General features: G+C 43.2%; 4 protein-coding genes across 6 annotated transcripts; 3 read left to right on the forward strand and 1 right to left on the reverse strand.

Annotated features, from left to right (window-relative positions):
* The first annotated feature begins 1422 nt into the window (after nucleotides 1-1422).
* On the forward strand, nucleotides 1423-41337 carry nek3 (NIMA related kinase 3). 3 transcript variants are annotated; one of them, XM_078222318.1, is made up of 16 exons: nucleotides 1423-1514; nucleotides 6925-7055; nucleotides 8935-9028; nucleotides 12437-12534; nucleotides 13995-14078; nucleotides 16705-16772; nucleotides 16949-17035; nucleotides 19274-19328; nucleotides 20605-20805; nucleotides 21000-21078; nucleotides 21192-21250; nucleotides 23049-23160; nucleotides 24546-24692; nucleotides 24797-24931; nucleotides 38880-39006; nucleotides 41230-41337. In XM_078222318.1, exons 2-16 carry the CDS (start codon nucleotides 6936-6938, stop codon nucleotides 41297-41299), a joined length of 1536 nt encoding a protein of 511 aa, XP_078078444.1. In that variant the 5' UTR covers nucleotides 1423-1514; nucleotides 6925-6935; the 3' UTR covers nucleotides 41300-41337. The 3 variants fall into 3 exon arrangements, with proteins under 3 accessions (XP_078078444.1, XP_078078446.1, XP_078078445.1); XM_078222319.1 differs by having other exon boundaries at nucleotides 1427-1514; nucleotides 8903-9028; XM_078222320.1 differs by lacking the exons at nucleotides 24546-24692; nucleotides 24797-24931.
* Nucleotides 41338-49408: 8071 nt separating this feature from the next.
* LOC144499468 (serine/threonine-protein kinase Nek5-like) lies at nucleotides 49409-89909 on the forward strand. The gene is made up of 17 exons (XM_078221456.1): nucleotides 49409-49448; nucleotides 55361-55501; nucleotides 57061-57157; nucleotides 58052-58149; nucleotides 61710-61793; nucleotides 64140-64210; nucleotides 67928-68014; nucleotides 68464-68518; nucleotides 73296-73496; nucleotides 74237-74321; nucleotides 75489-75613; nucleotides 77705-77889; nucleotides 79685-79763; nucleotides 79865-79975; nucleotides 85393-85476; nucleotides 89100-89204; nucleotides 89787-89909. The coding sequence occupies exons 2-17, from the start codon at nucleotides 55385-55387 to the stop codon at nucleotides 89907-89909; spliced, it is 1707 nt and encodes a 568-aa protein (XP_078077582.1). The 5' UTR covers nucleotides 49409-49448; nucleotides 55361-55384.
* Nucleotides 89910-92036: 2127 nt separating this feature from the next.
* Nucleotides 92037-101476, forward strand: LOC144499819 (serine/threonine-protein kinase Nek5-like). The gene is made up of 5 exons (XM_078222333.1): nucleotides 92037-92097; nucleotides 94202-94343; nucleotides 97284-97427; nucleotides 98219-98333; nucleotides 100928-101476. Exons 1-5 carry the CDS (start codon nucleotides 92053-92055, stop codon nucleotides 101202-101204), a joined length of 723 nt encoding a protein of 240 aa, XP_078078459.1. The 5' UTR covers nucleotides 92037-92052; the 3' UTR covers nucleotides 101205-101476.
* A 670-nt stretch (nucleotides 101477-102146) lies between these two features.
* Nucleotides 102147-109782, reverse strand: alg11 (ALG11 alpha-1,2-mannosyltransferase). The gene is made up of 4 exons (XM_078222332.1): nucleotides 109724-109782; nucleotides 107866-108099; nucleotides 104555-105483; nucleotides 102147-103302 (listed from the first exon to the last, which is right to left on the reverse strand). Exons 1-4 carry the CDS (start codon nucleotides 109759-109761, stop codon nucleotides 103025-103027), a joined length of 1479 nt encoding a protein of 492 aa, XP_078078458.1. The 5' UTR covers nucleotides 109762-109782; the 3' UTR covers nucleotides 102147-103024.
* Nucleotides 109783-121896: the final 12114 nt, after the last annotated feature.

Genomic DNA, 121896 nt, shown 5'->3' on the forward strand with positions numbered 1-121896 from the left:
AGTTGTCCAGCCAACTGAGCTAACCCACCCGCTGCTTTTAAATGGAGTTTCTTTAAGAAAAAAATAATTTCCCAAGCTTTTACTTTGGAGATAAAAGGCAATGTGCAACAAGTGTTCTACGTTCATAATGCAGTTTTCGAAAGTCTATTCATTTGTTTACCAAATTTGCCATTAAGAGAATGGTTCCTGAACACATCTACACAATTGAATTGTCTTGCTGACTAGCTTTGGATAATTTGGGTAGGGTGATTTGTTCCAAAATCTTAACTCCAATATAATTGTTAGAAAATTAGAGTCTGATGCGAGTTCAGTTATCAAAATTAAAATGGCAAAAGTAGTTCTGATATTACAGCCAGAACTTCTGGGAGTGACTCCAGTTTTGCTGGGGTTCCTTATTTCCATAAATGTTGCCTTGATATCAAGAGCTCAGTTCTTTTGTCCTTGTTTGAACCAAGGTTGTAACGAGATCAGAAGCTGAGTAACTCTGGCAAAACCCAAACTGAGTGTCTGTGAGCAGGTTATCGCTGAGTATGTGCTGCTTGACAGCGCTGTTGATAACCTCTTCCATCACTTTACTGAAGGTCGAGAGTAGCCTGATGGGGCAATAATTGGCCAGGTTGGATCTGACCTGGGTGTTTTTTTTACAAGAATGATCCCAGGAATGAGGAACTTCAGTTATAAGGATAGATTGGAGAGGTTGGGACACTTCTTCTTGGAGAGAAGAAGGCTGAGAGATTGAGATGCTCAAAATCAAGAGGGGGCTGGACAGAATAAATAGGGAGAAACTGTTCCCTCGTAAAAAGATCGAGAACAAGGGGATGCAGATTTAAAGTGATTTGCAAAAGAAGCAACGGTGATGTGAGAAAAAACATTTTCACAAAGTGAGTGGTTCAAATATGGAAAGTTCTGCCTGGAAGTGTGGTGGAGGCAGGTTCAATCGAAGCATTCAAGAGGGCATTAGATGATAATTTGAATAGAAACAATGTGCAGAAGTACAGGGGAATGGCTCTAAGTCATGATGCTCATTTGGTGAGCCGGTGTAGACGTGATGGGCCAAATGGCCTCCTTCTGTACCATAACAGTTCTATGATTTGGTTATTCTTGATGTCACGAGGAGTGAATCAAATTGGCTGAAAACTGGCATCTATGATGATGGAGACATCTTTAAAAAGGGTACTTAGGCTGGCATGAAGATTTAACTTTCTGTGGCAAGTTTAATTCATGTCTTATAAATGCAGCAACTTCACGCCATTCACTGCAATTCAATTTCGAGACCAGCAGCCAGGTCTCGTACAGTGAGATATTGGTATAGAGCAATGCAATGGAGTTTAACAGTGCACCCATTCAGCACAATGCTGAACCATTTCCGCAACATCGCTTTGTTTTGACAGAAAGATCCGCTTGTATCAAGGTCTCTATCTCCCCCGACACGTGATGATGGGAACGCCCGCAATGGCTTCGGTTGTGTGTTATTTCCGGCTCATGTAAAACTTGGGAAATGGTTTACGAGTGGAGTAAGTGTGGTTTAATGTTTTATATAGATTTAACTGGCCGGTTAGTTTTCTGTACGTTCTTGAACCAAAGTAGCGGTGGGACCAGGTTCTATACGGAAGCTGCTTTGTTACACTGTATCAGACTCTCGGTAATGTTACATTAACCAGCTGACAGTGAATTCCTGACACTCTCCACAAATATGTTTCCACCCTGCGAACAAAGAGGATAAGCAAAGAGCAATTTTTGAACATGGAGAGATTTCCAACCAGCTGATCACAGGGGTGGGTTATTTCGGAGAGTTTGTGATTGCAAATGATGGATTAATCCAACATTTCATCCCGACCTTATTAAAATAGCAGTTCATGTCGTCTCCTTAACAAAAATGACTTGCCCTCTTGTGTACCTTCCATCAACCAAGGATATTATAGTCCGAGCATTCTGTATACTCTTTGCCACCTCGGTTTTTGCAAATTTTAACAATAAAAGCTTAATAATAAAAGTTTTAACCAAAAGGATTATTAAAAAGCGTATATCGGAACGATAACACCTGCCCTCATTTTAAACACATTCCAAGGTTCACAGTCTGTAACTCGCCCTGATTAAGCAGCAGTGGCCTTATCTACTTTGTGAATAGGAGATTTTTAATAATATACGCACGGCTGTTTCCCGCATGAATAAAACCCAAATCTTAAAATAAAATCAGCATGAAATTAATGTTGCAGGAGTGTAGTACATTTTCCAGAGATAAATCTCCCATTCACCTCGAGGGATTTAACAATACACAATTATCAACACAGCTTAATCTTGTTGTATTCCTAAAAGGGAAGGGGGGGGGGTGGTTTGAGGAGAAAGTCTGTAATTAAACTTAGAGTTTTAACAACACCAGGTTAAAGTCCAACAGGTTTATTTGGTAGCAAATACCATTAGCTACCAAATAAACCTGTTGGATTTTAACCTGGTGTTGTTAAAGCTCTTACTGTGTTCACCCCAGTCCAACGCCATGAGAAGACTTTGGCGGATAGGGTTAAAGAGAATCCTAAGGCGTTCTATAGGTATGTCAAGAACAGAAGGTTGGTTAGGGCAAGTTTAGGGCCAGTTATAGATGGCAGAGGGAAGTTATGTGTGGAACCGGAGGAGATTGGTGAAGCATTGAACCAATATTTCTCTTCGGTGTTCACGCAAGGGGACATGAATATAGCTGAGGAGGACACTGGGTTGCAGGGGAGTAGAATAGACAGTATTACAGTTGATAAGGAGGATGTGCAGGATATTCTGGAGGGTCTGAAAATAGATAAATCCCCTGGTCCGGATGGGATTTATCCAAGGATTCTCTGGGAGGCAAGAGAAGTGATTGCAGAGCCTCTGGCTCTGATCTTCAGGTCGTCGTTGGCCTCTGGTATAGTACCAGAAGATTGGAGGTTAGCGAATGTTGTCCCATTGTTTAAGAAGGGGAACAGAGACTTCCCCGGGAATTATAGACCGGTGAGTCTCACTTCTGTTGTCGGCAAGATGTTGGAAAAAATTATAAGGGATAGGATTTATAGTTATTTGGAGAGTAATGAATTGATAGGTGATAGTCAGCATGGTTTTGTGGCAGGTAGGTCGTGCCTTACTAACCTTATTGAGTTTTTTGAGAAAGTGACCAAGGAGGTGGATGGGGGCAAGGCAGTGGACGTGGTATATATGGATTTTAGTAAGGCGTTTGATAAGGTTCACCATGGTAGGCTTCTGCAGAAAATGCAGATGTATGGGATTGGGGGTGATCTAGGAAATTGGATCAGGAATTGGCTAGCGGATAGGAAACAGAGGGTGGTGGTTGATAGTAAATATTCATCATGGAGTGCGGTTACAAGTGGTGTACCTCAGGGATCTGTTTTGGGGCCACTGCTGTTTGTAATATTTATTAATGATCTGGATGAGGGTATAGTTGGGTGGATTAGCAAATTTGCTGATGACACCAAAGTCGGTGGTGTGGTAGACAGTGAGGAAGGGTGTCGTAGTTTGCAGGAAGACTTAGACAGGTTGCAAAGTTGGGCCGAGAGGTGGCGGATGGAGTTTAATGCGGAGAAGTGTGAGGTAATTCACTTTGGTAGGAATAACAGATGTGTTGAGTATAGGGCTAACGGGAGGACTTTGAATAGTGTGGAGGAGCAGAGGGATCTAGGTGTATGTGTGCATAGATCCCTGAAAGTTGGGAATCAAGTAGATAAGGTTGTTAAGAAGGCATATGGTGTCTTGGCGTTTATTGGTAGGGGGATTGAATTTAGGAGTCGTAGCGTTATGTTGCAACTGTACACAACTCTGGTGCGGCCGCACTTGGAGTACTGTGTGCAGTTCTGGTCCCCACATTACAGGAAGGATGTGGAGGCTTTGGAGAGGGTGCAGAGGAGGTTTACCAGGATGTTGCCTGGTATGGAGGGGAGATCCTATGAGGAGAGGCTGAGGGATTTGGGATTGTTTTCGCTGGAAAGGCGGCGGCTAAGAGGGGATCTTATTGAAACATATAAGATGATTAGAGGTTTAGATAGGGTGGATAGTGATAGCCTTTTTCCTCTGATGGAGAAATCCAGCACGAGGGGGCATGGCTTTAAATTGAGGGGGGGTAGTTATAGAACCGATGTCAGGGGTAGGTTCTTTACCCAGAGGGTGGTGAGGGATTGGAATGCCCTGCCAGCATCAGTAGTAAATGCGCCTAGTTTGGGGGCGTTTAAGAGATCCGTAGATAGGTTCATGGACGAAAAGAAATTGGTTTAGGTTGGAGGGTCACAGTTTTTTTTTTTAACTGGTCGGTGCAACATCGTGGGCCGAAGGGCCTGTTCTGCGCTGTAATGTTCTATGTTCTATGTTCTATGTTCTAACGCCGGCATCTCCACATCATTAAACTCTAGATGCCGAGAAAGGATTTGTATTTCTTTCTCCAATTGTTGGCAAAAAATGGCAGACAATTTGTGTGATACAATGTCCCGCAAACAGCAAATTGAGTAAATGATGCAATTGGTTTTTGGGCAATGCTGCCTTAAGGATGGGGTATTGGCTTGGAGCTCAAGAGAAAGCCTGTGCTTCATTGCATAGTGTTACCCATCTCTTACATTTGCCAGTGCAGGCAGATGGGACTTGAGCTACCATTTCATTGCAAAACACAGCAGCACTTCCTACAATGCAGTACACCCATTATCCACCCATAATTAGCGACTAGTTCACAAAGCGCCCTCCTAATGCTGCATTGAAATGTGAACCTAGATGATCTACTTTAATCATAATTTTTTTTCTTTCTGGTTTAACGTATTAAGTATTCTTTAGGCAGATGTCTTCTGTTAAAATCTGCCGTGAACCAACTTTCTGTAACTTAAGAAAAAGCTGCCATAATTAGAACATAGAACATAGAACATAGAACATTACAGCGCAGAACAGGCCCTTCGGCCCACGATGTTGCACCGACCAGTTAAAAAAAAACTGTGACCCTCCAACCTAAACCAATTTCTTTTCGTCCATGAACCTATCTACGGATCTCTTAAACGCCCCCAAACTAGGCGCATTTACTACTGATGCTGATTAGATTTAAAGTGAAGAGGAACTGAAAACAGAGGAAACACACAAATCGAAGATTATATATCTATAAATATTGTCACTTTAAAATCCAAATTGCTTGCACTAGTAGGCCAAGGTTTTGGGATGCTGCCATACAAAAAAACACCAAGTAAATGCAATATGGGGAGACATGGTGACAGAGTGGTTAGCACTGCTGCCTCACAGCGCCCAGGACCCAGGTTCAATTCCAGACTCAGGTCACTGTCTGTGTGGAGTTTGCACATCCTCCTGTGTCTGCATGGGTTTCCTCCTGGTGCTCCAGCTTCCTTCCACAGTCCAAAGGTGTGCAGGTTACGTTGATTGACCATGCTAATTTGTCCCTTAGTGTCAGGGGGATTAGCCGGGCAGGTATGTGGGGTTGCGGGGATGGGGCCTGGGTGGAATTGTTGTCGGTGCAAACTTGATGGGTCAGGTGTTCATGCTGCTCTGATCAGATTATAAATATTGAATTCAACACCAGAGAGAAAGGGTAAAACAGTTATATCCATTTTGACGATTGGCTAGAATTTCACTGCAAGACAATTGCTTATTCTTCTTCGCTGATGCAATGCTTCTTTGTCAAACTTAAGAAATAATCAACAGCCCACTAGGGTAGGGAATTCTAAAGATTCGCAATCATCTGAGTGAAGAAATTCTCCCTCATCTCTACCCAAAATGGCTGACCGCCTTGTCCTGAGACTTTACTCTTCGGTTGAAGACTCTCGTCTGACAAACCCCTTCAGATCTGTGTATGTCTCAACAAAATCACCACTCGTTCTTCTCTACTCAAGAGAGTAGAATCCGTAGAATCCCTACAGTGCAGATTGAGGCCATTCGGCCCATCGAGTCTGCACCGACCACAATCCACCCAGGCCCTATCCCCCTAACCCCACGTATTTACCCTGCTAGTCCCCCTGACAATATGAGGCAATTTAGCATGGCCAATCAACCTAACCCGCACATCTTTGGACTTTGGGAGGAAACCGGAGCACCTGGAGGAAACCCACGCAGACACGGGGAGAACGTGCAAACTCCACACAGACAGTCATCCCAGGCCGGAATTGAACCTGGGTCCCTGGCACTGTGAGGCAGCTGTGCTAACTGCTGTGCCACTGTGCCGTCCCATAATATAGTCTTGTTCTACACAATTTCTCCTCCTACACAATCCTCGCATCCGAGGAATTGATCCAGTAAACCATTGTTGCACCTCTTCTAAGTATATGCTTACTTCAGCATAGAAACCAAAACTGTACACAATTCTTCAGGTGTAGTCACACCAAACCCCTGCACAACTCTCACAGGACTCCTTTACATTTACACTTCAACCCCACTGCAATCAAAACCAACATACTGAATTACTTGTACCTCCACATTGAATTTCTGTGTTTTATTTATAAAGGATATCCAATTCTCTATGAACACTACATTTAACAATCTAGCATCATTTTAAAAAGTAAAAATAAATAAAAATGTATAAATAAATAAAGATTATACTAAAACAGTGCAAAATGGTGGTATGGTGACACAGTGGTTAGCACTGCTGCTTCCCATGCCAGAGACCCGGGTTCGATTCCCGGCTTGGGTCACTGTCTGTGCGGAGTTTGCACATTCTCCCCATGTCTGTGAGGGTTTCCTCCGAGTGCTGTGGTTTCCTCCCACAGTCCGAAAGACGTGCTGGTTAGGTGCATTGGCTGTGCTAAATTCTCCCTCAGAGTACCCGAACAGGCACCGGAGTGCGGCGACTGGGGGATTTTCACAGTAACTTCATTGCAGTGTACTGTAAGCATACCTGTGACACTAATAAATAAACTTTAAACTTAATAGTGGGTCACTGATTAACACAAAACTATAATTGTTTTCCAGACAAGTAATTCATGATGGACACTTACACAGTATTGAAGGTTATTGGGGAAGGTTCGTTTGGCAGAGCACTTTTGGTCCAAGCACACAATGAAAGTCAGCAATATGTGATGAAGGAAATTCATCTTTCAAAGGTAAATGTGTTGTGAGCATGTTTTAACTTTATTTCATGGAGATATTGGTTAAGTTCCCTCTTATATTTTGTATCTTAGCCTCTTTGTTCATCTGAAGTACAAGTCAGGATGTCATGTTGCAGCTTTATAAAACTTTGGTTAGGTCGCACTTAGAGTATTGCGTTCAATTCACATTACTGGAAGGATGTGGGGACTTTAGAGAGGGTGCAGAAGAGGTTTACCAGGATGCTGCCTGGATTAGAGGGTATGAGCTATAAGGAGAGGCTGGACAAAGTAGGGTTGATTTCTCTGGAGTGGCGGAGGCTGAGGGGAGGCCTGATAGAAGTCTATAAAATTCTAAAGTTAAACTTAAAGTTTATTTATTAGTCACAAGTAGGCTTACATTAACACTGCAATGAAGTTATTATGAAAATCCCCAAGTCGCAACTCTGGCGCCTGTTTGGGTACACTGAGGGAGAATTTAGCATGGCCAATGCACCTAACTTGCCCATCTTTCAGACTGTGGGAGGAAACCGGAGCACCCGGAAGAAACCCACGTAGACACGGTGAAAATGTGCAAACTCCACACAGACCGTGACCCAAGCCGGGAATCGAACTCGGGTCCCTGTGAGGCAGCAGTGCTAACCACTGTGTCACCGTGCCACCTCTAATAGAGGCACAATAGGGTTGAAAGTCAGAATCTTTTTCCCAGAGTTGAAATGTCTAATACTAGGGGGCATGCACTTAAGGTGAGAGGGGGAAAGTTCAAAGGAGATGTGAGGGGCAAGTTTTATGCATAGAGAGTGGTGGGTGTCAGGGCTGGTAGTGCAGGCAGATACAATAGGGCTTTTAAATCAGCATATGAATATGCAAGGAATAGAGCGATATGGACCAAGGGCATGCAGAAGGGATTAGTTTAATTTGGCGTCATATTCGGCATAACATCATGGACCAAAGGGTCTGTTCCTGTGCTGTATTGTTCTATTGTCCTCCAAAGGGAGGGATATTATCGCCTCTGTTCTCAAGGTTCCTGTTGATTGTATTGGGAATTTAATTCAGTGGGACTTGAAACTGCATCAATTATCATTTGTGGCAGTGAACATTTTTAGAGGTGGCAGTCATCACCATTACTTTGCTTGGAGGGTTTTTAAAGAAGCATGTTCTGTTCTTTTGTGATGTTCTCCTTGTAACATGCACCAGCTAATAAGATTAGCTGGATGATTTTCTCTGTCCAGGTTGAACCACAAGAACGACTCTAAGTTGACTTTGTTGATTATTTCTATCACTAGCCTTTTGTAGAGAGCAATCTGACTTCCATTTAGCAAGTTCAAATTCCCTTTTATGTTTTCGGCCATCCCAAAGGATTAACAGTGAATATAGTAACTGTTACAGAGGAATATATGGCAGCCAAGCTTTGTGCAGCAATGGGATGGTGTAGGTTGAGGAATAATTGTTGGCCAGGAACTTGGAGAGAACCCCCTTGATCTTCATTGAAAAACACTATGGGATCTGAATAGAACGGTCCGAGCTCGATTTAATTTCTAATTTGTAAAGTGGCATCTCTATGCAGAAATGCAGCTTATAAGCTCAAGTGTTGTATTGGAATTTGAACCATGACCTTTCTACTCAGAAGTCAGAGTAAGAATACTTTTATAGTAATGAGTCAAGTTAGCACTAAGCAGAGAATACACGCACATTTGTTACGACATGTGATTTAAAAACTTGATGCATATCCATGCCATTTATGATATAGTTGAACCAAAGATGAAGCTAAATACCAAACCAGCTTGTCAGAAAGCTTGAATGATACACGTATTTTTCCAAAGATCAGTGTTGTTAAAGGCTTCGATATTGTTTATTTTTCACAGAAAGACATCTCCTTTTTATCATATTTATTTAGAATCCCTCTGGCCTACAAAGATCAAGGAGGGAAGCCATACTCCTTGCCAAAATGAAGCATCCCAACATTGTTGCATTTATAGACTCATTTGAAGGTGAGTAATTCATGGGATTAATTGATTTATTCATTCTTCTGGACCAGTATTTCTCTTTATCTGGATTCCAGTGTTCCTGCTGCCTCTTGCAGTATTCTGAAGGGAATGACTTACATAAGCCGGAATTTTACCGCCCGCCCGCCATAGGAATTGGAGCGGTGAGGGGGCAAAGCATGGGAAGGTCTGATGATCTCGGGTGGGATTTTACAGTTTTGGGACAAGCGAGGCCATAAAATCCCACCCATAGTGTCTACAGCACAAAAATAGGCCATTCAGCCAAACATGTCTATCATTCATGCTCCATGTTGGTCTCCTCTCACCTTTCTTTAGATAACCTGACCAAAATATCCTCCTATTCCTTTTCCTCGTATGTAGCTTCCCCTTAAATGCATCAATGCTGTTTGCCTCAAATACTCCTTGTGGTAGCAAGTTCTACATTCTAACTACTCTCTGTGTAAAGACGTTTCTCCCAGTTTCCCTTCTGGTTTTATTAGTCACTATCTTTCATTTATGGCCCCTAGCCCGGCGGAGAAAACATTTTCACCATGTGTACCCTGTCAAACCATTCCGTAATCTTTAAAGCTTCTGGTGGGTTGCCACTCAGTCAGCTCTTTTCTCGAGAAATTAGCCCCAACTTGTTCAAACTTTCATTACATGCATAACCTCCCGAGTTCTTTTTATTATTTTAGTAAACCATTCTGTGCATCTTCTCTAATTCTTTCTTATAATATGGAGATGAAGTCTTGCTGAGGTATAGTTGAGGTTATACATGGACTTCAGTAAGGCTTTTGACAAGGTCTTGCATTAGACCCCATGGGACCCAAGGCAATTTGGCAAATTGGATCCAAAATTGGCTTAGTGGCAGGAGGCAGATGGTGTTGGTAGAATGTTGTTTTTGTGACTGGGAGCCCATGCCCAGGGGCGTACAGCAGGGATCAGTGCTGGGTCCATTGCTGTTTGTAGTGTACATTAATGATCCAGACAGAGATGTAGGGGGTATGATCAGTAAATTAGCAGATGACACAAAAATTAATGGTGTGGTAAATAGTGAGGAGGAAAATCTTCGATTTCAGGGCAATATAGGCGGAATAAAAGCGGGATGAAAGGGCAATATAGACGGGAGATCAGATGGAATTTAACCCTGAAAAGTGTGAGCTGATGCATTTTGGGAGGACTAACTAGGTAAGGGAATACACAATGAACAGTAGGATGCTAGGGAGTACAGAGCCACCTTCTGGTGAAAGCCCATACATCCCTGAGGCAGCATGATAAGGCATGTGGAAAGGGGTTTCATGATGTAAATAATTTAATTCTTTTTTCAGCCCTGATGCACAGCCATAGTTATTTGATCCTGATGTGTACTATTTGTGCTGTGTTTCTGGAATATCCTGGCTAAAGTTTGGCGATGGGGTGCCAAGTTAGTTCACTTCCAGTTCTGAAACCATCCTGGCCTGAGTTAGCCCTGATGTAGAGATGCCAACGTTGGACTGGGGTGAACACAGTAAGAAGTCTCACAACACCAGGTTAAAGTCCAACAGGTTTATTTGGTAGTAAATACCATAAGCTTTCAGAGCGCTGCTCCTTCGTCAGATGGAGTGGAAATGTGCTCTCAAACAGTGCACAGAGACACAAAAAATCAAGTTACAGAATACTGATTAGAATGCGAATCCCTACAGCCAGCCAGGTCTTAAAGGTACAGACAATGTGGGTGGAGGGAGCATTAAACACAGGTTAAAGAGATGTGTATTGTCTCCAGACAGAACAGCTAGTGAGATTCTGCAAGTCCAGGGGGCAAGCTGTGGGGGTTACTGATAATGTGACATAAATCCAACATCCCGGTTTAGGCCGTCCTCATGCGTGCGGAACTTAGCCAAGTTCGCATTCTAATCAGTATTCTGTAACTTGATTTTTTGTGTCTCTGTGCACTGTTTGAGAGCACATTTCCACTCCATCTGACGAAGGAGCAGCGCTCCGAAAGCTTATGGTATTTGCTACCAAATAAACCTGTTGGACTTTAACCTGGCGTTGTGAGACTTCTTACTGAGTTAGCCCAGCAGGGGAATATTTATCGCTTTTACCAAATATGAAGAAGGAAGCTCGTAAAACTGGGAAAAAAATAAAATAAATTACACATCAAACCTTGATGTTTTAATGTTTTGAAAGGTGGTTGAGATGGTTTATTTTTGAATGCTGATGAGAGTATATTTTGTGATTACTGTGCACTATGAAAGTCAAATAAAAGGGCATTCTAAGTAAATCATTACTATTTCTGGAGAGTCCTTTATTTCTTTATATGTTTTCCTTTTCCTAAATATACTTTTGCTATGTGTGTGCATCAACTAGGAAAGGTTTCTTGTTTAGTTTCCCAATTTGGTGGGTTTTTTGTTGATCTCTTTACCTTCTCAATTTTTTCCAGTTCTCTCATGCTTTGAAGACACCTGCCTAAATTGCACTGCTTCGAATCGGTTCCAATAATTATCCTTGTAAAGAAGCAATCATCTATTTATATACAAGATGCCAGGGTTGAGTGGGCACAGCCGTCAGGAAAGACTGAAGCAGCTGGGGTTCTTTCCTTTAGAAAAGACAGGACTCGGAGGTGACCAGATCGAGGACTTCAGAATTCTGAACGGATTGATCGCATAGACGTAGTGAAGATGTTTCCATTTGCTGAGCAGCCCATAACTAGAGGCAATCAAATATAAGATAGTAATTTAGAAATTCAATAAAGAATTTATAAGAAATGTCTTTATTCAAGAAGGGTGGCACAGTGGCTAGCACTGCTGCCTCACAGTGCCAGGGACCCGAGTTCGATTTCGTCCTCAAGTCGCTGTCTGTATGGAGTTTGCACATTCTCCCCGTGTCTGCATGGGTTTCCTCCGGATGCTCCTGTTTCCTCCCACAGTCCAAAGATGTGCGGGTTAGGTTGATTGGCCATGCTAAAATTGCCCCTTAGTGTCCTAAGATGCGTAGGTTAGAGGTATTAGCGGGTAAATATGTAGGGATATGGGGGTAGGGCCTGGGTGGGATTGTGGTTGGTGCAGACTTGATGGGCCAAATGGCCTCTTTCTGCACTGTAGAATTTCTATGATTCTATGATTCTATGAGATAGATTTGCAAGGAAGAAAGAGATGAAAGGATATGTTGATAGGGTTTGATGAAGAATGGTGGGAAGAGACTCATGTAGAGCATAACATAGACCTGTTAGCCCCACAGACAAATAAAAAAAGGCCTGTTTCTGTGCTGCAAATTCCATGTATTTTGTAATTTGTGACAATTGTTTTGTACAAACAGAATCCTGTGATTGTAAATTGTTGCTTCAAGTGCTATTTCATTTATGATTTCACTGTCCTATGCATTTCTCTAGATTATACATATATATATATATTCAACGTTCTGCTTCTATTGCAGCTGATGGGCACCTTTATATAGTGATGGAATACTGCGATGGTGGCGATCTCACGCAAAAACTTCTGCGGCAAAAGGAAAAATTATTATCAGAAGAAATGGTATACATCTGTCACCAATGAAAAATCATGAATGAAACTGTACCCCAATACCAGGAGAACAGAATTCACTTGTGTGAATCGGTTTGTGTCCAGTAGCCAGCCATCATGTCTGGGAATCTTTAGATTAAATCACAGGAAACTGGATTTCTCCTTTAAATGTCCATGTTTCACCTGCATCTTCTGTCAATGTAGCTCTGGTGGAAGATAAAGCTGTGTATACAATCACAGCTGACTTTACTGTCTATCACTGGTCATGCCAGTCCCTAAGCTACATGATATCCACATGACTTATAGCAATGGATAGCTCTGTATCCAGGTCTTTGTTGAACCAGGCCCTGTGAAGCCAATTTCCCAAGCACGTTATCAGACAAAGCCCTGGGATATGTAAAGTGATCCAGGACTGGATTTCACTTGTCTTCAACCCTTTTTCACATCAGCTGCATCTTAAATCTGCGTCCCAGGCATTGATACTCCGAAAATCAGCCCCTATAAACTCTATTTTACATGTCATTGACCAAGCATACTTTACAAGTGCAAAGTAATTTTAATGTTCTTGTTGCTTCTAACTTCTCATCTGACAGTGATAAACGCAGTTCTTTGACTGAACATCTGAGCTCTGTACAACCTGAAATTTATATTTATTTACTCAACAGTTAGATTTTATAGCCTTAAGGGAGTACATTACGCATTGTGGATTTTATGTTTTAGCACCCCAGTCCTCTCACTCATAGGCCAATCGAGCCTCTTCATTGGCCAGTTATAGGCCTCTTTCTGCCGCCACCATATTTCACCAGCTTCAGGTGTGCCCACTTGGAGAGACAACCTGGTGGCCACACTGCAGGTTCTGTCTGGGGTTGGGGCCTTTTACTCGGGCATTCTGTGCCCATGTCATGGCCCCTTGGTGGTGACCCCATTCCCCATCCCCCAACTCTCCTTCTCTGAGACCACTGAACTGCTGGCCCTCCAATTGATCAGTAGTTCCCGAGGGCGGGCACCCCCTTATCTCGTTGCAGTCCTGGCAACAGCTACTAAGGCACTCTTGGCACTTTTGGAATTGATGGAGCCGTCAGCCAATTTGATGGAGTCCTCAGTGAGGGGTGGAAGTTGCACATTGCTCCTCTATAGCCCACCCACAACTTGTTACAGTTGCAGTGTGGATCCACAAAGACTTTACCTCAGTAAGAAGGGGCGGAGGGGGCGGTGGGAAGGGGGCTGGATGAGTCGTCTGATGCACTCCCCACCCAGTATTATTGAGCTGTCAGCGTGCATTGACTACTTTATAATTAACCCGAACAGTCAGTGCAGTTTTATGATAGATAGGATAATTGTAAATTTAAAAAAAAGAACCTGTGTAAAATAATAATGCAGAGAATTTATAATGTATTTTTCATGAAGCTATAGTCTGATTGCTCTGTTATATTGACATCAGAGGAATGATTTTGTCCATTTGATTTTAATAGGTGCTGAATCTATTTGTACAAATTTGTCTTGGAATGAAGCACATACATGACAAACGAGTTCTACACCGTGATATCAAATCCAAGGCAAGTATTTGTTTATGTGGAGAAAATAAAATGAAAATAACTGTTAGACTTATATTAGAGTTCTGACACAGCTAGATTTATGAAATTTGGCTTTGTGATGCAAATTCCTTGTTTTGAAATCTGAAATTATTATTAGTTCGAAACATCAGTATTTATTATTTATTTATCAGTATCATTTAACTCAGAATCATAGAATTCCTACAGTGCAGAAGGAGGCCATTTGGCCCATCGAGCCCACATAAACGCCACCTTGGGCCTATCCCCGTAACCCCACATATTTACCCTGCTAATCTCCCTGACACTAAGGGGCAATTTAGCATGGCCTTTCAACCTAACCGCACATTTTTGGAGTGTGGGAGAAAACCAGAACACTCGGAGGAAACCCACGCAGACATGGGGAGAACGTGCAAACTCCACACAGTCGGTCACCCGAGGCTGGAATTGAACCTGGGTCCCTGACGCTGTGAGGCAGCAGTGCTAACCACTGTGCCACCGTGCTGCCCTATTATAGTTAGTTTGCAATTCTCCTCTTTCAACTTTCGCAGTGGAGGTGTTAACCTACTTTAGGTAACGGCCTTTGTTTAAAATAACAGATGGAATTCATTAATTCATCAGTGAACACCAACAGTAATTCCTAGTTTCTGATATGAATAAAATATTGTATTTATTTTGTTTTGCATTAGTCGTATCATCAGACAAGATTTTATGACTTTTTGTGGAAATCAAAATGATCCTTAAAATTACAGGGAGAAATCTGAAATGGATATTACAGCCCTCAGTGATTCAGTCTGTACATACACCACCCAGTTTATTTTTTTATCTGGCTTCATGAGTCGAAAGTTCCCAGGTTTTTACCCTTGATCTCTGCTGAGCAAGCTAGCTAGCCTCACTTGAATTGGCAGTAGGATTGCTATTCTATTCACTCTCCATTTTGTTCTGGCAAAATTGGGCATTCACCATGTTTTCCAGCATGCTAGGACCTCATTAGCCCTGTCTCAGGACAGTCATTATGGAACAATTACCTTATTGTTGTCTCATGTATACACTATCGATAATTAACAATGTATTTAATAATAATCATGTCGGTAATCATAGAATCCTACAGTGCGGAAGGAGGCCATTTGGCCTATCGGGTCTGCACCAACTCCCATCCCACCCAGGCCCTATCCCCATAACCCCATGTATTTACCCTCGCTAGTCTCCCTGACACTAAGGGGCAATTTCACATGGCCAATCAACCTAACTTGCACATCTTTAGACTGTGGGAGGAAACCAGAACACTCGAGGAAACCCACGCAGGCATGGGGAGAACATGCAAATTCCACACAGACAGTCACCCGAGACCGGAATTGAACCCAGGTCCCTAGTGCTGTGAGGCAGCAGTGCTAACCATTGTGCCGCCGTGCCGTCCTAATCTTAGAACCAGTCTCTAATGTTGCTAACTGGTCCAATCTAATCACACAATACCATGCAGAAATCAGACAACTGGGGGGAAAATTTCAGCCTGTTTTCAAATCCTAATAGTTCATCAGATCTTCATCCCATTAGTACAGCACCTCTTGAATTTTGTTCACCCTACCTGGCCTTTGTTCCATTCACAGGTCCAATCTGCACTTTGCCTATCTCAGCTCACTTTGAGTATTGTAGGTATGCTGGGAATGGCAGTTACTGCTTTAAAAAATATATTCCTTTCTCCAAGTCAATGCACAGAGTGAATAGGGCAAACCCTAAAGCCATCTCCTTGCTTGCTCCAAAAAAACAATTCAAATTGGATCCAATTCACGGTCCGTACAATTAGATCCAAACTGACAGGAACAGGCCTTACTCCTGATCTCAGGCTTGACCTTAGCCAAAAGGCCAAGACTGCTTTTAAAAATATTATTACTCCATCCTTACAGTTACAAAGCCAATACACAGAGTGGACTGGGCAAACCTGAATCCATTCCTTGCTTGCTCTAAAAACCAGATTCAAAATCCCAATTCATAGCCCCCACAAGAGAGACAAACAAGATCCAAGCTGACAAGATCTAAGCTGACAAGCCTGATCTTGAGCTTGAGCTTGATCTGATGCTTGGTCTTAGCCAAAAGGTCAAAATTGTTGCACAGCATCACCTCACCAGCCCTTGCACCCACATTTTTAAAATTCATTTGTGGGATATGGGCGGCACTGACTGGTCAACCCTTATTGCCTATCCCTAGTTGCCTGAGGGCAGTTGAGAGTCAACCACATTGCTGTGGATTGGGAGTCACATGTAGGCCAGACCAGATAACGATGGCAGATTTCCTTCCCTAAAGGACATTAGTGAACTAGATGGGTTTTTCCGACAATTGATAACGGTTTCATGGTCATCAGTAGATTTTTAATTCCAGATTTTTTAAATGGAATTCAAATTCCACCATCTGCTGTGGTGGGATTCGAACCTGGGTCCCAGAATATAGCTGAGTATCTGGATTAACAGTCCAGTGATAAGTCGTCGCCTCCCTATGACTCACTACTTTAAAGAATAAGACCAAAGTCAGTGAATTATTGCTACAGTGTGCATGTTAGAGGGTAACTGGAGTTTGACAACATATCGATACATGGTCTACATACCATTCATCCTTGTTGTCTGATTTTAAATTACAGAACATATTTCTCACTAAAAATGGAGTGGTGAAACTAGGAGATTTTGGATCTGCACACCTCCTGAACAGGTAAGCTAATAGTAATTCCGTGATTGTTGCTTGGTCGATGCACTTTGGCGTAAATTTGTATTTTTAAAAACTCTAACAAACTAAGTAATACACTTCAAAACTACAGTGTATGATCTGATGTGTTTTCAAAAGCATTTGTCATGCTCACTAATGTCATGTTTCATTCCTGTCTACAGTCCCATGGCTTTTGCTCACACTTATGTCGGAACACCATACTATGTATCTCCAGAGATTTGGGAGAATAAGCCTTACAATAACAAAAGGTACAAACTTAATTGCAAAAGAGGTGGCAGAATGCTGTGCACACTTCCTGCATCAGGATAGATTTTGTTTTTTAAATTCCAGTTGTTAACCGGCAAGAAATAGGTACAAGCAACCAAATTAATTAATTTAATTTCATAGAATTTTTTTTTGCTATTGACAAGTACATTTGTTGACTGGTGTTTTTTGCTTTTGTGTTCATTAGCTGCAGTTTTAGGCACAGCATTTCAATGGGTGGAACATCATGGGACACAGAGGCAGAAACTCCAGTCGCAACTTTTTTCAATGCATGGAGTTATGCAGCAAAATATTGGATTCTGTTTAACAATCAGAGGCATAATTTTGGAGACAGGATTGCATCGTAGTTTATTACACTTGTCATTAACCTTGGGGACGTGGGTTCAAATGTATTGTTAGTCTTGGGAGATCATAGGGAAATGGGAATGTATAAAATTGGCTTGCAAGTGTGGCGCAAAACCACCTCAGGCAAGGAATATCTTTTGGCGCAAAAATTTCTTTCTCTGTTTGTGTTTCTATGCAACCACCATTAATGTGTCACTCATTAAAAGTGACATTGTTGTGAAAGATTATGAATATGTTTGCATTTTATGGAATGATTACTGACTACATATGTTTCATTATTGAGCTGGTTGGTATTCACCGTGGCACAATGGTTAGCACTGCTGCCCCACAGTGCCAGGGACATGGGTTCGATTCCCGGCTTGGGTCACTGTCTCTGCGGAGTCTGCACGTTCTCCCCGTGTCTGCGTGGGTTTCCTCCGGGTGCACCGGTTTCCTCCCACAGTCTGAAAGATGTGCTGGTTAGGTGCATTGGCCGTGCTAAATTCTCCCTCAGTGTGCCCGAACAGGCGCCGGACTGTGGCAACTAGGGAATTTTCACAGTAACCTCACTGCTGTGTTAATGTAAGCCTACTTGTGACACTAAAATAAATAAACTTTAAAACTTTAAATTCTGCTTAACCAGTTGAGATAATGGGATTAAGTCACTGTCCTCTACTGTGTCACATGCATGGGGGCAGCACGGTGGCACAGTGGTTAGCACTGTTGCCTCACAGTGCCAGGGACCCGAGCTCAATTCTGGCCTTGGGTAACTGTCTGCATGGAGTTTGCACATTCTCCCTGTGTCTGCATGGGTTTCCTCCCACACGCCAAAGATGTGCAGGTTAGGTGCATTGGCCATGCTAAGTTGCCCTTAGTGTTAGGGGATTGGTAAGGTGAGGATAGGGGTTGGGTGGGATTGTTGTCAGTGCAGGCTCGATGGGCTGAATGACCTCCTTCTGCACTGTAGGGATTCTATGATACTAGGAGTCTTGATGATGAGATTAGCCAGTGACTCTTGTTGGAAGAAGCATGTGTGAATGGTGATTAAGGACAGGATTGTCCTTGACTTGTCCTTGATACTCTTTGTTTGCCTGAACAGGTGGCACTAAAGATCCCGAGACACTATTTGAACAAAACGTGTATGTTTCCCGATCAGCATCACTAAAGAACCCGCGCTGTGACTTTCTCATTGTGTTTGTGACCCCAAAGAGCCTGACAATATTCACTATTCAGGCCTCTTTTTGAGTGAGGTGCTGGATGATTGCTGGCATCTCTGTTACTGTATCCGAGGCAAGAACCAGCAGCTTTAGGGAACAAAATGGGACAAGGTGTTTAAAGCGCACACATTCACTCATAGCATCTTTCATAAAACAGCCACTGTATAGAAGATAGATATTTGTAGATAAGAATGTACCACTCAACCAGTCATAGAATCATAAAATCCCTACAGTGCAGAAGGAGGCCATTCGGCCCATCGAGTCTGCACCGGCCACAATCCCACCCAGGCCCTATTCCTGTAACCGCACATATTTACCCTGCTAATCCCCCTGACGCTAAGGTCAATTTAGCATGGCCAATCACCCTAACCCGCACATCTTTGGACTGTGGGAGGAAACAAGAACACCTGGAGGAAACCCACGCAGACACGGGGAGAACGTGCAAACTCTGCACAGACACTGACCCAAGCCGGGAAACGAACCCGCGTCCCTGGCGCTGTGAGGCAGCAGTGCTAGCCACCGTGCTGCCCTAACCACTGTGCCACCGTGCCGCTCTGCGAAGGTAGTTGTCTACTTTCTACCTATATACAGCGCATGAAGCTTTTTTTTCAGTTGTTTGCAAATCATTTACAGTATAATTATTAACTGAATAAAGTCAAATCTACCATTTATACTTTTCAGTGATATTTGGGCCCTGGGGTGTGTCTTGTACGAACTCTGTACGCTCCAACATCCTGTAAGTAACAATTTATTTAGAGCAATAAGCACTGCCTGTGCAACAACAACTTATATCGCACCTTTAAAGTAATTAAACACCTCAATCTGCTTACAAAAGCATTATAAATCAAAATACGATACTGAGCCACATTAGGGGGATATAAAGTCAGCAGAACAAACGTTTGGTCAGAAGAGGCAGATTTTAAGGAGCTTTCTAAAAGAGGAAAGGGAGGTAGAGAGATGAAGAACCTAGGACCTAGGCAACTGGAGGCACGGCTGCCAATGCAGTTAAAATTGTGCGTGCGGAAGAGACCAGAATTTGAGAAGAGCAGATATCTTGGAGAGTTGTGGGGTTTGGGGAGATCACAGAAATAGGGAGGGATGAGGCTGTGGAGGGGATTGAATACAAGGATGAGAAGTTTAAAATCAAAATGTTGTCTGATTGGGGGTGGGGGGTGGGGCGGCGGGGGGGGCAGCGTAGGTCACTGATCTCAGGGGTCAGAGCGGAACAGGACCTAGTGCGAGTTAAGTCAGGGAGGCAGAGATTTGGATGGATTCAAGTTTACAGAGAGTAAAATATGGAAGGGCAGTCAGGAGTACATTAAAAAGTTGAGTCTAAAGTAACAAAGAAGTAAGTGGAAGTAAGGGTAAGCTGGTAGAGGTTTTTTAAAAATCCAATTCTGTCGGGATTGTTTTTCAACACAGAATCTCAGGAGATGATTTCTGATGTGGAGAGATTTTTTTAAAAAGTGTAACATCATCCAGCCATATTGCTATTGCTTTTCAAAACAAAACACTTATTGTGTCTCCTGCAAAGCAAGATCGAATCATAGAATCCCTACAGTGCAGAAAGAGGCCGTTCGGCCCATCAAGCCTGCACCAACAACAATCCCACCGAGACCCTATTTCCCTAATCCCACGTATTTACCCTGCTAATCCCCGACACTAGGGGGCAATTTAGCATGGCCAATCCAGCTAACCTGCACATCTTTGGACTGTGGGAGGAAACCGGAGCACCTGGAGGAAACCCACGCAGACACAGGGAGAACGTGCAGACTCCGCACAAGCAGACATCCGAGGCTGGAATCGAACCTTGGGTCCCTGATGCTGTGAGACAGCAGTGCTAGCCAAGGTGAAGCTCTGGTGATCTGCGCATGCCCATTGGCACGAGCTTGGAAATCTACTGACATCACTCCCTGCCAGTATCAGCCTCTGTTTTTTGAGTTATATTGTGAAAAGGTAAATATCATTTTTATAATTTGAAAATAAATATTTTTTTTTTCCTGTTTTACCAGTTCCAGTCCAATAGCTGGAAGAATCTCATCCTAAAAATCTGCAAAGGGTCCTACACTCCAATTCCAAGTCAGTACTCCTACGAGCTGCAATACGTCATAAAACAGATGTTCAAAAGAAATCCAAAGGATCGTCCTTCTGTCAGCACCATTCTTGCTAGGAATTGCTTTGCAAAGCTTATTAGCAAGTTTTTATCACCTGAGGTGAGCAGATATTCACTGGTTTTTAAATGAAGAGGTATTTGTGAAATATCTTACCCTTTTCGGCTGCTGGCTGACCTGTACAATTCCAGCATTTGGGGGTTTATCCCCAATATCCCACATTTGCATTTTTTTCTTCTTATCTCACTGGCTCTCGCTTTCTTTTTGTTGTCGTTATGTTTGATTTGTTTTTCTAGATGGTAAAGAAGGAGTTTTGTGAAGTAACAGCCAAGAGGAAGAAAGCAGCACGAGATAAACCCAGGACAATGCAGAAAGGTATTAAAAGAATTTCAGACAACCTTTATTGGGAAATTATGCTGTACAATATTCTACCGAACAAGTTGCAAAGTTAATCCATACACAAGTTTGCACATTTCAATCCATTTCAGCCAGCGTACCAAGTAAATGTGAAGATGTCTCCTCCAGCGCAGGTGGAAGTGAATGCATGGTTTGTATGAACTCTTGGTAAATATGCTGTAATATTTAAATACATGCACGATACAGATTGCATTTAAATGTTAGAACAGAAGGTGTTAGAATTTCACTGTGGCTGCGATTCCCTCTCCTATGTATTATTATGTGATCCCTGTTAGAAAATGTGGGTTTGTGTCATCCCGGTGAAGGATTTATGTCCCTGTTTGAGTAGCTGCTTGATGTTCACTGTTTGAACCTGCACATCAAGAGTGACTGGTTGAAGTACTGGAGGCACATTTTTAATCCGCATTTGAGAAGAGATGTGGAGATACTTTGGGAGTAAGAAAAACTACAAAGAAGGAAAACTATATTGTCCATGTCATAGAATCATAGAACCCCTACAGTGCAGAAGGAGGCCATTTGGCCCATCGAGTCTGCAATGACCACAATCCCACCCAGGCCCTATTCCCGTAATATTTACCCTGCTAATCCCCCTGACACAAGGGTCAATTTAGCATGGCCAATCAACCTAACCCACACATCTTTGGACTGTGGAAGGAAACTGGAGCACCCGGAGGAAACCCACGCAGACACGGGGAGAATATGCAAACTACACACAGTCACCCGAGGCCAGAGTTGAACCCGGGTCCCTAGCAGTGCTAACCACTGTTCCACCTTGCCGCCTCAACATGTCTTTTGAGCTCAGTTGAGACCCATAGTTGTAGAAACAAATTCGCATTTGATATAATAACCGGTTGACTCACATAGACTGCTGTGCATCGTGAGATGCTATAGGGCATTCTCTCATCAACTCCATTCTATATCCTTGCCTGGGCATGCTTATTCTTCACACCACTATTATCAATCAGATTCCTCCAAGTGGATTAACTTGCCTCAGGCTGTTGAAAAGCACCATCATGATTTGGAAACATTACTGCTCAACTAACAAGGGCAAGATCACACTTAATGTGTTCAGCGTTCCTGTGAGTTCCTGTAAAACCTGGAGAACCACTGTAGCAAACCACACTGCCCACTATATGCAGTTTAGACTTGCCCAATACGCACCCTAGGATTTAGTTATCACTGAGTTTACTGGCAGAGAGTGAGGGGAAGGTTTCACTCTAATTAGTAGAAAAGGGAACTTTATGCCCTAAAAGGCAGGGTTTGCCTGCCCTTCCCCGCTGGTGGGATCTTCCAGTCCTGCCAAAGACGCCCCCCCCGCCACCCCCCACCCCATCCCACGGCAGGGTTCCCTGGCTGTGGGGCTGGCAGTCAACATAAAGGGTCATTTACTTTGGCGGGACTGGAAGATTCTGCTGGTGGCCAATGACGAGACATCCCCACCAATGGAACGCATGCCACAGGGTGGGAGGGAGTGGAAATCCTGACCAATGTAATGACAGGCTCTACATTCTGCCACATGATGCCAAGTCTCATTGCTATATCGGGTCAGTGCTGCTGAATTATAAGAACAGTGATTCCAAATAAACTCGTTGGACTTGAACCTGGTGTTGTGAGACTTCTTACTGTGCCCCGCCCCAGTCCCAACGCCGGCATCTCCACATCATGAATTATTAGAAGAGTTGGGTAGCACTAAAGGTGATTTGTGTCTCTTTGATTTTGGAACCTGAGCTGAAACACTGTAAATTAGGTGCCAAGTATGTACTGAGACCAGTATGGTACCAATCTATAAAGTAGCAACAACATTATCACGCTCCAGTACTGCAGGTCAGTAGGAATAATTGATTCCTTGTTTTTTTTCTATTTGTGTTGGTGTTTCAGTTTGATATCTTTCTCCCTTTCCTTTTGAAATGTGATATTGTATTTTTAAGAAAACCACAGAGGCATCAGCAGGCCTCAGAAAGTGGAACCCAGCAGAAGGAGAAAGCATTGCCAGGAACCTAGCTGAAAAAACATTAGAAGAAACAGTTTCTCAAATGGAAGGTAAAATATCTCTTTAAAGTGTAAAGGCTGCTGCTACTTCCAACACGATATTTCCAAATGCGACAAATTCACCTGGCATTGAGACCAGCAACATTCATGAAGGGGAAAGCTTTTGATCTTACTTCTCATCCTGATGCTCACCCTGACATGAACACGTTACATTCTTTTGTTGCTGTTCATAAAATTCTTTTCGTAATTGCAAGTAGTTTAAATAATATACTTGATAGAAACATAGAAAAACTACAGCACAAAACAGGCCCCTCGGCCCCACAAGTTGTGCCGAACATATCCCTACCTTTTAGGCCTACCTATAACCCTCCATCCCATTAAGTCCCATGTACTCATCCAGGAGTCTCTTAAAAGACCCTATTGAGTTTGCCTCCACCACCACTGACGGCAGCTGATTCCACTCGCCCACCACCCTCTGTGTGAAAAACTTTCCCCTAACATCTCCCCTGTACCTACCCCCCAGCACCTTCAACCTGTGTCCTCTCGTAGCAACCATTTCCACCCTGGGAAAAAGCGTCTGAGAGTCCACCCAATCTATGCCTCTCAACATCTTATACACCTCTATTAGGTCTCCTCTCATCCTATGTCTCTCCAAGGAGAAAAGACCGAGCTCCCTCAGCCTATCTTCATAAGGCATGCCACTCAATCCAGGCAACATCCTTGTAAATCTCCTCTGCACCCTTTCAATCTTTCCACATCCTTCCTGTAATGAGGCGACCAGATCTTCTGAACTTTTACGTCTTGTCGTCCTTATTTTCCTGTTGCTGATTCTATTATTGGGACTTTTATAATGTTGGAAGTGCAATGTTATAAATCCCACAGTGCAGAAGGAGGCCATTCTGCCCATCGAGTCTGCACCGACCGCAATTCCACCCAGGCCCTATCCCCATAACCCCATGCATTTACCCTAGCCAATCCACCTGACACTAATTTAGTTAATTTAGCATGGCCAATTAACCTAACCTGCACATCTTTGGAGTGTGGGAGCAAACCGGAGCACCCGGAGGAAACCCACGCAGACACGGGGAGAACGTGCAAACTCCACACAGACAGTCACCTGAGCCAGGAATCAAACCCGGATCCCTGGTGCTGTGAGGCAGCAGTGCTAACCACTGTGCCGCCGTGCCACCCTAATTATTGTACACATTTCAATAGAAGTAAGCTGAACTGATTGTATGCAGGTTGGTTATCACAAGGAGAACTTATGCTGTCCCTATGATTTGAATCAATAAGATTAGAATCCACAATACAATAAAATTATACACAGTTTGCGTAATTAGCTAGCCTGATGAAGTGAATAACTTTTTTTTTAGAAGTTCTGCCTTTGCGCGTGTTCCCATTACGGTTTGTTACCCTGTCATTTATTTAATTACCAGTAACACCAAAGGGAGACCATGTGATAATACAAAGTGGCAAACCCTCCGGCCGCAAGCAATGGAGTGAAGTTCCTCCCGATACGGTGTTAAATATACTTGAAAATGCGAAACTGACATCTGGTATGGCTGTTGACGACTTTAACAGTGGTAACTTTTATTCTCCTTGTATTATACATTTTGCAAAGTGATTTTTTTTTTAACCCGGAAAGTCCTTCGTTATTTGACGACACTAACATACTGATATTTATTAGGTAATCAAGTGAAAATGTATCATAAAATGGGTCCTCGCAAACAGTGGAGCCAACGCCCTCCTGAAACAGTACTGAATTTCTTAAAGAACGTTAATGCCAACTTGGCTTTTAAGACCTACACAATAGATAAAGGGGGTAAGAACTTGGCCTTAAAATTATTTTCAATGAACTTTGATATATCTGGTAAAATTATTGTTGCTTTTATATTAGAATCTTTGTAGCTTCTATGATTTTTCTGTTTTCCCAGTAGTCAGTAAATCTTTAATACATCTGATTTGTAACTCCGTGTCACTATTTAAAGTCATAGAGTTTTACAGCACAGAAAGAGGCCATTCAGTCCATCATGTCCGCACCAGCCATCAAGCACCGATCTATATAAATCCCATTTTCCAACACTTGGTCCGTAGCCTTGTATGCTATGGCGGTTCAAGTGCTCATCTAAATACTTCTTAAATATTCCCACTTCTATCATCCTTTCATGCAGTGAGTTCAAGAGTTTCGCCCTCTGGGTGAAAAAGTTTTTCCTCACATCTCCTACCCCTTAACTTAACTCCATGCCCCATGGTTATTGACTCCTGTACTAAGCAGAAAGGTTCCTTCCTATCAACACTACCTATCCCCCTCATAACTTTATACACCTTAATTAGTCCCCCCTCAGCCTTCTCTGCCCCAAAGGAAAACAAACTCTGCCTATCCAGTCTCTCTTAATAGCTGAAAAGCTCCAGCCCAGATAACGTCCTGGTGAATTTCTCCTGCACCTTCTCCAGTGCAATCGCTTCCTTCCTATAGTGTGGCAACCAGAGCTGCACACAGTACTCCAGCTGTGGCCTAACCAGCATTTTATACAGCTGCATCATAACCTCCCTGCTCTTATGTTTAATGCCTCAACTAATAAGTGCAAGCATCCTATATGCCTTCTTAACCATCTTATCTACTTGTCTTACTGCTTTCAGAGATCAGTGGACATGCACACCAAAGTCTCTCTGATCCTCTTTACTTCCTAGGGTTTGACCATTCATTGTATATTCCCTTGCCATGTTAGTCCTGCCAAAATACATCACCTCAAACTTTTCAGGGTTAAATTCCATTTGGCACTGTTCTGTCCATCCAACCGGCCTGTCTATATCGTCCTGTCATCTAAGGCTTTTCTTCTCACTATTTACCACACCACCAATTTTAGTGTCATCAGCGAACTTACTTATCATACCTCCTACATTCACATCCAGATCATTAATCTATACGACAAACAACAAGGGACCCAAGACCAATCCCTGCAGAATACCACTGGACACAGGCTTCCAGTCACAAGAACCACAACCGTCACCCTCTGCCTCCTACCACTTAAGCCCATTTTGGGTCCAGTTTGGTCAAATTGCCCAGATCCCATGGGCTCATACCACCTTCCTCAGCCTCCCATGTGGGACCCTTGTCAAAAGTCTTACTGAAGTCCATGTAGACTACATCAACTGCACTACCTTTATCTATACACCTAGTCACCTCCTCAAAAAACTCAATCATATTTGTAAGGCATGATCTCCTTTGGACAAAATCCTGCTGACCATCCTTGATTAATCGTTGCCTCCCCAGGTGGAGATTAACTTTATCCCTCAGAATTTTTTCCAATAATTTCCCTACCACTGAAGTTAGACTCACTGGCCTGTAATTTCTTGTTTTTTTTCCTACTTCCCTTCTGGAATTAAACATGAGCTGTCCTCGAGTCCTCTGGCACCTCTCCTACGGCCAGAGAAGATTTGGAAATTATTGTCAGAGCCGTCGCAATCTCTTCCCTTGCCTCCTACAGCAGCCCGGGCTACATCTCATCTGGACCTGGGGATTTATCCACTTGTAGGCCCATTAAAACCATCAAGACTTCCTCCCTGAATAAAATCAGCTAACCACCTGGTTATACATTTACAAATTTAGTACTAATAAACTTAATCTAATTTTTTTAAAAACAACATATGACACAGCACATTAATTGATGGTATAAGATGTATTCTGGTAAATGTTTGAATATTTGCAATGTGTGCGTTAAATATTGTAGTGCAAACTGTATTTATATAAAATAAAACAGTTTGTAAATTTGCACATCAGCGCAAACCAAAGATATTTTGTGTGAGATCACACACAATATGGAAAGATAAAACACGCGGATGGATTCACTTACATATTTTCTCCACTAGATGGAGCATGCAGCTTTTATTAACAATACTTTTTTAAAATGTTACCTCTCTATATGATTAAAATAATTTACAGTATATTTACTGTGCTCAGTTCTGGTCGACTGTGCTCAGTTCTGGTCGCCTCACTATAGGAAGGATGTGGAAAAGATTGAAAGAGTGCAGAGGAGATTTACAAGGATGTTGCCTGGATTGAGTGGCATGCCTTATGAGGATAGGCTGAGGGAGCTCGGTCTTTTCTCCTTGGAGAGACGAAGGATGAGAGGAGACCTAATAGAGGTGTATAAGATGTTGAGAGGCATAGATTGGATGGACTCTCAGAGGCTTTCTCCCAGGGTGGAAATGTCTGCTATGAGAGGACACAGGTTTAAGGTGCTGGGGGGTAGGTACAGGGGAGATGTTAGGGGGACGTTTTTCACACAGAGGGTGGTGGGCGAGTGGAATCGGCTGCCGTCAGTGGTGGTGGAGGCGAACTCAATAGGGTCTTTTAAGAGACTCCTGGATGACTACATGGAGCTTAATAGGATGGAGGGTTATAGGTAGGTCTAGAAGGTAGGGATGTGTTCGGCACAACTTGTGGGGCCGAAGGGCCTGTTTGTGCTGTAGTTTTTCTATGTTCTATACCTGCAGAGCTCAGATTATCTTGTATGGCGTACATTTAAGAGTCACTGAAATGAAAATAGAAAAATATATTTCAAATCTTGTTTACTGTAAAATGAACTATTGTGCTACTTATGGGGTGGCACAGCGGCACAGTGGTTAGCACTGCTGCTTCACAGCGCCAGGGAACCGGGTTTGTTTCTCAGCTTGGGGTCACTGTCTGTGTGGAGTCTGCACATTCTCCCCGTGTCTACATGGATTTCCTCCAGGTGCTCCGGTTTCCTCCCACAGTCCGAAAGATGTGCTGGTTAGGTGCATTGGCCATGCTAAATTCTCCCTCGGTGTACCCGAACAGGTGCCGGAGTGTGGCGACTAGAGGATTTTCACAGTAACTTCATTGCAGTGATAGTGTAAGCCTACTTGTGACACTAATAAATAAACTTTAAAACTTTTACTAAAGGAATCATAGAATCATACAGTGCATAAAATCATAGAATCACGCAAGGAGGCCATTTGACCCATCGAGTCTGAACCGACCACAATCCCACCCAGGTCCTATCCCCATAACCCCATGCATTTACCCTAGCTAGTCCCCCTGACACTAAGGGGCAATTTAGCATGGCCAATCCAACTAACCCATGGGAGGAAACTGGAGCATTTCTGATGTCATGGTGAGTCCCTGGCCATTATAAATCTCTCGAAAATAAAACTTTTATCGCAAAATAAATAGCAAATAATTCTGGGGAAATAAAACTTAAAACCTACCTATCCCTTCTTTCAACGCCACCAGTAAATTTTGTTCGTTCAAGTAGCGTTGCCCTCAAGTCCTTGGGCTATTTCAAGCTTGGATACTTCCCCGAGCCTGGTGTCACTATATTTTATTTACCTCTGTGGATGTACAACCTGAGATGTTTCTTTGCCTGTCACTAGATCAAACATGCATGTTTGTCATTACCCACGACATGCTCTTTAAGTCTGTGCCCAGGTAACCTCGTGCATTGCCGCTTTTGTTTGATTAGTCGTGGTGACAGTCACTACCTTTTCCAGATCCCAGCACCCGAATGCACCTCCGATGGTTACTCCCAAATCTGCACCCCAGACACACTTCTGAAAAATGCAAATTTGTCACAACCAAGAAATGTGAATGTTACGTTAGGGTTTGTGGATTTTAACAAAAGGGAAAGATGTTGGGGGGGAATTCTCCGGCCGTTCATGCCGGCAGGATTCTCTGGTCCCGCTGGCAGCGCGCCCCCTGCCGTGGGTTTCCCGGTGATGTGGGGTGACATCATCCCATTGACAGCGGCAGGCCCAGAGAATCCCACCGCCAGTGAACAGTGCGCCACTTCCTGCCGCTGAGAAACACGGGGCTGGGTGGCCGGAGAAATCCCCCCTCGTGATTTGCATACATAGATCCGAACTAACAGCAACAGATTTATTGAAAAAGATGTTCTTTGCACTACAGAATACAAACTGAAAGTGAGACAACAGCCTCTGCAACACCCTAATGACGTTGCCATCAAATCACATGATCAGCTCTTAAAGCAACTATTTAAATATGAAGCAGTGTCGTGCAACAACAGATATTTGTCTTTATATAAAAATGCCTTCAATGTAATAAAAGGCAAGGCACTTCACAGGAGCATTATAAAACAAGACTGACATTGAGCCACGTGAAGAGATAATAGGTCAACTGGCCCAAAGCCTGGTTGAAGAAAGAGGCTGTAGAGAGTGTCTTAAAGGAAGATTAAGAGCTGGAGAGATGTAAGGAATTGTAAGGTAAGGTAAGATGTAAGGTATTCCAGAAGACTAGGCAACCAAAGGCATGGCCACTAATAGTAGAGCGATTAAAATTGGGATGCTCAAGAGGCCAGAGCGAAAGTTATCTCAGAGAGTTGTGGAGCTGGAGATGATTACAGAGATAGAGTTGAGGCCATGCTGGGATTTGAGAGTTTTAAAATTAAGATATTGCCTGACTGGAGGCAATGAGGTCAGTGGGCTCGGAGGTGACAGGTGAACAGGACTTGCTACATGTTAAGACACGGGTGGCAGAGTTTTGGACGATTCAGGTTTAGAGGATAAAATCTGGGTGACCAGCCAGGAGTGCGTTAGAATAGTTAAATCTAAAGGTAAGAAACATTATCAGGGTTGATTCACGGGCTTGAAGGTAATAGAAATCATAGAAATCCTACAGTACAGAAAGAGGCCATTCGGCCCATCGAGTCTGTACCGACCACAATCCCACCCAGGCCCTACTCCCATATCCCTACACATTTTACCCGCTAATCCCTCTAATCTACGCATCCCAGGACACTAAGGGGCAATTTTAGCATGGCCAATCAACCTAACCCGCACATCTTTGGACTGTGGGGGGAAACCGGAGCACCCAGAGGAAACCCACGCAGACACGAGGAGAATGTGCAAACTCCACACAGACAGTGACCTAAGCCGGGAATCGAACCCAGGTCCCTGGAGCTGTGAAGCAGCAGTGCTAACCACTGTGCTACCATGCCGCCCTAATGGTAGAGTAATGGCAGAGTGGGGGATGTGCTTGGGCACAGGGTTACAGATTGGGCTTGAATATAGTTCCACTGGTGCTAATGGCGCACAGTGCATCATGGATGTTTAGGTTTGAGATGTTAGATCTGTTTGAAATCTACCCCATTTGGCATGGTGGTAGTGCTACTTAACAACATGGAAGGTAATCTCTGAGTGAAGACGGGACTTCACCTACAGATAGACTGTGTAGTGGTCACTTCTACGAAAACTGCCATGAACAGATGCATCTGCAACAGTAAATCGGTAAGGATGAGGTCAAGTCCTGTCTTCACCTCTTGCTGGCTACCTCACCACATGCTGAATGCTGAAGACCTAATTTAGAAACTATGCCCCTTAGGACGAGGCTAGTTTGGTCAGTGCTGGTGCTACTGAGCTATCTTGGTGATGGACATTGAAGCCCCCCACCTAGAGTACAATCCATGCCCGTGCCACCTTTGGTATTCAGCAATGATTCATCAGCTGAGTATGTATTGATCAGCTGGAGGTTTCATTGCCTACGTTTGACTTGATGCCATGAAACTTCATGTGGTCAAGAGTCAATGTTAAGGATGCCCAGAGTAATTCCCTCCCTAATGTATACCACTGTGCTGTCATCTCTGCTGGATCTGTCCTCCCAGTGGGACACGACATACCCAGGGATCGGTGTTATATATTTAAACGGTTGCATGATTGCTTTAAGAACCGGTCACATAATTTGCTGGTGATGTCAATTCGGGTGTATTACAGGGTCATGCTTTTAGTTTCTATTTGTACTCTGTAAGGAAAAAAGCTCATAGAATACGAATCAGTTGGAATCCAGATGGCAAACCATATTATTTTTAGAACTCACAACCCCTATCATAATTATGACATTACAATTACTTCAGGCTGTTGCTTGACTAGTCTGTAAGACATCTCCCCCAATTTTGGCTCAAGCTCCCAGATATCAGTAAGGAGGACTTGGCATGGTCGATTGGGTTGGATTTGCCGTTGTCACTTCCAGTGCCTAGGTCAATGAAGGGTGATCCATCTGGTTTAATCCTTTGTAGACTTCGTAGCTAGGCCCTCATTTCAGAGGGCAGTTGAGAGTCAACCACATTGCTGTGGCTCTGGAGTCACACGTAGGCCAGACCAGGTAAAAATGGCAGATTTCCTTCTCTAAAGGATATTAGTGAACCAGTTGAGTTTTTAACAACAGTCCACAATGATCACCATTACTGATGCTAGTTTTTTAATTCCAGATTTTATTAACTGTATTTTAAATTCCACCTGCTACCATGGTGGGATTTGAACCTGTGTCCCCAGAGCATTAGTTTAGGCCTCTGGATTACTAGTCAAGCGACATTTTTCCAATCCACTGTCTCTAGGGTTTAAAGACGTCAATTCTGAAGAGTGGTTGCACAAGCATGGTTAGTGGTTTCTTGAGTTTGAAAGATTGAGGGATAGTCTAAATTATGTAATCAAATTGATTAAAAGATTAAATTATAGATATAGAGAAACTGGCCGCGATTCTCTCAAAACAAAACTAAATGCCCAATGGGCGGGAGAACAGGGCGGGGGGCTTATCCCACTGGAGAGGTCGGCAGTATAGTGCTGAGCGGGCCACTGCGCATGCACCGATCTGTCAGTGCGGGGATCAGCGTATGTGCACTATGCCCCCCCCGCCATCACTGGCCTTCAGATTACTGGCATATTGGCTCCCCCCCCCCCCCCCCCCCCCCCCCGATAGCTGACCTTCCTGACCCCCTAAACCTCGGATCACTGGTCTACTGGACCACTTCTGGGACAGCCCCTATCTCTTCCCTGGGACAGCCCTGATCTACCGTCCCCCCCCCCCCGGTGATGGCCAGACCCAAACCTACTCCCCCCGCCCCGATGGCCAGCCCAGATCACCCTCCTCCCTCCCTCTCCCACCGATCCCTCTTGCAAAGTGGCAGCCGGTTCCACACCCCCACCGATTGCCCCGCCCTTTAGCACTGCTCGGTGGACAGTGCCAAGGTGCCTGGTAGGCTGTGCCAGTTTGCCCCTTGGGCAGTGCCCGGGTGCCAGGCTGACACTGCCAGGCTGGCACTGCCCAAGACAAAACCCCACCTTGCCCCCGACCTCCTGGGGGGGCCTCAATGGCTTCTGTCCCCGCCAGTGGGGTGAATCCGTCTGTTCCCTGTTAGTGCGGAGCAGTTGCAAGCCGTGCTGATGGGAACCACTCCCGGCAGAGGTGGGGGGGCAACGCTAGTGGGCCTGGAGACTACCATCCCAGGCCCGCTAATCAGCTTCGCGCTGATTTGTGCCAAAAAAAAGCGCCTGGGAAACTCATGACAGGCCAGACGCCTGTCGCGAAAGGCCCTTCCGCTGTTGTCTCCCAGTCTGCTGTACTGCTCAAGCAGTGCAGTGAGCCGTGAGAATCCTGGCCGCTGTTTCAACTGGTGGTAGAACCCAGTGCAAGGGGGCACAGCCTTAATATTGGGCCTTGGCTGTTCAGGGATGATGTTAAGAAGTACTTCTTCACATGATGTATAGTGGAAATCAGGAACAGACTCTCCTTAAAAGCTGTTGATTGACATTCTCAAGGCTAAAATCGATTTGATTTTTGTTAAACAAGATTATCAAGGGATATGGAACATGTAAATTGAGTTCAGGTACAGATCAGCCATGATCTAATTGAATGACGGAACAGATTTGAGGGACTGAATGTTTCTTCGCTTCCTGTATATACAAAAAGAGATGGAGATAAGGAATTGAATAAACATGGACAAGAAAATGAGTAACAGACAGGAGCCTGGTATTCAAAAGACAGTTATATAAGTGGAAAAATGCGTTAACATTTTCTTTTCATCTGTAAGCAATATAATGAGAGATGGACTAGTTGTATTAAAAATTAATTGGCTTACTAGCCCACTGGGTAATCTTCATATGCCAGTTGTTAAATTATTCATGTCGACTGACTGCATCTCTTTTCTGTTCTAACATTACTTGATTGTATATTTTCACATCATATCAGACACACTGCAGAATTCTAAAGATCACTATTTTGCAATGGGTTTTTTTCCCGGCAAGCTAAACCTGTTCCCCTGCAGCAGAATTTAAGGTGGACTGATTCAATTTATTCTCTAAAGTTGGATCTAGTATACACATTATACCCTATACAGCGCAATTGTATAGGGTGTTGGTGAGACCACATCTAGAGTATTGTGTCCAGTTTTGGTCTCCTTATTTGAGGAAGAATGTGGTGCCATTGGAAGCAGTTCAGAGGAAGTTCACCAGATTGATCCCGGGGATGAAAGGGTTAACGTAGGAGGAGAGATTCCCAGTTTGCGATTATACTCGCTGGAGTTTAGAAGGACGAGAGGGGATCTGATCGAGGTATATAACATTTTAAAAGGGATTGATAAAGTAAATGTAGACCAATCGTTTCCTCTTATGGGGCAATCTCGAACAAGAGGTCTGTGGTAAACCACTGTTAAGCTTATTGCCTGTGTGTGTGTGAGACATGCCTGGACATGCCCCTGCCGGCCCTGCCTGAGACTCCTCCCCCCCCGGTCCAGGTAGAAAGGTGACTGCTCCCCACCCCCTGCCTCAGTCTCTGGACCAGTTCATCGGCATGGGTGTGCTCCAAGTCTTTTGCGAATAAAAGCCTATTTGTTCTTGCATACAACCTAGTCTTTGCTTGATTGATAGTGCATCAAGGTCACAGGTATTGGTTGAGAGGCGGTAGATTTAAAACTGAGACGAGGAGGAACTACTTCTTGCAGAGGGTGGTGAATTTGTGGAACTCGCTGCCCCATAGTGCAGTGGAGTCTGACTCATTAAATGGTTTCGAGAAGGAGATAGATATATTTCTAATGAAAAAATAATAAGGGGATATGGGGGAGAGGTGGATTTGAGACCAGGGAGAGATCAGTAATGATCTGATTGAATGGCGGAGCAGGCTCGAAGGGTTGAATTTGCCTACTTCTGCTCCTAATTCCTATGTTCCTATTAGCACTTCATTTCACTACTGTAGAGGTTCAACAGTTTTTTGAATGTATACCGCATGCTGACTATGAACATGTCAACATATTCCAGCAGAACAACCTCTTTACCAAGGCTAAGACATGAGTAAACATTTCATTTAGTCGGTATAAATCTGTAATCTTATATTTTTAAGTTACAATGTGGTTGAGGCAGACTGAGACAGAATGCAGGAGTATACACCATTTGTGGTCTGCAATATACACCGGTCTGGTATGCTTGTTGCTGACACCATTGTTCTGTTATCCAACACTCACATCAATCGTCTTAATGAGTAAAATCGACCCAGAACATTTTTGGGAAAAAACAATTAAAAAAGCAGCAATACAGGTAGAATAAAAGGAAAATAAATGGTGATGTTTGAAATATGAAACAAGAACAAAACATTGTAAGTACAAACAGGTCAGTCAGAGAAAAGCCAGGTTAACATTGTGGGTATAATCCTTCCATCAAAATGCGAGTACGCTCATTACCAGTGATTTTTCTGTTTTTGCTTCGTACAACTTTAAGACCACCCTTCACGTGAGAACTTGTGCTTAAGGTGTTGCACAATTGTATGAGTTCCATATTTTCTGGGGGGTGGGGGTTGAATTTATTATACGGGGAGGATTTTTATTCTTTGATGTTTTCCAAGGAACTGGAAAATAAAACAAAAGCAAAATACTGCGGACGCTGGGAATCTGAAATAAAATTGTATCGGCCATTGGTGAGGCCACACCTGGAGTATCGTGTGCAGTTTTGGTGTCCTTATCTGAGGAGGGATGTTCTTGCTAAAGTGGGAGTGCAGCAAATGTTTATCGGGCTGATTCCTGGGATGGCAGGACTGTCATATGAGGAAAGTCTAATTCAGTTAGGATTATATTCATTGGAGTTTCAAAGAGTGAGAGGAAATCTCAGAGAAACTTATAAAATTCTGACAGGATTAGACAGGGTAGATTCAGAAAGAATGTCCCCGATGGTGGGAGAGTCCAGAACTAGGGGGTAATAGTTTGAGGATAAAGGATAAACCTTTTAGGACTGAGGTGAGGAGAAATTTCTTCAGCCTGAGAGTGGTGAATCTGTGGAATTCACTACCACAGAAAGTAGTTGAGGTCAAAGTGTTGTGTGATTTGAATAATAAATTAGATATAGCTCTTGAGGCTAAGGGATAAAGGGATATGGGGGGGAAAGGCAGGATCAGAGTATTGAATTTGATGATCAGCCATGATCAGAATGAATGGCAGAGCAGGTTTGAAGGGCCGACTCCTGCTTCTAGTTTCCATGTATGTTTCTATGCATGTTAAAATTGAAAATGCAGGATAAACGCAGCAGATCTGGCAGCGTCTGTGGAGAAAGAAAAATAGTTGACATTTTGAGTCCTTATCACTCTTCAGAACAGAAGACGGGTAGATATGTGGAGGGGGGGGAGGTGAAGGTGGTGGGTCAGGAACAGGTCAGCACTAAGGAGAGATTGATAAAGATGTCATGGGCACAAGACAAAGGAAATACTAATGGTAGCATTAAAGACTAAAGAAGAGCTGATAGTGGCATAAAGGCACCGAGTAGCCCGTGGATGCCAGCCCCCTTTCTCCCAGGAGCAATGGTGCCACCACAGCCAATCACCAAGGCCTAACTGTCTTGCCCCAACCAAAGTCACAATTCTTTGAGGGCATCCTGCCATTGAGGTGCCCTCTCCCTGTGTTGTACTCTCAGCAACACCCCTGGCTATCAGTGATGCCACTACCAGCAGCTCTTGGAGGTGGGATTGGATAGCTGTCTCTTAATTGGTCATGCCCAGCAATATGCCACTCCAGAACCATGCCAACTGTCAAAGTAGGATCATCCCAGCAGTGGCATTCCCCTTTAAGCCAAAAAAGTGTGTCCATGTTGTACATAGGAATGCAGATGCCCAAAAGAACATTGCCACCCATACACCTTGTCCAACTTTTAAAACAAACGCATTTAGAATCATTGAATCACTACAGTGCCTAAGGAGGCCATTCAGCCCATCGAGTCTGCATCCCACCCAGATCATATCCATGTTACCCCATGCATTTACCCTGCTAGTCCACCTGACACTAAGGGGCAATTTAGCATGGCCAATCAACCTAACCCACACATCTTTGGACTGTGGGGCGGGGGGCAACCTGAGGAAACCCACGCAGACGCGGGTGAATGTATAAGCTCCACATAGACAGTCACCCAAGGCCGGAATTGGACTTGGGTCCCTAGTGCTGTGAGGCAGTAGTGCTAACCACTGTGCCACCGTGCCACCCCGCACTTCTCTACACGTTTAAAACAGGCATTTATCTCTTGCTCGCAGACCTCATTTGCTTTGTGTTTGAGGTATGTGACCGTTCATCAGATTCTGTCTCTCTCTCTACAGTTCCACAATACTAGCTGAGTGTTCTGTTTTCATTTCGGAATTCCAGCATTCAGGGTATTTTGTTTTTGTATTGCACATTTCTCCAGCTGCTCCAAATCTTTTGATCCTACCTGCTTTCCCCAGTTCTCTGAGTGGCTTGTGCCATTTATTCTCTGTAAAGTTGTTAAATCTAATTGACCTACTTGTTCTGAGCTGACTATGTGTCCCCTTACTGTAGCTCTCTTTAGGTCAAACTTTTATCAGGGATTTATTTACTTGTATCTTTTTACCTCTTAAGAAACAGCACGGTGGCACAGTGGCTGGCACTGTTGCCTCACAGCGCCAGGGACCTAGGTTCAGTTCTGGTCTCGGGTCACTGTCTGTGTGGAGTTTGCACATTCTCCCCGTTTCTGCGTGGGTTTCCTCTGGGTGCTCCAGTTTCTTCCCACAGTCCAAAGATGTACGGGCTAGGTCGATTGGCCATGGTAAATTGACCCTTAGTGTCAGTGGATTCACAGGGTAAATATGTGGCGTTACGGGAATAGGGCCTGGGTGGGATTGTGGTCGGTGCAGACTCGATGGACCGAATGGCCTCCTTCTGCACTGTAGGGATTCTATGAAGAGAATAAGAGTTTTTTAACCCCCTCCAGTATGAACATGCCCAGTTGCTGCAACACCTCCTTGTAGCTCAGAAGCCAAATCCAAGTTGTCCCTAATGTTGTATATTCTTACTGTACTTCCATGTCCAGATGTACAGTACTCCAGGTAGGGCAGGTGCGGTGCTTTGTACATGCTGTTTTCTCTCGCTGGAGTCTTGTGCCCCATCAATCTGACTGCAGAACCTGTGAATGATTTGGTTTTGCAGCATGTGGTAATACAGAGTAAGTTTTAGTTTAAAAATCTAATCACGGAAGGAAAGCTAATTTTGGCTGATAAATCAAAATGCTGCATTTATGGTGAAAATTGACATAAAAACAATATTGAACTATTGAAATTATTGAATGATGAAGGCCAAAGGCCATAGTACCAGATGCCAGCATGATTGGGAAGAGTGTGATAGAAGGGTTTGTACTCGTTGGAGTTTAGAAGGATGAGGGGGGATCTTATGGAGACTTATAAGATAATGCGGGGGCTGGATAGGGTGGAGGCGGAGAGATTCTTTCCACTTAGTAAGGAAGTTAAAACTAGAGGACACAGCCTCAAAATAAAGGGGGGTCGGTTTAAGACAGAGTTGAGGAGGAACTTCTTCTCCCAGAGGGTGGTGAATCTCTGGAATTCTCTGCCCACTGAGGTGGTGGAGGCTACCTCGCTGAATATGTTTAAAGCGCGGATGGATGGATTCCTGATCAGTAAGGGAATTAAGGGTTATGGGGATCAGGCGGGTAAGTGGTACTGATCCACGTCAGATCAGCCATGATCTTATTGAATGGCGGGGCAGGCTCAAGGGGCTAGATGGCCTACTCCTGCTCCTATTTCTTATGTTCTTATGTTCTTAAGATTATGTAAATCATGAGGCAGTGATTATATGATGTATACTAAAAACTTGAATTTTAAAAACATATACGGTGTACGAGAGGGGCAGATAAATACTTGATAATTTTATGACTACCTGCAAATAATGTAGAATATAGAAGGAGCGGGATCTGTCTTCACTTTAATAGATGGGCAAAGAGGAGAATAGTGTATAATGGCACAATTATTATTGAGGAGAGATTAAAGGAAATTCCTGAGCAGCATTGATTATAGTAGAATCATTTAAAAATAGTGAAAGATAAGAAACATAGGTGGTGAACATTGACTTTGGTGGTAGCCAAAAGAAAATCAGGAGGGGAATAGAACAGCTGGTTGAATGGCTGTCGCACATGTGGCAAAAGTATGACGAAGTTTAATTCATCCCCATTGTGTTTAGTGCGAGCCAGAAATAGTTAGGCCATAGGTCAGTTATGTACGTTTTGAATGGCAAAGATCCACTGTTTGTTTTCTCCAATCAACTACTTAAGGGAGGCACGGTAGCACAGTGGGTAGCACTGCTGCCTCACAACGGCAGGGACCCGGGTTCGATTCCCGGCTTGGGTCACTGTCTGTGTGGAGTCTGCACGTTCTCTCAGTGTCTGCGTAGGTTTCCTCCGGGTGCTTCTGTTTCCTCCCACAGTCCGAAAGACGTGCTGGTTAGGTGCTAAATTCTCCCTCTGTGTACCCGAACAAGCGCCGGGAGTGTGGCAACTGGAGGATTTTCACAGTAACTTCATTGCAGTGTTAATATAAGCCTGCTTGTGACACTAATCAATAAATTTGGTCTGTATAAATAACCGTCTTCTGTATATTAAATATTTGCAACAGATTGGAAATTGATCTTCTGCAATTAACATTTGAAAGTAAATAACTGACTCTTTATAACTGACTATCTTTTCTTTAGCATCAGGAAATCCGCTCATTGGCCCACTATCAGCTGCCACTGGAAACACTGATGACGTCGATGGTGAAATGGGAACCATTGAGTTGGATCCAGAGAGGTTGGAACCCAGATCCGATGATGAAGACACGTAAGTTTAAAAGTTATCAAAGTTTACTTCAGCGCATAACAAAGAAGACATTTACAAAGGCGGCGGCAGCATGTTTAGAGAAGATTAACCCTCAAAAAGCAACTGATTATTGTAATTATTCAATACCCCAGTAGCCCATCACAATATTGAAGTGACTCCAACTCAAGCCTTTGAAAAATTAATATGGAGAGAGTTCCTGCTGGTTTCAATAAGTTTTTAAAGTTTATATATTAGTGTCACAAGTAGGCTTACATTAACACTGCAATGAATTACAAAGTAAGAAGTTTAACAACACCAGGTTAAAGTCCAACAGGTTTATTTGGTAGCAAAAGCCACACTTGTGTGGCTTTTGCTACCAAATAAACCTGTTGGACTTTAACCTGGTGTTGTTAAACTTCTTACTGTGTTTACCCCAGTCCAACGCCGGCATCTCCACATCATGAATTACAAAAGCAGAGAGGTCATGATGGAGTTGTATAGAACTTTGGTGAGGCCACAGCTGGAGTACTGTGTGCAGTTCTGGTCACTACATTGTCGGAAGGACGTGAATGCACTGGAAGGGATGCAGAGGAGATTCACTAGGATGCTGCCTGGGATAAGAACATAAGAACATAAGAAATAGGAGAAGGAGTAGGCCATCTAGCCCCTCAATGGAGCATTTAAGTTATGAAGAGAGGTTGGATAGGCTTGGGTTGTTGTTATTGGAGCAGAGAAGACTGAGGGGTGACCTGATTGAGATGTTCAAGAAAATGAGGGGCAAGGACAGGGTGGATAGGGGGCAGCTGTTCTCCTTAGTTGAAGCGTCAGTAATGAGGGGACGCAAGTTAAAAGTGAGGGGTGGGAGGTTTAGGGGGGATTTGAGGAAAATCTTTTTTACTCAGAGGGTGGGGATGGTTTGGAATGCACTGCCTGGGAGGGTGGTGGAGGCGGGATGCCTCACATCCTTTAAAACGTATTTGGATGAGTACTTGGCACGGCATAACATTCAAGGCTATGGGCCAAGTGCTGGCAAGTAGGATTAGGTAGGCAGGTCAGGGCATTTCATGCATCGGTCCAGACTCGATGGGCCGAAGGGCCTCTTCTGCACTGTAGTACTCTGTGAATGAAGTTACTGTGAAAATCCCCTAGTCGTCACACTCCGGTGCCTGTTCGGGTACACTGAGGGAGAATTTAGCATGGCCAATGCACCTAACCAGCATGTCTTTTGGACTGTGGGAAGAAAGCGGAGCACTCGGAGGAAACCCATGCAGACTCCGCACAGACAGTGACCCAAGCCGGGAATCGAACCCAATTCCCTGGTGCTGTGAGGCAGCAGTACTAACCACTGTGCCACTGTTCTGCCCGCAAATACTGGACCCAGTTCAAAGTTGGGATCTTCAAAACTGACCAGTTGCATCAATGCTGTTCGTCTAAATTTAGAAACAGGCCCATTACCATACTGTGGGCTACCATACTTTTATCTTTATTCATTCATGGGACATAAGCATCACTGGCTGGCCAGCATTTATTGCCCATCCCTGGTTGCCCGAGGGCAGTTGAGAGTCAAGCACATTGCTGTGGCTCTGGAGTCACATGTAGGCCAGACCAGGTAAGGACGGCAGATTTCCTTCCCTAAAGGACATTCGTGAACCAGACAGGTTTATCCAACAATCGGAAATGGTTTCATGGTCATCAGTAGATTCTTAATTCCAGATTTTTAAAATTGAATTCAAATTCCACCAACTGCTGTGGCGGAATTTGAACCCGGGCCCCCAGAACATTAGCTGAGTTTCTGGATTAATATTCTAGCAATAATATCACCAGGTCATCACCTCCCCCTTGATACTTGCCCTTCACTAGCTACCCAATGTGATTCCACTAACATGTACCTGTTATTCCCCATTTTTCAGTCAGTTTGATATATATTCACGAGTAGCTTGGTCAGACCTACTGCTTAGGGCCCTTAGAGCAGGTGCATGGGTATTACTGCAACTTAACTGTATACCTTAGAAAGATAAAGCACAGTTAAATTTCCTGCTGTTTGTTCAGCCAGAATTAATGTCTATGAAGACATGCAGGATTATTTGGAGCCAATGAGGAAGTATCCCAGCTCCCGGTGATGGGCCAAACTCTCCAGGTCCTGTTATGATCCAGGCTGGATAAAAGAGACATTGCAATGCTGCATCATATTATTTTAAGTTGCTGAGATTACTGCTGGACATCCATTTATTTTTACTGTTACAGAGATTTTGAAGGAACAGATGAGCCGGATTGGGTCGATGAATTGAAGAAGCTACTGGAGAATAATCTTTAAAGTGCTATTCTAACTGAATCATTAAAATACTGAAGACAAAACATTGTTTCTTTTGAATTCTTTTTCATTCTACCTTGTTTGCCAGAAGCCTCGTTGAAATCACAGAATGTTTATAGTGCAGAAGGAGGCCATTTGGCCCCTCTGTCCTGACTCTGATAGAGCATTCTACCTAATATCACTCCGCTGTCTTATCCCTGTAACTTGCACATTCTTTCTTTTCAAGTAGCAATCCAATTCCCTTTTGAATACCTCAGTCGGACCTGCCTCCATTGCCCTCTGCTGAGGGAGGAATACCTTTGCACCCAGTGCCTCGGTCATGGTCAGATTTAATTGTGTGGGATCAGCTTATTCGGTCTTTTAGAGATCATAAGACAGTAGCATTGGGTTTTCCTAGAGCTTGTGATAGAGTAGATTTTTAAAGAAATAGATCTTGTACAGGTGGGCCAGGTCACATACACAGGTATTCACCTGTTTTCAACACCCATTCCTGAATTGGTGATAACAGAATTTGAATTTAAAATTGAGATGTCACTCCCAAATTAATATATATTGCGGTGGCACAGTGGTTAGCACTGCTGCCACACAGTGCCAGGGACCTGGCTTTGGGTGGCTTTGTGTAGTTTGCACGTTTTCCCCGTGTCTGCGTGGGTTTCCTCCGGGTGCTCCGGTTTCCTCCCACAGTCCAAAGATGTGCGGGTTAGGCGGATTGGCTATGCTAAATTGCCCCCTCAATGTCATGGTAAATATGGGGTTAGGGCCTGGGTGGGATAGTTGTCGGTGCAGGCTCGATGGGCCAAATGGCTTTCTTCTGTATTGTAGGAATTCCATGGTTTAACTATATTTGTAGCTCGGTGCAAGAAATAATCCAGTGAGATTCCTTAGTCAGGTTCCTTAACTGAACAAGTAAACAGTTTTATTTCTAAAATTCACTCAGATAAAGATGCAGAAATAATTCATGGAAGATTTAAAATATACAATTATGTCCAACTACCCACTATTGCAAAAACAACACACCCCCCAAGCATGCTCGAAAGAAATAAAATTGCAGAGCATCAGATCTAAGAAAGATTTTTCCAATTAGAAAGTAAAGTCAGAAAAAAAAAAAAATGGATTGTCCCAGAGACTTGCTTACAGTTGAAGGGTCCCTTTCCACAGTGGAGCAGTGGGTTCTACAGTCATGCCTGGTTGATTCGGAATTCTTCTTTAAGAACTTGGTTTGCAGCCAATGAGGTCTTTTGAGAGAGGTTTCAAAAGAAAAAGAGACAGCACAAGGCTGTAGTCCCTGTGGCAGTACCTCTGACTATTCAAAATTCAGTATCTTTTCTTCCAAGAGCTGGATCATGTGACTTCTCTCTGAGGGCTCCGAATAAAGCAGCTTGTGTCCTTTGCAAATGCAGCATAATTAGCTGCTCTAAGTTGGTGTTCTTTGCTTAGTAGAATTGTGTTATTTTCAAAAAATTCCATATGGAAGCATCTCTGATGTTGTTATAAATTAATATTTGCTATTACACATAGAAAATAGGAGCCATTCAACCCTTCGAGCCTGCTCCACTATTCATTATGATCATGCCTGATCTTCCAACTCAGTCATCTTTTCCCGCTTTCCCCCCAGATGCCTTGATCCCTTAGGCCCCAAGAGCTATATCTGACTGCTTCTTGAAAACAAACAATGTTTTGGCCTCAACCATTTTCTGTGGTAGTGAATTTCACAGGCTTACCACTCTTGAAGTGAAGAAATTTCTCCTCTCTCAGTCCTAAATGGTTTACCCCAGCGGTCTCTAAATAGTCAATCATGATCGACAAGTCGATCCTGGATTCCTGCAAAGTTGATTGTCATTGGCTGCTGAACCACTGCCGAAATGTGCGGGACTTGGGCTTATTTTTTCCCAAGATGGCACAGGAGTGAGGCGTCATAGAGGTTTACAGCATGGAAACAGGCCCTTCGGCCCAACTTGTCCATGCCGCCCTTTTTTTTAAACCCCTAAGCTGGACCCAATTGCCCGCATTTGGCCCATATCCCTCTATACTCACCTCACCCATGTAACTGTCTAAATGCTTTTTAAAAGACAAAATTGTACCCTCTACTACTATCTCTGGCAGCTTGTTCCAGACCCTCTGTGTGAAAAAATTGCCCCTCTGGGCCCTTTTGTATCTCTCCCCTCTCACCTTAAACCTATGCCCTCTAGTTTTAGACTCCCCTACCTTTGGGAAAAGATATTGAATATCTAGCTGATCTATGCCCCTCATTATTTTATCGACCTCTATAAGATCACCCCTCAGTCTTCTACGCTCCAGAGAAAAAAGTCCCAGTCCATCCAGCCTCTCGTTATAACTCAAACCATCAAGTCCCGGTAGCATCCTAGTAAATCTCTTCTGCACTCTTTCTAGTTTAATAATATCTTTTCTATAATAGGGTGACCAGAACTGCACACAGTATACCAAGTGTGGCCTTACCAATGTCTTGTACAACTTCAACAAGACATCCCAGCTCCTGTATTCAATGTTCTGACCAATGAAACAAAGCATGCCGAATGCCTTCTTCACCACTGTCCACCTTTGACTTTACTTTCAAGGAGCTATGAACATGTACCCCTAGATCTCTTTGTTCTGTAACTCTCCCCAACGCCCTACCATTAACTGAGTAAGTCCTGGCCTGGTTCAATCTACCAAAATGCATCACCTCGCATTTATCTAAATTAAACTCCATCTGCCATTCCTCAGCCCACTGGCCCAATTGATCAAGATCCCGTTGCAATCCGAGATAACCTTCTTCACTGTCCACTATGCCACAAATCTTGGTGTCATCTGCAAACTTACTAACCATGCCTCCTATATTCTCATCCAAACTGTTAACATAAATGACAATTAACAGTGAACCCAGCTCCGATCCCTGAGGCACACCACTGGTCAGAGGCCTCCAGTTTGAAAAACAACCCTCTACAACCACCCTCTGGCTTCTGTCATCAAGCCAATTTTGTATCTATTTAGCTACCACACCCTAGATCCCATGAGATTTAACCTTATGCAACAACCTACCATGCGGTACCATGTCAATAGAACATAGAACATGTCTCATGTCAAAGACCTTGCTAAAGGACATTGTACAAGCTTATAGAACCTACAATGCAGAAGGAAGCCATTTGGCCCATTGAGTCTGCACTGACAATAATCCCACCCAGGCCCTATACCCGTAACCCCACATATTTATCCTGTTAATCCCTCTGACACCAAGGGGCAATTTATCATGGCCAATCAACCTAACCTGCACATCTTTGGACTGTGGGAGGAATGCCGGCATCTCCACATCTGTGGGAGGGAACCAGAGCACCCGGAGGAAACCCACACAGACAGGGGGAGAATGTGTAAACTCCACACAGACAGTGACCCGAGGCCAGAATTGAACTGGAGTCCCTGGGCGCTGTGAGGCAGCAGTGCTAACCTTCATATCTTCAATATCTTCAAATTCTATCTTTTATTCTATGCTTCTAAAATGTCATTCTAACTCTTCTAAACTTTCTCAGCATCCTTTAATTCGATCTCTTTGGTACACCCTAGCTTTGACTGTAACACTACATTCTGCACTCGTTTCCTTCTCTATGAATGGTATGCTTTGTATAGCACGCAAGAAACAATACTTTTCACTGTTTACCAAAACATGTGACAATAATCAATCTAATCAAAGCAAATCTTGTGATGATGAGCGAATCAGTTCATGCTCCTTGGCTGCCGAATTGCAGGCACCAAAACGTGGACTAAGCTGGGTGAAACAAAATGCAGAGCGAGGAGCCGGGACTTGCAAGAGGGCAAAAATCTACCATTTCCACCACAAATGGGAAAGTTAATTTCTCGTTACGAATTTGTCTCATGTCTCAGCAGAGTGTAGCTGTGAGTAAAAGGTATTTTGGAACAGTGTCACAAGATAAAGCACATACAATTTCAAGAAAATTTCCCTTCAAACAGCGCTATTCGGTCGAAGAAAGTTGGGGAGTTAAAGGGAATGTTGCAAGCTCGGCAGTCACTCTTTTCAAAACCTGCGGCTAAAGGCAAGGCTTGAAAAGAAATGTGTCTTTTCGCATTGGCAATCGGCAAAGATGGTTCCTGCCAACACCTTGTTCAAAGACTTTAAAAATAAAGATCAAATTATGACAGCCATCAAGAGCATGCCACTTAGTGCTTTAACAGTAGCCAGAAGGGTGGAATTGTTGTCCGAGGAAGTCATGAGTGTTATGCATAAGTATATTTTGGGGGGTTTTAGTAAAGTCAAATTTTTAAGAATGGATGCAATGCTGCATTTTGATACGAAAAGTGATGTGCTTAAAAAAGGTCGAGACCATTGGTTTTATCCTCAGACTGTGAGCCCTGGTTCTGGACTCCCCCATCACGAGAACATCCTTCCTGCATCTACCTTGTCTAGCCTTGTTAGAATTGCATAGGGTTCTATGAGATCCCACCTCATTCTTCTAAACTCCAGCAAATAAAATCCTCACCAACTTAATGTCTCTTCATACATCAGTCCCACCATAAGACGTAGCAGCAGAATTAGGCCACTCGGCCCATCGAGTCTGCTCCGCTATTCAATCATGGCTGATACTTTTCTCATCCCCATTTTCCTGCCTTTTCCCCATAACCCCTGACCCCCTTATAAATCAAGAACCTATCTCTCTGGCCGGAAGAAATTCCTCCTCATTTCTGTTTTAAAGGATCATCCATTTAGCCTGAAGTTGTGCCCGCTGGTTCTAGTTTTTCCTGCTCGTGGAAACATCCTCTCCACATCCACTCTATCCGGGTCTCGCAGTATCCTGTAAGTTTCAACAAGATCCCCCCTCATCCTTCTAAACTCCAACGAGTACAGACCCAGAGTCCTCAACCGTTCCTCATACAACAAGCTCTTCATTCCAGGGATCATTCTTGTGAACCTCCTCTGGACTCTTTCCAAGGCCAGCACATCCTTCCTTAGATACAGGGCCCAAAACTGTTCACAGTACTCCAAATGGGGTCTGACCAGAGCCTTATACAGCCTCAGAAGTACATCCCTGCTCTTGTATTCTAGCCCTCTCGACATGAATGCTAACATTACGTTTGCCTTCTGAACTGCCGACTGAACCTGCACGTTCGCCTTAAGAGAATCTTGAACAATGACTCCCAAGTCCCTTTGTGTTTCTGATTTCCTAAGCATTTCCCCATTTAGAAAATAGTCTATGCCTCCATTCCTCCTCCCAAAGTGCATAACCTCACACTTTTTCACAATGTATTCCATCTGCCACTTCTTTGCCCGCTCTCCTAACCTGTCCAAGTCCTTCTGCAGCCACCCACTTCCTCAATACTACCTGTCCCTCTACATATCTTTGTATCATCTGCAAACTTAGCAACAGTGCCTTCAGTTCCTTCCTCCAAATCGTTAATGTATATTGTGAAAAGTTGTGGTTCCAGCACTGACCCCTGAGGCACACCACTAGTCACCGGCTGCCATCCTGAAAAAGACCTGTTTATCCCCACTCTCTGCCTTCTGCCAGTCAACCAATCCTCTATCCATGCCAGGATCTTACCCTTAACACCATGGGCACTTAACTTCTTTAACAGTCTCCTATGCGGCACCTTGTCAAAGGCCTTCTGGAAATCTAAATAAATCACATCCACCGGTCCTCCATTATCTAACTTCCTTGTTACCTCCTCAAAGAACTCTAACAGATTTGTCAGACATGACCCCCCCCTTTGACAAAGCCATGCTGATTCAGTCCTATTTTACCATGAACTTCCAAGTACTCTGCAATCGCATCTTTAATAATGGACTCTAAAATCTTGCCAATGACCAAAGTCAGGCTAACCGGCCTATAATTTCCTGTCTGCTGTCTCCCTCCCTTCTTAAACAGCAGTGTTACATTAGTTACTTTCCAGTCCCCTGGTACCCTCCCTGCCTCCAGTGATTCCTGAAAGATTACCACCAATGCCTCCACAATTTCCTCAGCTATCTCTTTTAGAACCCTGGGGTGTAATCCATCTGGTCCAGGTGATTTATCCACCTTCAGACCTTTCCCCAGAACCTTCTCCTTAGTGATGGCCACTACACTCACCTGTGACCCTGACTCTCCTGGAGCTCTGGAACCCCACTGGTGTCTTCCATTGTAAAGACTGATGCAAAGTAACTATCCAGTTCCTCTGCCATTGCTTTGTTTCCTATTATTACTTCTCCAGCCTCATTTTCCAGTGATCCAGTGGCTATTTTTGCCTCTCTCTTACCTTTTATATATTGAAAAAATATCTTCTTTTGTATTACTAGCTTACCATCCCAGGAATCAGTCTGGTAAACATTCGCTGTGCTCCCTCCTAGCAAGAACATCTTTCCTCAGATAAGGAGACCAAAACTGAAGACAACGGGGGTGATCTTGAGCTCGAGGTCACCACCCGAGGCTCAAGATTTGACGAAACCTGGAAGTTGCAAATCTTACTGGCGAGATCACGACTTCTGACTTTCAATGCCCCTTGCCGGCACCATAATCAGGTTCATGCCCGCTATTTAAATACATCTCAATATGTATTTGGGGGGTCCAGAGGAGATTCACAAGAATGATCCCAGGAATGAAGGGTTTGTCATATGAGAAATGGTTGAGGAGTCTGGGTCTATAATCGATTGAGTTTAGAAGGATGGGGGGAGATCTCACTGAAACTTACAGAATACAGAGAGGCCTAGATAGAGTGGACGTGGAGAGGATGTTTCCACTAGTGAGAGAGCCTAGAACTCGAGGGCACAACCACAGAGTGAAGGGACGCTCCTTTAAAACTGAGGTGAGGAGGAATTTCTTCAGCTAAAGGGTGGTGAATCTGTGGAACTCATTGCCACAGAGGGCTGTGGAGGCCAGGTCATTGAGTGTCTTTAAGACAGGGATAGATAGGTTTTTATCAGTAAGGGAATCAAGGGTTCTGGGGAGAAGGTAAAGTAAAGTAAAGTTTACTTATTAGTCACACGTAACTTACAGAAAATGGGGATGAGAACCATGTCAGCCATGATTGAATAGTGGAGCAGACTCGATGGGCTGAATGGCTTAATTCTGCTCCTATATCTTGTGGTCTAATGTGTTTACATGCTATTAACACCCCCTCCCCCCGTTCTATATTCAGCCTGAGGCATATTTTCAAACTGCATCAACGTGACATCATGTCGGCGTGGTTTATAACAGGTTGACCCAGATGTGAACCTGTCGTGGGAATCTTTTCCCCATGGCAGAGGTGCCTAAGACCAGGGGGCATAGGTTTAAGGTGAGAAGTTTAGAGAGAATTTGAAGAAAATATTTTTCACCCAGAGGGTGGTGGAAATATGGAACATGCTGCCTGAGAGGGTGGTGGAGGCAGGTACTCTCGCAATATTTAAGAAGCATCTGGACAAGCATTTAAATCGCAAAGGCATAGTGGGCTGTGGACCGAGGGGCGACATGGTGGCACAGTGGTCAACACTGCAGCCTCACAGTGCCAGGGACCTGGGTTCGATTCCTGGCTTGGGTCACTGTCTGTGCGGAGTCTACACATTCTCCCCGTGTCTGTGTGGGTTTCCTCTGGGTGCTCCGGTTCCCTCCCACAGTCCGAAAGACGTGCTGGTTAGGTGCATTGGCCGTGCTAAATTCTCCCTCAGTGTACCCAAACAGGCGCTAGAGTGTGGCGACTAGGGGATTTTCACAGTAACTTCATTGCAGTGTTAATGTAAGCCTACTTGTGACACTAAAAAATAAACTAAAATGGGGTTAGTAGAGATTGTAATTTATAGTCAGGATATATATGGTGGGCCGAAGGGCCTGTTTCTGTGCTGTATGACTCTGTAACATTGACAGTCTGTACTCTTGGCCAGTGGACTGGACTGTCTCTATGGCTGGCAGACTCAGGCTGCAGTGCATGTTGGACATTGGAGTCCCGCTGCACTGGAGCAGCGCAGACTGCTTACACTGAGAGTCTTTGTGGGTACACAGAGGCGGCTGCTCTACCAGGGGAGGCCCCCGTATAGCCAGGGAGCCCCGCGATGCGATGATCCTTGCCCCTGTAACCAGAGGAAGGTGGCAGCAAGAGTCGAGCCTCCAGTTGTTTTGATGTTTCTCAGTATTTGAAAACTTCTGCCTTGTGAAACCTGCCTTCAGACGAGCTGATCTCAGCAGTTGTCAGAGAGGTTTGTGTTTCTCCATCGCCATGGCAACAGTCTGGGCTATGCGAATGTTTGGTGCGAATTATTATTTGTCCCCGAAAAAGCAGTTGGTTAAAAAAAAAAGCGGGGTTGGAATTAAATGTACACAGCAGAGGAGTTCATTCTGTACCTTTCCTTTTGAAGTCCCGCAGTGTGTTAGTGGGGAAGCAGGAAGTCTGCTCATTTGGAACAATTACCTGTAGCCAATATAGGATCGAGACCTGAGAGGTAAATCTTCAAGATCAACCCTAATTTTGAAATTGCCTTCTGAGGATTATGGTTGGTAACAATTAGGTTTAGTACTAAGGATTTAACCAAACCTCAGGGTGTGACAGATGCTCTGGGTTGACAGATTTTACAACCTCCAACCTCTTCCCTTGTATGTAGCCACGTCATTTTTCTTAAACCATGGGATGTGAGCTTCAGTGCCACGGGCAATATTTATTGCCCATCCCTAATTACCCTTGAGCCATCTTCTTGAGTTGCTGCAGTGCTGCACAAGAATACAAATATTTTTTGATAAGGGTATCAGGGAAAACTATTCATTGAGTTCAGTCATTAGAAAGCACACATTTAATAATGTACCCAAAAAATAAGCCAAATGAGGGTTTTTACATAGAGAGTGATAATAGGAACAGGAACTGGAAAAGATCATTCAGCACCACCACTCAGTGAACTAATGCTGATCTGTACCCTAAATCATTTGACCTTGCTTGGCTCCGTATCCCTTAGTACCCATGGTTAGAAAAGGTTTGATTGCTTTCAAATTTAAAATTATTAAGTTGAGATAACATTTACCTAATTTGTTGGTGGAGTTCCACACTTCCACCCTTTGTGTGCACGGTGGCACAGTGGTTAGCACCACTGCCAGGCACCTGGGCTCAATTCCAGCCTCGGTGACTGTGTGAAATTTGCACATGTCTGCGTAGGTTTCCTCCGGGTGCTCTGGTTTCCTAACACAGTCCAAAGATGTGCGGGTTAGGCTGATTGGCCATGCTAAATTGCCCCTTAGTGTTGGGGGATGAGCAGGGTAAATACGTGGGATTATGGGGATAGAGGCTGGGTGAGTTTGTTGTTGGTGCAGGCTTGATGGGCTGAATGGCCTCCTTCTGCACTGTAGGGATTCTATAAAGTGTTTCCTTGCTTCTATCCTAAACTTCCTTGCTCCCAGAAGAAAAAAACAGTTCAGAAATTTTAGTTCCGAGTGAAGATCAGTAATCCTGGCACCAGTGACACTGGTGTTCCATTTTAATGTACGTGAGGCCGATTCAGACAGGTTTTACTGGTACCCTTCATTTCCAATTTTTGCTGTTATTTTCCTGAAAGCTCATCTCTCCTTAAACTCCCTTACCAGCATGTAAAGTTTTAATTTTTCTAACCTATAAGTTCCTTTAAAAATCATAGGAATCTCAACCAATTCACTCCTTACCATTCTATATTTCAGGGAACACAAGCCTTGTTTTTTGTAATTTCTCCCCCAAATTTGACCCTTGAGCCCTGGTAACATTCGGATGAAGCTGCACTTCCAAGGTTCCATAGTTTCGAAAATGTGGTACCCAAAACTGTGCACTCACAGTGTGTAAAGTGGTCTAACCAGGGCCTTGTGTAGCTTGTCTAGAATCACAGTTATGGTTCAGTTGGTAACATTTTTGCTTCTGAGACACAAGTTCATGTCCCACTGCAAGATCTGAGTACAAAAATCAAGGTTAACATTTCAGTACAGGACTGAAGGAGTGCTGCATTGTCAGTGGTGTCTAGGTTTGTACTCTAAGGCGCTGTAAATAATCCAAGAGCAGTATTTCAAAGAAGAGCCATTTCTCTTTGGTGCCCCAGCTAATATTTATCCCTCAGTCAACATTAAAATCAGATTATCTGGTAATTGTCACATTGCTGCTTGTGGGAGCTTGCTGCGTGCAAATTGGTTGCTGCGTTTCCTACATCACATCAGTATTTACACCTGTTGTACCTGTTAATTCTCAGATGCTTTCGACCAATTTGCTCACTTCAAGATTTTACCCCGATGCCCTTATTTGCAAGTTGGACAAAGGACAAACACAAGTAAAGGTTCAATAAGTTTATTAATAATAACACTATTAACCCTTAAATTCCCCACATAAAACAAGAGGATACCCCAGATTCAAGTATACTATCCGCAAAGATGGTTTGGTTAAACTGCAGGCCCGATTCTCTGAGCCCCTCTGGTCCGTCGTCACGAAGGTGAATCTCGATGACAGCTTCTTCCTTCCTTCTCTGGTCGCCTCCCTCGTCGAATCTTCACTCCTGGTGTGTCTGAAATGTGTACCTTTATCCCCCTCCCTCCCCGCCTTTCCAGAAACTTCTCTGGTTTCTGGCCAATGAGGGGGTTCTAATACCCAGTGGGTTTCTTGATGTCTACCTGACAGGACACCGGGGCCCACCCCCAGGGTGTCCATCTCCATGCTGTTGCTTACATGCAACCTGTTGCCAGATAAGGTAACTGCAGGAACTCTAGCTGACAGAAGGTCTGGCCTGATCTGGGCTTCTAACAATAGGCCGGTGCATTTCAATGGGGTGCGATGATCTCCTGTTGGGTCTCAGTGCAGTGCAATGATCCTTGTTGGGCGATTGATGGGCCAGGCACAGACATGTACCTGAGTCTTTGTATATTTGAACTTAGTCAAGTTTGGCCTGCCCGTGGTTTGACTGTGTTTGATTTTAATATGCCCAGTTCTTTAATTTAGGATATCCAATTTAATCAGCCTTAAAACTAGGCCCTGATTATATTGCCACACACTTCACAAGTGTTATTTAAATGCAAGTGTTTCTTTCTTAAGCAAAACCTCCTCCCCTTTATATTCTAGTCCTTTACAGATGCATTTGCCTTTTGGGCTTTTCCAGCTTGGGTTATCAGGAACAGATTCCTGGCTGAGTTTCCTTTTCCTAACATACTGCTACCTTGGCCGAGACCAGACAACTCAGAGTAGACTGGAAATTGAATTTGTGACATTCCGAGCCTTTATTCCACATCTTAACATGACTAATAATTAAAGTGCACTATTGACCTTTGATCAGCAAGTTAGATTTTAGGAAAAAAAACAAATTACTGCAGATGGTGGAATCTGGAACAAAAACAGAAAATGCTGGAAAATCTCAGTAGGCCTGACAGCATCTGTGGAGAGGGAATAGTGCAAAGTTTTGAGTCTGGATGACCCTTCATCAGAGGTTTTGCAGAGTTGAAGAGAAAGATCAGTGCAAGGAAAGCAGTTACGCTGATTTTTATTTTATTAAATCAAGAGACAATTTAATAAAAACACTTTACAATGTAATCATATTTAATTGACCCTCAGAGAAAATGAATAAAAATCATAGAATCATAGTACAGAAGGAGGCCATTTGGCCCATCAAGCCTACAACAACCCTCTCCGACAACAATCCCAACCAGGCCCCATCCCCGTAATATCATGTGTTTACCTGCTAATTTCCTTAACACTAAAGGGCAATTTAACATAGCCAATCCACCTGACCTGCACATCTTTGGACTGTGGGAGGAAACCGGTGCACCCAGAGGAAACCCACACAGACATGGGGAGAACATGCAGGCTCCGCACAGACAGTGACCTAAGGCTGGAATCGAAACTGGGTCCCTGGCGCTGTGAGGCAGCAGTGCGAACCACTTTGCCACCGTGCTGCCCCGAAGAAAATCCTGAAGAAAATGCCAAGAACTCAGAAGTAGATTACTCCTCACTACTGTTGAAGATAAATTTCTATTCCAATAAACTTCAGAATGACAGATTTTATTGAATACACATTGCAAATAGGCAATATGTTCATTAGGTTAATTTACAGAATAGCTGCTCCATAGTTTAGAAAGTATTCTAAACAGTGAGATCAAAGTGGCCATTTACATCAGTAGTGACATGTGATACTATGTGCCCATATTTTTTCTCTAGATGAGCATTTGACACTTAGCTGTGTTACATTTTACCTGCAAGAAGTCTAACAACACCAGGTTAAAGTCCAACAGGTTTATTTGGTAGCAAATGCCACTAGCTTTCGGAGTGCTGCCCCTTCATCAGGTGGACGAAGGGGCAGTGCTCCAAAAGCTAGTGGCATTTGCTACCAAATAAACCTGTTGGACTTTAACCTGATGTTGTTAGACTTCTTACTGTGATTACCCCAGTCCAACGCCGGCATCTCCACATCATTAAATTTTACCTGCCATTGAGCTGGCCCAGATTTTGCTGAAGTGGGGCATGCCTGTTTGATAGACTTATTCAAGTTGCTAGAAGTGTGAACTGATAAGGATGCAGAGAGGACAATTGATCATTTGGGACCTTGATGAACAAGTGCAGAGACAGTGCATTCCTTTGCCAATTAGATTGAAAGATTGAGGAATAAACAGAGGAAAGATTGAAAAGGGAGTCAATGAGAGTTCAATGCAGAATTCAATGCTGTAACAAGTGCAGAAAGTCAGCAACGGGGTTGGGTAGCTGGGAATGGCTTAAGAGAGAGAGAAAAGGAGACAGACAGGAAAAGTAAGAAAAACAATTTGAAAACTTTAATTTTGACACACTTAAAATCTCCAACAAGAAGTCATATCATAAAGGAATGAGATGTTTCATTTATTGGCAAGAGTGGTTGATTGGTAATCATTAGCAATGATCGAGTGTTAAAACGGTTCTTGCACTGTTAAATACTAGACTGTTGGTCGGGAGTTTAATGTGAAAATTCATCAGCTGCATGAAAATCACTGGAAGATTAAATGCATTTTTGCAAAGCTAATGTTGGATCAACGGAAATAGACCAGCAACCTGTGGCAATTGGCAATTCACAAGGTATCTCTTCCTTGTTACAAAATGCTGACTGATTCACATCTTGATAGCAATATGTATTGTTCACATATCAAATTCTGAACCATTATTTTGTTCTGTGAGTAGTGTCATTTCTAACTGGAGCGGTTTGGGATGGGTATCTGTTCACAGTGATGCAAAGACAGGTAGGGATTTGGGGGTAAAACTTGTCCTTTGAAGAACAAAAGAACAATAGAATCCCTACAGTGCAGAAGGAGGCCATTCTACCCATCTGCTCTGCACCGGCTCTCCAAAAGAGCATCTTACCCAGGCCTATCCTCTCACCCGATCCCCGTAATCCTACGCATTTACCATGGTCAATCCATTTAATTCTCACATCTTTGGAGTGTGGGAGGAAACCGGAGCACCCGGAGGAAACCTACGCAGACAAGGGGAGAATGTGCAAACTCCCTCACCTAAGGCTGGAATTGAACCTGGGTCCTGGCACTATAAGGCCCAGGTCCCTGGCATTTGAATAGAGATAAACAGATGATAGCAAATCGATCACCTGCTTTATACTTGGCCTAGTTATTGTTCAAGTCAATATAAAAGAAAATTAGTTAGAGAGCAAAACCAGCTGCCAGTTTGCTATCACTTGTTTTATGCTGCTGTCCAAGACAGATTTCCCCCTCCCTGTGTCGATGGCAAGGCAAAGAAGAGCTTTGTACTAGCTGGATTACATGTGTATGCACACCTCTGGTCGATAAATAATAATTAATAATGGCAGTTGCATGTAGTCAAAAGAAAAAATAATAGGATAGTACTCTTTTTGCTGTCATTAAAAATAAAGTGTAAAAATTATGTTAAAAAGTTCATAAATAGTCATCTGATTAGCCTGGGAACTTGATGTGTTGCAGTAAGGATTTTATGAAGTTCTACTGTGACCTGGGGTAATCTGAAGTGGTGTGAGACTGTCCCCTAAAAAGTGCCTGCCTAATTGCAATTTGGATGGTTTGACATCTAAATCATGCCACGCATTTTGTGTCAGTCGTAACAGAGCAAGATCTGCAGTAAATCTTGCCTGGTGGGTCACTTTACAATTTAAAAAAATATATCTTTCTATTGCAGGTTCCTTACAGATAAAGTGCCACAATGGATGAATATGAAGTGATTAGACTCCTTGGCGAAGGAGCGTTTGGAAAAGCTTTCTTGGTTAAAGCTAAAGATGACAACAGGCAGGTTGTAATAAAAGAGGTTAAAACTGCAAAGGTGAGGCTGAAATCTGACATAAGTCTATTTCCATTGGATTATATTGTAGTGCGAATATTTCAGTAGATTTAAGATATATAAATAATTATCTTATGCATCATAGTTTTTGTGAAGCAAAATTGTTTAACATTGCGAGTAACAAAAATTCCTAAAGCCAGTTTATGCTTTGTGTTCAGGATAATTTCTTCATCAACGGAGTTTATTAAAATGACAATAAAATTCTCCTCAATTATATAACAAACCATGATTAAGAAGACTTGGGTGCCCTCTTACAAAAAAAAATTCTAAGTATCGAACGAGTGAGAAAAGGGGAGAGAATGGCACCATTTTCTTTGGTGAGCTGTGAGTCATAATCTCAGGGCAAAAAAAGAGCCAGTAAGGGGGGAGGTGGCGGAGCCTAAGGTCACCGGCTGCAGAGTGCTTAGGGCACCATTGCGTAGGTGCCCCGATCTCCCAGTGCACTGAGAAACAACAATTTATTTTACTTCTTTCAATTTAATATGGTGTATTTGCTGTTTCCAATAAGGTCTCCTCTACCTTGAGGAAACCAAACGCAGATTGGGTGGTCACGTTGCTGAACACCTCCATTCATTTTGCAAGCTTGACCCTGAGCTTCCCGTTGCTTGTCGTTTTAATTTCACCTTCTGATCCCATCTCTTTATCTTCAGCATTCAGCGCTGTTCCAATGAAGCTTAACAGAAGCTCTAGGAACAGCCTCTCATCTTTCAATCAGACACTTTACAGTTACAGAGGCAGATCGCCATTGGAAACCTGCTGTGGGAGGGTCACCTTCAGTGGAACCCTAAGATTCTGCCCATTGAGTTCAACAATATCAGATCATCATCCATTTTTCCAGACAGTGGGTGCTGCTCACAATTATGCTGTTGGCATTTAGTCCTATATTTTATCTCTTTACTGGCCCCATTACCAATATCTTTTGACATGCGCCATCATCCTTTTGGCCTTTTAATCACTCATGCTGTATACTCTCTTACAAATCTGTCCTTTTTCCCTTTTCCTCCCTTTCTTGCCTCCCCTGCCTCAATTTTTAAAAACTGTTGCTGTTTTTTTTATTCATTCATAGGATTTGGACATCACTGGCTATTGCGCAATTGCTCTTGAATTGAGTGACTTTCTGGGCCAATTAAAAGTCAACCACATTTCTGTGGGTCTGGAGTCACATTGAGGCCAGACTGGGTAAGAATGGAAGATTTCCTTCCCTAAAGGGCATTAGTGAACCAGACAGGTTTTTATGACAACCAACAATGGTTTCATGGTCATCATTAGACTTTTAATTCCAGATTTTTATTGATTTCAAATTTTGCCATCTGCTGTAGTGGGATTCGAACTTGGGCCTCCAGAGTTTTACACTGGGTCTCTGTATTAATAGTCCAGCAATAATACCATCACCCCACTGCCTCCCCATCTCGCTACCCTTTGCCAGTTTTGACAAAAGGCCAACAACTTGAAATGTTAATTCCATTTCTCTCTCCACAGATGCTGCCCAGTCTGTTGAGTATCATTACTCATTGTGGATTTTTGTGTGTACTTACTTTCAGATGCACCAGAAAGAAAAAGAAGCTTCCCTTAAAGAAGTGATACTTATGGAAAAAATGAAGCACCCCAACATTGTTACACTGTTCGATTCATTTGAAGGTCTTTAGTTGTCTGAAAGAAAAGCCAAATAATGTGGATTTTCAGCTGTCGGTTGGGTTAACACACTAGTACTCATGATATGAACCAAAGAATTTATTTGTGACCCATATCTCCACTCTGTCCCTCAGAAAGTTTCTTAGTCCATAGCTCTGGGATTTTATAGATATTATGCCCCATCATGAAATCTTGACTGAGCCCACACTTAGTACAATTCCATCTCCCTTACCTTTCTCTGCAACAATAGGATGTTATTGGGGAGTAGGGCTAACTCAGAATCCTTAAGGTATGTACAAGGATTACATTAAAACTACAAAATAATGACCTCAACATTATGGAGATTGCACATATGCCAAAAACCTCCACCCTTGTCCGTGGCTGGGATTCTCCGGTGCTCAGTTTTGGCTGAGCGCTACATTCTCCATTCTCACTGATAGCAGGGGTGGGATGAATGTGATTGGAGAATTCTGCCTGTCGGCCATTTTTTGGCAAAGTGTCATCTCGGGTGGGAAAAGCGGAGGGTAGCCCGTTGGCTGTGCTGCCAAATTTTCCCACCATATTTTGGGACACCTTGGCAAAAAAATGAAAATGGCGTGTCCCGCAATGTCATACAGAGTCCACCCCACCTGTCAATTCCTGCTAACAGCATATTAAAAAGATCTGGGAGTTCAAAATAGCCTGGACCCGTTTACTGCTATCCTGAGTGAATTTCTAAGTCATACTGCCTGCACAACATGTTCCGTGACCTGTGGCTGGAAAGGGTTCTTTTCATACTTCCTTATCCATTCACAGATGTACAAATAAAGGAGATATATCTGTTTATAGGATTCACCTCTTTTTAAAAACAGGACTTGGAAATGATTTACAAATGGAATGATTTTTGGCTCTGATTTATAGAGCGGCAAAACCTGTACATAGTAATGGAGTATTGCGATGGTGGTGACCTGATGCACAGAATCAACATGCAGCATGGAGTTTGCTTTGCAGAGGAGCAGGTAAGAGCTAAAAATGTACTCATTCATTAGAAACTCCAGTAGAGTTGAACCGTTGAAGTCCCCAGATTGTTATTGGGATATGTCGGAGAGAGAGGAATGGTGTCCGTACTTTGGAGTGAACCTGGACTTCTTCCAAAGCATCCCATTTAGATTCTGTTTAGGGCTGAGGAAAAACCTTTCCTGAAACTACTGGTTGCTTTATTGGGCTGGGGAAGTTCCCACGCTACCCTGGGAATTTCACCTGCTATGATCTTCGTGAACCCAAGTGAAGCTATACCAGCTGAGCGTTTAGTGAGGCATCGAGAATGAGTAAGAGTAAGAGGAAATCAATCCATTCTGTCAGCTCACCCCTGTGAGAAAAGAAGAACACAAAACACAAATTTTTATCCCTTGACATTTCCTCTTGTTCTTTATATCTGATTATGTAAATTATTCTTTTTTGGAACTTAGAATGGAATCAACATTGATAGCCAATGATAGCTGAGGAACTTGGAATATGTAAGTGGGGAATTTTGCCCACTTATTTGACCTATCCATATCCCTTTTCAAACCCTTGACATCCTCTTGACAACTGGCTCACTTACTTATCTTTGTTTTATCAGCAAATTTATTAACCATACATTCAATCCCTTCATTAATTTGTGGGAGGCACGATGGCACAGTGGTGAGCACTGCTGCCTCACAGTGCCAGGGACCCGGGTTTGATTCCCGGCTTGGGTCACCATCTGTGTGGAGTTTGCACATTCTCCCCGTGTCTGCGTGGGTTTCCTCCGGGTGCTCCGGTTTCCTCCCACAGTCCAAAGGTGTGCAAGTTAGGTGGATTGGCCATGCTAAATTGCCCCTTAGTGTCAGGGGGACTAGCTCGGGTAAATGCATGGGGTTATGAGGATAGGGCCTGTGGAGGATTGTGGTCAGTAAGGCCGAATGGCCTCCTTCTGCACTGTAAGATTCTATGATCATTGATGTTGATTGTAAATAGTTTATCCCTGTGGCACCCCACTAATTACTGCTTGCCGATACGAAAAAGACCCATTTATCCATATTCTCTGCATTCTGTTAGCTTACCATTCCTTTATCCAGGCTAATATATTATCCCTGACATCATGTGATCTTATCTTGTGTACCTTTGATGTGGCTACTTATACATTTTTAAAAACTCATTCCAAGGATGTGGGCATCACTGGCTAGGCCAGCATTTATTGCCCATCCCTAATTACCCTTGAGAAGGTGGTGATGAGCCGCCTTCTTGAACCACTGCAGTCTTTTGGAAAACCACGTACACTACACTTACTGGTTGCCGTTTATCCACCTTGAATGTTACTTCATCAAAAATTCAAATAGATTAGTTAAAAACAATTTCCCCTTCACACAGCTATGTTGAGTCTGGCTGATCACATTGTGATTTTCCAAGTATCCTACTATAGCCTCCTTGATAATGGATTCCAGCACCTTCCCAATGACAGATGTTAGGCTGACTGGCCTGTAGCTTCCTGTCCCCCTCTTTTTTGTGAATAGATGTTACATTAGCTATTTTCCAAGTACAAACTCCAATTTGTACTGAACTGTATTGCCTGCATCTCTTCTTGCATTAAGTTCTGTTCATCCATCACTATTTTCCTCACCAGCTCCAGTGGCTTCTAGTGACAATGCACGGAAATCATAATCATTGTCCTTGCTTACAAATAAATCCCTGTGGGCTTTTAGTCCCCTATCACTGCAGCCTTCTCTCGTCCTTCATTAGAGCCTAGAGTCCTCCAACACTCGATTCCTTTATATCCAAACACTTGCTGTACCACTTACTGCTTTCAAGGAAGTGGAGAGGTTACAGCCATTCTTATCATGTACATCTGTCTTTCTAAATTTCTTTTTGGCTCAGTTCTCCTTTCAAACATGCATTTGATAAAGTATCCTCATTCTTTTATTATTTCTCAGCTTCTGTTTTCCAAAAGAATTGCCTTGGGTTGTTTTAGTATGTGAAGGACTCTACACAAGTACATTCATCAACCAATGTGATTACTAAGACCAAAGGGGGCTGAAACTGTGTAGAATGAGCCTCAAGTTTTGTTGCACAGCTAGGTTGTCTGGAAACCTGAAGGCTTTGTTGATCTTAATAGAGGTTTATAAAATGATGAAGGGGATAGATAGAGTGAACGTTGAAAGGCTATTTCCTCGGGTGGATGGAGCTATTACAAGGGGGCATAACTATAGGGTTCGTGGTGGGAGATATAGGAAGGATATCAGAGGTAGGTTCTTTACGCAGAGAGTGGTTGGGGTGTGGAATGGACTGCCTGCAGTGATAGTGGAGTCAGATACTTTAGGAACATTTAAGCGGTTATTGGATAGGCACATGGAGCACACCAGGATGATAGGGAGTGGGATAGCTTGATCTTGGTTTCAGATAAAGCTCGGCACAACATCGTGGGCCGAAGGGCCTGTTCTGTGCTGTACTGTTCTATGTTCTATGTTCTAACAGCTGGATGTCATTTAAATAAAAGCTTCCAGGGTTCCACCTATCGTGTATGGGAGTAAGAATGTGGCAAGGGGCTGTATCCCAGCAGTCAGTGAAAGTTGAGGCATGGTCACTATTGGGGGTGTTAAGGGAGGTGGGCGGGTGGGGGGCGGGCGGAGGGCAGGTTGGGGGGAGGGGGATGAGGATGTCCGTTCTATCTTTGCCCACCAGGAATTCTGAGAAATGTAGGTTTAAAAATGCTTCCCCTGACCTCCCTCTGCCATGATTGTGCTGCTGCCAGGTTGCAAACAGTGTGGGACTTTCCCTGACTTGAAGTAAAGTTGACTTTGCTGCTCGCCCGGTGTCATCGCGCTGTGGCTTTTGAATGTTAAGTGGGGTCCTGCCTGTCTTTAACAGGGAGCTTGACTGATGCTGTCATCAAAATTACAGCAACTGGGAGCATGTGACATGGTGGCACAGTGGTTAGCACTTCTGCCTCACAGTGCCAGGGACCCGGGTTCAATTCCCGGCTTGGGTCATTGTCTGTGTGGAGTTTGCACATTCTTCCTGTGTCTGTGTGAGTTTCCTCTGGGTGCTCTGGTTTCCTCCCACTGTCCAACCATGTGCAGGTTAGGTGGATTGGCCATGCTAAATTGCCCCTTAGTGTCCCAAGATGTGTAGGTTAGGGGGATTAGTGAGGTAAATACGTGGGGTTGTCGGGGTGGAGGGTTTGGGTGGGATGCTCTGTTGGAGAGTCGGTGCAGACTCGATGGGCCAAATGGCCTCCTTCTGCACTGTAGGGATTCTATGATTCTATGTCAGGTTGAAGCCGGGAGCTACAGTTTTCAAATTTTCATGCACCTCAGGGCCATTATTTCTCAGCTTCATTAGAGCCTAGAGTCCTCCAACACTCGATTCCTTTACATCCAAACATTTGCTGTACCACCTACTGCTCTCAAGGAACTGGAGAGGTTACAGCCATTCCTACCCTGTACAGTTCTCTTACTAATGGTCAGACTGCAATGGTTTAATATTCTGACCACTAGTTTTCATAATCAATTGCTTTGTGCTGAAAAATACATGACTGACATTCCATAACATTTTTTTTCAGATCTTGGACTGGTTTGTGCAAATCTGCTTAGGGCTGAAGCACATTCATGACAGGAAAATCCTGCACAGAGATATCAAGACACAGGTAACTGTCAGATGGGATCAAAACTAGGTGTGGGAAAACAAGTCAAATGTACTGAACCCTTTTGGAATGATGGCAGCATTTTTGTATTGTTTTAGAGAACATTTTACAGTCAAATTAAACAAACATTTTATAATTCTAAATGCTGATATATCAAATTGTATAACTAGATAATGTCTACTTAAAAGGCTCAGATAATGAATCATTGCCAGTGGTTCTGAAATGTTACTTATATACTGAAACCATTTGGACTGAATTTGATGAATCAGGTGGCAAGGTTATCTAAATCTAATCAATGTCAATACTTTAAGTAAACACCGTGACAGTTTTTGCTCCTCTGTGCCTTAAGAGACATATTATTAAACTATGAGAGTTTTCCAAATTTCTAAATTCTAAATTCTTGCCTCTACGAATCAGGTTACACTTGTCAACCAATCAGCTCTCTCTTCCCGTGCCGTATAAATTGTTGTTGCCTTCACATTTGGAATTCTTGTGAATTGTCCTAGTGAGTGCAAGTTGAAAAGCTTCAACAACGTGGGTGGGATTCTCCAGTCTTGTCCGTGGCAGAATCTATTGCGAGCGAGAATGGAAAGTTGGGCGTTTCAGCAGCACCATGTACGAGGATGAAAGATTTCGACCCCAATGTGTCCTATTTTTCAGCAATGGAGCTCCTGCATATTCTGGTCACTCTTTCTCTTCTTCTGTGAATGGTTTATGGTCCCTTTACATAGATTTAATACTGGTTTAATACTATGGGCGCGATCATGCCCCACTGTCACTGCAGCGAGGACGGAAAATTTGACACCCAGCCAAATCTCCGTTCACTGCAGCGGGACCAGAAAATCCCATCAGCATGAACGGCCGTAAGATTCAGCTCTCTAACCTTTTTGTTCCGAATTACTGTGTCCTGCTCGTTGTTATTGAAGCCCAAATTTTCTGTCATAGAATCATATCATAGAATCCTTACAGTGCCAGAAGGAGACCATTCGGCCCATCAAGTCTGTACCGACCACAATCCCACCCAGGCCCTATCCCCGTAATCCCAAGTATTTACCCGGCTAGTCCCCCTGACACTAGGGTCAATTTAACATGGCCAATCAATCAACCTAACCTGCACATCTTTGGATTGTGGGAGGAAACCGGTGCACCCGGAGGAAACTCACGCAGACATGGGGAGAATGTGCAAACTCCACACAGACAGTCACCCAAGGCTTGATATGAACCTGCGTCCCTGGCGCTCTGAGGCAGCAGTGCTAACCACTGTGCCACCGTGCCGCCCACTGTCATTTTATGTTTTTCCACTATTCTGATTTTTTTTGTTGTTCCGCTTCTTCTTTTAGCCCATAGATTTACTTGTTTAAAATATTATATAATGTACACTTTGCACTGAGGGAGTCCTTCCAGATTCAAATTACCATACAGATAATTGTGCATATTTTGAGGCAAGTGGACTTGGAGTGAGTGTTGAGGTTAGAGGACAGGATCGAGTATGATGGCTTCTTCAGCCATAAGCTGCAGCTGGTTGCGAGCTGTGACATTTTGTAGGTCATTTGCTCCTTTGTTTCTCAGCCCTTTTAGCATCTTTCTTTATGATGTTTCGAGGATTGAGTTTATCTTCCCTCTTTCCACATTTTCCTTGCCCTTGTCACTTCCTCCTTCTGTGAAAACCGACCTCCTTGCCATTGCAATTCATCACCAGTAAGTCTGCAAGAAAAGTAAAAGTAAAATTTATTTATTAGTCACAAGTAGGCTGACATTAACACTGCAATGAAGTTATTGTGAAAATCCTCTAGTCGCCACACTCCGGTGCCTGTTCGGGTACACTGAGGGAGAATTTAGCATGGCCAATGCACCTAACCAGCACGCCTTTCTGACTGTGGGAGGAAACCGGAGCCCCCGGAGGAAACCCACGCAGACACGGGGAGAATGTGCAAACTCCGCACAGACAGCGACCCAAGCCAGGAATCGAACCCAGGTGCCTACCTCTGTGCGGCAGCAGTGCTAACCACTGTGCCACAAAATGGTCCAAGGGATTGTTTGTCTGACTTTTCATTCCTCCTTTTGGTAGAATGTCTAACTTCTGATCAATGTCTCTTGGCCTCACCACTTCATAGAATTCCAATGAACCGAGCTGCAGTTTATGTTCCTTTCTTTATAGTAATATGGATGAATTATATTGGCTTGCATATAAATGTTATGTATTCTTGTTAAATAATTTTATAGATGTCTGCGTTAAATGAAATAGAATTAAACAATAGCTCCAAACATTGAAAGCATTAACAAAAGGAGCTGTGGTTGTCATGGGAACTTATGTTTAGCATTGTGAATAAAATATATTTCTATCCACAGAACATTTTTCTTTGTAATAAAGGAGTGGCTGTAAAACTTGGAGATTTTGGAATAGCACGCATGTTGAACAAGTAAGTTTCCATTAACTAAAACTGTTATAGCACCGGTTTTAATGTTTTCTACCGCAAAGATAGAAAGAGTGCGTTATATATTAAACTGATAGAGTTTGGAAAAGTTAGGATTACTCCTGGAAACAGAAAAGATTAAGAGATGACCCAGGAGGTCCAGAGGGGCAATTTCTTTCACACAGAGGGTGGTGAATGTCTGGAACAGGCTGCTAGAGGCAGTCGTAGAGGCGGGTGCAATTTTGTCTTTAAAAAGCATTTAGACTGGTATAGATGGATTGGTATAGAGGGATATGGGCCAAACGCAGGTAATTGGGACTAGCTTCGGGATTTTAAAAAAAAGGGCGGCATGGACAAGTTGGGCCGAAGGGCCTGTTTCCATGCTGTAAACCTCTATGACTCTATGAGAGGTTTTCAGGATGGGTTTGATGTTTTGATTTACAAGTATATTCTCTGCGCTGAGTAGATCAATAGCAAAAATTATCATTGGTAAAAGATCCAGAAGAGAGATGAGGAGTTGTCAGGATCTGGAACACAACGTGAAAAGGTGGCAGAAGCTGATTCTGTAAATAATTTCACAAGTACACTATTTTCATTTCCATTTTAGGTGACAGTTTTTCCGCTTTAAGTCTGGCTTAACTTCCGGAATGAATTGTTGGAATTTCATTCCACCAACACCCACTCTGCCCCCCTCCCACCCCCTGGGGTGGGGTGGGCATTTGAATGGGCAGCAGGGTGTGAAGAGAGGATCCTGCAGCTATTTTGAACTCCCTCTCCCCCCCATCCCTCGATCAAGCCCCAGACGGGAAGGGTGGAATTGAGATCCTCACATAGCCATTTAGGGTCACTTAAAGGGTCCATCCAGCCAGTGGTGAGCAGGCGACTTGCCAACTGGGGAGGCCACCCAGCAATTCCTCTTGCTATGGGTGGGCTCTCTCACTGAGAATAGGCATTGGGAAGAGGGAGCCACACATTGAGAAGGGGGAAGCCGCCCCATGTTCTTGCTGACAACCAACGCCCCCCCCCCCCCCCGCCCCCGCCCCTCAGCCCAGTCCTGGCCAGCAACTTCCTCCTCGCGACTCCCACACTGACCTGTCTGGGGATCAGTGACTGATCCTTCCTGTGGGCCCGAGTGTAATACTGGCAGTGGCCATTGTTCCCGATGGCACTGGAGCTGCCAGCTCTCAGAGGTAGGTTTCCACTTAACTGGGGCCTTAGTCAAGTGGGAGGCCGGACGCCATCCAGGGAAGTGCCCGATTAGCTCAGAATAGCATCATGCCTCCTGGAAGAGACAACATGAATTATCACCTGTTCTCTAACCAGTGGGCAATAACCCTGGCGCGTTCATTAAATTCCACCCACGGTCGGTTAAACAGGGATTCAATTTTGTGCTTTTAAAACAAGTGGCTCATAATAAGCTCTTCATGCATCATAATTTTTAATAACAAGAAAACGTTGCTAAGCTACAGACATTCATTTTTACTTGTTGCCTAGCTACATTTTAGGATATTCCGTTGCAAACTCCAGTAATCTGTATTATTACTCCCTAATGTTCTAATTTTAATTTGTCACTATCTAACCAGATAAAATCATTGCTGGAAAATTAACTGTACAAAAATATCATGTACAGTTTCTGCAAATATTGGGCTAGATTTTACAGGGTGCTGTGCTCCCCAGGCCCCCTGTATAATGTCAGGGGATAATACCTAAAATGGAAATGAAAATAGTGTACTTGTGAAATTATTTACAGAATCAGCTTCTGCCACCTTTTCACGTTGTGTTCCAGATCCTGACAACTCCTCATCTCTCCTCTGGATCTTTTACCAATGATAATTTCTGCTATTGATCTACTCAGCACAGAGAATATACTCGTAAATCAAAACATCAAATCCATCCTGAAAACCTCTCATAGAGTCATAGAGGTTTACAGCATGGAAACAGGCCCTTCAGCCCAACTTGTCAACTTGTCAGGGGGTTTAATGTCAGGGGAGCTCGCTCATTATCCCAAAGACTGCCCCACAGCAATTTAATTCTGAGAGTGGTGTCCAGAGCTTTGAGGTGAGATTTGCACCCTTTTCTTGGGAGGAAGTCTCGTCCAAGGCAGCTGGCGGCCAATGGGATGGTTGACAACTCTGTAGTCCCAGCAACGTCACTTGGGAGTGGTGACCACCGCTCAAACTACAGGCAGTTCCATGTATATTGGGGCCCAGGTGAGTGAGGAACTGGGGATCTCAACGAGGGGCACTGGGAGGCCAGGATCAAGGGGTCACGTGGAGCATTGTGGAGAAGATGGTGCCTCCAATGGGACCTGGAAACCTGCACAGGAGTTTTCCACCCCTTTGCACCAACCAGTGCTTCCCTCATGGCGTGAACCTCCACCAGCTCCACCATTCCCCTCAAACACAAACCCCCAACCTTGACAGCAACCCCCTCCCTGGGTTCCCCATTCCGCCCCATTTACCTTTCTCCCGCCGCTTTAGCATTGAGTCCTGGGAAAGGCCTAGGTATAGTAACTTTTAAGGGGCGTCTGGACAAATACATGAATAGGATGGGAATAGAGGGATACGGTCCCCGGAAGGGTAGGGGGTTTTAGTTCAGTTGGGCAGCATGGTTGGTGCAGGCGTGGTGGACCAAAGGGCCTGTTCCTGTGCTGTAATTTTCTTTGTTCTTTACAGTACCAGCAGTGGCTCTGACTCCCAGTGACATTGCCAGTACTGGAGAGTTGTCGGTCTCTGATTAAAGGTGGGATTTCCACCCTGGACTGGGTGATTTGATGGGCAGGCCTATTGTTGTTCAGTAGATGCCTGTTTGGGGCTAAGTCCCATCAGGCTTCTCTAACATTGCCATGGTAAGGACCAGTTTTCTGATCAGTGGATGTGCTCCTCCCTCACCCCGCCCCGCCCCCTCCCAAACTACTGACCCATCAGCTTCAAATATGAACTTCCATCCTAAATCTCACCAATCCTTTTTTGTTTCCTCAATCAGCTTTCCAATGAGCTTTGACATAGTTCACATGACTGTATAATGGGCATGTTCTTAAGAGCTTACTCACAGAAAATGATGCAAACTTACATAACAATCAGTAAAAAGTTCCAATTTCGCCTTTCGTTATTGTTACAAACACAATGTTTACTTCCAGCTACATTGGACCAGAAGGATCTGAAATTATTTCATGTCCTTTTCTTGGAGAGTAACTATTAAGAATGTAAATCTGAGCCAGCTAGCGGCTTGTCATTATTCAAAAATACTGTATATTCTTTCAAGCAGTTAAATTGTTTAAGTTTATTTATCCATGTCACAAGTAGGCTTACATTAACACTGCAATGAAGTTACTGTGAAAATCCCCTCGTCGCCACACTCTGGCACCTGTTCAGAGAGAATTTAGCATGGCCAATGCACCTAACCAGCATGTCTTTTGGACTGTGGGAGGAAACCAGAGCACTCGGAAGAAACCTACACAGACAAGGAGGGAACGTGCAAACTCCACACAGATAGTGACCCAAGCTGGGAATCGAACCCGGGTTCATAGTGCTGTGGGGTAGCAGTGCTAACCACTCTGTCACTGTAAATCACTAACTACCTTCACACTTTACTCTTAAGAGACATGTGGTTTTATGTTAAAATGCAAATCGGAGCTCAAAATAATTTGAAAAGATGTTACGTTGACTATTTTGCGTCTTATTTTTACTTTTAGTTTTCTTTTCAATTCTACTCTTTTCCTAGTACCATGGAGTTAGCAGATACACGTATAGGCACACCGTACTATTTATCCCCTGAGATATGTGCGAATCGACCATACAATAACAAAACGTAAGTGTAAATGGTGTTATCAACAACAACTTACATTTATGTAGCGCTGTAACGAAAACTGCATTTTGTTGTCTAATTTTGTTTGATTCTCATTCGCTTAAACCCAGTCACTCAAGATCTAAAAAATAGATGGCTATGCAGCTTTATCAATTATAGGCTGAAGAGAGAAGTAACTCAAACTTAAAGAATGTTGTGTCTTATTGTACACATCTGACATTGAAATGTAAACGCTCAGATAGTCCTGATAACTCATTTCTGAAGTAGAAAAAGGAAATTTTGGTTAAAAGGTGTATATAAGTCAGGCTATGTGTAAATCTTTGTAATAATTGATAACTATGCTGAAACTTTAAGGAAGTGGATCGAATCACAACTATTTTTGCCTCAAATTTTCTTTTGTATATATAAACTCTTGCCTTCATATACATGTAATCATTTTTGTTCTTTTTTAGTGATATTTGGTCTCTTGGATGTGTCCTCTATGAGTTAGCCAGTCTGAATCATCCAGTAAGTACAGTAATTGTCAGATGTAACTTAAGAGCAACTTAGTGACGAGAACACAAGCATACATCATAAATTCAAGCATGTGTGTATTGATATATGCAAATTTATGCAACGTATCTGGACATACTCGAGTGATGCTCTCCTATCTTTGGCAAGGAAACTACTTCAAATAATTTCACTTTACGCAGATTGTACAAGTGACATATAATTGGACATCCTCTGATATTTGTTCACAGGTATACAGCATATTTACAAGTTTATATGCTTCAGAGTGAATTTCTGCACAAGTTCTTTGCTATTTCTCCATAACTTTGGAAAAGTTGTGTAAACCTTGAAAAACAGTATAAATAGTTTTGGCGACTGAACTGGGGAACCCCACAGATGTTTGCCCCACGTTGTATCAAGCATGGCATACGTGCTGACGCAAAGATGTTCCAGATGTTGGCTTAACCAGAGTGTTATTTTTCTACCACTTTTTTAATCTAATCTTTTACATTTACCTATTTGTGCATCATGTACTGGATAAGGTCACGGATTTGCAATGATGAACCATCTCTAATGTGTGTCTTGACTTGCCACACAATGGCTCAGCCTGCCCTAATGTATACTATTTGTATGATGTTATCAGCATGATTGCAATACTTTGCAGTTTAAAACTGATTTGCTTCCTAACCTGCACGACAGGCAAATGACATTCTAGAAGCAAATATGTGAGGCTGAAACAATCTGATGGTTTCATGTATGTTTGCTTTGGGTAAGATATCTGGTCACCCTATTATATAAAATATATTATTGAATTAGAAAGAGTGCAGAAAAGATTTACTAGAAAGCTACTGGGATTTGATGGTTTGAGTTATAAGCAGAGGTTGGATAGACTGGGACTTTTTTCCCTGCAGTGTAGGAGACTCAGGGGTGATCTTATAGAGGTCTATACAATAATAAGGGGCCCAGATCAGCTAGATAGTCAACATCTTTTCCCAAAGTTAGGGGAGCCTAAAACTAGAGGGCATAGGTTTAAGGTGAGAGGGGAGAGATACAAAAGGGTCCAGAGGGGCAATTCTTTCACACAGAGGGTGGTGAGTGTCTGGAATGAGCTGCCAGAGGTAGTAGTAGAGAACGGGTACAATTTTGTCTTTTAAAAAGTATTTAGACAGTTACATGGGTAAGATGGGTATAGAGGGATATGGGCCAAATGTGGGCAATTGGGACTATCTTAGTGGGTGAAAAAATGGGCAGCACGGACAAGTTAAGCCGAAGGGCCTGTTTCTGTGCTGTAAACCTCTTTGACTCTTTGACTCCAAATGGCAGAGTGCAGTGGGTAGGTTATGGGCGGTGACAACATCCTGGCTGTAATGTGGAAGACTTTTGCACCAAAGCTAACCACACCTTTAACCAAGCCGTTCTAGTACAGCTATAATGCTAGTAGTTTTACCGGGCCTGTCCCCTCCACAAAAATCAGGACAAATGCAATCTGGCCAAATACCACCCCATCAGTCAACACTCAATTATCAGCAAATTTGATAGAAGGTGTCATTGACAGTGCAATCAAACAACACTTATAGAGCATTACCCTGTTCAATGATGCTCACTATGGTTTCCGCCAGGACCACTGAGCTCCAAACCTCGTTATAGCTTTGGTCTAAATGTGGGCAAAAAGAGCTAAATTCCAGAGGTGAGCATCAAGGTAGCATTTGAATGAATGTAGCATCAGGGATCCCCTATAAAACTGACGTCAATGGGAATCACGGGGAAAACTCTCCACTAATTAAGAGTCAGACCCAGCATGAAGGAAGATGCTTGTGGTTGTTGAAGGCCAATCATCACAGCCCCAGGATAACGTTGTTTCTCAGGGCAGTGATCTAGGCACAACCATTTTGAGTTGCTTCATCAATGACCTCATTCCAATATGAAGCCAGAAATGGGGATGTCCACTGATGATTTCATGGTGTTCATCCATTCGCAATTCCTCAATGCTGAAGCAATCGTACGTTCTAATATGCAGCAACCACCGGCACGGTGGCACAGTGGTTAGCACTGCCGCCTCACCACGCCAGGGACCCGAGTTCAATTCCCGGCTTGGGTCACTGTCTGTGTGGAGTTTGCACATTCTCCTTGTGTCTGCGTGGGTTTCCTCCGGGTGCTCTGGTTTGCTCCCACAGTCCAAAGATGTGCGACTTAGGTTGATTGGCCATGCTAAATTGCCCCTTAGTGTCAAGGCGACTAGAAAGGTAAATAAGTGGGGCTACGGGGATAGGAACTGGGTGGGATTGTGGTTGGTGCAGACTCGATGGGCCATATGGTCTCCTGTAGGGTTTCTATGTAAGACCTGGACAACACCAAACTTGTGGCAATAACATTCGTGGTGCCAGGCAAAGAAAATTTAACCACCTCTCTTTGACTTTGAATAACATAACCATTGCTGGACACACAATCAACATTAACCTGGGAGTCACCGTTGACCAGAAACTTAATTATTCTCGCCCTATAAGTAATGTGGCTACAAGAGCGGCACGGTAGCACAGTGGTTAGCACTGCTGCTTCACAGCTCCAGGGACCTGGGTTCGATTCCCGGCTTGGGTCACTGTCTGTGTGGAGTTTGCACATTCTCCTCGTGTCTGCGTGGGTTTCCTCCGGGTGCTCCGGTTTCCTCCCACAGTCCAAAGATGTGAGGGTTAGGTTGATTGGCCATGCTAAAATTGCCCCTTAGTGTCCTGGGATGCGTAGATTAGAGGGATTAGCGGGTAAAATATGTAGGGGTATGGGGGTAGGGCCTGGGTGGGATTGTGGTCGGTGCAGACTCGATGGGCCCAATGGCCTCTTTCTGTACTGTAGGGTTTCTATGATTTCTATGAAGAGCAGGTCAGAGGCTGGGTGAGTGACTCACTTTCTCACCACCCAAAGTCTTTCTGCCACCTAAAGGTACAACCAAGAGTGTGATGGAATACTGTCCACTTGGCTGAATAAGTGCAGCGCCAACAACATTCATGAAGCTTGACACAATCCTGGACAAAGCAGCCCACTGGAACAACACCTTATCCACCACCTTAAACATTCACTTCCTCCACCTCTGGTGCACCATGACAGCATTGTGTACCATCTGTAAGATGTATTGCAGCAACTCATGTAGGCTTCTTCAAAAGCTCCTCCCACACCTACAGCCTCTAGCCTCTTGAAGAACAAGAGCATCAGGAGCAGGGGAACAGAACCACCTGCAAATACCCCTCCCAACTCCCAAACCCATCCTGATTGAGAAATATTTGGCATTCTTTCAAAGTTAAAGTTAAAGTTTATTTATTAGTCACAAGTCGGCTTACATTGACACTGCAATGAATTTACTGTGAAAATCCCCTAGTCGCCACACTCCAGCACCTTTCTGGGTACACTGAGGTAGAATTTAGCATGGCCAATGCACCTAACTTGCACATCTTTCAGACTGTGGGGGGAAACCAGGGCACCCGAAGGAAACCCACGCAGACACGGGGAGAATGTGCAAACTCCACACAGACAGTGACCCAAGCCGGGAATCGAACCGGGGTCCCTGGTGCTGTGAGGCAGCAGTGCTAACCATTGTGCCACCATGCCGCCCTCATTGCTGGATCAAAATCCTGGAATTCTATATGTAACGGCACTGTGGGAGTACCTTCCCCACATGGATTGCAGTGATTCAAAGAGGTGACTCACCACCACCTTCTCTGTAATTAAGAACTGGGTATTTATGCCGGTCTTGCCACAGGCACCTTTAAACCCAGAAACAAATAAAACAAAACTCAAGAATGCAGATTATACCCACATCCTGTGAATGGATAAAAGAAAGCCTGATTTGGATCTCACAGCTCTGAGCTCAAATTCTGTACTAGAAAATACGGAGCTGAGCTTTCTTAGCCCAGTGAACAACAGATTTACCGCTGGGTTCTACTTTGTTGTTGGCATGTTTATTCTCACTAAAACCCTAGGGCTTAATTTCTCAGACGAACTGGAAGTCCTGTTGCCCCAGGGCCAAAGTTGGGAGGAGATCCTGCTCCCGAGGGCAGTTGATGCGGTCAATTAAGAGGCCTCCGTGGCCCTCTCCCAAGAGCTGCAGCCCAATAAAAAGATCCAATGGAGATAGCTAGTACGAAGGAGATGGCGTCTCAAATGACTGCAAAGGGTGGGAAGTGGTCGTTAATTGGACCATTATCCACTTGACGTGCAGCCACACTGCTGAGCTTCCTGGGGCTGGCTTCCCTCGCCATGCTTTACCCCACCATATTGCCAATCCGCTAACCCCATCTCCAAATGGCTTGGAAAATTCAGCTCTTTCTTTTTCTTCATTAATTGTGGTTTTTAGCCATTTGTTTATTGGTTCAGGGATGTCACTGGCTGAGCCAGCATTTTATTGCCCATTCCTAATTGCCCTTGAACTAGTCCATTTTACAGACACCCATATTGCTGTGGATCTGGAGTCACATGTAGGGCGGCAAATTTCCTTCCCTGGTGAACCAGATGGGTTTTTACGACAGTCGACAATGGTTTAGTGGCTATCATTAGACTTTTATTGTCACCATTGGCCATGGTGGGATTCGAACCCCGTCCTCAGAGCATTACCCTGGCTCTCTGGATTGCTAGTCCAATGACAATACCACTATGCCACCACTCCCATGGAGTTGTAAGATGGACTAAAAGTAGACTTGATCTAAGAAGGAAAATAAATAATAGCTCCAACAAACTTGGAAAATTGGTGTTATTTGTCCCTTTATCACTTTATTCTGAGAATGATTTCAGTAACTGTTTTTTATTCCAGTTTGAAGGCAATAATTTGCATCAGTTAGTGGTGAGGATCTGTAAAGGTCGCTATGCTCCAATAAGCCCCAGATACACCTACGACTTGAGGATCTTATCGGCCCAGTTGTTCAAAGTGAACCCTCGTGATCGGCCATCTATCAATTCCATTTTGAAAAAGAAGTTCTTGGAAAAGCGTATTAGAAAATACCTAAGCCCTGAGGTATATTTTTATTATTTTAAATTTTATTTGGTGTATAAATTCATTTCAGTATTAAGTTTAATCTCATTTAAAATTTAATCTCACTTTATTAAGTGAATGATATTATCCACATGAAGTGAGATAGCATACATCGCATTTTATTGGAAGATATATTAACCATGTGGCCAAGTGTTCCTGTCCACATCTCATGAATAATTGATTTGAGAGTAGAACTTGCTGTAAAAATTGAAAGACTTAATCATAAAATGCTTCCTGTGAGAGGAATATTTTATTAATTCGTGGGACATGGGCATCGCTGGCTGGACAGCATTTATTGCCCATCCCTAGTTGCCCTTGTTCAGAGGGCAGTTGAGAGTCAACCACGTTGCCGTGGGTCTGGAGTCACATGTCGGTCAGGCCAAGTAAGGACGGCAGATTTCCTTCCTTGAAGGACATTAGTGAACTAGATGAGATTTTCCAACAATTGACAATGGTTTAACGATCATCAGTAGATTCTTAATTCCAGATTTTTTTCATTGAATCCAAATTCCACCATCTGCTGTGGGGTACCCAGAACATTAGCTGAGTTTCTGGATTAATAGTCTTGCGATAATACCACTAGGCCATCAACCCCCTCTATAATAGAATTAATATCACAGTGAGTGAAATCTTGTTCTTGGTCATCATGATTTTGGTCATATTTTCTGGCTGGATAATAAGCAAAATTTGCTGTCTTTGTCTATTTCTAAAAATAACTGCAGCTAATAAAGGAAGAATTTAGCCACACGGTCATTCATAGGAAGAAGTCACCTGCATCAAGACCTACAGCAGCCACCTCACAACAAGGTAGAACAAAGTTGATCTTAATGTTAATTATGGGGGCTCTAGGGATGAACAAATGCCCCATCATTGTCTCTGTTAAATGAAGTGAAAATTCAATGGAGGTCATTTTGACTCGTGCAGCAGTTGATGATGATAGCAGATCAATTCCCCATCTTACATCTCTCCTGCTCTGATTTCCATTAATTTTCAGGAACGAAGCTGTAAAATTGAATTGATCTCAATTATACCTTCAATTGCAATGTATTTATTAAAAAAAAAACATTTCCTCGACCATTCGTGTATTTTTCAGCATTTTTAAGTCTTTATCTCTCCCTTCCTCTCGTGATTTCTTGGGAACACGCACACACCAGAGTAAACAAATGGCCTCCACGTGGGCTTCTTTCATAAGGCTATAAGATATAGGAGCAGAATGAGTCCATTGAGTCTGCTCCATCATTAAATCATGGCTGATAAGTTTCCCAACCCCATTCTCCTGCCTTTTGTCAGTAACCTTTGATCCCCTTGCCAGTCAAGAACCTGTCCATTTCAGCCTTAAAGACACTCAATGACCTGGCCTCCACAGCCTTCTGTGGCAAAAAGTTCCACAGATTCACCAGCCTCTGGCTGAAAAAATTCCTCCTCATCTCGGTTCTAAAGGGCTGTCCCTCTACTCTGAGGCTGTGCCCTTGGACCCTAGACTCTCCTACTAATGGAAACATCTTCCCCACGTCCATGCTATCAATGTTGCTCTTGAACAGCTAAGAGGACAGAGAGAAAAATAGGCCACCTTTCTGTTTTTCGAGAGCAACTGACCTCAACTTAGTAATAACCCCTTTAAATGCTGCCATGCCTAATATCGTTAACTCTGGTGAGCTGCTGACACTATGCTGTGCCCTAATTACTATGCACTGCTGTGCATTGGAGCTGGTTGTTATATAATGTCCTTTTAGAACACAACTTACTTCGCCATTTAATTAACAGTAAACTAACATATCTGCAGCTTCAGATCTTTTGAAAACCTGTTCTCCAGATTGATTTTGTTAGGAAAGCTTTTCCTTGGTGCTTTTTTTTTTACAAAACTAAGAATTGATGTATTAAAATTGACAGTAAATAACTAGATATATGCCAGTCATTTGGGAATTTTTTATTTTTGCTAATTTGTTTTTTTTTATTGTGGTCTTTACTTGCAAGCTCCAAAGGTACAGAAAGCTAAATGTGAGGTGAAACGGCCACCAAGGCCACAGATGAATAAAAAGCATTCGCCAGCTCATTCTGAATGGAAACCGTTAGCAGTGGTCAACAGGCCGAGTTTCAAGGTGCGACATGAAAGACATGCCTGTACTGACTTACTCTAATACTGAGTGCATTAATTATCAGAAACTGTCACATTCTCAGGTAGACTGTGTGGAATGAAGGCTGTATGGGGTGGAATTATACATCTGCTGCTTAGAATCTGTATCTGTTTTTCCTGGTTTCAGACAGGTCTTATTTGAGCCTTTTCTTTCTCCCCCGCAACCTGCCTCTGTGTCAGTATTTGCTCATGCGTTGTGTGAGCTTTGCTCAGTTTTTTTATTCATTTCTGGGACATGGCTGGCCAGCATTTATTGCCCATCCTGAGTTGTCCTTGAACTGAGTGGCTTGTTAGGCAGTTGAGAGTCAACCACATTGCTGTGGCTCTGGAGACACATGTAGGCGAGACCGGATAAGGACAGCAGATTTCCTTCCCTAAAGGACATTAGTGAACCAGATAGGTTTTTTCCGACAAGTAATAATGGTTTCAGGGTCACCAGTAGATTCTTAATTCCGGATATTTTAGTGATTTGCTCTCTTGTTCCTGGGTCAGAAAATTGTGAAGTCAAGCGCCACTCTTTCAGGCCATGAGTATCTTAGCTGAGCTAATGTTCCAGTGCAGTGCTGCTGGGGGTCTGTTTGGTCAGATCTATTGTCTTTTGGCTGAGATATTAAACCAAGGACATCGCTGACTGCTGCTGGTGAACTCAAGAAACAGAGAAAGGAATTGCAATTATATAGTGTCTTTTACAACCTCATACTTGCCATGGAGGGAGTGCAGCAAAGGTTCACCAGACTAATTCCTGGGAAGGCGATATTATTCTATGGGGAGAAATTAAGGTGACTTGACCTATATTCTCTAGAATATGGAAGAATGAGAGGGGGTCTCATTGTCAAAATTCTTAAAGGACTAGGCAAGGTAGATGCAGAAAGGATGTTCCCCCTGCCAAGGGAGCCGTCTAAAACCAGGGGACATGATCACAGAGAAAGGGGCAAGCCATTTACAACTAAGATGAGAAGGAACTTCTTCAATCAGAGGTGAATATTTGGAATTCTCTTCCCCAGAGAGGTGTTGAAGCTCAATCATTGAGTACATTGAAGACAAAGTTCGATAGGGCAGCACGGTGGCACAGTGGTTAGCACTGCTGCCTCATAGAGCCAGGGACCTGGGTTTGATTCCCAGCTTGGGTCACTGTCTGTGTGGAGTCTGTATGTTCTCCCCATGTCTGCGTGGGTTTCCTCTGGGTGCTCCGATTTCCTCCCACAGTTCGATAGACGTGCTGGTTAGGTGCATTGGCCATGCTAAATTCTCCCTCAGTGTACCCGAACAGGTGCCGGAGTGCGGCAACTAAGGGATTTTCACAGTAACTTCATCGCAGTGTTAACATAAGCCTACTTGTGACACTAAATAATAACTTTTCGATTTCTAGGCACTAATGACATCAATGGATATGGTAATAGTGGAGGAACATGATGTTGAAGTAAATGATAAGCTATGATCGTATTGAATGGCAGAGCAGGCTCGAGGGGCTGAATGGCCTATTCCTGCAGATAAGTTCCTGCGTTCCTCAGGATATCATAAAAATGCTTTACAGCTGATGAAGTATTTTTGAATTGTAGACACTGTTATAATGTCGGAAATGTTAGCTGGATGTTGCATATCCACGCCACTACTTGAAGAGGAGGAGATTCTCCCATTGTCCTGGTTATCATTCCATATTAAACAAACATCATCAGATCATTCATCTCAATGCAGTGTATGGATCATGGTGGATGTAAAATGGTCACCACAACTGAGTGCAAGTCACTACACTTCAACTAATTAATTGTATACAAAGTGCATTTTCTTCAGTCATTCAAAATTGTGAATAGTTGGTAGGACTTCCAAAGCGAGACTTTGCTATATATTCGCTAAAGGAGACCCATACTGCTTTCCATCATATTAAAGCAATACCTCAACCATAGCCTGTTTGAGCTGGAAGTTGAACAAAATATATGTACTGCCTTTCAGAAATTCAATGTTATTTATTCTATTTCAGCTATGTTCAGATCTGAGCCGAGGATACAAATTAAAACCCATAATAACAGTTTCCAATGTTATAAAATATTTCCTCTAGCAATTTAACCATCTATCACCGATAAAGCCACCAGCTTTCAAGATGGAAGGGCGATACGAACACTATCATGGTTATCTAGATCACATAGAGAGAAGATCAATTGACCACACAACTCCATCTGCGCCTTATTATAACTACCTGATTGAAGATTACAGACAGAAGATGAATCATGATCCAATCCAGTGGTAAACCTTTGTATTTGGGTCCAACTGTATTGCAAAATATGAGGTTTTTTTCATCAGTAAGACTGAACAGCATTTTGGAGACAGGTGTTTCTTATGTGGCATGGCAGCACAGTGGTTAGCACTGCAGCCTCAAAGGGCCAGGGACCCGGGTTCAATACCAGCCTTGGGTCACTGTCTGTGTGGAGTTTGCACGTTCTCCCTGTGTCCGTCTGGGTTTCCTCCGGGTGCTCTGGTTTCCTGCCACAGTCCAAAGGTGTGCGGGGTTAGGTGAATTGGCTATGCTAAATTGCCCCTTAGTGTCCAAAGATGTTTAGGTTAGATGGATTAGCGGGGCAAACGTGTGGGGTTAAGGGGATAGGGTGGGGGTAAGATACTCTGTCCCGAGTCGGTGCAGACTCGATGGGCTGAATGGTCTCCTTGAGCATTGTAGGGATTCTATGATGATTTTTTTTATGTTTTAGAAGCCAACTGATTACTGGAATCCATTAGTAAATGTTTTGATCATCATTTTCAGCAGATTCCTAACCATTCAATGAGCAGTTAACCAATACTTTCTCAAAACAACTGCGCTTGCTCCACTGATAAATGATAGGGAGAAAGCTGCCATTAGACCGTTAGAATGCGACCAAATATTTGCCTCACAGTTTTACTTCCCTGCCTTTGGCAAACAAGTAAATCTGTCAATGGGGGATTATAAGCTTAAGAACCAGGAGCAGGAGTGGGCAATTTAGCCCCTCGAGCCTGCTCCGCCATTTAATACCATCATGGCTGGTCTCATCTGGGCCTCAACTCCACTTTCCTGTCTGTTCATCATAGCCTTTTAACTCCTTACTAATTAAAAATCTGTCTATTTCCTCCTTAAACTTACTTGGTGTCCCAGCATCCCATGTTTTGAGGTAGTAAATTCCACAGATTTAAGACCCTTTGAGAGAAGTAATTTCTCCACATTTCTGTTTTAAATCTCCTGCTCCAGTCCTAAAACTATGGCCTCTTGTTCTAGATTGCCCCACAAGAGGAAATATCCTCTCCACCTCTATTTTGTCAATCCCCCTTATCATCTTGTACACCTCAATTAGATCTCCTCTCATTCTCCTAAACTCCAGGGGGTATAGGCCTAAACTGCCCAATCTCTCTTTGTGAGACAAGCCCCTATGATGGGCAAGAAGGTGTGCTCAACTGTTCGATGAAGTTGTGACCTGGCAGTTTGACATATATTAGATATAGTAAGAAGTCTCACAACACCCCAGGTTAAAGTCCAGCAGGTTTATTTGGAAGCACAAGCTTTCGGAGCGCCGCTCCTTCATCAGGTGAGTGATTCCAAATAAACCTGTTGGACTTTAACCTGGTGTTGTGAGACTTCTTACTGTATTTACCTCAGTCCAACGCCAGCATCTCTACCTCATATATTAGATATAACGCTAATTTCTGAGATCGGTTTTGTTCACTGAAATAATATACATCTTATACGATAGTGAGTTTTAAGGGGCGTCTGGACAAATACATGAATAGGATGGGAATGGAGGGATATGGTCTCCAGAAGGGTAGGGGGTTTTAGTTCAGTCGGGCAGCATGGTCGGTGCAGGCTTGGAGGGCCGAAGGGCCTGTTCCTGTGCTGTAATTTTCTTTGTTCTTTTCTTTGTTCTTTATAACAAAATAGATGTTTCACGGTTTAATTTGATTAACAGTGAAATGAAGATAATAGTACTTAATTGAGGTCAGAGGGAGCACTTAACAGAATGAAAGCCAGTAGCACAGAAAACGTTGGCAAATAATCATTGGATTATATCTGTTTCAGGCCATACGCTGTGCATGAAGAATACATGCAGAGAAAATTGGAAGCACATCAGTATAAAATTAAAGTAGAAAAACAGTTGGTAAGTGACTGCATTGAAAATTTTACCACAGTGAAGTCGCTTTTCATGCTTCTTAATGAAAATAATTTTTATCATCTGGACTTGTTACATGTATTCCACAGGGAATACGTCCTCGTTCATCAGACCCTTATGAACATCAACTTCAGAATTCAGATGGACAGGCTAAACAATGTTCTGAGCAACAAGCTAAGGAAAAAGCAGCAAAGGATGAGGTAAATTGCTTGTTAGTTTAAAATATTTTTTACTTTAGCTAAAGAGAGAGTGTCACGCAGAAGATTTTTTAAAAAATGTTCTTTCATGAGATGTGAGCATCACTGATTTGGCCAGCATTTATTGCCCATCCCTAATTTCCCTTCAGAAAGTGGTGGTGAACTGCCTTCTGGGACTGCTGCAGTCTATCGTTGTGCTGTTGGGAAAAGTTTTCCAGGTTTTTGACTTTTTCACTGATGCGCTGGGCTCCTCCATTATTGAGGACGGAGGTCTTTTTGGAGCCTCTTCCTCCAGTTAGCTATTTAATTGTTCACAATCATTCATGTTTGGATGTCATGATGTGTGGAGTTTGCACATCATGTACATAGACTGTCTGTGTGGAGTTTGCACATTCTCCTCGTGTCTGCGTGGGTTTCCTCCGGGTGCTCCGGTTTCCTCCCACACTCCAAAGATGTGCGGGTTAGGTTGATTGACCGTGCTAAAAAAATTGCCCCTTAGTGTCCTGAGATGCGTAGGTTAGAGGGGTTAGCGGGTAAGTATGTAGGGAAATGGGGGTAGGGCCTGGGTGGGATTGTGGTCGGTGCAGACTCGATGGGCCAAATGGCCTCTCTCTGCACTGTAGGGTTTCTATGATTCTATGATGATGTGGAGATGCCGGCGTTGGACTGGGGTGGGCACAGTAAGAAGTCTCACAACACCAGGTAAAAGTACAACAGGTTTATTTGGAATCACGAGCTTTCGGAGCGCTGCTCCTTCACCAGGTGAGTGATGAAGGAGCAGCGCTCCGAAAGCTTGTGATTCCAAATAAACCTGTTGGACTTTAACCTGATGTTGTGCGACTTCTTACCATGATTGGATGTGGCAGGACTGCAGAGTTTAGATCTGATCCATTGGTTGTGGTGTCACTCAGTTCTGTCTATGTTGCTTATGCTGTTTGCATGTAAATAGTCTTGTCTTGATGCTTCACCAGATTGACACCTCATTTTTAAGTATTCCTGGCGCTACTCCTGGCATGCTCTCCTGTACTCCTCGTTGAATCAGGGTTGATCCCCTGGCTTGATGGTGACACCGACAGCACCCCTATTCTCACACATTGCTCAATGCATTATATCCCCATCACTTAACTACCAATAATTTCTTTTTATGAAGATTCATACCTAACATTCATGGCTTCACCTGACAGCCTTAGCATCTCACAGCTTCCACACATTGGCAGCTATTATCCAGGCTTGGACTGACAAGTGGCAAGTAACATTCGTGCCACACAAGTGCCAGGCATTGACTATCTCCAACAAGAGAGGATCTAACCATCGCCCCTTGGCATTCAATGGCACTACCATTGCTGAATCCTCCCTATAAAGATCCTGGGAGTTACCATTGACCAGAAACTGAATTGGACTAGTCATATAAATAGTGTAGCTACCAGAGAATGTCGAAGGCTAGGAATTCTGCAGCGAGTGACTCACTTCTTGACCCCCCTGAAACCTGTCCACCATCCACAAGTCACTTGCATAAATGAGTGCAGCTCCAATGACACTCAAGAAGCTCAACACCATCCAGGACAAAGCAGCCCGCTTGATTGCTATCCCTTCCACAAACATTCAATCCCTCCACCAATGACAAATAGTGGGTCCATCTAAAAGAGCGTCTACAGGAACTTACCAAGGTTCCTTAGGCAGCACCTTCCAAACACACGACCACTGCCATCTAGGACAAAAGCAGTAGATGCTTGGGAACTGCCAGAAGGCAGTTCACCACCACCTTCTTAAGCAAAATTAGGGATAGGCAATAAATGCTGGCTAAATCAGTGATGCTCACATCTCATGAAAGAACATTTTTTAAAAATCCTCTGGTTCCCCTCCAAGTCAATCACCATCCTGACTTGGAAATATATCACCATTCCTTCACTGTTGCTGAGTCAAATCCTGGAATTCTCTTCCTAACAGCACTGTGAGTGTACCGACACCACAGAGACTTCAGCGGTTCAAGAAGGCAACTCACCATCACCTTCTGAAGGGCAACTAGGGCTGGGTAATAAATGCTGGCCTAGCCAGCAACGTCTGCATCCCATAAAACATATTTTATAAAATTAACCTATGACCAAAACACATTGCACCCCATTCACTGACACACTTACCTGTCTATCGCAGGGCAAGTTGGCGCATAACCAATGGCTTGATGCCAGGGCAGGAAATGAGGTGGCAAAGGTCAGCTCATCAGAGGGTGAAATCACACATGAGTTCTATGGAGGAGTCAGAGGACTTTGCTGGGAACAGTCTGCAGGAGGAGGCTGATAGGTGGACAAATCAAAATGATTGGCCCAGTGGCAGGCCTCCCAGAAAGCCTATGGGTCAGTATCAAGGAGCATGGAGGTAAATAAGTAGCCTCACAACTCCCACGACTTGCCTGGGCTTGCAAAGTCTCACTGTGCTGGTTTGAGACAATTCACACCTCTTTAACCTGTGCTTAAGCCACTCTCCACTCACATTGACTGCCCCTGTAAAGACTTGATTACCTGTCTCCCGTGCCAAGATGATGCAAACTGAATGTGGCCTTTTAGGGTGAAAGCTGCTCCAGTTCTTCCTCCAAGCCCACCTGCAGTCCACCCTAGGGGAAGTCAGAAGCACTGCAGCCACTGGAGTTGGAGAACTCATGATTGGCCATGATAAAATTGCCCCTTAGTTTCCTGAGATGTGTAGGTTAGAGGGATTAGTGGATAGAATATGTAGGGACATGGTGGTAGGGCCTGGGTGGGATTGTGGTCGGTGCAGACTCGATGGGCCGAATGGCCTTTTTCTATGATTCTATGAACTGGAGCAGAAAAAGGCACATGGAAAACAAGGGCACCAAGGGAATGAACGGAGATAATTAGTTGACCTTTCTGCAGTATGGAATGCTTTGATTTATGAGTGTTGGTTTTATTTTCACGTCGTGGCCAAGTGGACACTGTGATGCTCATTAACAGAGACAAGGAAAAGCCTGGGGCTGTTAGTGAATGGGTCATTTACTGTTATAGGAGTAAAATGAGCCAATCACGGGCAGTACAGTCAGAAAGAGGCTGTGTGCTGCCTCCTCTGTTCCCCCTCTTCCCCTTCTCCCCTCCTTTACCTCTACCTCTTCCTTCTCAGTTGGTCACTGCTGACAAGGGCTATTCCCTCATGGCATTGAGGTTGTGCAGCATGCAGGTGACCACCACAATTTGTACTGCAGGGCCCCTCCAGAATGACCCAGGCAGCAGAAATATTGTTCAATAGCATCCCAGTTGTCTGCTCTGTCACATTTCCTGTCACTGCATGTCTTTTGTTAAGCGCAGACTTCCCTCCCATGTGTAGGTTGTGCACCAGGGTTATGAGCTGTGTCATCAAAGGATATATATCTCGTAGCTTAGTAGCCACCCCACCCTTGGTTTTGTCATGGTGGCTGAAATGTAAGTGGCACAGTGGGCAGTCACAGAATGAAGGCACCATGACCATTAGGTGACCGGGAATTGACCTGGCTCATTCACTGCCTGTGAATGGAGTCCGCCTGAATCATAAGTTTTGCATCTTGAATTTGACTAGGATAAGCATGAGATGCATCACTTCAGGTATGTTTCAAATGACCCATTAGGGAGCTTTTATCAAACAAAGTTTATTTAAGAATATAGTTGGAGGTTGAGGGAGTGGAATCCTGTTCGCTTGTGGTGCATCTCACAGCAGCCATGTGGCATCCTCACAGAGACATGCGTGCAGACGACAGCATGCAGCACCATGGGGATATCTGCAATCCTTGTGTACTCATTCCACTGGTTTCTCTCTGGCAAGAGAGAATGAAAAGTAGTCAGCTCATTTGAAATAGAGAATGTCAGTGATCTCCCTTATGCAACTGTCAGATGTTACAAAGATTGCCTGCTTAAGCCTGGAATGAACTAGTTGTCTAAACGTTCATAGCCACAGTTACCTTCACAGATACTGGCAATGCCTTTCTCATCTTATTCTGAGGTTTCAGTGACACAGTGACTGCAGTCGGTGCCCAGATGTTAGTGAAGATCTCCTCACTGAAGAGAAGATGGCTGATGCACTTGCTGAGGCTCATTGTAGGACTTTATGCCCCCTGGACACTCAGAGAATATGGCCTGCTGCTGAGATCCCATCTCCCTTTCCTCCTCCTCCCTCTTCCAGCAGCTTATCCTGCTCTGTGTCACCTCTGCATATTCTCCTTGTCATGCTGAAGGGCATGGGATAAGGAAACTACAGCATCTGTAAATGTGTGCAATGTGTTCATGAATCCCCATTTTCAACATTTTGATTATGTAGTGTTATGGTTCAGGTTAGAAACTCCAAAGTGTTGAATGGAGTCCGCCTGAATCATAAGTTTTGCATCTTGAATTTGACTAGGATAAGCATGAGATGCTTCACTTCAGGTATGTTTCAAATGACCCATTAGGGAGCTTTTATCAAACAAAGTTTATTTAAGAATATAGTTAACATGTATGCAAAGAAAATTAGCAATAACTTCTAACAATTACAAACAAAAACAAAACAACCACAATAATGTATAACCTTTAATAAATATAAATAGGGTGTCCCAATCAAACCAACCTCCATAAACAAAAGACCCTTTTCACAGGTTTAACATAGCGCAGACTAATGCTCACGTGATACTGGGATTAAGGCCGTTAGTTGAATTCTGCAGTCAAATGCTTTTGAGACTCAGAACAGTTTGAAGACAAGACAGCTTCCCAAAACACCAGAGGGACTCTGGTCCACCCCCCAACAGCAGCAGGTTTTCACCCTTCAAGACCTTGTCTTCAGCTACCAACAGAATTTTCAAAACAACAGAGAGGGAAAACACTTCTTTTTTAGCTTGCTGTCCCTTCTAAAACTAAAAACTCAAACCTGCAGCTCCAAACTGAAATTGAAAATGAAATTCCTGCACCTGACTTGCCCACATTGTTTTTTCTCCTTCCAACAATGACATCATCTAAGGCTGTGAGCATGATTTTTTAAAAACTCTTAAAGGTACACTAACATCACAGTAGTCAAACTCAAAATTTGTGTAAAAACGTAACCGTTAAATTTAAATGGGACAGCCCTAGAATTCCTGACACCACATGCTAAACTTTATTTCTCCCAATACGATTTGGAGACCAGAGTTACCATCAATCGACCTAAGACCACATAGAGGATATGTTCTTCTTCTTACCATGGCCTCTCCTCCATGCATGGTAAGTTAGACCCGTCCTGAATGAAACTTGAATTCAGTAATAATGCTACGCATTTCAAAGGTTTGAAATCATTTTACTTCATTTACATTTTCCAGGGAGGGCCCGATAAATTATACAGAAGCGGGTTTGCTATGTGATGCCCACAAAACCTGAATTTTTACCATTAACTTTGAAGATATATAAATATAAAAATATTTATTTTTTATTTCTTAGGAATATTGCCAGCAACTGAAGGAAATAAGGCAACAGTATCATAACGAGGTTAAAGAAATTAAAGGAAAAATAGAAGTAAAGGAGGTAAGAACACAGAAATGAAACTATTTGAACAATTGCAACATTGGCTTGGCCACTTCTAAATAGTGGAGGGATGATAATCAATCATAGAACACTGGTTCAATGACATAAATTGAAATACCAATGTAGTGTCACACAGAATAAAAAGATGTATGTTGGTGCCTGTAAACCCAGTCGCATCATGGATTCTCATTAAAGTAATTTTGTTTCCTGCCTTTAAGCATGGTTAGGCTCCAATTATTGAACTTCCCAATTTAATTCAATTTAATTAATGAGCTGCTCTCTCAAACTTTTTTCTAGATTTCTATTTTCACCTCCGGATGCACATGGTTATTCACACCAAAATCTAAGACAATATAAAGAGTGTAAAGGAAGAATTGGCAGGGGGATTGCCAAGGAGAATGCACCAGGGAACAGTTAATTGCCAAACTTGGCAGTTTCAATCAGCGCTTTCTTCTCATGCAGTATAAATTGTTGTTCCTTTTACTACTGGCATTCTTGCAAATCTAACCTGAGGAGTGTAAAATGAAAAGGTTCAATGGCATGTCTATTTTTTTCTGCAATAGAACATAGAACAGTACAGCACAGTACAGGCCCTTCGGCCCTCGATGTTGTGCCGAGCTTTGTCCAAAACCAAGATCAAGCTATATCACTCCCTATCATCCTGGTGTGCTCCATGTGCCCATCCAATAACCGCTTGAAAGTCCCTAAAGTGTCCGACTCCACTATCACAGCAGGCAGTCCATTCCACACCCCAACCACTCTCTGAGTAAAGAACCTACCTCGGACATCCCTCCTATATCTCCCACCATGAACCTTATAGTTATGCCCCCTAGTAACAGCTACATCCACCCAAGGAAATAGTCTCTGAACGTCCACTCTATCTATCCCCCTCATCATCTTATAAACCTCTATTTAAGTCGCCTCTCATCATTCTCCACTCTAAAGAGAAAAGCCCTAGCTCCCTCAACCTTTCCTCATAAGACCTACCCTCCAAACCAGGCAGCATCCTGGTAAATCTCCTTTGCACTCTTTCCAATGCTTCCACATCCTTCTTATAGTGAGGTGACCAGAACTGCACACAATATTCCAGATGTGGTCTCACCGAGGTCCTGTACAGTTGCAGCATAACCCCACGGTTCTTAAACTCAAACCCCCTGTAAATAAACGCTAACACACTATAGGCCTTCTTCACGGCTCTATCCACTTGAGTGGCAACCTTCAGAGATCTGTGGATATGAACCCCAAGATCTCTCTATTCCTCCACATTCCTCAGAACCCTGCCGTTGACCCTGTAATCCGCATTCAAATTTGTCCTACCAAAATGAATCACCTCGCACTTATCAGGGTTAAACTCCAACTGCCATTTTTCGGCCCAGCTCTGCATCCTATCAATGTCTCTTTGCAGCCTACAACAGCCCTCCACCTCATCCTCTACTCCACCAATCTTGGTGTCATCAGCCCTCTCCTCCAAGTCATTGATAAAAATCACAAAAAGCAGAGGACCCAGCACTGATCCCTGTGGTACACTGCTGGTAACTGGTCTCCAGTCTGAAAATTTTCCATCCACCACCACCCTCTGTCTTCTATGAGGTAGCCAGTTACGTATCCAATCGGCCAAATTTCCCTCTATCCCACACCTCCTTACTTTCTTCATGAGCCGACCATGGGGAACCTTATCAAATGCCTTACTAAAATCCATGTATATGACATCAACTGCTCTATCTTCATCTACACACTTAGTTACCTCCTCAAAGAATTCAATCAAATTTGTGAGGCAAGACTTACCCTTCACGAATCCGTGTTGACTATCCCGGATTAAGCTGCATCTTTCCAAATGGTCATAAATCCTATCTCTCAGGACCTTTTCCATTAACTTACCGACCACCGAAGTAAGACTAACTGGCCTATAATTACCAGGGTCATTCCTATTTCCTTTCTTGAACAGAGGAACAACATTCGCCACTCTCCAGTCCTCTGGCACTATCCCTGTGGACAGTGAGGACCCAAAGATCAAAACCAAAGGCTCTGCAATCTCATTCCTTGCCTCCCAAAGAATCCTAGGATATATCCCATCTGGCCCAGGGGACTTATCGACCCTCAGGTTTTTCAAAATTGCTAATACATCTTCCCTCAGAACATCTACCTCCTCCAGCCTATCAGCCTGTATCACACTCTCATCCTCAAAAACATGGCCCCTCTCCTTGGTGAACATTGAAGAAAAGTATTCATTCATCGCCTCTCCTATCTCTTCTGACTCCATGCAACAAGTTCCCACTACTGTCCTTGACCGGCCCTAACCTCACCCTGGTCATTCTTTTATTTCTCACATAAGAGTAAAAAGCCTCGGGGTTTTCCTTGATCTGACCCGCCAAGGACTTCTCATGCCCCCTCCTAGCTCTCCTAAGCCCTTTTTTTAGCTCATTCCTTGCTACCTTGTAACCCTCACGCGACCCAACTGAACCTTGTTTTCTCATCCCTACATACGCTTCGTTTTTCCTCTTGACAAGACATTCAACCTCTTTTGTGAACCATGGTTCCCTCACTCAGCCATTTCCTCCCTGCCTGACAGGGACATACTTATCAAGGACACGCAGTATTTGTTCCTTGAACAAGCTCCACTTTTCATTTGTGCCTTTCCCTGACAGTTTCTGTTCCCATCTTATGCTCCCTAATTCTTGCCTAATCGCGTCATAATTATCCCTCCCCCAATTATAAACCTTGCCCTGCCGTATGGCTCTATCCCTCTCCATTGCAATAATGAAAGACACCGAATTGTGGCCACTATCTCCAAAGTGCTCTCCCACAACCAAATCTAACACTTGGCCCACTTCATTACCCAGTACCAAATCCAATACTCAAGTTCAATGCCAAAAATGCTGCAAAAGTGACCAAAGTTAATCTAATTCTTTATAGCCTGTTGTACATACTATCCAGCTCCCACATCAACCCCAAGCACATCCCCATGCAGATATAAAACATGTTCTCATTTTAATGCTCTTTGCAAACCAGTCCTATTAAACAAAATATTGCTTATTCATCTGCTTCCTTAGAGCACCTCTGTGAACTGCTTTGGGATGTTTGAATTGTTATTTCAATTTAAACTTTACATTAACTTAGAACATAAGAACATGTGAATATGAGAAAGAGGAATGAGAGTAAGCTATTTGAGACTGATCCACCATTCAATAAGATTATGTGCAAATTTTCTACCTCAACTCCACATATCCTTTAACTCCCTCAGTAACCAAAGTTTTATTTTATTTTGGAGACAATAATAATTGGAGTTTCAATGAAAGAATAATTTCATAAATGTAGAAGAAGATAAGCAGATAACTGGTATTTCTGGGGTTTTTTTGAAATACAAGTCTGCTATGGTGGCACTTGAACCCATGGCTCCAGAGGATTAGTTCAGGTCTATTGGATTACCAGACCACTGACATTACCACTACAGCACCACCTCTCCAAATAGAGGGCAAATCCATCTTTCACCACACTCTGTGAAGTAGATAATTAACGTGCTGTGCTGGTGCGTTGCAGTTGCAGCCACATATTTTATAATTCCTGTGAAAGTAAAACTGATGAGCATAATGGCTTTCTTCCATTTTTGTATGTCTATAACCTAGAATCATCCAGGCATATCAGCTGAGACATATAATATTGATCTCGAGAAACCTACAGAAAAATTGGATGAACTTCAGGGGCTAAGCAAAGGGAAAGAGCCAGTTGAGGTACCGCAGTTTATCATTGCAAATTGTACAAATACCTTCGCTGGAGGACTATCTTTTATTTATTGAATGTTTTATGTGATGAGATTTTAAAAAATCTATTTAAGCATTAATTGAACTTTTAAACATAATCAATTCTTTTTGTTATACAAAGGCTATAAAGGCCAACAGGCAAGGGCAGATAAATGAAGTTAGGTGGCAGATCAGCTATGATCTTATTAAAAGGCAGAGGAACAAGCTTGAGGGACGACTCCTGTTCCTACATTCCTATCAATTGGCATCTAAATAGAATAGAGCCATCAGTTCGAGTCTGGCCCGACTCGAGACGTTGGCTCTATTTTCTCTCCATAGATGCTGTCAGACCTGTTGAGTTTCTTCAGGATTTTCTGTATGGTGAATACATTAATTTCTTGGTACACTTAAATTGATTATATAATGAAGTATTCTATCATAATATAAACTATTTGGCAATGCGTCACCACTGGTGTGTAGTATCCACCTTTTCAAAAGAATTGAAACTTTTGTTTAACTCAATCCTTTCATTTTACATCTTTTTTAACTCGTTCATTCTTTTACATTTGACAGGGCATCGAGGAAGATTTGAAGCAAATGAGATTGCATCATCAAATGGAGAGGAAAGCATTAGAACACAAACACAAAGTAAAGGTAACAGTGATTCCTCCCCGATTAAGTCCACCATTATCGTAATAGCGTGCAGAAATGTTTTATATCACAGAGTATGGAAAAGAATAATGTTGAAGAGCTGTGGATATAGAATCATAGAATCCCCACAGTGCAGAAGGAGGCCATTCGGCCCATCGGGTCTGCACCGACCACAATCCCACCCAGGCCCTATTCCCGTAACTCTACGTATTTATCCTGCTAATCTCCTAACACTTGGGTCAATTTAGCATGGCCAATCAACCTAACCCACACATCTTTGGACTGTGGGAGGAAACTGGAGCACCCGGAGGAAACCTATAGCGTATACCTTGTGACCCATTCAACCGAATCATTCATGAGTGATAAAACGCAGAGTGAGTTAAGATCCCTTATCCAAGGCTGTTTCATCATACATACATTTACAAGATACATCAAGATCATTAGATAAAATTGAAATAACTGAAGCTAGATGTGAATTTCAAAACTTGATAAATGTTTAAGTATATATGTATTTGCAGTTTTTTTGCAAATCCCAAGAAAAGACCATTCTGCCAATCGGTAAGGTGAGGCTGAGATATGTTGGCACATGTTATAGAGAGCTCAAAGTATTGACGAGAGCTAGTGAACAAAGGCATGTGAAGTTTTGGAAAGGTAGTGTTAAATGGCTGTGGAATGTAAAGGGCCTGATAAATACCTTGAGATTATCATAGCGTCATAGAGAACAAGGGCCCTTCGGCCATTGACTTTGCACCGACAATAACTACCACTAAAGGTGCGCTAATCCCATTTTCCTGCACTTGTCCCATATCCTTGGATGTTATGATATTTCGAGTGCTCATCCAAATATTTTTTAAAGGTTGTAAGGTTTCCGGTCTCCACTAACTGTGGGGGAAAGAATTATGAAGGATAAATGGTATTGATTTTAAACTTCTGAATGTTTCTCAAGAAGGCAACTGGAATGTAGAAGACGGCAATGATACCAACACACTAAAGCATTCCTTGTTTGCTTGTTTGACAAAAGTTCTGGCATGAATGAATGAGGGAGAAGCAATAAAATTTGCTACATCACACGCTAACTCCATCTATCAGGTTTCTCTGAAACTAAAAATCTATGAATCCCTACAGCGCAGAAGGAGGCCATTCGGCCCACCAAGCCTGCACTGACAACAATCCCACCCAGACCCTATCCCTGTAACCCCATGTATTTACCCTGCTAATTCCCTTAACACTAAGGGGCAATTTAGTATGGCCAATCCACCGAACCTGCACATCTTTGGAGTGTGGGAGGAAACTGGAGCACCCGGAGAAAACCCACGCAGACACGGGGAGAACGTGCAAATTCCACACAGACAGTCACCCAAGGCTGGAATTCTGGTTTCCTGGCGCTGTGAGGCAGCAGTGATAACCACTGTGCCGCCACTGGTTTAAACTGGTTTATAATAGTTTAACTGTATTTTGTTCACATTTATATACAAAGCAAAATATGCCTCTGTCCTGATTCACCCTTGTTCCCACCATTTTACACAAGTACAGTCGGGAGCTTAACAGCAACAAACTATTGTGATACCACACAGGGATTATCTAACTCAGATAAATGTACAAACTGAGGTCTGTGGAGCACACATGTTCTACAAGGTTATTACTGCATTCTATTAAATAATTCTATATTTAATACTTTTCCTGTAAATTTTCCAACTGCTGGTGGACCTTCCAGTCCGGTCAATGGTGACCTCCCCGCTGCAGGTTACCCAGCAATGGAGGGTGCGAACAATGGGTATACCCATTGACAGTGGCAGGACTGGAAGATCCAGCCCTGTATCTTTGACATACTAACACATTTATGCTATTATATACTAGTGAAAAAAATGGTGCTGTCTTTTGAATGTCAGATCAGGGGTTTTTTGGCTGCGGGAGGCGATGTGCTGTTCACTGGTGGCGGGATTCTGCCACTGTCAATGGGATTTTCCATTGATTATCACCCCGTGTCACTGGGAAATCCACGGGCAGGGGGTGTGCAGTTGACGTGACCAGCCAGAGAACTCTGACCAGTGTGTCAATATTCTTTGGAACATGTCATTGTTTGCAGTGCATATCAATACAGCATGGTTTTGAAATTACTAATCTAACATAACATGCAATACTGTAAATAAGCTTTTCTTTCCAAAAGGGAGGAATAAAATTTGAGATAATGTTGGATGGAGAGTTGGCTCATGAAGATTCCCAGCAAGAGGAGGTGAGGTTAACACTTGGGATGTGTTCTAAAGAAAATGCAGTGTACAATAAGATAAAATATTCTGTAATTCAATTAAATAATGATACACTGTGAGATAACCAAGAATACAATCCCTATTATGCAGAATGGGGCCATTCGGCCCATCAAGCCTGCACCAAATCTCTGAAAGAGCATCTTACCCAGGCCCACCTTTTTCATTTGATTTGATTTGATTTATTATTGTCACATGTATTAACATACAGTGAAAAGTATTGTTTCTTGCGCGCTATCCAGACAAAACATACCGTACATAGAGAAGAAAAGGGGAGAGTGGAGAATGTAGTGTTGCAGTCATAGCTAGGGTGTAGAGAAAGATCAACTTAGTGCAAGGTAGGTCCATTCAAAAGTCTGATGGCAGCAGGGAAGAAGCTGTTTTTGAGTTGGTTGGTACATTATCTTAGACTTTTGGAAGAGAGAATATCCGGGGTGTGTGGGATCCTTAATTATGTTGGCTGCTTTTCCGAGGCAGTGGGAAGTGTAGACAGAGTCAATGGATGGGAGGCTGGTTTGAGTTTCATTTCATTTGGCTTCATTCCCCGCCCTAACCCTGTAACCCTGCACATTTACCATTGTTAATTCACTCAAGCTACATATCTTTGGACAGTATACAATATCAAACAGTCTGGAATTTAATGTCCACCCCCATGGTAGTGGTGGGTCATTTAATCAGGTGAATGGGTGGCAGGTGGGGAACTTGCTGCCTTCCTGATTAAGTCCAGGTGGGAGGCCCATGGATGCCTTCCAACCCTGCCACCAATTGAGTCCCTTAAGTGGACAATTAATGCCCACTTAAGTGGGAAGCACCGGTGAACAAGACTTTTTGTGAGTTAACAAATGGATGAGTTCAAGTTTACATTACTACAATTGTTTAATATGGTAAAAGATTCAGAAAAGAGTTGACGTATAAACTTTCAAACAACAATAACGTGCACTAATCTGATGTCTTTGAACTAAAATATTTATCGTGAATCCTGTAGTCCAGGCCACGTGGAGCACTTTACACATAAACAACTCACATTGATGTAGCACCTTTCACGGCAGGAAATGCAAGCCACTTCACATGGCCATTATCTAACAAAATCTGGCATTGAACCGCAAATATCGATATCAGCACTGGTGATGAGAAGCTGGACAAGGTGGTAAATCTTAAGGCGTGTCTTAAAGGAGGAGAGTTACAGAGGCGGAGAGGTTTAGGGAGGGAATTCCGGAGCTTAGGACCTGGCTGCTGAAGACTGTTGCCTGTGGTGAAGTGCTGAAAAGTGGGGATGGGCAAGAGCCCAGAATTGGAGCAGTGCAGAGATATCAGGAGCTTGAAGGGCTGGAGGAGATAACATAGGAGCGAAGCCATAGAGAGATTAGAAAACAAAGATAAGAAGATTGAAATCACGGTGTGGATGGACTGGAAGCCAGAGTACATCAGCAAGCACAGTGATGGGTGAACAAGACTTGGTGTGACTTAGCTGAGTAGCTGGGTAGCTGAGTATTGTATGAGCTCATGTTTACAATACATCTGATTTTCGTACATGGTAAGAGATTCAGAGGGCAGAATTTTCCCATCCCAGGACACGAACCACACGAAGGACCATTGACCTTGGGCAGGATTTTCCAGCCTTGGGGTGAGCACGCCCAGAAAGAAATGTTGACTTGTAAGGCTCTAAACAGCAACAAGAACAATATGCGCCTATCTGATTAAAGTAAATAATACCTCACAGTGCGTCACAAATAAGAAATATGGAAGGTAGCGATCATCAAGGGCATAGGCTTCGAGAATGTTCATTGAAGGAGGGAGGTGAAAGGTTTATGGAGAGAATTCCAAAGAATCATACCCAGTTAGCTGAAAGCTCTGCTGGGTAAAGGGAGGTTCACGCACAGGAGAAACAGAAAAAATTCAAATGCTGCCAGTGTAACTAATATAATAGAGCACCTTTGTAAACAGAACGGCGATTTAACGTTAGCCGATCCCTATATCAAAATTGCAATACAGCCATAAGCCTCAACTAAAAAATGTTCCTATTACTTTTCATGACAAATTTGTACAGCAAACATAGATGCTAATATGTTTTAGGAATTGGATACATTAAATCAAACACTGACGCATGAACAAGGAGATAACCTTAAACAGAAGAAATGGCAGTTCATTGAGGCAGGAAGTATTCTAGAAGATCTTGCAAACAAAACGTTAGAAGTAACATCTTCTCAAATGGAAGGTATGTAGTAACTTTTACCATCTGCCTTTTATGTTTTCAGCCTGTTATTTCATATTTATCTTTACTTGTACAATATAATCTGAATAAAATGCAATGATTCACTTAAGTCTGGCATTATGTATCCAATTTTTATTTTTTTGACACCTAATTATTAAATTCAACAGAGGTAGCTATCACCAGAATAAATAACTCACAAATTCTGATGCACACTGAGCAAAGTGGAAGATGTGTAGAGGTTAAATAATGAGCTAGAACATTTCTATGGTTTAAATCATTCTGCAGTGATTCAAGTTCAATGTGTGATATTGAATTCCACTCTTGCTGTCTGCCACAGGTTATCAGGTAGATAATGTAGATTGCGATCTATAATCCTGATTCCCTAGTTAGCAGCATTCACTTATAATGTGTGACTGGAGAGCCTTGTGACGTAGAGAGTCACATTATTGTAATTGTATGCATAGAGGATTTGAGAGAAGTCGGCAGGAAGATAGCACCTAGACAGGGCCAAACCTTGGAGATATGTATATAGTTGTGTGTTAACAATGAATGGTTAATACTGAATGACACAAGCCAGCAGATGTCTTAGTGACACAGCAAACAACTGTGGATGGCCTTCCTGCCAGGACGCTGATGTGGGCAATTGGCTCATGGTATTTGCTCCTTCGACAGCACCTTCCAAACCTGCAACATCGACCACGCAGTAGGATTAGGGCAGTAAATGCATGGGGAGCACCACCACCTGCAAATTTCCTTCCAAGCCACTCACCATCCTGACTTGCAACTATGTCACCATTTCTTCACTGTCGTCAGGTTGAATTCCTGGAAATTCCTTCCAAACAGCACTGTGCATGTACCTGTACACTGCATGGGCTGCAACGGTTCAAGAAGGCACTCTTTTGGACTGTTGGTCACTAAGAAGCCAGATGCCCCATTACCGTCACTGATGTGCTACCAGCTCTCACTTTCAGCAGTATGCATTGTTTTCAAACTGAAGGTTGAGGGAATAATAAGAGGGCATGCTACAACCTAGGGTACTAAAGGACATGGCCTTGAAAATAATGAATGCGTTGGTTGTCATCTTCCAAAATTCTGTAGATTCTGGAATGATCCCAGCAGATTGGACAGTGGCAAATGTAACCTCACTATTTTGAAAAGGAGGGAGGGAGAAAACAGGGAATTAATTACAGACCGGCTAGCCTAACATCAGTAGGAGGGAAAATGCTAGTCTATTATAAAGAATGTGATAACAGAACACTTAGAAAATATCAATGGGATTAGACAAAGTCAACATGGATTTATGAAAGAGAAATCATGTTTGACAAACCTACTGGAATTTTTTGAGGATGTAACTAGTAGAATAGATAAGTGGATATGACGTATTTGGATTTTACGAAAGCCTTTGATAAAGTCCCACATAAGAGGTTAGTGTGCAAAATTATAGCACCTGAGATTGGAGATAATGGCCGGAATTTTATCGTCCTGCCCACCCCGGGAATCGGAGCAGGCAAGGGGCGGACCATGGAAGGGTCTGTTGACCTCGGGAGAGATTTTAGTTTCAGGATGAACGAGGCTGTAAAATCCCAGCCAGTATATTGGCATGGATTGAGAATTGGTTAGCAGACAGGAAACAAAGAATAGGAATATATGGGTCATTTTCAAAGTGGCAGGCAGTGACTGGTGGGGTCCCACAGGGATCAGTGCTTAGGCCCCCGCTATTCACACTATACATCAATGATTTGGATAAGGGAACCAAAAGTAGTATTTCCAAGTTTACTGATGACACAAAACTTGGTGAGAATGTGGGTGGTGAGGAGGGTGTTAAGAGGCTTCAATGTGATTTAGTCAAATTGAATGAGTGGGTGAAAATGCAGCAGATGCAGTAAGAGGTGGATTAAGTGTGAAGTTATCCATTTTGGATGGAGAAACAATGGCAGAGTATCACTTAAATGATAATAGATTGGGAAATATTGGTGGGTAAAGGAAGCTGGGTGTCTTTGTACAGCAAGCATGAAGGAACAGCAAGCAGTTAGAAAGGTAAATGGCATGTTGGTCTTCATTGCAAGAATACTCGCGTACAGGAGCAAGGATGTCTTACTGCAGATGTGATGTGGAGATGCCGGCGTTGGACTGGGGTAAACACAGTAAGAAGTTTAACAACACCAGGTTAAAGTCCAACAGGTTTATTTGGTAGCAAATGCCACTAGCTTTCGGAGCGCTGCCCCTTCGTCAGGTGGAGTGGAGAAATGTTCACAAACAGGGCATACAGAGACACAAACTCAATTTACAGAATAATGATTGGAATGCAGTCTTTACAGATAATCAAGTCTTAAAGGTACAAACAATGTCAAAGGAGGGAGCATTAAGCACAGGTTAAAGAGATGTGTATTGTCTCCACTGATTTCTTGCAGAAACTGATAGCCAACTTCCGCACACATGAGGACGGCCTCAACCGGGATCTTGGGTTCATGTCACACTATCTGTAACCCCCACAGCTTGTCTGGACTTGCAGAATCTCACTGGCTGTCCTGTCTGGAGACAATACATATCTATACTCAGGGGGCTGTGGCATCTAGAACAAAGAGGTCACAGTCTCCAGTCTCAGGATATAATGTAGGCCATTTAGGACTGAGATGAGGAGATGTTTCTTCACTCAGAGGATGGTGAACCTGTGGGATTCTCTACCACAAAAGGCTGAATATATTTAAGAGGGAAATAAGAGAGATTTCAAGACTCGAAAGGTGTCAAAGGGTATGGGGGGAGCGTGGGTATAAGGTGCTGAGAAAGAGGGTCAGCAATGATCACGTTGAATTGTGGAGCAGGCTTGGAGGGCCGAATGGCCCAAATCTGCTCCTATTTTCTATGTGAGCCTCATTCCAGTAGATTCTGGGTCATATAAACAGTTATGATTGTTATTGCATTTAACTTTCTCATATTCCTCAGCCACCTCCAAAGCTGACCAGGTTATGGTAATGAACGCAAATGCTCCAAGAAACAGAAATCAGTGGAACCAAAAACCACCAGACACCCTGCTGAATGCACTACTGGCTGCTCAGCTGTCGTCAGTGTGTCCAACCATGTGTGAAGGTAAAATTGCTGAGGAAACATCTTACATTTAGGTAGCATGTAGAGGCTGAGTTGTTATAGAATCATAGAATCCCTACAGTGCAGAAGGAGGCCATTCGACCCATCGAACCTGTATCGACAACAATCTCACCCAGGCCCTATCCCCATAACCCCACATATTTACCCTGCTAATCCCTCTGTTACTAAGGGGCAATTTAGCATGGCCAATCCACCTAACCTGCACATCTTTGGAGCATGGGAGGAAACCGGAGCACCCGGAGGAAACTCGCAGAAACACAGGGAGAATGTGCAAACCCCACAGTCACCCGAGGCCGGAATTGAACCCAGGTCCCTGGCGCTGTGAGGCAGCAGTGCTCACCACTGTGCCACCATTTTCAGGGCTGAGATAGACAGGTTTTTAATCAGTAAGGGAATCAAGGCTTATGGGTATAAAGCAGGAAAGTGGAGTTGAGGATTATTAGATCAGTCATGATCTCATTCAGTGGTGGAGCAGACTTGATAGGCCAAATGGCCTACTTCTAAGTGTTATGGTCTTATAGCATATGATAAACCAGGACACATGTTTAAAATTATAATTCACATCATGAACTATAACTTTATTTCGCTAATCTATAGTTAGAGTATATTGTTTAAACAATGCGGCAATCAATAGAAATGATTCAAACAATTCCAATATAGTTTCATTATTTTGCTACCAGGTTCATGAATAAGAGAGAATTGTTTTCAAGCTGGGCCAGCCTTATCCTTTCACACAGTGCAGGTATTGATCAATCTGTGTTTCTTTTCAACAGATGGCACGCTGACTCCTTTAAAACCAACAAAAGAGAACAGCGATTCCACGTCAAACTCTGCCTCTGAAATTGAAGATAAAGAACGGCTGGAGCCCAGGTCTGATGATGATGACACGTGAGTTAGCTGCTTTTTTTTCCACTGTTATTCATGAAGGTTATTCTCAACCTTGGCCCTCGCCTGAGGTGTGGTGACCCTCAGGTTAAATCGCCACTAGTCTGGGACTATAGCGACTTTACCTTTACTCTTTAAGGATACACAGATCCCACCATTTAACAATAATCCTAAAACAAGTTTTACCAGTCGGCATTGAGTAACTTGTTTTCCACATTTCAAAAATTGTCCAATGAAGTGTTACTAATCAACATCCAAAAACCCTTTCCCAATAGTTTGAAATGATCCCAGATGAGCTCCCATTTTTAATTAGGATCCCAGTAGGTGTCATAACTGGACAAGAGGATCTGAGAATGGAACCCTGGCTCAAAAGATCGTAATGGTCCTTTTTATTTTTCATTTTATCAAATATTGAGGAAACAGAACCTTAGCAGCACTAATTAGTTTTAACAACAAAGAAAACATACATTAAACATTTAAAAACTTGATAATAATACTCCTCCTTTAGTTTAACAATTACACAGTTTTAAGATTAATATGGATAACAAAGTACACTTGAAACTACAATCATCTCAGTTACACCCAAAGTTAGTGTCTGCGATTTCTCCTCAGAATCCGCCCCACCGCTGGTTGTCATATGAAAGGGATTAAACTCCACTCCCAGAAATAGGCTTTAAAATTTTCTCTCGTAGTAAAAGATTCACTATTTTAAAGAAGAGGAGGGGAGTTCTCCCTTGCGTCCTAGCCAATTATCTGGTCATTATCAGAAGGCTATTTGTGTGAGCTTGTTGCATACAAATTGACTGCTGTGTTTCCAACATAACCAAAGTGTCCACACTTCAATAGGCCTTCATTGGTTGTTAAGTGTTTTGAGATGTCCAATGGTCATGAAAGACGCTATATAAATGCAAGTCTTTTTGTTTGGTATTTCCAATTTTCTTTTCTTTTTCAGCCATGCCTTCAACCCAAGCTCTGGAATTCCCTCCTCTAAAACACTTTAAAATCTACCGCTTTAGCCAAGCCTTTGGTCATCTGTTTTTTTTATTCTTTCATGGAATGTGGGTGCCACTGGCAAGTCCAGCATTTGTTGCGCATTTGTAATTACTCTCGAGAAGGTGGTGGTGAACTGCCTTCTTGAACACCTGCAATCCATCTGGTACAGGGACACCACAGTACTCTTAGGAAGGAAGTTCCATGATTTTGACCCCAAAACAGCGAAGGAATGGTGATATAATTCCAAGTCAGGGTGGCGTGTGGCTTGAAGGGATACTTGCACGTGGGAGTATTCCCACGCACTAGCTGTCCTAGTCCTTCTAGGTGGTAAAGAGCAAGGATTTGGAATATGGTATCAAAGGAGGAATGCTGCTGCAGCGCATCACATATATAGTGCAAACTGCTGCCACTGTGTATAAATGACGGAGGGAATGTTTAAGGTGGTAGATGGGGTGTTGATCAAGCAGGCTGCTTTATCCTGTATTTTTTTAATGTATTTGTTCATAGGATATGGATGTCACTGGCTAAGCCAGCATTTATTACCCATTACATCCCTTTGCATGGTGTCTTGCTTCTTGAGTGCCGTTGGAGCCAATCTCATCTGGGCAAGTGGAGATTATTGCAATACATTCCTGACCTGTGCCTTGTAGATGTTGGACAAACTTCGGGGAGAGAGGAGATTATTTACTTGTCGCAGAATTCCCTCTGACCTGTTCTAATCATAGAATCCCTACGGTGCAGAAGGAGGGCTTTTGGTCCGTCAAGTCTGCACCGACTCTCCAAAGGAGCAGCTTACCCAGGCCCTAACCCTGTAACCGCACATATTTACCCCACTGACTCCTCAGCTGTACATCTTGGGACAGTAAGGAGCAATTTAGCATGGCCAATCAACCTAACCAACACATCTTTGGTCAGTAAGAGGAAACTGGAGCACCCGGAGGAAACCCGAGCAGACAGCAGACATATGGATGATATTGGAACAGTGTAGGTTAGATGGGCTTTAGATTGTTTTCACTGGTCGGCGCAACATCGAGGGCCGAAGGGCTTGTACTGCGCTATTATGTTCTAAGGGAGAATGTGTAAACTCCACACAGTCACCCAAGGGTGGAATCGAACCAGGGTCCCTGGCACTATGAGGCAGCAGTGCTGACCACTATGCCGCTCTTGTAGCTACAGTGTTCACCTGGCTAGTCCAGCTCAGTTTCTGGTGACACTGCGCGTGGGTTCCCTGACATTACCACCTCTCATAGCAAGAACAGAGTGATATGCCGTGAGCTCCATAGCCTCACTGGTCATGATGTATTTAAAGTTACAACCCAATCTCTATTATTGTGGATTTGTAAATGGGCTAAGCCATGAAATTCTTGTGTAAATACCTCTCCAGACTACTAAGAGATTCGATTTGTGCTGTAAATTATGATTCTTTAGCTTTTTATTCACAACCGGGATCGCTACCTGCTGAGACCAGGGACAATTTAGTTCTGTATTGCCAAAATCTTCCAATATTGTCCTATTTAACCACTGTTAAGTTTAATTAGTGTAACTACATCACTTAATTTGTTAGGACTCTTTGTGACATTTGTATGAATTCATTGTCTCCTTAGAAATTTTGAAGAATCAGAGGATGAACTCACAGCACAGCTCCTGGAATCTTTACAAAAACTATTTCACCCAGAGGAGAAAACACGAGGCATTGATGGGGAAGGAGTCAGCCAAAGTACACCCGATGAAGGAAGAGAACAGGAGAATGAAAGCCAGAGGAAAATGCAAGCTTCCAACACTGAGGGAAAGCCCGAGGAATGCTGTGACGAAAGAGATGCGTCTACGCCCGATCCACAAAAGGATTGCACAGAACAAAATGTGACAACTGCCTTAGAATGATAGAATCAGTTAACCCATTGTTCTTGCAGCTGGTGAAATGCCTGCAGTCACTTGAAACACAAGAAGTTGCACATTTCTGTCAAATCTATACTTGTATTTCAAAGAAAAACTTGAGTGAAAATGCATCGCTGAATGTGTGATCTGGACGTTTCCTGACTGATTATCTACAAAGTCCAAGGCAGCCAACAGGGAATCTGGTTATTGTGATTCACCAAGGATACAATGTTTTATCCCCATAGTTCTAATTTGTATAGTCAATAATAAAAGTCATCAAAATTAGTCAAGTTTAGTGATTTTAGTTCAGGAATGCCTTTTCATTCATTTGTAAATGACATTTTAAATGAATTTCTATTATATTATCGGACAGGTCTCGTTCTGCTGAGTCATTGCCAGCCACACGCTCTGATTTTGAATGTGGGAAAGACTAATTGGTAGCGGTGTCCTCAGCTCTCTGTTATCCTTCTAGGCAGCAGATAAAGCATGACAATGGATATACCCTAGTACTTCACTTGCCCGAGAAGCTAAACTAGGTGAAGGCATCCTCAGCTTCATCTGTTGATATCCCCCCATCGAAGTGTGTGAAATCTGTGATGAAGGATGAGTCAAATGAGCAGAGCAAGAAGACAATGGTTCTGAAGGCGGCTAGCAACGTGTGCCGACACATCCAGGGCACTCTCCTGATGAAGCAGACTGTGGCCAGTCACCTTGGGAAAGACTGGGACCTTACTTAGTAATAAACGATTGGATAGCAATGAAACCCAATTGCAAAAATGCTATTGCCTACAATAGCAGTGACTGACACATCCAACCCTTGACAAGAGGAAGGGACCCAAAGAAGAGAAAATTATGCACTTTTACATTTGTTTGAAAACACTTCTTTTTAAAAAATTGAATGTAATTTATCTTGTTTATGTGAGATTTAAAAACAATGTGGGTTGGATCGACAGGTCTCAAGGAATACATTTAATTAATTTTACAAATTACAGGAAGACAACTAAGCTTTTGAGACATATCTTCATAATGTTATATTCAAACTTGTTCTTTTGGTGCTTCTGCAATTACTCTCCCTGCACCCATTACCAGGAGCTGTTCTAATTTATGTTCCCCTTCAAATATTAACAGGTCGTTTCAAGCATTTATTTTTACCTTTTCCTATTTCTTGTTGTTGATTCCCAGTGACCCATGTGTGCAGACATGATGAGATCTGAATCAGATCTAGTTATTTTATAGCTAAACATCTTAGTGTTATTTTTGGAAACATCCAGAATATTGAGAGTATTCCAGGCGCTGTTTTCCTTTATATATATTCCACAATTGACCTCGTTGCAGCAAATGAAGGTAAGTGGGGTACAGAGGCCCACTCTGCATCACTGCTCTGCCATCTCTCTCCCTTGCAGCTGGTGCCCAGTGTATAATGATCGATTATCGCAGTTTGCAGAATAACTATTGTGCATCTTCATCTAACAAACAAGAACGCTGCGTGGAGGATTAGTATACCATATGACTGTTATACTTCAATATTCGAGCGGTCATTAATGTCTTTTTCATTTATACATCCTGACACACAGATGTGTTGTTAATGTTGTTAATAATTGAAGCTTAGTTATGCAAGTAAACATAAACATAGGGATTTTCATATCCATTTTCTCTTTCCCTATATACAAAATAGGAGCAAGTACAAGTTTGCTTCAAGTTTTTATATGAGAGTTTCAATACAGCCATTGAAAGCCTTTTCAAATATACACAAACCATGGCATTACAGTGCATCGTATCTCTATCCTCCCAACTGTTTCCATTTATTTACATTGTTAATAATTATATCACCTTGTGTTAAAAAATGGTTCCACAGCAGATATAAAAGATGTTTCAAACTCCTGATCGGAGAATCTGCTCACAGACTGACGAGCATTCTTCCTAATCTCCAGTCTCTTTTCAGGTGACAGTGACAGAATGGTATCCACAGCATTAGCGTAACTTTCTTCACTGTCTGCCAGGAAACCCGTCTCAACTCCATCATGTGGCACTACTATATCTAGCTTGGGCCCTCCTGAATTATGGGCCAGAATAACAGTTCCTGCTGCCATGCATTCAACCACCCCTACAAAAACAAAATTGCAGAATGAGTAAATGGTCACGTTCAATAACACAGCCCGTGCACAGCTCATGAACTACAAGCGACAATAGTTGCCATGGCTGGAAATATTCTAGAAGTTGAATTAGATAATCAGTTTGAAGTACAATGAATTTATTGCACAAATAAAAAAGCTACATTTTTAAAAACTTAAATCGGCAGTCATATTTAAATTGAACACTTTTGTTAGAACAATCAATTGGCGGTACCAGTACACAGCTCATTGTGAAATGACAATCTGAATATTTCAAAACAGCTGTGTAATGGGCAAGTAGAGCTGTAAGTTATCTTTTGACTGCCCCTATCTTTTCTGGTAAGGTTCTAGGTTCCTTCTACAGAAGCCTCACGGTTGCCGTTAAATGTTTCCTGGGTACAGGTTTATAACAATGAGTTCCTGACTGTAGTCAGGCAATGAGTGAAAAAAACAGTAAGTGAATGACAATTCACGTTGCAAGACTCTGGAGATGAAGCCAGATTCTGGCTTCATTCATTATTTACTGCTCGCCTCAATTTTCTTTCACTCAACTGAAATTCTAATCTCATGTCTGACCACATTTTATCTTTCCTCTCAGTTACTGAATGGATTGTTCAGGTTTTACTACACTGTGGTAACAAATCATATAAAGCCCTGTTGCAACAACTCAAGGGACTTCTTCATCAAAGGATTGCAGCCGCAACTAAACATCGTCTTTGCCTATAGTTCTTACTGAGTGAAAATGCAGAAGGAATGAATTAACACCGGACGCTGGGCAGAAGCCTTTTTAATGAGCAGAAACCCCACCCTTTAACATAAATCAGAGACTGAATGTGCTTTAGGAATTCATCGTCTGCTGACCTTCCAAAATGGGCACAAGACACAATTAAAGCAGAGAGCCGGACAGCCAATTGCCATGAAATATGGAGGGAAAGCTGATCATTGTTCCTGGTTGGAGCAAATTAGCATGGTTCCTTGCTGGATGTAATGGTGTTAGCTGCCAGAATCGCAAACATTCTCAAAATGTAATGCTACCAAGAATCATTTGAGAGTTACAATTACTAACAAAAAGATTGTTCGTTTAGAGCTACATTTCAAGTACAGAGTTGTAAATACTATTTTTTCTCTCACAACTTGTATGCGTCTTTAAAAATGATCTATAGGTCAAAATAATCGAGCTACAATCACTCCTGAAATATATAGGTAATACTAAAACCAATATATATGATTTAACAGCATTCTTACCTATACCAAAATGTTCATTCCACATGGTATGCAGTCCAACAGTGGCTTCAGCTAGATGTTTTTTAAGTTCTTCAAATGAAATGTTAATCTCAAACTCAACATTTTCTGTAACTCCCAGATTATCGCACAGTTCTTTCAGCTGAGATACTCGTTCTTCATCATCTGTGTTACGGCAACCTCCAATTAATATTAGCTTCACAGCTAACTGCTGAGCCCTCTTCATCTGAAGCAACTGATAGAAAGCTTTGATTTGGAGGGAATGGTCCTTCTCTGGCCGAAATTGGCCAATTGAAACAATGGAATGTTCTGTCTTTTTACTGTCATCTTTTAAAGGAATATCCAAGAATGTCTGTACATCACAGGGTGGATAGACAACGTTGGTTCGGTCACCAGCATTCCAAAGAGCAAGGATATGATTCAGTGTCCATGTAGAATTTACCATTATAACGTCACTGCAAGAACCAACTAATCCATATATCCAAGCAAAGATATAATAGTATAAAAGTTTGAGATTGCTCAGTATAGGATTTGTTGATATAAAACTTGCATTGTTAAACCTTGGATTCCTGTCTCTCACCACAGAGAGCATGTCTGTGCTGATGGTAGGGTAGTGAACGTAGCACCCCACTTGGCAGCCTCCCAAGTACTTGAAGAGAGGAAATGTGTATGCATAGCCCATGGAATCTATAAAGATATCAGGTACACACTTCATCAGGGCCTCCCATCCAAGCACGACAGACCCCAGACTTTGACCGAGCAGAGTAAAATATGGATAAAGATTAGCTTCAACAAGATACCGTTTTTCAAGGAAGATGAACTGAACAGGTTGAAGAAGTTTGATATTAAACCGCCTGTAAGCTCCATCAAGAATTTCTTGATCCGTGGCATTTTTATCTCCAGTATAAATAATAACTATGATATCTTCGTACCTGTGAATTTCACAAATGCATACATTTCAGAACAGTTTGATATTAAATGTGCAGTAGTGGAGAATGCTTTGCAGGATATTTGAGAGTTCTGATATGCAGAATGAAGCATTAACAGCATTGTGATGCAATAGGGATTTTATCAGACATTTTGAATTTGAATATTAATTTTAAAAATGGCTAAACTTGATTGTAAATTTTATTTGTGAATATTTGCTGGGGTGTAAATCTCCAGCATGGACTACATTGTGGAAACGTTTGTACAATGACTTGCATTTACACAACACCTTTAGCATAAGAAAATTTCCCAAAGCATTCCACGGATGTAATCAGAAATAAATCAACAAGAAGGCATTTGGACAAGTGACTAGCTTTGGACAAAGAGGATTTTAAGGAACTTCTTAAAGGAGGTGGTGTGGCTTATGGGAGGAATTGCACAGCTTAGGGTTGAGGCACCAGGAGCAAGTGTGGGGCTTGGAGGAAGCAAGAGTTGCAGGAAGGCACAATCCGCTCAGGGTTGTAGAGCTGGAAGAGGTCACAAAAGAGGACAAAGAGATAATAACAAAGATCTCAAATGGAGATATTTGAACCATGGGCATGAATTTGGAATTATTAGGTTGTGAATATTTTGTTTCTTCCATGGGATGGAGGCATTGCTGGTTAGACCAGCATTTAATGCCCATCCCTAATTGCCTTCAAGGTGGTGGCGGCGAGCTGCCTTTTCAAACCACTGCTGCCCATATGGTGTAAGTATACCCTTTGTGAAGGAGTCCCAGGATTTCTTTGACCTAGCGAAAGTGAAGGAATGGTGATATAGTTCCAAGTCGGGGATGATGAGTGGCTTGGATGGGAACTTGCAGATGGTAGCATTACCATGGATCTGCTGTCCTTTTTCTTCTAGGTGGTAGAGGCCACAGTTTGGAAGGAGCCGTCTTGGCGAGTTGCTGCAGTGCTTCTTGTATGTGGTATACACTGCTGCCACTGTCCACTGCTGGAGGAAGTGAACGCTTAAATTGGTGGATAGGGTTCCATTCAAGCAGGCAACTTTGTCTTGGATGATATCAAGCTTCTCAAGTGTTGTTGGAGCTGCATTCATCTAGGCAAGTGGAGAGTATTCCAAGACATTCCTGACTTCCGTCTTGTTGATGTGTTCAAAGATGTGCGGGTTAGGTTGATTGGCCATGCTAAAATTGCCCCTTAGTGTCCTGAGATGTGTAGGTTAGAGGGATTGGCGGGTAAATGTGTAGGGATATGGGGGTAGGGCCTGGGTGGGATTGTGGTCGGTGCAGACTCGATGGGCCGAATGGCCTGTTTCTGCACTGTAGGGTTTCTATGATTTCTATGATAGTGGACAGGCTTTGGGGAGTCAGGAGTAAGAGTTACTCTCCTCAGGATTCCCAGCCCTGATTTGCTCTTTCAGCCATAGTATTTATATGGTTAGTCCAATTCAGTTTCTAGTCAATGGTGACCCCCAGAATACTGCTAGTGGGGATTCAGTAATGGCAATGTCAATGAATGACAAAGGGAGATGGTTGGTGTCTGGCATTTTGTGGCACAAATATTAATTGCCACTTATCAGCAAAACTCTTGAATGTGGCCCAGGTCTTGCTGCATATTGGCACAGATTGTTTCAGTATCTCCGAGGAGTTGCAAATGGTACTGAACCTCGAGCAATCTTCAGCGAACATCTCCACTTCTGACCTTTTGATGAAAGGAAGGTCATTGATGAAGCAGCTAGAGATGGTTGGGCCTAGGACACTAACCTGAGGAATTCCTGAAGCAATATCCTGAGACTGAGATTATTGGCTTTGAACAACCACAATCATCCTCCTTTGTACTAGGTATGACTAACCAGAGAAGAATTTCCCTCCCCTATTTCCATTGATTCTATTTTGCCATGGCTCCTTAATGCTACACTCAGACAAATGCTTTCTTGATGTCAAGGGCAGTCACTCAGCTACCTTCTTGAGTTCAGCTCTTTTGTCCACGATTGGACAAAGGCTGCAATGAGATCAGGAGTCTGCGACCCTGAGCACCAATGAGCAGGTTATTGATGTGTAAGTTTTACCTACGTTTTGTCACCCTGAAGTCATAAGAACATAATAAGAACATAAGAACTAGGAGCAGGAGTAGGCCATCTGGCCCCTCAAGCCTGCTCCGCATTCAATAAGATCATGGCTGATCTTTTCGTGGACTCAGCTCCACTTATCCGCCCACTCACCAGGGTAAGGTGGGTCATAATTGAATCGAAATAATGCTCAGGATTACTTTTCCTTTTTCACCTTGTATTCTACATGTTTAAAATTATACCACAACCGTATTGTCCCTTGAAAGCAAATAACTAAAAATGTTACCTAGACTCCAAATGAAGAAATTGGGACTCACCTCTTCTGCAAAGCTCTTATTGCACACCATAAAACCCTTTCACCTCCACCTCCAGCATTACAGTAGGGGTGAAAGAATGCAACCACTGGTGGCATCTTGCCATATTTTCTTGGACCTTGTGTTATTTTCTTCTTTGGGCAGATCCAGAATCGAATATACAGTAAAACAACCACAAGGGTGAATGATAAGCCAGCGGTTACGAAAAGCATAGGAATGATCAATGAGAACATAAACCTAGCAGAAAGAACAACAGGTTATGAACAGCTAATTGTTATATGAACAGACTTTTAAAGGCTGCAATTGCACATCAATTTATTACAAATTGATTTTTCACCCATAACCTCTTTTCACATCTGCTCAGATACTGCAGCCTGACACACCAAAGCAAACAGAAATGTCGACAATGGTCCTGCTCTGCCCAAAGGATAAACCAACCTGGGGCAATTAATAGGGCGACATGGTGGCACAGTGGTTAGCACTGCTGTCTCACAGCGCCAGGACCCAAGTTCAATTGTGGCCTCAGGTGACTGTGATGTTTGCATGTTCTCCCCGGAACTGCATGGGTTGCCCTTCAGTTTCTTCTCACGCTCCAAAGATGTGTAGGTTAGGTTGATTGGCCATGCTAAATTGTCCCCTCAGCGTCATGATAAATTAGCAGCATAAATACATGGAATTAAGAGGATAGGACCTGGGTCTGATTGTTATCGGTGCACACTCGATGTGCCAAATACCCTCCTCCTAATCTTTTGACAACCGTTACATATGCCAACACATTTGTACAAATAAATTTACATACAGTACTGAGCTAACTCAGAAGAAGGTAGCATGCTGATTTGTTTTAATGGAAAACAGAGCAGATAACTTGCATACAGGAAGACTACCATCCTAATAGATTACTGATAAAATAAAGCAAGGCAAAAAATATTGCACATCAGATGTGTGCCGATGGCACAAAATGGGGTGGTATCAAAGCAGCATTTGTTCTTCCATTTCATCAGGGTCAATGAATCAGGTATATAATGGGCAGCTGATATTGCCTAACATATGCCATTGCAGGAAGCTACCATTAGCCGTTTAGGTGCTAAGAATCAGGCAACCTTATTTATGGGATGGCTTGCACAATCTGAAACAGTGCAATATGATTATATAGAATATTTCTTAAAACTGTCTACATTGAGGAAATGTGAGAAGCAAGGTGCAAACCAAATGGCATGGATCACACTCAGTTAAAACAAACTGAGCAAAATTTAACTTTTAAATTCTAAACATCAAACCAGCATAAATCTAATCAATATTCATGAGATGTGGCAGCTGTACTCTTTTTGATGAAAAAGCTCATGTCTACCATTTTGAACTGTCAACATCAGAGATATGTTAATGACACAAGAATAATAGAATAGAAATCCATTTCACTAAAGAGACAGTGTTCTGTGAGCAGAAGAAATGGTTTAGTGATCAGTACATCCAAAAGGAAATCCATTAAAAATCTGAAGAAATGAATCGATTACAGGAATCTTCTGACGAAAGCTCCCGTGGCAGCTTGCTTGTTGAAAAACACAGTCTCACAACACCAGGTTCAAGTCCAACAGGTTTATTTGGTAGCAAATGCTTTCGGAGCGCTGCTCCTTCGTCAGGTGGTGTGGAGAAATGCTCACAAGCAGGGCATACAGAGACACAAACTCAATTCACAGAATAATGATTGGAATGCATCAAGAGAAGAGAAAGACCATTCGACCCCTTCCCGCAAATACCAACTTGCCCACTTTATCGTGATAAAACTGCTTGTAACAGTCTCCAATATCCTCACCTGACATTATTTATTATCCCCCCCGCTGAAAACAAGCAGCATTTTACTCACCTCAGAAATTCACAGAGACACCAACCCCCAGCCGCCATCTTGGCGAGGCGAACCTTCACCCCGGAAGCGATTGTTCTCTGCACTTCCCGGCCTGAACGTCGCATTTTTTTTTTAAATTGCTCTCTCAGTAACATATACGCATTCATATTAATTTTATCAAGAATTAAAAAAAAACAATTTCTAAAAGCAAAGTGGAAAAAGTTAGGCGGTTGCCAAGCAACCGATGTTCGAAACGCTCATTGGCTGGCTGCTGACCAGTTGACGTCACTCGCGACGTGCTGGACGCAGTGACGTCACTAGCTGGGTCCCCGCCCCCAGCCCAGCCCCGCCCCCTCCCCGGGGTTGATGAGTCAGTGACAGGTGACTGGAACAATGAGTTGCCCCAGTGCAGCCTCAGGACCTGGTGCATTCCAGCCGCTGCATTGGACACAAACCTAATGCGTGTGACCTTAGACACGAACTCTAACACATAAAAAATACATACACCTAGTTTACCGTCCTCTTTTGCACAATTTAAAAAAAAATAAATGTACTACTCAGAGTGATTTCAAGAAGAAATTAAAGTCATTAATCACAAGTAAGGCTTACATTAACACTGCAATGAAGTTACTGTGAAATTCCCCGAGTTCCGGCACCTGTTTGGGTCAATGCACCTAACCAGCCCATCTTTCAGAGTGTGGGAGGAAACCGGAGCTAGCCGGAGGAAATCCACGCAGACACGGGAAGAACATGCAAACCCCACACCGACAGTGACCCAAGCCGGGAACCAAACCCATTGAGGCAGCAATGCTAACCACTGTGCTACCGTGCCACCCCCATCAGTAGTCATAGAAATTAGTAGTCATAGAAGTAGTCATAGAATCCCTACAGTGCAGAAGGAGGCCATTTAGCCGAGCGAGCCTGCACCAACAACAATCCCATTCCCGCAACCCCACGTATTTACCCTGCTAATTCCCCAGACACTAAGGGGCAATTTAACATGGCCAATATACCTAACCCGCACATCTTTGGACTGTGGGAGGAAACTGGAGCACCTGGAAGAAATCCACACAGACACAGGGAGAATGTGCAGACTTTGTACAGACAGTCACCTGAGGCCGAAATTGAACCCAGGTCCCTGGTACTGTGAGGCAGCAGTGCTAGCCACTGTGCCACTGTGCCACCCATCACTGTGCCATCCATTAGACATAACTCTTAGGGCTAAAGGGATCGAGGGATATTGGGGGGGGAAGGCAGTATCTGGACATTGAATTTGATGATCAGCCATGCTTAAAATGAATGGTGGAGCAGGCTCAAAGGACTGAATGGGACTCCTGCTTCTAGTTTCTATGTTTCTATCCACCTCTCTCAATTTACACCCATTCAAATAATAATCCGTCTTCCGATTTTTGCAACCAAAGTGGTTAACTTCTTGGTTCTATTTTCTATGCTTTCTGAACAAAGTTAAATCCTTTACCTCTTGTCAGTTAAGTCTTAAGAAACATTGGGTGCAGTTTTTAGTATGCGATTGGGTATTCTTTTGTCCTTGTGGGGGGCATTTTCCCATTGGCAGGCATCTCATCAGGAGGGCGGCCGGTAGCACAGTGGTTAGCACTGCTGCTTCACAGCTCCAGGGTCCCAGGTTCGATTCCTGGCTCGGGTCACTGTCTGTGTGGAGTTTGCACATTCTCCTCGTGTCTGCGTGGGTTTCCTCCGGGTGCTCCGGTTTCCTCCCACAGTCCAAAGATGTGCAGGTTAGGTTGATTGGCCAGGTTAAAAAAAAAATTGCCCCTTAGAGTCCTGAGATGCGTAGGTTAGAGGGATTAGCAGGTAAAATATGTGGGGGTAGGGCCTGGGTGGGATTGTGGTCGGTGCAGACTCGATGGGCCGAATGGCCTCCTTCTGCACTGTAGGGTTTCTATCTATGAAATGAAAGGGCACTTGAGTCCGTGGAAAAAGTTTCTGGCAAATTTAATTCCATGATGGAGAGAAGCTGTGGGCTATTTTTAAACACCGGCAGCGTTTGATATGCATTTTAATCTGTTTTAGACCATGCTACCATGTCTTTGGGAATTCTTTGTTCACAATTTCATGTCTCTGAAAGATTCGAAGGTCTTGCATTTATATAGCATCTTTAATGCAATAAAACATCCCAAAGTGTTTCACAAGAGTGTGATCAAACAATTCAACACTTAGCTACATAAGGAATTTTTTTAAAAAGTGCTGTAAATGAGAGAGAGATTCAGAGAATTGGCCAATTTTGATAACTGAATTATGAGAATATTGTGCATCAAAATGCTGCCTCACAGCGCCAGAGACCTGGGTTCGATTTCTGGTTTGGGTCACTGTGTGATGTCTGCACGTTTTTCCCATGTCTGCGTGGGTTTCCTCCGGGTGCTCTGATTTCCTCCCACACTCCAAAGATGTGCGGGTTAGGTGGATTGGCCTTGCTAAATTGCCCCTTAGTGTCAGGGGGACTAGCTAGGGTAAATGCATGGGGTTAGTGCAAACTCGATGGACTGAATGGCCTCCTTCTGCACTGTATGATTCTATTCTATTCTAAATTCATCAGCTGAGGTTATGTTAAAATTATGTATCTGATTTTATAAATTGCTCTCAGAAAGTTTTGAAGCAAGTTTTTGGAGGGATACTAGTAAAAACAATCATTTTTGGGAAATTCACAGTGTGTATGACACAGCAATTCACCCTTCAGTAGATCTGAAATATTTTGTAAGGATTGTCCTGTGCATTTCAAACAACATTTTGAATTGCTGCTACTTTATTTTGTGCTTGGTTTTACATTTCGTGACATTGCCTTTGTGTCAGACCTGGAGTTGCTATGATACTACCTGCCCTTTGGATTGTTTAAATCCTTTACCTCTTGTCAGTTAAGTCTTAAGAAACATTTCGTGACATTGCCTTTGTGTCAGATGTTGAGTTGCTATGATACTACCTGCCCTTTGGATTGTTTAAATTCTTTACCTCTTGTCAGTTAAGTCTTAAGATGACACGAAGGTTGGTGGTGTTGTGGATAGTTTGGAGGGATGGCAGAAGCTACAGCGTGACATAGATAGGATGCAAGACTGGGCGGAGAAGTGGCAGATGGACTTCAATCCGGGTAAATGTGTAGTGGTACATTTTGGCAGGTCAAATGGGATGAAGGAGTATAATATCAAGGGTAAGACTCTTAGCAGTGTAGAGGATCAGAAGAACCTTGGGGTCCGGGTCCATAGGACTCTTAAATCGGCCTCGCAGGTAGAGGAGGTGGTTAAGAAGGCATATGGTGTGCTGGCCTTCATCAATCGAGGGGTTGAGTTTAGGAGTCGGGAGATAATGATGCAGCTTTATAAGACCCTCGTCAGACCCCACTTAGAGTACTGTGCTCAGTGCTGGCCGCCTCATTACAGGAAGGATGTAGAAATTATTGAAAGGGTGCAGAGAAGATTTACAAGGATGTTGCCTGGATTGGGTGGCATGCCTTATGAGGATAGGTTGAGGGAGCTCGGTCTTTTCTCCTTGGAGAGACGAAGGATGAGAGGTGACCTGATAGAGGTGTACAAGATGTTGAGAGGTATAGATCGGGTGGATTCTCAGAGGCTTTTCCCAGGGCTGAAATGGCTGCTACGAGAGGACACAGGTTTAAGGTGCTGGGGAGTAGGTACAGAGGAGATGTCAGGGGTAGGTTTTTCACTCAGAGGGGGGTGGGTGAGTGGAATTGGCTGCCGTCAATGGTGGTGGAGGCAAACTCGATAGGGTCTTTTAAGAGACTTCTGGATGAGTACATGGGACTTAATAGGATTGAGAGTTATAGGTAAGCCTATATATAGGCCTAGGTAGGTAGGGACATGACCGGCGCAACTTGTGGGCTGAAGGGCCTGTTTGTGCAGTAATTTTTTCTATGTTTTATGTTCTATGTTCTAAACATTGGGTGCAGTTTTTAGTATGCGATTGGGTATTCTTTTGTCCTTGTGGGGGGCATTTTCCCATTGGCAGGCATCTCATCAGGAGGGCACTTGAGTCCGTGGAAAAAGTGTCTGGCAAATTTAATTCCATGATGGAGAGAAGATGTGGGCTATTTTGAAACACAGGCGGCGTTTGATATGCATTTTAATCTGTTTTAGGCCACGCTATCATGTCTAGAGGATGCTGTAAATAATTACTAGCTTTGCCTGTGATATGAGTGAAGAAGATTAAGTAGCTGCTGCATTTTAACATTCAGAAACCTTTTGGCAATTAACTGTATATTTCAAAACAATATGGAGCAATAAATGTCCAACATCATCTTTATATTTTGAAACATGCTTGGAATTTCAAATAAACATGGTTTCAAAAGCTTAATTGTATCATTGTTGCAAAAGTGATTTTGTGTCGTATTTCACAATGTAAATGGATTTACTATGGCTTGCATAATTATATGCATTCTACCCATTCATTTATTTGTAATTCATTTGTGGTATGAATAAATAAATGCTCTTCTATAGCAGATAAGCTATCTCTCAGAAAAATCCCAAATGCATAATGTACATTGATAAGTTTGCAGTAACCTATGTAAATTATCTGCTTTTGTTAAAGTAATTAGTCACAAGTAGGCTAACATGAACACTGCAATGAAGTTACTGTGAAAATCTCCTAGTCGCCACACTCCAGCACCCGTTCGGGTACACCGAGGGAGAATTTAACATGGTCAATGTATCTAACCAGCACATCTTTCGGATTGTGGGAGGAAACCAGAGGAAACCCACGCAGACACAGGGAGAATGTGCTGACTCCGTACAGACAGTGATCCATGTTAGAATGTAACCGGTGACAACTTTGTATTGAATGCAATGTGACCAATGGGAGCAAGATGGAAGGGTCAGCTGACCCAGTAAAACATGGAACCAATTAAAGAGTGATGTAATAGTCAGCTAACCAGCTGATTCACTATAAATAAGAAACTATGTAGAATTGTGGAGAGCTTGGAGTGGCCCAGGGAGAGGCCCCAAGTTTGGAGTAATGATGTTTCTTTATTAAACCCTTTCTTTGATTTACAAGTTGGAGTAAGTTTTGTTGTATTTTCATTAGCTGCATTTTGAAGAGTTCCTTCTGAAGGAACAACCCAAGCCAGGAATTGAACCCAGGTCCCTGGTGCTGTGAGGCAGCAGTGCTAATCACTGTGCCACCATAGCAAATGTAGATTTATGGCAGTTCAATCAATGATTATTTTGTTTGTTTTGCCTATTGCTAGTTCAGGTAAGAATAGTGGCAAGAAACACACTGGTCTTCAAATATTACAGCGGGATCTTAAACTATCAACCAAATGACTGGACTTAGCAGATTGGATTTTTTTAAAAGATCCCATCCAAAGAATAGCACTTCCAACAGTGAATAGAATGGTTTTAGAATTGAGGGTGAGGAGAAATTTCTTCACCCAGAGAGTAGTGAATGTGGTGGAATTCGCTACCACTGAAAGTAGTTGAAGACAAAAGGTTGTGTGATTTCAAGAAGGAATTAGATATAGTTCTTGGGGCTAAAGGGACCAAGGGATATGGGGGGGAAGGGGGGATCAGGATATTGAATTCGACGATCAGCCATGATCAAAATGAATGGTGGAACAGTCTTGAAAGGGCCAAATGGCCCATTCCTGCTTCCGGTTTCTTTGTTATAGCACAGAAGGTGGCCATTCATCCCTTTGTGTCCATGCTAGCTGTTTGCACAAACAACTCAGCTTAGACCCTTTCCCTTTCAGTCTTGCACTTTTTTCCCTTTAGACAATTATCCAAGATTGAATCTGCCATCATCAAACTCTCAGGTTCTCCAGATATGAATCACTCACCTCATTTTTAAAAAATCCTCATGTCTGCTTTACTTCTTTTGTCATTTGCCTCAAATTTTTGGTGTCCTTCTTCCAATAAAAACAATTTCCCTTCATCGATTTTGTCCAGATCTCTCACAATTTTGAGCATCTCTATCAAATCTCCTCTCAACCTTCTTTTTCCAACCTCAGCTTTTTGAGATACTGCCTGACCTGCTGGGTTTTCCCAGCATTTTCTCTTTTTCAGATTTCCAGTATCCGCAGTATTTTGCTTTTATTTAGTACTAATATGTTTACAGTGAACGGAGTGGGAATGGAGGGATACAAAAGAATGGTCTAGTTTGGACTAGGGAGTGGCGCGGGCTTGGAGGGCCGAAGGGCCTGTTCCTGTGCTGTATTGTTCTTTGTTCTAGTTGCCGCTGACCATTTGTGGGCTGTTGAGCAACAATTTGCTGTCGTCGGGAGATTGATTCAGTGTGTTGCCCTCTACAGGGGATCCATGCTGTATGTGAGCGGGGCAAACAGCAGTGTGGCTCTTCAACCAATTAAACTGAATAATCCTCACTGAGAAATGCAGAGTCTAAACCAGAAATTTTAAATTAGAAATGTTGGAAATGTTCAGCAGGTCAGGCAGCATCTGTGGAGGGAGCATTTTCAAGTTTGCTGATGACACCACCGTAGTGGGTTGGATCTCAAACAATGACGAGACAGAGTACAGGAATGAGACAGAGAATCTATCTGATGAACTGGTGCGATGACAATAATCTCTCCCTCAATGTCAACAAAATGAAGAAGATAGTCATCGACTTCAGGAATATTAGTGGAGTACATGCCCCTCTCTACATCAATGGGGACGAAGTAGAAAGCTTCAAGTTTTCAGGTGTCCAGATCACCAACAACCATGCCAACACTATAGTTAAGAAAGCCCACCAACGCCTCTACTTTCTCAGAAGACTAAGGAAATTTGGCATGTCAGCTATGACTCTCACCAACTTTTACAGATGCACCATAGAAAGCATTCTTTCTGGTTGTATCACAGGTTGGTATGGCTCCTGCTCTGCCCAAGACCGCAAGGAACTACAAAAGGTCGTGAATGTAGCCCAATCCATCACGCAAACCAACCTCCCATCCATTGACACTGTCTACACTTCCCGCTGCCTCGGAAAAGCAGCCAGCATAATTAAGGATCCCACGCACCCCGGACATACTCTCTTCCACCCTCTTCCATTGGGAAAAAGATACAAAAGTCTGAGGTCGCGTATCAACTGACTCAAGAACAGCTTCTTCCCTGCTGCCAAGGAAGTCTGCCATCAGACTTTTGAATGGACTTGCCTCGCACAAAGTTGATCTTTCTCTACACCCTGGCTATGACTGTAACACTACATTCTGCACTGTCTCCTTTCCTTCTCTATGAACGGTATGCTTTGTCTGTATGGCATGCAAGAAACAATACTTTTCATTGTATACTAATACATGTGACAATAATAAATCAAATCAAATCAAATCATTGCAGGCTATTGATCTTTAATCAGAATTGGGCAAATGTTGGACATGCAACAGGTTTAAAGAAATTTCTGTGGCCGGAAAAGGTTATTACATGGGGAAGAAAGAATAAGAAGGGAAATCTGTGATAGGGTGGCAAACAGGAGAGATTAAATGACAAAAATAATGGAGCAGGGCAAAGGGGGTTGCAATGGGACAAGTAAAGATGTAAATGGCAACAGCAAGATCATTACCAGCACCTATTGTTTAGTAAAAATGGGAACAGCATTGTCATCTGAAGTTGACATCAGGTATGAGTCTGGAAGTCTATAGATTACAGCTTTCTGGACTCAACATCAAATTCAACAATTTCAGATTATAACTACAGCCCTTTTTTGAGAGCAGGTACTGGTAATGATTTCTGCTGTTGGTATTTACATCTCCTTTCGACTCATCTTTTGTTTCTTTTTTGTCCCATTACAAATTCCTTATGCCTTGCCCTGTTATCCCTTTGTCATTTAATCACTTCCATCTTGCGTCCTATCACAGATCTTAATTTCTGTTCATTATTCCCCTTGGACATTAAGGGGCAATTTAGCATGGCTAATCTACCTAACCTGCACACCTTTGAACACTAAGGGCCCGATTTTACCATCAAGTTGCTCCCGTTTTCGGGCGTGAAAACTTGGTAAAGTTGGGCGTGAGGAGAGTAGCGCAATCCGCGACTGCCTCCGCGCTGGTTCCCCCTTTACCAAGGGCCGAAAATGGCCGCCATCGGGACCATGCCCAAAATGGGCGTGACGTCAATTTAAAAGCATTTGCATGCATTTAAATTGACTTAATGGGCTGCACGCTCAAACTTACCGGCACCTCCCCCTTTGTCACCACGTTTGCCTGTCCAGATTCGGCGCAAAACCGACATGGTCCGCAAAGGTCCGATTCGGCCTCCAGCTTGTGAGGAGGTAAATTCCGAGCTTCTGAGGAGGTAATTTCTGGGCTTCCGGTGGCTCTCTAACTCAGATTGGTGATGGTGGGGGGGGTGGTGGAGGGAGGTGGGTCAGATGGCTATCTGGTGGGGGGGGGAGGGAGGCAGGTCAAATGGCTCTGTGGTGGGGTGGGGAGGGAGGCGGGTCAGATGTCTCTCTGGTGGGTCAGATGGCTCTGTGATGGGGGGAGGGAGGCGGGTCAGATGTCTCTCTGGCAGGTTTGATGGCTCTCTGGTGGGGGGAGAGAGGCAGGTTAGATGACTCTCTGGTGGGGGCCAGGGGGGTCTGCTGCCACTTTTCGTGTAATCGGTGGGGGGGAGGGAGGATCTGCTGCCACTCTACGTGTGATCGATGGGGGGGGAGGGGAATGGGGGGAGGGGTCCGCGATCGCTCTGGGTAGCACGGAGTGAGGGGATAAGGGGGTCAGTTATGTTGTGGGAGTGGGGCAATGTCTGTAGGAGCCAGGGGGAGGCATTGCCCAGCCCGGGAGTGATGTGGCAGGGGTGCAGCATTCTATCATTTTTTTCTGTGCATCCACAGTTGGAGGCACCAATCGGAGCTGCAGGATTTCGGGCGCATTAAGCCCCGCCCCCAGGCTTCTACAGCACGATTCAGAATCACTGCTATTTTTTCAGGCAGAGTGCGTATGGGGGTGCCTGAGAATGGGTCTAAAGGTCAGATCTGAAACACTCCCAGTTTCAAGTCCGCCCAGCGCTCAGAATTAAAATGGTAAAATAGGGCCCTAAGGGCCTATATTAGCATGGTTAGAACCATAGAACCATAGAACATTACAGCTCAGAAACAGGCCTTTCGGCCCTTCTTGGCTATGCCGAACCATTTTTGTGCCTAGTCCCACTGACCTGGACCATATCCCTCCACACCCCTCTCATCCATGTACCTGTCCAAGTTTTTCTTAAATGTTAAAAGTGAGCCTGCATTCACCACTTCATCTGGCAGCTCATTCCACACTCCCACCACTCTCTGTGTGAAGAAGCCCCCCCAATATTCCCTTTAAACTTTTCCCCCTTCACCCTTAACCCATGTCCTCTAGTTTTTTTCTCCCCTCGCCTCAGTGGAAAAAGCCTGCTCGCAGAGTATGTTAATCAACATACTCTGCACATCTTTGGACACTAAGGGGCAAACTGAGCATGGCTAATTCTCCTAACTTAGCTGGTTGTGGGGATAGGGCCTGAGTGAGATTGTTGTTGGTGCAGGCTCGATGGGCCAAATGGCCTTCTTCTGCACTGTATGGATTCTCTATTGTCTCCCACCTTGCCCTATTGCTTCAAATCTGTTACAACTTTTCCCAGAACAGTGTCCAGGTTATCGCCCCTGAAACATTAACTTTGTTCCTCTTTCCACACACATTGCCTGGCCTGCTGAGCATTTTCAGCATTTCCATTTTTATTTCGGATGTTCAGCGTGCACCGTATTCTAACAGTATGGAGAGACTGGCAATTTAGCAGGTGAGGAGTATCACAGATGGTAAGCCCCATGCCAGTACTGCTCCTTTCTCCATCAATACTGTGGCTGCAATATATTTATCCTTAAACCATTCGGCAAATGAATGGTGCAGTATATGGCATGTTGAGCCATTGAAAGTTAAGCCAGCATCTGATTCCCCAAATCCCCTCTTCTCGGCTGCTAGTTTGGTTGCTATGACAAGAGGTACCAAATAAAGCCTAACACTCCAGCAAACCGGACTGAAAAGGCTTGTGTGTAACAGTAATGAGATTCTCATGACAGTCATGTGGTTTTTAACTAATATCCACCCTGTTTAAAAAATCCATGCCCTAATTCTTTTTGCTCATAGAATTTCTCCACCACGTACTATGTGATATCCGAAGGCCCCCCTTGATTCTATGATTCTATGATATATTTTCTAAAAGGGTTGCATTTGAAATCCAAAGACTGCTGTTTTCTATAATTATGTATGGAACTTTATTAATCACAAGACGCACAAGACCGGCCACTTTCAATGTAAGTTTATTTTTCAATGTTTTACTTTTTAAAAATAGGTGTGATCTTAGTATATAAATCTTACATTTCTGTTCGAAGTACTGTGAATATTTACAGCATTCAATTAAAGCATTGCGTTTTAAGTTTTCACCAGTGCCTTGTATGGCTTTTAGTCTTCTCATTTCGGTCGACAAATTATTTTAATTAGTGGTTTATCAGCCTGATTAATGTTAATAACTGTCCTTTTATAATAGTATTGGCTAAAGAAGATAAAGAACACTATTTCCACTTGTGTCAAATTTATAAAATAAAACAACTGTAAAATTTTAAATTTTAGTCTTTATTAATTATGGAAGATTGGTGATATTTGCATGAGTACAAATTAAAAATTCAGAAAGTGAACATGTTGATAAATAGATGTATTTACTGTTGGACTTTTCTTCTATTTGTAATGTCAGATGGCGTTTGGATTTGTGACTAGACTAAAACAAGTACAATTCTTATTTTAGAGTCTTATCGATTACTAAGGTGTTTTTTTTACAGCAAAGGAACTTAAGGGGTGATTGATGGAGGAAGAGGGGAGAGTAGATATAGAAACAGACCATTTCATAGAATCATAGAATCATAGAATCCCTACAGTGCAGAAGGAGGCCATTCGGCCCATCGAGTCTGCACCGACCACAATCCCACCCAGGCCCTACCCCCACATATTTCACCCACTAATCCCTCTAACCTACGCATCTCAGGACTCTAAGGGGCAATTTTTAACCTGGCCAATCAACCTAACCCGCACATCTTTGGACTGTGGGAGGAAACCGGAGCACCCGGAGGAAACCCACGCAGACACGAGGAGAATGTGCAAACTCCACACAGACAGTGACCCGAGCCGGGAATCGAACCCGGGACCCTGGAGCTGTGAAGCAGCAGTGCTAACCACTGTGCATTTCCAGGGATTGAGAGGCCTAAAACGAGGGGCAATTTCAAATGTTAAAAAGATTTAGGGCAGCGAAGTGGAGAATCTTTTTCACAGATCGTGTTGTGAGGCTGTAGAATACAATGCCAGAGTTAGTGATTGAAGCAAGGACATTTAAGAAGTTAGATGGGTGGCTGAAAAAAAGGGGAATAAAGGGATATGGGCAAAAGTGTTATTTTGTGACAGCTCGTGCAGAGGATGAAGGTTATCTGGACTTGTTGAGCCAAACGTCCTGTTTCTCTGTTCTAATTTCTATGTAATTTAAAACCTGGAGAATTTTATTTGTTAAAGAATTATATGCTACCCTTCGAATGAGCTTTAACTGATAAGCTGTGCTATATTTTCTGATCACTGAGAAGCAATTTTAGCTTGGCATCAATGTAAAATATGTGGCATAACTAAGAGCAGAGTGGTTTCACTTTAAGTTGGGCATTGGTTATGTTGGGGAGGTAATCTCACATCTACTTGGTGTTCACAGTAGCTGCAGTATTAACTGTACAGTAAGAAGTCTCACAACACCAGGTTAAAGTCCAACAGGTTTATTTGGTAGCAAATACCATAAGCTTTCGGAGCAATGCTCCTTCGTCAGATGGAGTGGTCTCTGTTCTCAAACAGGGCACAGACACAGAAATCAAATTACAGAATACTGATTAGAATGCAAATCTCTACAGCCAGCCAGGTCTTAAATGCACAGACAATGTGGGTGGAGGGAGCATTCAACACACGTTAAAGAGATGTGTATTGTCTCCAGACAGTACAGCTTGTGAAATTGTGCAAGTCCAGGAGTCAAGCTGTGGGGGTTACTGATAATGTGACATAAATCCAACATCCCGGTTTAGACCGTCCTCATGTGTGCGAAACTTGGCTATCAGTTTCTGCTCAGTGACTCTGCGCTGTCGTGTGTCGTGAAGGCCGCCTTGGAGAACGCTTACCTGAAGATCCAAGGCTGAATGCCCGTGACTGCTGAAGTGCTCCCCCACAGGAAGAGAACAGTCTTGCC

The sequence above is a fragment of the Mustelus asterias genome, chromosome 10, assembly GCF_964213995.1.
Source record: "Mustelus asterias chromosome 10, sMusAst1.hap1.1, whole genome shotgun sequence".
In the NCBI taxonomy this organism is placed as follows: domain Eukaryota; kingdom Metazoa; phylum Chordata; class Chondrichthyes; order Carcharhiniformes; family Triakidae; genus Mustelus; species Mustelus asterias.

What these genes read in the sequence shown, in the direction of transcription:
- nek3 (XM_078222318.1), top strand. Translation starts at nt 6,936, where the DNA reads ATGATGGACACTTACACAGTATTGAAGGTTATTGGGGAAGGTTCGTTT. An exon ending in AGGAAATTCATCTTTCAAAG is followed by an intron (nt 7,056 to 8,934) that starts GTAAATGTGTTG and finishes ATATTTATTTAG; the next exon opens with AATCCCTCTGGCCTACAAAG. An exon ending in ATTTATAGACTCATTTGAAG is followed by an intron (nt 9,029 to 12,436) that starts GTGAGTAATTCA and finishes CTTCTATTGCAG; the next exon opens with CTGATGGGCACCTTTATATA.
- LOC144499819 (XM_078222333.1), top strand. Translation starts at nt 92,053, where the DNA reads ATGTTGGATGGAGAGTTGGCTCATGAAGATTCCCAGCAAGAGGAG. An exon ending in AAGATTCCCAGCAAGAGGAG is followed by an intron (nt 92,098 to 94,201) that starts GTGAGGTTAACA and finishes AATATGTTTTAG; the next exon opens with GAATTGGATACATTAAATCA. An exon ending in GTGTCCAACCATGTGTGAAG is followed by an intron (nt 97,428 to 98,218) that starts GTAAAATTGCTG and finishes TCTTTTCAACAG; the next exon opens with ATGGCACGCTGACTCCTTTA.
- LOC144499468 (XM_078221456.1), top strand. Translation starts at nt 55,385, where the DNA reads ATGGATGAATATGAAGTGATTAGACTCCTTGGCGAAGGAGCGTTTGGA. An exon ending in ACTGTTCGATTCATTTGAAG is followed by an intron (nt 57,158 to 58,051) that starts GTCTTTAGTTGT and finishes TCTGATTTATAG; the next exon opens with AGCGGCAAAACCTGTACATA. An exon ending in AGCAGCCACCTCACAACAAG is followed by an intron (nt 74,322 to 75,488) that starts GTAGAACAAAGT and finishes TTTACTTGCAAG; the next exon opens with CTCCAAAGGTACAGAAAGCT.
- alg11 (XM_078222332.1), bottom strand. Translation starts at nt 109,761, where the DNA reads ATGGCGGCTGGGGGTTGGTGTCTCTGTGAATTTCTGAG. An exon ending in TGTCTCTGTGAATTTCTGAG is followed by an intron (nt 108,100 to 109,723) that starts GTGAGTAAAATG and finishes TCTTTCTGCTAG; the next exon opens with GTTTATGTTCTCATTGATCA. An exon ending in GAATGAACATTTTGGTATAG is followed by an intron (nt 103,303 to 104,554) that starts GTAAGAATGCTG and finishes TTGTTTTTGTAG; the next exon opens with GGGTGGTTGAATGCATGGCA.